We start from the raw sequence: 144,179 nt of genomic DNA, 5'->3' as shown, positions 1-144,179 counted from the left end.
AAATTAGCGGATGGGTGAGGCGGAACTAACCGCTGCCTCCACACTATGTTTTTCTCCCCGAATTTGATCGCCAGAGTCACCACGGGATACTTGTGAATATCCCCATGCACACACCTCACCCTCACCAGTTTAGCTGAGCCCAGAGCCCGGGTTGAACCAAGCGTTGGTGGATGGTGGTCTGGTTACAGCCGGTATCCAACAAAGCTTGGTATGTACCCCCTGGATTCTTACCGAATCCGATGCGCTCCAGCCCGATCGGGGCAGCCTGCGGAACATCGGAGACCCGCACCACTGCCCCTATTTCCATCAGCGGACACTGATCCCGGAAGTGGTCCGGGTCTCCGCACCTCCAGCAGACCGGCCCAGGCGCTGCGGCCGCACCCGTGCTGGCGGGTGCCCCCACCTGAGGAGGAGAGCGGCTGAAGGACGGGGAAGGGCTAGGCGGGTGTTCCCAAGGCCGGGAGGCTGGTCTCACAAGCGCTCGCGCCTGCGGGGGCAGGAACGGACCCTGGGGAGAGAGCAGAGCGAGAGGGAAGAGGGAGGGAAAAAAACAGGGGAAGACACAGGGGAAGGGAAGACAGAGAGAGGGCTCATCCGCCCTGGGAATCGCCGCCATGTGGTCCTCCGCGAGTTGGACGGCTTCCTCCAGCGGCGCCGGGCGGTGGCACTGGACCCACTCGGCCGTCTTCCGGGGCAAGCGCTGGACAAACTGCTCCAGTACCACCTGGTCGACTAGCTCCTCGGCGTCAGCGGTCCCGCTGAGCAGCCACCTCCGACAGGCATCACGGAGCCGCTGGGCTGAACGCAAGCGGGCGGTCGGATTTGTCGAGCTTCAAGGCCCGGAAGAGCTGGCGACTTTCTTCCGGGCTCCGACCAACCCGTTGCAAGATGGCTTTCCTCAGATCGGGGTAAGCCAGGAGGCTTGTTGCCGGCAGCTGTTGCGCCGCGAGTTGTGCTTCCCCGGACAGGAGAGGGACTAGACGGGCTGCCCACTGGTCTTGGGGCCACCCCCAAATTTCCGCCGTTCGTTCAAACAGGTCGATGAACGCTTCTGGGTCATCTGCCGGCCCCATCTTCTGTAACGCGGGTGGGGGCAATGTGGCGCGGGTATCCGGGGTCGCGGCTGCGGCTGGAGCGGCCTCCTGTCTGAGGAGGCTCTGGATGGCGTGCCGGTCTCTGCTTGAGCCCGCATGATTTCGAAGAAGCGACGATCCTGGTCTTGCCGGAGCTCAAGCAGGGATTGTTGGTGGCTCTGATGGAGTGTAGCGAGGGACTGGAGGACTTCCGCCAGCTGGGAGGACTCTACGGGGCGATTCTGTTCCATCCTTTGGAAGACAGGTGTTCCTAATAATCTTCCCGGGTTTCGGCACCAGTGTACAACTTTCCACTAAGGAAGGGACAGGAAACAGCATCAAAAGTAAGGCTTTAATCTTTTTTCCACTTTCACACAATAATATTATATAGTTCGTTTAGCTGGGCTTGGTGTCGGGCTCTCTCTCCCCTGCTCTGCGGCTGCTGGCTTTTATCCGCTGTCCTCGCTCTACTGCAATTAGAGACAGGTGTTAGACATAATTTAGCCCAGGTGTGAGCGCCCTTACCGCTTTTCTCTCCCGGACGGGCGCTTGACCACGCCCCCGCTGCCACATATATATATATATATATATAATCATACTCAACCAAAACTACCCACTCTCTCCATGCCCCACCCTGAGAGCACTCCAAAAACACCAAACAATTGCCCCATTTTCCAACAAAATAAAGACATGATGTTTTTTAGAATCCTAGCCCACACTCCCTCCTCCAATACAGAGTTGAAATCTTTCTCCCATAATCTCTTGAAAGAAGTTAAAACTCCATCCCCCAGACTCTGAATTAGCAGGGAGTAATACACTGATGCCTCATGACCTTTTCCAAAAGCAGTAATCACCACTCCCAGAGTATCTGCTGCTTTAGGGAGGTGTATGCTATCCCCAAAATAGAACAGAGCAGGTGGCACAGTTATAAATACCTATAAAACTGAGATCCAAAATGATTGGGCATCCCTCTCACCCGGCATACTGCTTCTTTGATCTCCCTTTGGGTAGGAGATACAGGACAATCCACTCTCATACCACAAAACTGAAAAATAGCTCTTTTGCCAGAGCCGTACAACTTTTGAACACTCCCTGACGGGTCTCCATCTATAAATTATATTTGTAATTGCACTACACATTTAATCGTAAAGCAAAAGTTAATGCGCCACACACCCCACCACCACCCCTGAAAAATCGTCTTCCCTTCTTATAGTGGCTGCTAATGGTTCCAGGGCAAGACAGAACACTAATGGGGAAAGACCGCAACCCTGCCGGGTGCCCCTATCCAGAGTAAAATAATCTGAAATTAATCAATTTGTTTGTACCACCGCTACAGGGTGTCTATAACGTAACTTAATCCATCTAATAATGTAATAAAATTATTCCCGAACTCATATATTTCCCAAATCTTAATAAGATGATCCCATTCTACCATATCAAACGCCATTTCAGCGTCAATTAAGATACCAGAATTTGATAATTTTCCATAGACCACATGATATTTATGAGATGCCTAATGTTGTCAGAAGAGCTGCGGCCCTGAATAAACACCACCTGATCTATATGTATAAGAGATATCATAACTTTATTTATTCGGTTAGCCAACATTTTTGACAATATTTTAATGTCTAGCTGGATCAGGGAAATTGGACGGTAACTCTTACACTTGCTTGGATCTTTGTATTTTTTAAGAATCAGACTGATCCGGGCTTGTGTCATGGTTGGCAGAAGCTTTCCATTCTTTAATGATTCTGTATAAACTTCTGACAAAATGGAGCCAATTCTGTAGCATAAGATATACAAAATTTAGCAGCAAAGCCATCTGGGCCCAGAGCCTTGACTGTAGGTAAGCTCGCCAAGCTCCTCCAAGCTTATCTCAGAATCAAGATAATTTTTTTGCTCCATCGTCAGGTTAGGGAGTTCTAATGGTTACACAAATGTTCTAATATCTTCATCAGTAGGTGAAGACGTGGAACTATAAAGATCAAGATAGAACTCTTTAAAGGCATTATTAACATCAGTGGCCGAGGTAGATTACATTTACATTACATTGCATTTGGCAGACGCTTTTATCCAAAGCGACTTACAGTGTACTTATTACAGGGACAATCCCCCCGGAGCAACCTGGAGTTAAGTGCCTTGCTCAAGGGCCCAACAGTGGCATCTTGGTGGTGCTGGGGCTTGAACCCCCGACCTTCTGGTCAGTAACCCTGAGCCTCAACCACTGAGCCACCACTGTGGATTAAGATATTTCACCACCAGTAGATTTCAGTGAGGGAATGGTAGAAAAAGACTCTCTCTGCCTTACACATTTAGCCAAAAGCTTCCCTGCTTTGTCCCCAGACTTAAAGTTTGACTATATAGCCCTGAATAACAAAAACTTCCACGACAAAATTGTATTATACCCATATTTCAATTGGGTCAATTCTCTGAGGCCATCAGATGACATTCTGCGCTTTAGCTCTGCCTCTGCACTTTTAATATTCCCTTCAAATTCTACGAGTTCTCATGCTTTTTGATGAATGAAGCATACTATATGATCTGACCCCTAAGAACCGCCTTAAGTGCCTCCCAAGCTAAGCCCACAGAAGATACTGAGGACCATTTGGTCTCCATGTAAACATTGATTTCATCCTTTAACATTTGTTGAAAATCAGGATTTTGCAAAAGGCATACATTAAAGAGCCAACTATAAGATTTATTTTTCTCCATATGTGGCAACACCTCTAAACACACCAGGTACGGCAACAGTACCGATCTCAACCACAAAGCCCTGCAAATGGTGTTGCGAACTGTCAGACACATCCTCGGAGGTGAGCTTCTCTCCCTCCATGAGATCTATTCCAGGCAGTGTGTGAAAAAAGCTCGGAGGATCATCAGAGACTCCAGCCACCCAAGCCATGGGCTGCTCTCACTGCTACCATCAGGCAGGCGGTATCGCAGCATCAGGACCCGCACCAGTCGACTACATGACAGCTTCTTCCCCCAAGCAATCAGACTTTTGAACACTTGATCACTCACGATACATCAGCACCACTCTTTATTAACCTCAAACTGGACTCTGGACATTTTATACTTCTCTTAAAAACACACTGACAACTGACAGCTGAATGTCAACACAACACTTCATATTTATTTCCACTGATTACACTGATTTATGCATATAAATTGAAATAGTTATGCTTTTGCTAGTGTGAAAGAAAATATAATAGTTAGGAACTGTGAAAAGCATTATGTTTATGGTATTGTGATCAAGATTTCAAATTGAACATCCTGTTTTTGAGCAAAAGACAAATGTCTCTTTATTATAAAGAGCATGCTCCTTATTATCCAATCATATGACAAACTTTGAGTAATATAGAATGTATACAAATGCATCCTAAAATATATTTTGCTGATATCACATGGAAATCTGCTGAGGAGAAAATCACATTTAACATGTTAATAAACAAAGAACTGTACATCCTATATAAGCCTGTCAGAAAGTAAAGGGGGCAGAAGACAGGAACTTCTCAAAAGGTATGGAAAAAGAACTTTGTGTCTCCAGACATTTTTGACTCGACTGTACTTGCTGTTTTGAAGAAATCTATCACAACACCAGATTCAAACCAATGTTCAGTCAAATCAATATATGTCTGCTTTGTTTCTTTTGGTTGACCGGACTCTCAACAGACTTCAGCCAAATGCTATTTCACACAAAGGTGTTAGAATTTCACTGCCAGAACCAAACCAGAAGTCGGATTTGGTCTATATTTTCTAGTTATCTGGAATTATGTAATGCCCTTTGCATTTTAAATAAGTTTTCGTTTAAGTTTCAGTTTTTTTAGACTTATATTTTGTCATTTAAACGTTCTCATAGCTTTTATTTTGAAATAATTAATTTCCGGGTATCGTTAGAGTTTCTGTCTTCACGTTGTTGTTAGCGCTGCTGAGGGCGATTTAATTGTTATTGTTAACAGGGAAGCGCTTTAGTTAAAACACAGATGAACGTGCATTGAGAAAGACATCATACTTGTAAAAGAGAAGCACGTGGACAAATGAGAAAAGGTTTGTACATGTGCTTTTGTGCTATTAAGTATTAGAAAAGAAGAATTTAATGGGACGATGTTGTTCAGTGAGCGATGAGGAACAACTGAATTTTTAATTGCTAGCCTAATGTATTAGCCAATATGTCATCTTTATTTTTTAAACACAAGCGTACTTATTGCAGCTGTGCATCACTTACTATGAATAATGTTACTAGTGTTGATATGTTAAGATGAGTAAAGCTCATGACAAGCTGTTTATATTCATGTTTTGGTTGTGGGAGGCTGGTGTTTGTGTTCAGTCTATCATTTAATTGTTTTGCTTGCTTGTGTGTGTGTGTGTGTGTGTGTGTGTGTGTGTGTTCACGAATGAGAGGTACACTAGGATTCTGGGCACCATCTGACAGCTCATTAGATAATTTCTAAATGTGCTTTGTGCACATCTGCATTTTACATTATTATACACCGTATTTTCTGTTCTTTTATCTATTGGGTTGTTTTTTTCCTCTCAGTTTGGTATCTATTGTGTTGTTTACTTCTGTAGTTATTGAAAAAACATTATTTTACACCTGCATTTGGTAGTTTTTTCCCAAAGCATTTGAATGCCAAAAAGTGAAGGAAATTATGTAAAGCAGGTGTATTGGATATTTCGGGATGACATCCCTGTGTCTTTGCTTATAGATCAAAACTGAATTAACAGAAATATGAACAATGCTGATTCAGCCACGAGAAAGCACACAAGTTCACGAGAGCTTCAGAGTGAGTACACACACTCTCACACTCTTACATTTTTTATAAATAATTACTGTGCGAGCTGATGTCACATCAAATATCAGCCATGACACTTGTGAATGTGTAATAAGACTAATGAGCATCTTATGTGGCTTTTATTCCTCATTCTTCAGCTCCCAAGAATGAGGATGCATACGAAATCTCCATTCCCTTTGAAGATAACAACTTTGAGCAGCAGGGAGGCTTTTACAACCAGAATGACCAGAACTTTGATGGTCGGTTCAGTTTATTATTATACATCTTGTGTGTTGACTATTTACACAAACATTAAGTGCTGTATGTTAAAGTGTAAGGGTATATGTTTGTGTTCTTTTGTGTTGTGATACAGGTAGTGATCCGCCAGCACCGGGCAGCTCGTACCTGTTAATCACTAACTTGCGCACACAACTGCAGATCTCGCTGGAAAAAAATTCATGGCTGCAGAAACGAATCGAGGACCTGGAAGAGGAGAGAGACTTCCTCCGCTGCCAGCTGGATCGCTTTATTTTCTCAACTAAGAGTCAGGAGAGCAACGGTGAGGCATAAAGGACAGAGTGAGCAAAGACTGTGCTAATAGAGGATATTTAGAGAAAACATGTACTGAATAAAACTTATGGATGATTTTCCAATTTGTGTGCTAATTAAAATAGTTCTAATTTGAAAGTCTTGAAGGTGTCAGAAGCATTTATCTTTATGTCAGAATTGTCAAATGAACAAATCACAGTGAGTAATATCACAGCTTTGATGATTTGGTCCCTAAAGCCAAATTGGTGGAGGCTAATACAAATTCTTATAAATAAATATTTTACTTGGAACCTCCTTCAAAACATGAGTTCTCCTAAATCTGACAGTAAGTGCAGATGCCTTATTTAAAATAAATACTGTATTGACTTGTCCAAAGGCCCTGACACCACACATTTGTCTGTCCATCATTTAGAAAGGCCATCAATAATCATAATTTAGTAATAGATAATTTATCTTTTCCCTGCAGGAAATGATTCCAGGAGTTTTTCTTGGAGGAGGCGGCGAGAGACTGATCGAGGTAAACAGACACTTTTTTTTTTACTGTGCGCATTATTCTGATGCAGACCTTGAAAAAACCCTTTGAAAATGCTGCTTTTTATTGAGATTAGGTGGTCAAAGTCTGTGCTATGTTATTTTAACATGGTGAGGGGGAAAGTCCCTATTGTAATATAAAGATCACAGAAATAACTCGGTAATTTAATTATTAACGTTTCAGATCAACAAGCAGAGAGCCAGCGGCCAGCCAACCGTCAATCATTCCAGCAGAGGCCATCCCAACAAACCTCAGCCAATCCTAAAATCATGAGCTCTGGGCCTGGTCCAGTCACTGTTCAGATGAATTCCATGTTTGGACCTGCCCACCCTCAGACTCTTTTACAGGCCCATGGTGTCGGCAGCAGCAGTTGCAGTAGTACCAACAGACTCAACAAACTGCATGGTGGGTCTGAAAAGTGATTTTACCTCAAATGATGAGGTTTGCTTTACCTCATAATTTTTGTTCAACCTATTTTAGTATGCCTAGAATATAATATCAGATATGCCATCAAATGGAATTATAGAATTGTAGGTTAGTTATTTTGCTTTCAGCAATAATTCTCTTGATCCAGTGTAGTTTTGTGCATATCATGTAGTGGTACCCCCAACTTAACTTCAATAGACGATACTGATAAATTGAAAGCGCCGGATGTCAATACAATATATATGTGTATATTAAATAATGCAAATGAGAACACATTTTGCACAATATTAACCCAAATTTCACTAAAGATGTTAAATATTCGGGGTTCAGTCAAGTTAAGCTCAATTAAAAGCATTTGTAGCATAATGTTGATTGCCAAAAAACTTGTCCCAAAAAAAGAGAGAGAAAGAAAGAGAAAATTACGGTAAGTCACTTATGATGGAAGCGAAAAGGGCCAGTCCAAACACTAAAATAGACACTGTTTCGAATAGCCATAAGAAGTAAACATTATACAGTTGAAGTCAGAGGTTTACATACACATTAGCCAAATATGTTTAAATTCAGTTTTTCACAATTCCTGACTTTTAATCTTAGAAAACATTGCCTGTCTCAGGTCAGTTAGGATCACTACTTTATTTTAAGAATGTGAAATGTCAGAATAATAGTAGAGAGAATTATTTATTTAAGCTTTAATTTCTTTCATCAAATTCCCAGTGTGTCAGAAGTTTGCATACACTTTGTTATTATTTAATAGCATTGACTTTAAATTGTTTAACTTGGGCCAAACTTTTTGGGTAGCCTTCCACAAGCTTCTCACAATAAGTTGGTGGAATTTTGGCCCATTCCTCCAGACAGAAAGATGGTCATTATGGCCAAACAGTTAAATTTTTGTTTCATCAGACCACAGGACATTTCTCCAAAAAGTATGATCTTTATCCCCACGTACACATGCAAATAAACTTTAGTCTGGCTTTTTTTATGGTGGTTTCGGAGCAGTGATTTCCTTGCTGAGCAGCCTTTCAGGTTATGTCGATACAGGACTCATTTTACTAGTGGAAATAGATACTGGTCTACCTGTTTCCTCCAGCATCTTCACAAGGTCCTTTGCTGTTGTTCTGGGATTGATTTGCACTTTTCGTACCAAACTACGTTCATCTCTAGGAGACAGAAGGCATCTCCTTCCTGAGCTGTATGATGGCTGCGTGGTCCCACGGTTTTTATGCTTGCGTAATATTGATTGTACAGATGAATGTGGTAACTTCAGGTGTTTGGAAATTGATCCCAAGGATGAACCAGAATTGTGGAGGTCCACATGTTATTTTTGTGAGGTCTTGGCTCACAAATTATGTCAAGTAAAGAGGCACTGAGTTTGAAATTAGGCTTTAAAATACATTCACAGGTACACCTCCATTTGACTCCATTAGCCTATCAGAAGCTAATTGCCTAAAGGCTTGACATCATTTTCTGGAATTAAAGGCACAGATAACTTAGTGTATGTAAACTTCTAACCTACTGGAATTGTGCTATAGTCAATTAAAAGTGAAAAAATCTGCCTGTAAACAATTGTTGGAAAAATTACACGTGTCATGCACAAAGTAGATGTCCTAAAAGACTTGCCAAAACTATAGTTTGCTAATTTGAAATCTGTGGAGTGGTTAAAAAATTAGTTTTAATTACTTCAACCTAAGTGTATGTAAACTTCTGGCTTCAACTGTACATGTTAACATGATTTTAGTTTCATAAAATCAGTTACTAACCTTTTATGTGCGAAGTTGCATGACATTGTTATATATTAATATAACAATATAAAAAAGAGTGCAATGTGCCAATAAAATCACTATAAAAGTCCATGATTTTTAAGATTTTATTCATTTGCATGAATTGTCCAGGCCTGGAAATCACAATTTTAAAATCCCTTGATATTTACAGGTTTTCCGTGACCATGGGGGACCCTGAATCATTGAACTACAACATTAAAGTAACATCATCTGACTACACTCAGTTTCAAAGAAAAGAGATTCAATCATCTAGATGACTTAAATGTTTTCTGCACACCAAGTCCCCAACTAAACAGTGATACCAGTAAAATTGCATTTATCTTATTGAAAATAACAGCTGAGTTTCCCCACAATTAAAGTATTTTATTTCAGTTGTGTCCACGCAATGAGTTGGCAGCTGTTTTAAATGGTTTGAGCTCATTCGACACAATACAAGAGCGCTTTTGTGAGCTGTGTGAAACTAAGTTAATATTTCTATTTTCTAAAACATTGAATACTGTTTTGCTGAATCACTATTCATCAGAGTTTTAGCAGTTTAAATTGATTATTAACCAACACTAACGATCCTCAATTCAAAAATCTATAAAATTAAATCCAAAATATTTCAAGATTGATGCAAAAGTATTGGCAGGATAAGTAATCGATGCATCAAGAAAATAGTGAAACATTACACCCCTATGTTAACATGTGTAATGTTTACATCTTGTGGCTATACTTTTTAAACTATGTATATTTTAGCATTTATGGACTGGCCCCAGAAACTTCCATTATAAGTCTCTTAATGTAATTCCTTTTTTTTAACAAAAAGTTCAAAATAATTGTTTGTGGTTATCAACATTATACCACAAATGCTGTTAAATGAGCTTCACTTGTATTGAATCTGGACTATTCCTTATCGACATGGTTATCAGCCAATGCCGCTAATCTCAACATGACCAAATCTTGTTTAGCTAATCATCATGGCCAAAATAAATCACTGATTTATTATGATGCATCTTATGACTCTTGACTTCAAGGTTATTTTAAATGACTCAAGATCATTATACATTATCTTCTGCTTCCATAGAATCTCTTTCTCTTCTGGGAGATGAAAATGATGAATACCTGGAGGATAGCTACCTGGAGGAAGAGGAAATGATGTCAGGAGAGGATGTGATGTCAGAAAACTTGTCTCAACAGAATATGGGCTCAGTTGGAAGACCCACCGGCACTCATCCAGCTCTGAAGAGGAGGAGGGTCTTCAGAATCCCCAGAGGGAGGGAGAGACAGAGAGGTGAGCCATGACTTTTCAAAGTGGTGGAAAGATGAAAGGAGTGTCTGCATGAACAATACGCTGAAAACTAATTTACACGAGATTTGCTATTATTATGTTTTTCTCCTGTTTTGACAAAAACTTAAGTAGACGTGCACATTTGGATAAGCCACCATAACACTGTTTTAAATGTTTACGTGCAGAACGAAATCAGGGTAGTGGGCAAATAAGTATCTAGGTGTGATGTTGGTTTTTTGCTTAAACCTTTTATGACCTTTCCATGATAAAATAATGTTGTTTAAGTCATTTACATGCCCTTATGTTGTCAGGTTATTAAACGTAATCGGTTTGCTCCTGCATGTAAACACTTATTAAGGGAGAGGTCATTTTAGATCGCTGGGTGCTTTTTCTCTTTTTAAAGGCATTTTCTATTTTTTTGTCTCCTTGTCATTATTGTTCCAGTGAAAGATGCAGCAGGTGTGTTGTTCCGCTATAAAAAGATTCTGGTGACATACCAGAGGCTAAAGAACATGTCGAAGGCCTTCCAGATCCATGGAGTCGATCGTAACACAGTGGCCTCTACCACACCCATTGCTGAGCTTCTGCTGGTGGCCCCGGAGAAGGTGGCTGAGGTTGGCGAGTTCGACCCATCCAAAGAAAAGCTTCTTGACTACGCCCGGCGCTGTTACATCGCCCTCGACCTCCAGACGCTCAGTAAAGTGCAAGCTCTGAAGAAAAACAACCTGCTCCTGCCCATTTCCTACAGGTATTAATACATGCATGCAAGGAGGTAGGAGTCATTCTAACTCTTAGACATTTCCTATTTAGTCTTTAGTTTTCTAGATGATTATCATAGTAATTCATTGTATTGTGAGAGAAGGGGCTCCAAAGTCAAGTGTTATAGATGTTCCCCAATTATAGCCTAAATATTGATTTATAATTGAACAATACTTAAAAGAAAATGGTGCGTTTCTCCTTGTAAAATAAGATTTAGAAAGATGCTTTATAAATAAAACATACAATACTTTGACTTTTTAACTCCCAGTAAGCTTTATTTAAATTAAAGCTTTCAAAATTAATGCGTTAAAGTATGTGATTAATTAGTTTAACACAATTTTTTTCTTAATCGCGATTAACACATTTAACGTTAATACCGCATAAACAAGCATAAACACTGTCATTACACTGATGCACACACCACAACCACAAGTTGGGTAAAGGATCACTTGATGCTGTTTGTTGTACAAAGCAATCTTAGATGAAACTTGTGACAGAAATCAAGTATTTTTCAGCATATCTAAGGTGTATTTTAATTACCACAGATACACGTCAAGTCTTAAATATCACCAAATTGCAGAATGAGAAGTTTTTGTCTTTCATGTGGAGTTCAAAGCGATGCTTGATGCTGGTGCTGACGCCCTGATATGAATTATAAACACTGCTTTACTGTAACAAAGCGGATGACCACAGTCTGCCGGCTGATTAATATTGTGGAGGATAAGAGATTTAATGCCCATTGCAATGAAAATGCAACCAGTGTGAGGACTAGTTCTTTCAATTAGACAAACTCCAACTGAGACTTTGCTGAATGTTTAATGTTACTTAAATAGGTGCTATTTTAGTGCATTTCTATCATTATACCATGGCTTTGTTTGAATTTTGTTTTTAAAGAAGCATTATATTTTACGTATTGTTTTGTTTTCTTAAAGCATTTCATTCCTGCATTTTGTTAAGAAAATAAGTATATTTAGTCAAATATCAGCACTTTCAAAATTTGCAATTAATAGCAATTAACTACAAAAAATTACATCGCAAATAAACATTTTAATCGACTGACCGCTCTAATTGAAATACATTGGTTTATGTCAATGGGCCTCATTTATGAAACATGAAGAAATTTCGTTGTAAATCTTTCTTAAAACCATTCTCTTTAAAAAGTTTGCATTCAATTCAGATTCATGATTAGTTAAATAGAAATCTGTTCTGTTTTTGTTTCATAAATGATGCCCAATGTGCAAAATAAAATGCCAAGTAGGTGTAGCTGCAGGTCAAATATCTCCAAATGGGGGCTAAATCTCCAAAAGAGGGCAGGGTTACTCCAAAATGGGGTTGCGCCAACACCAAAAGGGGGCATCACTTTCACACACGGTGAGGTTAGAAAAAGGGTTAGGTTAGAGGCTCCCTATATCTTTGCAGATGGTTTGGAGCTCCTGCCCCTTTTTTGAACACTGCCTGCAACTATATCCTTCTCAAAAATGCAGGAGATGATTCCGAAGACCTGCCTAAATGTGTCCATATATAGTTGAAGTCAGAAGTTTACATACACTTACACTGAAGTCATTAAAACTCATTTTTTAACCACTCCACAGATTTCATATTAGCAAACTATAGTTTTGACAAGTCGTTTAGGACGTCTACTTTGCAATTTTGTACATCTACTTTGTAACTACGGAGTAATTTTTCTAATTGTTTAGAAATTCTTTTGTATTAGAAGTTTTCTAAATTGTTTAACTTAAAAGTGACTATAGCACAATTCCAGTGGGTCAGAAATTGACATACACTAAGTTTACTGTGCCTTTAAGTAGCTTGAAAAATTCCAGAAAATGATGTCAAGTCTTTAGGAAATTAGCCATTTAGCTTCTGATGGGCTAGTTGGAGTCAATTGGAGTTGTATCTGTGGATGTATTTTAAGGCCTACCTTCAAACTCAGTGCCTCTTTGCTTGGCAACATGGGCAAATCAAAAGAAATCAAGACTTCAGAAAAACAATTGTGGACCTCCACAATTCTGGTTCATACTTGGGAGCAATTTCCAAATGCCTGAAGGTAACACGTTCATCTGTACAAACAATAGTATGCAAGTATAAACACCATGGGAAACGCAGCCATCATACAGCTCAGGAAGGAGACACATTCTGTCTCCTAGTGATGAACGTTGTTTGGTGCGAAAAGTGCAAATCAATCCCAGAACAACAGCAAAGGACCTTGTGAAGATGCTGGAGGAAACAGGTAGACAAGTATCTATCCACAGTAAAACAAGTCCTATATCGACATAACCTGAAAGGCTGCTCAGCAAGGAAGAAGCCACTATTCCAAAACCACCATAAGAAAAACAGACTACTTTTTACAAGTGCACATGAGGACAAAGATCTTACTTTTTGGAGAAATGTCCTCTGGTCTAATGAAACCGAAATTGAACTGTTTAGCCATAATGACCATTGTTTTGTTTAGAGGAAAAAGGGTGAGGCTTGCAAGCCGAAGAACACCATCCCAACCGTGAACCATGGGTGTGGTAGCATCATGTTGTGGAGGTGCTTTGCTGCAGGAGGGACTGGTGTACTTCACAAAATAGATGGCATCATGAGGAAGGAAAATTATGTGGATATACTGAAGCAACATCCCAAGACATCAGCCAGGAAGTTAAAGCTTGGTCACAAATGGGTCTTCCAAATGGACAATGACCCCAAGCATACCTCCAAAGTTGTGGCAAAATAGCTTAAGGACAACAAAGTCAAGGTATTGGAGTCGCCATCACAAAGCCCTGACCTCAATCCGATAATCCGAAAATTTGTGGGCATAACAGGAAAAGCGTGTGCAAGCAATGCCTACAAACCTGACTCTGTTACACCAGTTCTGTCTGGATGAATGGGACAGAATTTCAGCAACCATTGTGAGAAGTTTGTGGAAGGCTACACAAAATGTTAACAAAACGTAACACAAGTTAAACAATTTAAAGGCAATGCTACCAAATACTAACAAAGTTTATGTAAAATTTGACCCACTGGGAATATAATGAAATAAATAAAAGCTGAAATAAATCATTCTTTCTATTATTCTGACATTTCACATTCTTAATATAAAGCAGTGATCCTAACTGACCTAAGACAGGGATGTTTTCTACGATTAAATGTCAAGAATTGTGAGATTAAATGTATTTGACCAAGGTGTATGTAAACTTCTGACTTCAACTGTATATTGTATGCCCACACACATACTCAAACACGCAGTATAAATTTTTGTATTAAAACAAACACTTTAATTTGGACAAAACTGACACTTGTCTTTTTATCCTCCAGGTTGAAAGGGACTGATAATCGATAATTGGAAGAAAACAAGGAGCAACTGATTCTTATCCTGCTGTATTGTGAAACCCCTGCACTGTATTTTACTGTTCTATAGAACACACATTTACCGTCTCAACCTCCATTCTGCTGTTCGGAATACTCTGAACCAAGTGTACAATTACCTCTTTTCTCCACCACAACACTCACTCAGAGAGCTGTGCACTCACAGCTGTGGTTGGGCTGCATACTTATATTTTAGGTTTTAGTTTTAACCCCATTGTTTCATAATAGACTTGGATCTGTTGAATGATTTGTATTTATTGTAGCTATGGTTGAAGGTCAAGAATTTACAATTCAATCAAACAAGCCCTCTGTGATGTGTAGCGCTATGGCAATGTGTGTTGCTCGTAAGTTCTCTATCTGGGATCATTAGACCCATTCAGTGGGGCCAAATTTGTGCCCTGGTTCTCTGTATCTTGTAGCACTTACCTGACAGACTGAAGGACTTTCCACAATCAAGATGAACTATTGGTGTAGGTAGTGTTTTCACCTGTTTTACACTGTGCTACTGTACTTTCTTAATTGAAACCCATTGGATTTGATTTGTGGAGTTTTTGTGCATGTGTCTCCTAATAGAAGACACTGACTGTTCAGCATGTGAAAAATGTATATTGTGTAAATCAGTTCATGTTAAAACAGTTGGTAATAGTACTGGTCTAGTCTAGTACATAGTGCAGATGCTAATGTTTGTCCATGATTGTGTGAGGGAATGAGTGAGTGTACATGTGTTCAAGTTTTAACTGGTGCTGAAGTTCATCTGAAATGTTTAATCTCATAAGCATGTGTATGTGTGTGTGAGATTAGAATATTCATGGCTCCTTTGAGCAGAGATTTGAACCTACAAGTGGAGTGAGTATCTTTTTATCACAATCTTCCTCATTATCAAATCAACACGTTTGCTTTAGCTTGCACGTTCAATGTCATTTTACTGTCCGCTACCTTTGATTACGGGTCAGGACTCTAGTAGATTTCAGTTATGCCTCAGGAACCAATAATTTGTTGATATTTCAAATACAGTTTAGTTGATCATAAAATAATGAAAGTTGACTATTTTCCACTCTTGTTTTTGAATTTCCATATTGTATTTCACATTGAGCTGAGAGTAGCCACAAAGCTGTTTAAATCTGGTCTTTTTTGTCATACTAAGAGAAACATGAAATGTTCAACTGATTCTTCATATTGTAAATGACACTAAAGTGTTTGATTTACTACTGAACACTGACTTTTTCTGATTCATTCATTCTTGAGATCCAGTCTTGCTACCTAATATGGCTTTCTTGTAGTTTTGTTCTTTGAAATAACTTGTTCAATTTGCATCTTTTTAAAATGATGTAAAATATTGTATACATTCTAAACATTATCCAGATTTAAAGGTATATATGACCCTAAAATATAGTGTCACCCTTGTGTTGTTCCAAACATGTTCTTTCCTTAAATGGTCAAGATTTTAGGTAGAATGTTAGATTCTCATTCACTTCCATTGCTGCATCTTTCCACACAGTGAAAGTGAAGGGTGACTGGTGCCGTCATTCTGCCTATCATCTCCAGTTGTGTTCCACATACTGTAAGAAGTCATATGGGTTGAAACAACATAAGTGTGAGTGAATGATGTCATAATTTTTAACTATCCCTTTAAAAATGAAGTTGTTTTCTTTTATTCTTATTTAGGCTTAGGATGTGCAATTGATTTGTAAAACCAAAAATGTAATTTGCCAAACCATGAAATATTCTTTTAGGAGACCAATTGTCTGTTTATTTTTAAGGCAAATTGCATTTATGTGCAATAAGTTTTAACAGCAAGCGGAGATGGTGTCAAATAATTCCCTGAAAACATAATACTTTTAGCTTCAAAGTAAAACAAAAACCGTTTATATACATTGCATAGTCTTGTCGACTCATTGGTATTGCACCTTATTTATGATCTAAAAAGTAGCCATCCAAAATGCATAATCTGTAATTATACATAAGCGACTCCTGAAAAAAATGTGCACACGAAATGTGTACATGTTGCAAAAAAAGTCCACCATATTTCATAAAAGACTAATAAATTGTCCTTTTTTCCTATTCTTAAAAGGTGCTCCCTTGAGCACAACAAAAGCTTCTCTGTATGCCGTATTCCTGTGAGGTCACAGTCCAACAGGGTTAACATTCCACTTGGAAGGAGATGTGAAGTTTATAAATAACAGGGAAAAACTTTTGTTTTGGTGTAGGAATGCAGTATTCTGCATTACTTTCTTATATCCAGCGGTCATAGATCCCCAGTGAGTCTAACTTACCCAAACCCTGTCCAGGAGCTCCCATAACTCCACACTTCCAAAATGTAAGACAGCCATCACCTTATGTGTCACTTAAACACATGGGAAGTCACATATATACTGATTTGGAGCAGGCGAGGAGGTCTTTTGCACAGAAGGCAAAGAGTCCAGGTGGCATATTTCAGCATTTTAAAAGACCCTTTAGCAAGGTGTGGAGTACTTTGACATTGTGGGTGAGGGAATATCACCAACTTCACCCCTACCAGTTTGTGTGCTTGAGTGTACACAAAATAAATAAAGTTCTCATGAAATTGAGGAATAAACCCATACAGTTCTTGCAGCTCTTTTCAGATAAGGCTCTGAAGTAATACTAACAGATTTTGTGGCTGAATAATTCTGCATGAGAATCTTGAAAGTCCCTCACATTGCAGCTGTAGCAATTTTCATGGTGTCCAGCAGGTTGCGCTTTCTTGTTTTGTCACTGACTATTGTCTCTAGGTGGGACACCGGGGCCCAACCACGCTGCCTGTCTGAGAGGCGTGTCCCTTCCACCCAGCCTGAATAAAAAGGAGAGAATCTTGAATTAGATTTTGTGTGTTTGTTTTTGCAAAACATGCAAGTCATTAACACATTATCATTAACAGCATTAGTATCATGCCTGGCACGTATATCTCTATAAAATCTCTACGATTGTTATCTATCTGTACACTGTTAAAAATAAAACTGTTTGAGAGGTAGAATAAAGGAAACCATCTATTTAAAGCTGGAACAACCAATTCTGAACATTGTTTCGAAACATCTATACACCAAAAATATCCCACCAATTTCAAGCCTCTAAGACAAGAGGCCAAACATTTTCACATATGTAACCAAATCCAGTTGCTTTTGACTACATTTTCATAATTTACTTAGCTTATTTAAATGTCTAACTGACAATGATCTGAACTGGAAAAAACCAGTAGGACATAAGGATCACCAAAGTCTCAACCCCCTCTCCTCTTCCTAGATAATCTGTTTTGGTGAGGAAACAAACATTAATTCTACATTTTCACATCATGATCTCCTTTCAGATACTAGTTGTGAAACAGCTCTGACCCTTGGTTTGCCTGTATCCATTGGAGTTTGCCTACCATCTACTGTACACAGGTGTAATTGACACTATGAAATATGTGCTCTGCAGAACTCCCACCTGAACAAGTCTTGTCAAAACTGTCAGACATTAGCAAGAGAAAGGTCTTAGTAGCCCTTAGTCAAAGAGATTGTGCCATATATGTAATTGAGTCACACAAGTACCCTAAAAGTCCAACTCCCCTGCTAAACTGGGTTCTCTGGAGACCGTGGCAAAGGAGATGATGTGGGTGATAAGTTCATAACAACCACACCAGGGCACGTATTCACAAAGACAATTAAACATTAAACAAAAACAATCTGATATCCTGAGGCAAAAGGCTGCCATGGCTGAATCACAACATAATGATTTTCAGTACATCTGCATATGCGATATTGCTTTCAGATTATCATACTATTATTATTACCATTTCATATTATATTATTGTTACTATGAGTATTATTGCCACTGCTTTGGATATTACACTTTTTTACAGTAGTAATATTTTTCTGTCGTAATGTCTTAAATTTCACGCAAATCGTTGAATAGAGCTCTCATTTCAACTGAACTTTTATTTTGAAAGATCTTTGAAGTTCTTCCTGTTTGTGAAGGGTTCGTTATATCAAGCTTCCCACAACTCGCAAGCTGAAATCTCTGAGCTGCAACAGAGAAAGTGTTCATTATAGAGTTCACAGCCGTTTATTCACTCAAAATACTGATCTGTGGCTCTGCAGATGGATACTATTGGACACACTGCATGAAAATCAAGCATTAGTAGTGTGTGTTGTGTTTGTGTGTGTGTGTTCGTGTGCATGCCTGTGTGTGTAAGAAGGAGATGACAGGGCAGAGAGGTGCCTCTTATTCATACTGTGGTGGGCAGCACATATGACTGTATATTATTTAATTAAATGACATCCTTCTGCTATTTAATGACCACACTTGGCCATAAAGAGGCTTTTTTATTATTATTTTCAAATGGTCTTTGATTTCATCTCAAATCTCTCACATTACATTACATTTTAATACTTTAAAATACTTTAATATGGTACAAAAATTAACAACAAGATGATTTCAATTTTTTGGTATCTCGATATATCATTAATACCGGTATACCATGCAACATTTACATGTGGTAAACATTACTTGGTGAAATGTGGACATTTTGGTCTAAAACATAAATTACACACATTCATACCTCAAACTTGAATTTTTAAGCTGCTGTGCCTTTTAAAAAAAAAAAGTATATAATTCAATACAGTTTCAAAATTCACGTTTTAGGTATGACTGTGTGTAATTTATGTTTATGTAGAACAAAATGTCTACGTATCGTCAATAATGTTTTCCACAGACCTTATTTTACTAATACGTTCAAAAACCCCATTATAAAACCATAGGAAAATCCGGCTGGAACCCATGGTGAATTAGACTTCCAGTTTTGCCTACAAATTGACGTCATGGCTGAACAGTTCTATTTATGAAACTGCTAAGAGCAAATTTTAGAGAGGAAATCTTAAGATAAGAGTAAGGCAGAGTTGACCTTGTTGCAATGGATGAGGTCATGTTTTATTAGCGCACTCTTTTAAATCGCCCTCAGTGATTGGTAGACAGGGAACCGCTGTCTGTCAGCTAAGACAGACAATGATATATATATACATACAGTAGATGATAGCTAGATAGATGTAATGAAATGAGCATGCATCCCATCAACAGCATAAAAAAACAGGTAGCCTTGTGATTGCTGTGATTCCCAGTGAATGACACTTTTTTTCACTGCAGCAAGCACACTTGCACAGGAGAAATTGCATCTTGAACTAAGATTACAATAATGAAAACACTTTAACAATTCTCGTGATTATACATTATAAATAAAACACATTGACTCAATTATGATTCAGGCGATGCCTTTTTAAACAGACAATGTCAGAACAATATTGTAATATATTGTTTTAAATATGGATTGATGACAACAGACATTCTTCTGATTGTTTGTGAGTAACTCTTAAGGATTTAGAAGTCCTCAGGATGATCTTTAAGCTGGCTTGGGTTTATTATTGGGTTTTTTAAATGCTCTTAGGCGAACATTTTACGAGTCATAAAATTAGGAGTAATACGCACCTAATTTTTAAGAGTAGCTCCTAAATTTCCACATTAGGAGATACTTTTAGCTTTAAGATTTTTTTGGTGAATACGGGCCCAGAGCCCTAAGAGCCACAAACTTAATCCAGTATTGGATGATCAAGCCTAACGTAAAAAGAGCAGGGCTAGTAACCAATAGATCGTAAATTCCTGCAAAAGGTGATCCTTGAGCATTATGGGAACCACACTTTTAGTCATGCCTTAAAGGTAGAACCTTTAGGGGACCTTGGAGTGGAGCAGTGTCCAAGTTAGTGCTGAAACGATTAGTCATTATCGACAAAAATGTTCATTGTTGAATAGTCGTTTGATCTCATTTAACGTAACATGAGATAACATTAAACTCTAATGATGATGCACGAGAGCAGCACTGCAGCTTGCACCTGACTGAGGAGAGGAAGAATTACACAGATCACAGTCCAGATGCACTGTAAACTTTCCAAACAGCTTCAGCAAATTAGGATCGCAAATTATGAGGGAATTATACAAAAATACCAAATCAGTAAATACAGAAGCACTCTCGTTGTGGAATAAGTGGAGCTGTAGCTCTTTAAAGGAATCACCCCGGTGTTACATCTTTAATGCAGTTATATTTAATGCATTATAGCTTTATTAAAGTTAAAATAATATGGAAGCAGATCATGTAATTAACTACAAACTCCAATCTCTGTGAGATCAGCGCCTCTTCTATGTGTTGTGCGAATGTCCCGATCTAAGGCGGAGAGATTGAACTACACTCAACTGATGCACACTCGGTCGTGGGGATGCCCATCCCTCGAGCATGCACGCTTAATGCAGCTAGATTATAATGTGATGCTCGTGACTTACTGAATCATAATATATGTCACTGTGTATTTTTTATCGTGAAGAAAATTGGTAATATGCAGCTTTATTAACAAGAGAGAGTTTGTTATTTTGAGAGTTAAAGATGGATTGAAGTGAACAGAACGGTGAGAGTGAGTAGTCTTCACCATTATACACTGCAACAATATACGTTTATGATTTGTTTTGGCTTGTTTTCCAATAAAAATATCTAGAACTCATTTAAAACAATGTACATTTACTTTAGGAACAATACAACAGAAGAAAAAAAAATTATCTGATAATGTTGAATATAATATAAAAAATACTAATATTTAAAAAAAAGATGAATTCACCCGAGAAGCAGCATATAAGATAATTAGACTTTATTTTGAGAATAGATCTTGAATATAAGTATATTTTGTCTTTACTGCACTCGCAGAAGTATATCCAAGTGAAAAAATACACGTATATACAAAATACATATATATTTAAGATACATTCTCTTAAAGCAAGTCTAAATATCTTATATGTTGCTGCTCAAGTAAATGGATCTTGTTTTAAGGGTTTTTAGACATTTTTAATTGGGAAACAAGACAAACAATTGATAACGATAGGATTTTTTGGAATTAATTTCTTTACTGAATTAAACTTAATAAAAATATTTTTTTCTTGTTAATTCAATGAATGTCATTTAGAGGTATTTTTAAAAGATTAATTTGTCCTCTTTATTGTTAGTAAGCACGTTTAATACAACCTTTTAAATCGGGGCACAAGCAGAATAATCGGTTAAGAGATAATGATTAATTGTTGCAATAGTCGAATAATCGTTCTAATAATCGTTAGATTAATCGATTATCAAAATAATCGTTATTTGCTACTTATTTGTGCTCTCAAAGACATAATTTGTAAGAAACATGTTTGAAAACACTTTTGGTGTGAAGTTGGAGCCGAGGTTGCACTAATGCGTCACTTCATAGACTTCAATGTATTCAGCAGCGCTGACATGTGAAAGCCCCTCAACATGTATAAACATCAGCCACTTTTACGCGTCAATAGCTTTCCGCCCTTTTAGCTCCGTGATGAACAATGTAGAGTCACATTCCGATGCTCAAGAAAACGAACAACATTCCCCTCTCATTAAGGCTATAGGTACATTTACCAGGTAATTCAGTTTGTTTATGAATGAGAAATTTCACGAGGGCTGCTTCTCACTTTGCACACACTGCTGTAACCAAGCGCGTGATTAGCTGTAGCTGTAACCATTGGCTGCTGCTGAAATCAATCATGAGGTTGTTAGCACCCTTAACCATTGATGTTAGCTGTTTTCCCAAATGACACACTATACACTATGCACTTAAAAATGTACTATGCACTCAATCATGTAGTATATGAATTGTCAAAGTGTAGTATTATCCCAAATGGAACACTTAACTTTTTTTTATTACACGGAAACGTTCACCATTTAACAGCTGATGAAAGTGATGTTTCAAACCCAAGCGTTGTGTTGCCGCTATCTTTAACATGCTATCCACCCTCCGTTCAACACTTATTTCTCAATAATATACATATTGGGACACACCTGTTGTTTACAATGCGCAGCCACTGGCAGTAACAAAATGGTACAAATTTGTGTATTTGACTCCTATTCCGAGTCTTGATCGTTCCATGTTTTGTACATGTCATAAAAAACCCAGTCAAACCATTTTATTATACTGAAATATTTTCCAGGACAAATAATTATTTTCTAGGACAAATTAGGTATTTTTCTAATTGCCCACGACTGGAAAACTACATTGCAAATTTCCCAATTTTCTAGTATACGTGGGAACCCTGAGATTCTATTCATCATTCTTAAGGAAGTGTGGAGATCTTTCCTCTATGTGATAAACATTATAACTCACCATCACTACTCTGCTCATGAACTAATAAGACTTCAGCTTTCTCCAAACTTAGTTCATCTGGTTGCTGGGCAACAAAGGCTCTAATGCACTGCATTTGACCATAATCTGCAAAGAAGACAAAAATAATAATATGAGAATATTTAGATTGACATTGCTGTGTCCTTTGGAATAAAAAGTGGCACATACCTTGAACTGCACTGAAGTCAATCTCGGGATAAGGGCGCGAGAGTGCTGATATCCAGCGCAGTTTATCAACTCTGGGGTAAAAGGACGAAAAATGTGAAATGGGCTCAATTAGTCCAAGTTCAAGTTGACCGCTTCCAGGTGTCATTCTACAAAACTAGATTGCAAAACACTAGATTCACTTAAGAGTACACCTGCTTCATACAGTAGATATGATTGTGAATGATGACCAGCCTCCTATAAGTAATAAGTTTTTTGGGGTTTCTGAATGGAAAATTCGAATGACATTGGCATTGATCCTGTAATTGACTTATTAGAGTGTAATGATGTGATTATAAGGCCTACTTCATAACACTTCATAGTCAAAACTGCTTTCTCCTAACAAACAAACAAGCACAGTAACACTTACTGTGTATCTGTCCGCAGTAGCACGGCTTTGTTTCCCATGTACAGACGGAACAGGTTTTTCTTTAAGGAATGTAGTTTGAACCTGCAGTTCTCAACCCGCAGCTCAGAGACAGGAGCATGATCTATAACTGTAAACCGACCCCCTCTTCAGGCAGAAAGAGAAAACGAAAGAAACTTAAAATGCTTTATAAAGCACAAGGGATCCTTTACATTAAACTAAACATGAAAAGAGTACTTTCATTTATCAAAGAATTATATAAATGTCATATGAAATATGTTGCTGTGCAAAGACGAAGCTAAGTAACTATATACATACACAGAAGTCTTGTGACAGACAGGTTTGGCTCTACTATGCTAAACATGGGCAAACATACTCTTTCCACAAAGATAGCAGGAGGTAGTCATTGAAAAGGTGCATATAAACACTTCTCTCTGGCTCTTTCAGTGAGAAGTCTCTCAGTTCAGTTACAGGCCCCTCTCGCACCAGTCTGCGAGACTGGCTGATCAATGGAAGAGTCTAACGCAAAGAAAAACAGTCATTATACACGTTCATAATAACTACATGCTATGCATTTCAGATGACATATAGTACACTCGAGCTTTCATGTTTAATGTGTCTTATTCTCACCCTGCACTCAAAGTCAACTTTGGCATTGAGGGTCACGAGTGACTCAATGTTCTTCATTTGAGAGATACTCTCATTACTGTCCTTGATCATCTGTAAAGAAGCAATAAACAGAGAGCGGAGACAAAGAAATGATGAGAAATCCTGCTGTGGACATGTGGGTGAAATCATAAAAAGTGTATCATAGATGTCTCACCTTTTCCAGTAGTTTCATGGCCGTAATGGCATGTGTCTCATCCTTGGTCTTTGGAGCTGTTCTTTTTACAATATTCTAATGACAATGAAAACAAATGTTTTATATATGATATATAAATATAATATACACTCACTGAGCACTTAATTGGGAACACCTGCTTATTCATATGATTTTCTAACAAGCCAATCTTGTGGCAGCAGTGCAGTGCATAAAATCATGCTGATACAGGTCAGGAGCTTCAGTTAATATTCACATCACCCATCAGAATGGGGAAAAATGTGATATCAGTGATTTCGAGTGTGACATGTTTGTTGGCTGGTTTGAGTATTTCTGTAACTGGACCTGTCTGCGATTCCAAATCGTGCAAGGTAAAATATGTTTTGACTGAATACAACTGCAGCCTTGACCTAAAGCCAATGAGAGAGCAAGAAACGGGGCACGGGACGTTTCAGTGGGAGGAGTCCTGATATACCTGCAACAGAACATCAACCACCATGGCTGCGGTATCAAGAAAGTCTCATTGGAATGAAGAAATGGAGGAAAAATTTGTGGAACATTGGCAGGAGCACCAGTGCATATTTGATGTTTCATCTGTACCACAATCGGGTGGAGAAAGAGAAGTGTTGGAGAGAAATTGCCAATTCTCTTGGATAGTCAGGTAAGCAAATAGGTAGATTTTTCAGTAGGAGGAACTTTTTCATATTATAACCAATAAAATTATGCCTTTAGGCGATTAAAATCATACACATCATATTCTGAAATGCATAACATATGATCATGCATTTGTTATTGTATCTCATATCACTTCTCTATTCTGTTGTGAAAAATACTTTGGAGTCCAGGCAGAGTCATAGGGGATTAATCAATAATTAAATGTTTTGTTATGTGTTCACCCCTGTCACCGATTCCTCGTGTAGTTTGAAAACTGCTACGACTTCCATGGCAAGACAGACAGTTGTGTAATGTGAACGGTACCACGATCCGATGTCTTTGAAAATCGTGTAGTGTGTAGGAGGCATAAGGTTAAAAAAGAGCTCTAAAAAGAGTGCAGACCATTTACCATAATAAAGTGCTCAGTGAGTGTATATAATGACAAAGTTGTTGTTGTTTTTTCAGCCAACATTCCAACATCTTGGTGTTTAATTCAAGTAATTTCAGAGATCAAATTCAAAAGAAAGAGTTCATGTTAGCTCTTGAATCATTTGCAGGAGGCATGGCACTTCCATCAATGGTTTGATATGTCATAGAAAAATGTGAGGGGCAGATTCAAACAGGATAGGGAAAGATAAATTACCTGCACTAGTAGTTTAAGCCGTGTGATTCTTTGGAAAGGCAGTATGAGGAAGGAGCGTAAAGGCAGTCGTTGACAAACAGGATTACGTTCTAACTTTTCCACAACTCTACGGAATTCATGACTTCCATCCCTTAGAGAAATGTAGGAATGAAAACAAGGAAATAAGTTGGACAAAAAAAGTGAAAGAGGAAATTGACATGGCACAAAATATAGTGTAAACAGATACTCACATCAATCTTTGATATGTTTTGTCCTGATATGATTGGTTAGTGAGGTAAGGCACATACACCTTGCGGAATCGTGGGCAGTGTTTGATAATGATGTCACAGACAGTAAAGTGCATTATGTCACTCTCCACTTTTTCTTCCAACTGAGACAGAAAACTAAATTACAAAAGAAATTTATATTTTAGAGGGCAAGTACTGCTTCAATAGATTACAAATAGCTTACATATTTAAGATCTCAGAGCAGACATTAGGATAAGACTGCAGATAGTTATCAGAACAAAGATAGAACGTTATTGCTAGCTTTACTAATTTGTAAATAAATGACATCAAATGCTGGTTAATTAATCAAAATAATTGCATATAGCACAATTTGCTGAGAAAAGCCCCTAAATAAAAGAGAATTTATCAATTTATACTTTATTGTGGCAGATGGGTAAATCATTGAATGTACATACTGTAACAAAAAGTTGCTTTAAAAGTCAATATATTTTTGGAGTTATTGCCTTAACTTTAAGCACAAGCCTATCACTGGTCTACAGTCAACATTAACCATTAACATTTTTTTTTTTATATGTCCATGGTAGACTGGATGGCTCAAGGTTTATTTGACGATTAAAGAAATATTCCGGGTTCAATACAAACTAAGCTCAACAGCATTTGTGGCATTAAGTTGATTACCACAAAAATGTATTTTGACTTCGAGGTTACAGTGAGGCACTAACAAAAACAACAACTAACTATTTTGTTTATTTTTCTGATATTATATATCTATCTATACCTGTTACTGAGTAAAATTTTGTGATGATACGACAAAGCAATCAAAAGTTAAAGCATAAAAAAAAAAATGTATTCATGTCCACAAATATCTCAAAACAAATCAAACATTATAACTGTACAAAAGAACTAATTACACATGCAAACACAACAATGACTAAAGGAATGCTCTCTCTCCAAAGCATGCAAGCATGAGTAATGAGATCTCATCCAGTTTCATTCTGTGTCTTTTGAGCAATTATTGAGTCTGTGTCATGTACTTGGCGCCTGGTGGCCATATGTAATTAGAGTGAACGATTATTTCTGCCCATATTTGGATGACTTCCACATCTAATTCCAGCAATCTGAATCCTAATACGATTGGTTTAGCCGTTCATGACGCTGAACAACATACTACATAATTTCAGATGAAGTCATCTGATCAAGGAAAGCTAACGTGTTTTTAGCCAGATTATGCACAAAATATTTTATGTTCTATTTATATTTCGTAAAGTTATAAGCATAAATGTAACATGTATGTCAAAGACATGTACTAAGATATTACTCACAATATTTTTGTCTGTGAGTAAAACAAATAGACTGGAGCACATCTGATTTGTCTGCAAATTTCAAAGCACTTTTTCGTTTTGGTCATAATGCCTACATAGATTGTAAATGACAGCTTCTAAGCTTTAAAACTATACCTATTTTGTGTTGGTCAACACTGTAGTTATTAATATTTTGCTAATTAGTTTTCTTGGTGGGCATGCCAATTCAAGCTAAAAGGGTTGAAGGCAGATATTTGAGGCTTAAAATGTTATAAACTTTAATTCTGTTAAAATGCTATTACTGTAATGTTGCTAAAACTGTACAGTGCTATTACAGTAATATATTGTTGTTTTAGGAAAAAAGTTGGATATAAAAATTGGTTATAACTTTACACAGAAACAATAAGCACTAAAATCATGTTAATACGCAATTTATTTATGTATTATGGCCAAACTTTTGTAATAGTGTGTATTTTAACGTTTACGGATTGGCTCCCATTCACTTCCATTGCAAGTGCCTCACAGTAACCAAGATTTTTGGAGGGACAAGTCAAAATACATGTTTTGGGTAATCACCATTATGCCACAAATGCTGTTGATTAAGCCTAACTTGTATTGAACCGGAAATATTCCTTTTAAAGGTAAAAAATCAACTGTTAATAATCATGTATTGTCTTCAATTACATTTTTCATGCAATAAATTACTGTGTAATGATTCTAACCTGTGACTGACAGCTCTAACATCGTTTAACCTGGAGAAAAGCCAGTTTTTGTCTTGTGATGTCAGGAGGATGTTGAGTTGTTTGGACAGGACAAAGTTATCCACTACAATGTCTAAACTGCGGTAGTATGATGCCTCAGAGGTCACTACCTCAAACCTCACCTGGAAAAGACACAGACTCTTCTTAATGCTGTCCTCACTCATAAAAACAAACACTTTTAGAGCACAACACATCCGAAAGGGACAATATTGACAGATAAATACATCACTATTAAGATGGCAATGTCCAAAATTATAAATTCAGTTGTCCCAATTATTTGGATATTTAGCCAATGTATGAATACATTTTATTGCTATTTTGCAATTACTTTTACTTGTGTCTTAATTTAGAAAAAGATATCTATTTATTGCCATTAAAAACCTTCTTTCTTGTTTGGAAAGTGCGCCTGTGCTAAATTTGACATCTTGCTATTATTGTTTAAATTGTGACTTAGGTGTCAAGATATTTTGGGCCACCACTGTATGCAATGCAAGGTCAGTTTCAGAAGGGGATACAAAACTAAAACAAAATATCTCAAACTATTGGTGTACCTCCTGCAGACGTCTCTCATCTTCAGTGAGTGTCTCAATCTCTGGGCTGGTCCTTACTCCGGGGAGGTCTTGCCACAGTGTTGGTGAGGAGGCAGAGATAGACAGGCGAGGGGAAGGAGGTCTGTTTATGGCTTGCTGAGGCACAGCAAGACTTTTAAAGGAGTTGCTTTGGGACAGAGTGTGGGGGTGTAGGTGCACTGGAGGGAGAGCTGGGAGAGGCCTGTGTGATAGCTTAGGGGAATGATTCGGAGAAGATGATGTTCGGATAGCAGAATGATCGCCGCTTAATGCTATGGAATCAGAATGAGACAGCTGGATCTCTCTGTTCTGGACCACCTCACTGTACTCCTGATACAGTTGAGAGTCTGCAAGAGAAAACAGTGTAGAATAAGTCAAATCAAGTTAGAGAACAGAGATCAAGTCAGAAAGACAAAGAAATTAAACAGAGCAGTTAGCGAGCAAGTACTGCAGGCCAATAAATAAATAGAGCAGTGTATTTTCTCCATATACTGAAAGTGAATAGTGACTGAGACGGTCAGTCCCTAACATTCTGCCGAACATCTCTTTTTGTGTTCCACAGAAGAAAAGAAATTGTGCAGGTTTGGAACAACATGAGGATGAATAAATGATAAATGATTTTCATTTTTGGATGACATTTTTTGTCTGTTCCTTAAATAATGACTTGATCACATGACTTCAAACGACTTGCTGAATGAGTCATATGGCATCCTCAGACATTATAACTGCTATATTTAGTTCTCTCTGACTTCTAATAATTGGAGCAACAAAGGTGTTAAAATACTTGCACATGCACACAAAAACTGCAAATTTTGTTAATTAAAACCTAATGGGATGTTTAACAAAAGTTAATTGCTAAAAACATTTTTATGAATAGGTGGGTAGCAAAAATATGTACACCATTAAAAGTCTGAGTGAGATTCTCTCCATAAAAGCATATTGAATTACTAAGTGAGCATTTGCAGCTGTTTATGCGCAGTTCTGAGTGATGTGCAAGCACAAACCTGTTCTTAGCCTAGAGGACAGGCAAGATAGCATAGCTAGGTATGACAAAAATTTCCCTGCTCTTAACATCTGAATTGCATATATGCTGTAGATTTTGGATATTGCAGTCAGTTAGAATTGTATATGTACACCTCCATTTATACAGAATGGATGTGGTATGTTATTGTCATGTCAGCACAAACAACACTATTCTATGTGCCATTGTACTGTTTTTAGTGAACTTCCAACACATAAAAAGTATCCACTCACTAAAGTATTTAGAGTTCCTCCTTCTTGTCCTACGAAAAGATTCAGTCGTTTTCCTGAAAGGAGAGAGAGTGTAATAATAATTGTGATATTATGGTCACTTTTAAGACCATCTACAAGAGTACAAAGCAAAAATGAAAATCTGTAGTGTTGTAATACATTTATAAACTTTACCAAGCAATACTGAAAAAAGAGGTGATATCTGATTATCATGCATCTTTTCCATGCATAATTTTTTTCAACCCCAAAACAAAAACAATTTTAATCTAAATGATTACAGCTGTGCTAATAGCCCTTTATCACATTCTAAATATAGATTTATATATATTCTAAATAAATTGCATATTTGTTTCTCCTACCTCAGATCCACTTCACTCCAGGAGAACGAAAATTCATCCTCATCCTCATCTACACAACCAAAACAGAGAGAAATCAGCACAAATCACAGAACTACAAGCTGTTTTTTATTCTAATAATTTTTGTGTTTCCAAGATAGGATCAGAATGAAGAAAAGATCCTTTTACACAACCTAAAATCAAGAAATCAAAGCAAAACATATAGTTTCCAGTCAGTACATAACTGAAAAGATAGCCAAGTACAACACTTTTTGTGTTATTTCAGATTTAGTTTCTTTAGTCCTGAGAATAAACGTAATTTTTATATCCATATAATGCCATTACTGTTAATAAATACATTTAGAATTGTTTACAGGATCAATTTTCTGTTTCAGATTTGATCAAGTCAAGATCAAGAATAAAAAAAGAACCTTCATCGAGCCTTCGTTAATCAACTCCTTCCCATCCAACCACCTGTCACTAAAGAGATCATTTTCACTATAAAATCAATTCCCAAGATAAAATAATTTCCACCCACCATTTTTTTCTCTCATTGAATATCCTGTTCTACTTGAAATACGTCAAATTGTGGAAGTTAAATGGGAAGTACGCCATTTCATGTTGACCTCAAAGGTGATGTGTGTGATTTGTTTGATGTTAAATTACTTTTTCTAATCATTATTATTTTGCAGAGACAGCCATTTCTAGGTTGATTTCCCCCCGATAAAGAGTGAAAATTGCAGAATTCTCAAAAATGTTTGTTTTAGCTTCCTGATCAGCAATTCCCTTTGGTGATACTACAGTGTTGTAGAAACCATGCACCTTTAAAATGTCTGTGGTCACCAGCATCCAGTTAAAAAAAGTATAATTTCTTATATTTCTTACATTCCATTGCTGAGAATTATGTGGTTGGAATAAAAGCTCTCACATTCCAAACATGGTTGGCAATGGAGAATTATAAGTGCTCATAACTGTTCAAATGTAACGAATACTAAATATATTGCAGCCTTACAAAACACCTGTATTGACACTTAATTATGTGAAAATGGCTCATGGAATTCTTTGGTAAACCCTTGGAGAAGCACATTTAGTCTCCCTACTTGGCACAGTACACATCAATAGCACTGTTATGTTAACCATTATAGAATATGTGCAATCGGCATTACAAGACCTCTTTGCTCAATTCAAAAATCAGTGGCCCTGTTTTGGTTGATCCAATCATTAGTGGACAGGAAATAATACGTGTCTCTTTTGACCACTTGTGTTCTGATTTTATGGGGAGGGTCTCTGATTTCATGACAACATACATTGATCATGATGTCAGTGTGTTACTGCATGTAAATAACATGGAAAAAATTGTAAAACAAGAAAAGCGTGAAGACAAAGTGCCCACTGATTCTACAAAATCTACTTGCATTTAATCTTACCACAGACATAGGGCTGGGCAATTTGGCTGCAAAAATTATATCTCGATATTTGTAGCTTATAGACAATTTTCAGTATATATCTATATAACTACATATTTGTTCTGAAATAGGATTAAAAGTGTTTTTGTTTAATCAGAGAAACCATTATTTCAACTGAACAGCCACTGTAGCTATATACAGTGTGTGTGTGTGTGTGTATATATATATATATATATACTGTATGTGTGTATATATATATACTGTATGTGTGTATATATATATATATATATATATATATATATATATATATATATATATATATATATATATATATATATACACTCACCTAAAGGATTATTAGGAACACCATACTAATACTGTGTTTGACCCCCTTTGCCTTCAGAACTGCCTTAATTCTATGTGGCATTGATTCAACAAGGTGCTGAAAGCATTCTTTAGAAATGTTGGCCCATATTGATAGGATAGCATCTTGCAGTTGATGGAGATTTGTGGGATGCACATCCAGGGCACGAAGCTCCGTTCCACCACATCACAAAGATGCTCTATTGGGTTGAGATCTGGTGACTGTGGGGGCCATTTTAGTACAGTGAACTCATTGTCATGTTCAAGAAACCAATTTGAAATGATTCGAGCTTTGTGACATGGTGCATTATTCTGCTGGAAGTAGCCATCAGAGGATGGGTACATGGTGGCCATAAAGGGATGGACATGGTCAGAAACAATGCTCAGGTAGGCCGTGGCATTTAAACGATGCCCAATTGGCACTAAGGGGCCTAAAGTGTGCCAAGAAAATATCCCCCACACCATTACACCACCACCACCAGCCTGCACAGTGGTAACAAGGCATGATGGATCCATGTTCTCATTCTGTTTACGCCAAATTCTGACTCTACCATCGGAATGTCTCAACAGAAATCGAGACTCATCAGACCAGGCAACATTTTTCCAGTCTTCAACTGTCCAATTTTGGTGAGCTCTTGCAAATTGTAGCCTCTTTTTCCTATTTGTAGTGGAGATGAGTGGTACCTGGTGGGGTCTTCTGCTGTTGTAGCCCATCCGCCTCAAGGTTGTGCATGTTGTGGCTTCACAAATGCTTTGCTGCATACCTCGGTTGTAACGAGTGGTTATTTCAGGCAAAGTTGCTCTTCTATCAGCTTGAATCAGTCGGCCCATTCTCCTCTGACCTCTAGCATCAACAAGGCATTTTCAGCCCACAGGACTGCCGCATACTGGATGTTTTTCCCTTTTCACACCATTCTTTGTAAACCCTAGAAATGGTTGTGCGTGAAAATCCCAGTAACTGAGCAGATTGTGAAATACTCAGACCGGCCCGTCTGGCACCAACAACCATGCCACGCTCAAAATTGCTTAAATCACCTTTCTTTCCCATTCTGACATTCAGTTTGGAGTTCAGGAGATTGTCTTGACCAGGACCACACCCCTACATGCATTGAAGCAACTGCCATGTGATTGGTTGATTAGATAATTGCATTAATGAGAAATTGAACAGATGTTCCTAATAATCCTTTAGGTGAGTGTATATATATATATATAGCTAGATAAAAATCTAAAAATAACAAGGCTTTTTTCCCCCAATTTTTTCACAAAATTAACATTATTTAATACATTTAATTTAGTTACACTAATACAACAATACAGTAATAATAAGTGAACTGAATTATTATTACTATTATTATTGTTATTATGTGGATTATATTTGTTTTGTACAATAGTAATGCATTTTTGTCTTATTTACTTCACCTGGAGCTTTTATTTGAATGGAAAGCTAAAAGTGCTATTGTAATTACAGGCTATTGTCGGAACACGGGAAGTGCAATGTGTACTTGACAGTTTGCGCTGTTGCACACCACAAATCTGTTGTAGACACTGTCACCTTCTTTTCTGTGTTACAATGTCCCATTTTTAGATTTTTGTAATAACTTATAGTGGTTACAAATGTTTGGAATTTCATGAATGAGTGTCCCTACAGCGCACACAATCCACACAAACTTAAAAAAAAGTGTATAATAATCCCCTCGTAAGTCACAACTCTTGTTTTAAGAGAGTTTTTTTTTTATATAGGTTGACTGACAGATGAGTGGGTGGTGCTTCGCTGCTGTTCGAATGCAGTTGAACTGATGAGTGTTTACACTACTAGCCCTATGCGGTCACAAGGGTTTTGAACCACATTCAATCATCTTTGAATGTGATTCTCACATTGTTCAAAATGTTTTGAACCTAATTTTCACCTGTCTTTAGTGTCCTCCTATTCAAAATGGATTGCCCAAAGCACAACTAAATACCATGTGTAAATGGGGCAAGTGATACTGAGGTGGGCAAGGGCGTCTACTGTGGCCTACTTCATTTGGTCCTCCTCTCACCTGATATGTGGAATATTCTTGTCCTGCGGTCCCTTCCAACTTCTTCTCCCTCCTCCTCCTCTTCTTTGCGTATGTCCGTTGTCTTTCGGAACCCTCGCCTCCTCATCCGAGCCTCATTCCCCAAATCTTGAAAACTGCTAGAGCTTAAAACAGCTCCTGGTTTTCTATCTTTCCTTTCATCTACATGCTCCTCTTCATCTCTATCTGCCTCTCCTTCTGAAGACAACATGTGCTGGACAGAATTAGGGTCCAGCAAGTCATGTTCAGATTTCTCATTCAACTCGCTCTCCATCCCTTCCTGTTCTCCTTCCTCTATCAGTCCTTTCTCCTCCCTAGATTTGTCCATTTCTGTCTCACTCTCTGTTTGTGTGTTAATTTTGATGTCTATTTGTAGCATACTACCTCTTTTATTTTCTGTATCCACAGTTACTCCTTCCTGCAACTTCGGACCCAAGATCTCTTTCACCACGCTCTTGGCCCATCTGAGGTGAGGAGCAGTAGAACATCGCTTTCTTTCTTCTGAAGTGCTCAAAGTGTCATCCGAACTAAAATGCTCCACCTTGTCTCCAGGAGCTTCTTTTTCTGCCTCTTGAAAAGAGCTCTCACTCTCTGAAGCCACATACCCATTTTCCTTGCAGGACTCTGAAGTTTCCGGCAGCTCTGGTGGTAAGGGCTCACAGTCTTTTTCTGATCTCTTGTTGGGAGGATTCATTTGGTCTTCTAGAGATGATACATCTTCAATTGCCTGGTCATTACTTGCTGTTTCCTCCCCTGTGGTGTCATGTTTGTCTTTGTCCTCATTATGAGAAAGGGTGAGTTCATCCATTGCTCTTTCAATGTTCTGTTCAGAGGATCCATCCTTTTCAGAGGCTTCATTTCCATATGAAATGTTCACTTCACCTTGATTGTCCATGTCATGATCTGAATGCTGATAGGCCTCTTCTTCAACTGTGTGGTCTGCATTTGCATCACATTTTGCTTGTGACTTAGGAAGGGTCTGACCAATCACACAAAAGACTGTTACAGATCTTTTTGGTCCTATATTATCCTCTCTCTCATTTGCTGTTTGATTTTCTTCATCTGTCCTGACCTCAATACTTTTGGATTGTCCAGAGAGATCACTGGCAACTCCACCGTCCCAAAATTCTTTACAGTCTTCAAAATCATCTTCCTCAGCATCATCTCCTCCACTGGAGACTGTCACAAAACCATCATCTGCTGGAATCATTCTATTCTTCTCCCTTCTCTTCTCTCTTCGATTCTCCTTCACTTCCTTCCTCATCCTCAAAGCAGCCATATCTATTGTTCCCTCTCTCTTCCTCCCTGTCATTCTCCTCCCCGTTATCTGTCAAGTTTTCTCTGTCAATTTGCAATTCTGGTTCCATAGCTTCTCTGTCACAAGCTATGTCCCCTCTCATTCGTTCCTCCTCACTTTCTGCAGCCACAACTCTTATGAATTCTCCAGCCTTCTCTAGTTCTCTATACCAGTCCACCCGACTCATTCCCTCTCTTTCTATCTCTCTCTTTGGCTCTTCTACATCTTTAACTGTCTTGTATCTTTGGATATACCTCTCCCTTGCCTTCTCTCTCTCTGCATACTCTTCTAAAGAGGACTCTTTTCGCTCACTTCCTGTTTGTGGTTCCAGCCACATTTTCCGCAACTTGTTTTTAGATTTCTTCTCTGTTACCTCAGCTGCAACGTTTTCCCTCCCCTCTTCTTCCCACTGGTTACTCCTTGCCTCCTGTTCTGCCTTCGTCAGTTTCTCTTTATCAGTCTCAGATGTGTTTTTTCTCCTTTCCCTCCTCTGTTCATTCTCTGCATCACTTCCTGAAATCTGATCCCCACTATATTTTTCATTCTTCTCCATGTTATTTCTCTCTGTCTCTCTGTTCTCTCTCCTTCGCCTGTCCATCTCTTCAATCTCTCTTTCTGAATATCTATCCCTCTCTCTTATTCTCTCTCCCTCTTTATACCTTCTCTCAGTTGGATGCGAATATGCATCACTGTCTAGGTAATCTCTTCTTTTCTCCGGGGTGTCTCTTATTCTGTCCCTCTGTCTCTCTGTCCTTTTCTTCAAGTCTTCATCTCTCACTCTTTCTGGGACTCTGTATTGCTCCCAACTTTCCCCTCTCGGATTGCGATACCCTGTCTCTCTTTCTCGTGGCATTGCCATGTCTTGCCGTCTCTCTCCTTCTCTCTCTCTACATCTTTCTCTCTCTCTAAGTCTTTCTATTCGTTCTGCTTCATTGTCTCCTTCACTCTTGTAGTGTTTATGTCCCAGTTTAGAATCGTCTTCTCTCCTCCTTTCATTTTCCCTCTCTCCATCATTATCACCTTCACTTCTTGTATCTCTTTGTATATTTCTCTGTCCCTCTCTTTGTCTCTCAGCCCTCCTTTCCCTGCCTGAAAAGCCCTCAGTCTGTCTTTCCATAAGTCGGGGATCAGATCTGCCCTCTCTCTCTTTTTGTCTGTCTCTCTCTCTCTCCCACACGTACCAATGGTCATTGACTCCTGGGTAACTCTCTCTCCTTCTTTCTCTCATTCCTGGTTCAAATTCATTGTCTGGCTCCCTCTGTCTATCTGGCTCCTCCTTCACAAGCCTTCTCATTTCATTTCTCTTCAACTCTTCCCTGTATTTTGCTATTTTTCTTTCATTCTTCATGTCCGTTTCTCTGTATTTCCTTCTTTCTCTCTCTCTGTCCCTTTCTCTTTCACTTTCATACAGCAATTTTTTTCCTATATGCCGCTCCCTGTCATGATCTGGAAGTGGCACCTTTCCGTCTCTCTCTTTGGTTAGTCTTGTCATCCTGGGAAAAGTGTCCCCTTTCCTCCTTTCATTCTCTCTGTCATCATATTCGCCCTGCTCTGCCAATGATGCCCTTCCATTTGGACATCTTTCTCTATCCCTCCACTTCTCTCTTTCTCTCGAGGTCATCTCTCCATCTCTTCCCCCCCTGGTTGCAGGAAATCTCTTTCTCTCTCTGGTCCTATTGTATGAGTCTGGCTCCATTTCTCTTCCTCTGTCCTTCAGTCTTTCTGATACTTTGTCCATTTTTTTGGCCTATCAGAATCTTCTTTTCACGCAGGTCACCTTTGCAGATTTGCAGATTTTGCAGGGGTAGTGTCACAGTTAATTAATTCACTTGATAGACACCAGTCTAGTGCACCTTAAGAGGATGGTATGTTCTGGATGGCCCAATTAGTTTGATTGGTTTCCATGGCAAGAAGGAGAACCTATCAGTGATAAAAGATGTGAAGGTTAAGTTACATATGATCAAACCAACCAAAATTCATATTGAAAATGGAACATGAGTAAATGTTTAAAAAATTGTGATAACCTCTGCGAAATCCTGTTGCAACATGTCAAGTATATAACTTGGCAGTTTACATGGTTGCCTATAGCACAGCCTATCTTTCTAAAGTGCAGTTAAAATGTGTAATAGATGTTGCTATTTATTATTTAGACACTTTTAATATGCCTACAATCTATGCAACAATTAAACTAGTAAGAACTATCATACTTCTATCAAATATTAATGCAGATGATTTGCAAAATACCCTGTTTTTCAGCAAAGCATAATAATGCGTCATAGATTTACAAAGAATGCAGTTGAACCAACCACTGCCCTCAGTCCTATTCTTATACTTTGTTCAGAGGCATTTCAAGTAATTCATGCCTAAGTAAGAACTATTAAGATGGGTTACATAAACTTAACTTCAACATGGCTGACTCAGTCAAGACATGGTGAAAAATATAATGCAAGAAGCATTAGCAAATTCATTAGAAATAAATGACTGTGGCGACTAGCATAAACAGATAAATAGTATAAACAGATAAACGTTTTCAAGCATGACAAGGCAAACTTCGCCTGCTGTATGAACTTGTTCATGAACAAGTACCAGTGTTGTTGGTTTTATCAACGGTCAAAAAAAGAGGAAAGATGGAAAATTTTTAAGAATAATGCTGAGGACTTACCTGAGAAGTGTCTTGGGGGACGCTCCTCTCTCTCTCCACCCCCTTCCTTCTCTTTTTAGACACTGTGAATCTTGGAGGAGTTGCACAACTCACAGACATTCCACATATCAGTGTTTGCCCACTGAGAGAGCCAAAGTTGAGTGAGATAAATGCTCTGCAGAAAACACTGATTTAATTATCTGGCCTGCCTGTGTTCTACTTAATCTGTTCATCTAAGCAAAAACAGTTTTTAACGCAGTAAAAATTATCACAGCCTTCCTCTCTCTCCCTGTTTCTCTCTCTCTCTCTCTCTCTCTCTCTCTCTCTCTCTCTCTCTCTCTCCCTTCCCCTCCTCCCTCCCTTTTCAAATTCCCAAACAAGTCTGAACAGATTGACACTTATCTTCCTCCACTGCTCCTCCTCTTTTTCTTTTCACTTTTACGGTCCTGAACTGTCTTGAGTCGTAATGTAAACGTCTGTTTTAAGCTGGATTCCTTCACGTCTTACGAACTCAGTAGAGCCACAGTGAGTGCGTTACAGCTAGTTCCAGTAATCCACCCCTTCACTCCCCTCTCCCTCACTAGCACTGCATGCTTCTGCTTACAGAAATAGGAAGTACACAGTCTGGGCGTCTCAATTCAATTCAATTGTGTCTGGGTGTTTCTCTGCTGTGTTGTGACTGGTAGGTTTGGAGATGCTGGGTGTGTCTGTTTTCTCAGGTAGGTTAAAAGTCACGAGAAAGAGTGAGAAAGGGGGAGGGGTGGATGAGTGTGTCCTGCAAGTTGTTCTTCAGCAGCTTGTAAAAACTGTTAAAGCTGTAAAAGACAGTCAGAAACACAGATAAGACATTAATATTCATATTAGGAAGGATGAATAAGAAAACACAAGGAACAATGGTGCATTTAGTATACTTTTATACACATTATTTATCTTTAATCTTTCAAGAACCAACATTTGTGTTTTAAAAACTATTCAGTAGACAATATTATTGTGGTTACGAGTAAAAATATTGGATGCAAAGCATTCAAAAACCTTTGGATAAAACCAAATTGAAATTGAATTGTAACTGCTGGATATTATAGTGTTCCACATTGGTAATCTCAAATGCTTTGGCTCATTTGAGCATGAGCTGAAATGTCCTGTCAAAGTCATATTAAATCATCTTAAAAAGCTTAACTCAACAGAGTGCTTTTATCTGAAAGCAGGCAAATAACAAATATTTTAACATAAAATCAATGAAATGTCCTGGACAAAGGTTAAGAGAAATGATAAACCAGCATGTTCTAGTGAATGACTGGCAAAATGAGTAACTTACCTGAGGCAGTTAGTTGTTAGCAGGGTTGGGGCGTAACGGAATACATGTAACTGGATTATGTACTGTATTTAAAACCCCTTTTGGGTTGGCACCCACAATTTGTCTTACTCAAATTTAAAAGCTCACCATTCACACATAAATGTGGATTAATTACAAAAAAAAATCAAATTTTTTAGAGAACCACCCAAATAATAATAAAAAAAGACTCCAATTATTCATAAATAATACTGTTTGTGTTTATAATCTTGTGCCAATTTTATGATTTTCCATCACAATATACAGATCTGAAATGTAGTTGGTGCTCTAATGCATTTTAGCCTGCAAAATTGTGCTTGTCCATAGACATTCAGTCTAATTTTCAGTTCAACATTTACAACTTTGTTGTTTCATTGAATATTTTAGCCTCTGAGTGGACTAGAAGCTCAATCTAGGTGTCTTTAGAAAGGTTGAAAACATATTTTCTGATTATATATTTCTGGATGGCATATTTTGTTCTGGACATCTAAGATATAACATTGGATTATTCAGCTAAGCCAGCTCACAATGGCTCATTTTCTCAAGGCTCAACTTCGTAAGGTAAAAGAGCATATAAAGGTTTTAGCTATTTAGGGCTTACAGCAGCAGTTATCGGAGCATAAAAGAGACGTTAGTATTTGATGAAATTATTGCAAACTGTGGTATTACGGCAAAATAATTAACTATTAAGTCACATTTCTGAGAGTGACAGCATGCATTTGATATATGACTTGTCCAATTATGTCCTATGTGGAGGACTTTTATTTTTATATAAATATTTCAACCCCATTACCTCTGGGGAGCATTATTTTTTAGGAAGAGGATTAGGGCCAAGCAATAATAAAAAAATAAAACCATCTCGAGAATAAAGTCATTATAATGCGAGATTAAACTCGTTAAATTTCGAGAAAAAAGTCGAAATACAATCTTGAGAATAAACTCATTAAATATCGAGAATAAAGTCATTATAATGCGAGATTAAACTTAACGAGTTTTTTCTCGAAACACAACGACTTTATTCTCGATATTTAATGAGTTTATTCTCAAGATTGTATTTCGACTTTTTTCTCGAAATTTAACGAGTTTAATCTCGCATTATAATGACTTTAATCTCGAGATGGCTTTATTTTTTTTTTATTATTACTTGGCCCTAATCCTCTTCCGTAATTTTTCAATGTGAATGTTTGAGGCCTTATTTTGTTATTTTAAGAAACATAAATGCAGAAGTGATGGTTATCTCTGAATAAAAAAAATCAGATTTTAAGCTTTCATGTTTTATGACTTATGTTTAAGGAAACGTTAAAGTTTTAAGCATAGGCCTAAACTTTTTTCACGTATAGCGTCCCCATAGTTTAAGTGTTTTTAAAATACAAAATATTAGTAACAATATTCCACTACAGTTACAATTTAAAGTGTTGGTAATCAGAATACAGTTACATTCAAAAAGTATTTTGATTACTAAAGTGTTTACTGTGCATTTTATTGTTATGTTTCATGTAGTATTTAGTCTATTCAGTTGGAAAACTTTTATTCGTATACATTATACAATCAGAAGAAGACGTGGTTTTGTACACTCCGGGGGTTTTGAGGCAAGTTTGGAGCAGCATAAATGGTTAACCTTGTGTAAATTTTCATGTCAAATTTTAGCTTTATGCTAAATGCTATTTCTAGCACTTTTACATGCACATTACCAGTAGTGATAAAAAATTTTTTTTAATTATCAAGAAAAACCACATACATATATATACTTTTTTTTTTCTCTTGAAAGACCTTTGATATTAGGGCAAAGATATACTGCAAAAACCTTATTCTTAATGATCATTTTTGTTCAAACCTATGAGGTAGCAGCAGTGAAAACTCTGACCAAACATGAGGCACCATGATCCTCACGCCAAAGTTTAGAACAAGTTAACAAAGCTGTTTGCTGTTGTAGTTCAGCCAAGAGGGGATTATTGTAATAAGGTAACCTGCATGATCATATCTATGACAAATATAACTTGTTTAATGAGCAACATCGAAAGCAAAATTATAAGTGGGCGTTTTGAGCACTCACAAAAATCTCCCATGCTCAAGTGCGGCAGATCAGTTTCCGCTTGATGCAGTCACATGTGGCGCCTGTTTAGTTTCACTTCCGCGTTGGAACAACAACGACTTAAAACCTTTTAATCATGCAATCGTTTTAATGCTAATATTGACAATATTCTGTAGCTTCGCCGTGTGCAGATCGATACCTGCAGATATTCTTACGTGATGTTGTTTAGTGTTGTTTAAAGACACAGTTGCAACTGGGACCCCATTAAGACTGGGTACATCTAGACAACAATTTAACGCACACTATTTATCTCCAGTAAATATATTCACAGTGTTTCAGCGCGTACTAAAAGGTATGTTTGTGTTCAACCAGTGCATTTTTTATTTATTTCATATATATTTAATTCAGCAGTTTAGGTCAACACCATGTTTTATGGGTTTCCTGACTAGAGTTACTCTTGACTAGTTGCTTTATTCACTTTAAGACTGTTTGTGATCTACTCAGTTTAAGAATACAAAATAATTAGTGAATGATTTGATGCTGATGCAGGTATGTTATGATGACTTCACTAATATCCTTAGATTAGGCTCTTAAAGGATCCACAAATATTATATTATCAGAAAATAGCCTAAATATCTCTCTGTGCATGATAATAATGTGTGTAAAGTTATCCATCCACTCATCCACATTTTACGCCAGAAGTTTACATACATTTTGGTTGAAGTCATTAAAACTAATTTTTCCACAGATGTAATATTAGCAAACTATAGTTTTGGCAAGTCGATTAGGACATCTACTTTGTGCATGACAAAGTAATTTTTCCAACAATTGATTACATACTGATTGTTTCACTTTAATTGACTATATCACAATTCCAGTAGGTCAGAACATTACGTTAACTGTGCCTTTTAAACAGCTTTGAAATGTCCAGAAAATTATGTTAAGCCTTTAGACAGTTAGCTTCTGATAGGTGGTGTACTGAACTGAAGTTGTACCTGTGGATGCATTTTAAGGCCTACCTTCAAACTCAATGCCTCTCTGCTTTACATCATGGGAAAATCAAAATAAGTCAGCCAAGACCTCAGAAAAATATTGTGGACCTCCACAAGTCTGGTTCATCCTTGGGAGCAATTTCAAAACAACTTAAGGTATCTGTTCATCTGTACAAACAATAGTACGCAAGTATAAACATCATTGAACCATGCAGCCATCATACCGCTCAGGAATGAGACTCATTCTGTGTCCTAGAGATTAACGTAGTTTGGTGTGAAAAGTGCAAATCAATCCCAGAACAACAGCAAAGGACCTTGTGAAGATGCTGGAGGAAACATGTAGACAAGTATCTATATCCACAGTAAGACAAGTATCTATATCCACAGTAAGACAAGTATCTATATCCACAGTAAAACGAGTCCTATATCAATATATCCTGAAAGGCTGCTCAGCAAGAAAGAAGTCACTGCTCCAAAACCGCCATAAAGTCAGACTACAGTTTGCAAGTGCACATGAGGACAAAGATCTTATTTTTTTGGAGAAATGTCCTGTGGTCTGATGAAACAGAAATGTTACTGTTTGGCCATAATGGCCATTGTTATGTTTGGAGGAAAAAGGTTGAGGCTTGCAAGCTGAAGAACACCATCCCAACCGTGAAGCATGATGGTGGCGTGCTTTGCTGCTGGAGGGACTGGTACACTTCACAAAATAGATGGCATAATGAGGAAGAAATATTGTGTGGATGTATTGAAGCAAAATCTCAAGACATCAGCCACGAATTTTAAGCTTGGTCACAACTGGGTGTTTCAATTGGACAATGACCCCAAGCATACCTCCAAAGTTGTGGCAAAATGGCTTAAGGACAACAAAGTCAAGGTATTGGAGTGGCCATCACAAAGCCGTGACCTTAATCCAATAGAACATTTGTGGGCAGAGCAAGGAGGTCTACAAACCTGACTCAGTTACACCAGTTCTGTCTGGAGGAATGGGCCAAAATTTCAGCAACTTATTGTGAGAAGCTTGTGGAAGGCTGCCCAAAACATTTGACCCAAGTTAAACAATTTAAAGGCAAAAACTAACAAAGTGTATGTAAACTTCTTACCCACTGGGAATGTGTTGAAAGAAATAAAAGCTTAAATCATACTCTCTACTATTATTCTGACATTTCACATTCTTTAAACAAAGTAGTGATCCTAACTGACCTAAGACAGGGACTGTTTTCTATTAAATGTCAAGAATTGTGAAAAACTGAGTTTAAATGTATTTACTATGTTGTATGTAAACTTCTGACTTTAACTCCATCCATCGCCAGCCACATTACATAATGCAGTGCCTTTTCCCCATCAGGTGCATCTTCTGTCATGTTGCAGTCTTTGAGAATAATCACTCCACTGTTCTTACTGCTTGTTGGAGTACAAGCGAAAGACAACACTGATAACTGCAAGCTGATTTTAGAGAGTGAATCGGAGAGAAAAGTACTTCACTTATTGGAGCCCCTGACCAAACAGAAGTAAGCCACGTTTTTAAGTCACTTTTGCATTTATGCATAGGTTGTGCAGGTTTTGTTAAGATTGGAGATTTCATACCTATCTTCATATTCACAGCTTCACCGTGGATGCTAAAGACAAGGAAAAAAAATACTCCTACATTTTTCAGGTGTGTGGTGACGCAGACGGAATGAAGAATGCAGGCCTTGTACAGAGGGATGAAGTCAATGGAAAACAGACCCCAGTTGGGCACTACAATCAGACTCGAGCTATTGGAGGAAGTATGTTAGCCTAAGTTATTTGACCATTAGAAATTACATGTCAATCAATCTTCTTTTTGTTGCTTTATTGTGTTTGATGTTTGATGTTCTTAGGGCAAGAAGGTTTTAGGAAAGGAGTACAAATTAACTTTTCAGAACCTGTAGGTTTTTTGTATCTCTTTCCAGATAAATTACACAAATATAATAATTCTTAATGTATCATGGCCTTAATCTGTATTAATTTTATTTTGTATTTACTTGGCATCAGAAACACAGGAATGCCGATTGATATCATAGCCTCATTGCAATGTTGTAAATAAAACACAAATACCCGAACATCACAAAATTTCAGAACTTATTCCAGGTGTCAAAGGAAGCTTAAGCTAATTTTCAACCTTAGTTTTCTTTTTATTCTTGTTGTAGGTGACTGGGTTCTGCTTATCTATGAGGGGGGAGAAAAGTATGATAGTCACTGTTCAAAAGAACCACGAAAAGCGATGATTATGATTTCTTGCAGTAAAACCGCTACTAAGGTATGGATTTGTGTAACTTTGAAATATTAAAGGTTCCATTTTAAGCTATTGGTTGAATTGCTTTGATGTGTTCTTGCTGGAATTCTGTAATGCAAAATTATATAAACTGTGTTCCTTGCATTAGCACAAAGTTTTTGACCTGAAAACATCCTGCTGTAGCAGAAAATAATTAGAATGACCTCATTGTTTGAGCTCAGTAATTGTCTTCATTGATTTCTTTGTTTGCCTTTTTGTCAGAGTACATTTAAAGTGGTTCTGGAGGACAGGGAGCGGCAACAGGACTGTTTTTACCTTTTTGAGCTGGACACCAGCGTAATCTGCCCGGTAACTCCATCTAAACTCAGTGCTGGCTCCATACTGCTCATTTTGTGAGTGCTTGAATATTATCAAAATAATCAGTTACAGTGAAACTACAGTTGTAATTTCATTTTTTATTTTTAACATAATGTATATCGCCACCAAGCAGGGTTTGCACGGTCATGAAAACAGAAACTGTCATTTCCTGGTGAAGTCATAGAAATTGGTCAAATCTAAAAAATAAAAGTAATGGACATTTTTTTATTAGTTATGCTCCACTAAAATATTTAGTTGACTAGAAATTGTGTGGGCATCTTTACTCTGTAAACCCTAATGTTGTCATCAGTGAACAATTCAAGTTTTTCTTAATTAAACATTACTTGAATTGTCAAGGTTTGGGCTCAAAACTAAAAAAAAAATGTTTTTGTTGCAACATTAGAGTGATCAATGTCCGCTTTGGTCAAGTTTGACCCATTTAACTCTTATCTCAAGCTGTTTGTGTCAGTTAAAGGAATAGTTCACCCAAAAATTAAAAATCTGTCATCTACTCCCCTTCATGCCATCCCAGATGTGTATGACTTTCTTCTGCAGAACACAAAGATTTTTAGAAGAATATCTCAGCTCTGTAGGTCCATACAATGTAAGTGAATCATGACCAAAATTATAAAGCTCCAAAAGGACATAAATGCATTGTAAAAGTAAACTCCAAAGAAATATGATGGGTGTTGGTGAGAAACAGATCAAATATTAAATTTTCTCCTAAAAATCTTAATTTGTGTTCAGCAGAGGTAAGTCAGTCATACACGTCTGGGATGGTAAATGGAGTAAATGATGAGAAACATGTACATTTTTGGGTGAACTATTCCTTTAATGGGGGAAAAAAATGCCATTTTACATCCTTAACAGTGTGTACCTCCCTGAATAGTCTTGTTTGCTGTTCACAGTGCATTCTGCTGCCTTGCCCTGTATCTCACTGGTGGGTTCCTCTATCAGCGTCTGGTGGTTGGGGCCAAGGGAGTTGAACAGTTCCCCAACTATGCATTTTGGTCCAAGATCGGCAACTTAAGTGCTGTAGGTGTAATAATGGTGCACTTGTGTCTCTGCTTATTTCATTCTTTAATTTTCTGAATTCAATTTTGAATTGAATGCTTTTTGTTTTTCCCCCAAACAGGATGGATGTGATTTTGTGTGTCGTTCCCATGGCAATAGAGAAGAACCACCCACATATCGAGGTGTGGCTACTGAACCTCTTGGGGAGGAGCCAGAGGAAAGAGATGACCATTTACTTCCCATGTGACCAAATTAAAACAACCAATGAGAAGAGGCTGGACAGTTTCTGGAACCCAAAGAGGAATGTTTAGTTCATGCCTGTTCCTAGTTCAGAAGTGTTGCTGTTTGTTTCTGTTTTTTACCAGTGGCACTTATCCTCTATTTATTCCCCTTATATGTTGATTAGATGTTTGTTAATTGTATCAATAACTAGTTTTTATAACAAGATATAAAAAAAAAACACACGCAACAATGGCCCACTTTTCTCTTTATAGGATGTGAAAGATTTTTCCACTGCTTGTCAGAGATTTACTGTGTGATATGGTCACCACAAGAGATGTAGTTTGTACTTTTTAGTGCGATTATAGGAAATGTTTGGAAATGTATGGCTTTTCAGAAAATTTCTAAATATTGTGTTTGTATGGAGGAAGTTTAAAGTGCTCTGTCAAACAAGACCTCTGCTTTTTTTTTTAGACCTACTTTTATGTCTTCACAAAACATGCTTTCAGTCTGTTACAACTGATACACTGAAACTAATGATAAATTGGCAACCTTAAATGTTATTAATGAATACATTTGAGAAATAAGATTACAGAAGAGAAACCTTTATGGCACAAACTGTTATTTGATATAACAGTTCGCAATGAAGTACGTTTCATTTGGTGGATTTTCATTATTTACACTACAAGGTTCCATTAGATAACAACATTGGTTAAAATTAACTAACAATGAACAATCATTTTACAGCATTTATTAATCTTGGTTACTGTTAATTTCAACATAGTAATATGTTTTTTTTTTTTTTATCAAAAAGTGTTTGTTAACATTAGTTAATGCAATATGAACCAACGATGAACTATTTTATTTTTATTAACTTGCCTTAATAAAGATTATTATATTCTGTAAACAATATATTTGTTGTTTGTCCATCATACCTAATGCCTGCATTCATGTTAATTAATGGAACCTTATTCTAAAATTGTAAAAACATTTTCTCTGTGTCTTTTGTTACTTCGTATTGTAAATGTTGAAGGGATAGTTCGCCCAAAAATGAAAAGTCTGTGATCATTTACTCACCCTCAAGTTGTTCCAAACCAGTATGACTTTCTTGTGTGAAACAAATGATGTAAGTCAAAATATTAGGGACAGATAGCCTCAGTCACCATTCAATTTCATTGTATGGCCAAAAAGCAGTGTTAACAATGTCTAAAAAATGTTCGCATGTTCCTCAGAAGAAAAGCCATATGACTTTTGGACCACATGAGTGTGGGTAAATTATGACAGAAATTAAATTTTTGGGTGAACAATCTGTTTAAAATGGTACTTTGTGTGATAAATGTAATACAGTTAAAAATACTGTAATCCTCACTGGGAACAACAGGACAAAAATCTAGACTATGACAGAACAGCTGTATATTTTTCTTTTAAAGCAAGATTTTTCCTCAAGTATTGTGTGTTTGATTGCACTGAAGCTTTGAGCTTAATTTTATTTGTTGTGGAGTTGCTCAGTTTTGTCCAAACATAACCATGAGGTCATGAATAAGCTTACAAACTCCTGTTTTTTTATTTGTAGTTCACAGCTTTACACGAATTTCAGAATTGAGGAGTACAGCTGATATGGTTATAAACATAAGCCACTTAGAGTGCTGTATAATTAATCATTTAAGTTTTGGTCTATATGTAAAAGTAAGTCAAAGGGCTTTTTGACAGGAGCTTCAGGGTGTAAATCCTGGTTAAGGATCTGCTTTAAAATCCAGGGCCCATATTATTCATATGACAGCTTACAGGCCTGTGCGAAGATGTAACTTTACTGTTCTTGCTACTGCTTTTTTGTTCTTTATAATTTTAGTGAGAGAAACAATACACTTTTTGCTTTGGAGTGGAAATAATAAATAAAGTGTTTGATTATGGGTCTGAGTAGGTCAATTTTAGTCCTTAATTTTCAGCTCAAAGTTACCTGAATATTGTAAAACTGGTGTCATTGATAAAAAAGTTGGCTGTTGGTTTGCTCGTAAGTTCATGTGAAATTTTGTTCCAAAGGAATAGAATTAATCTAAACAGTTTTATATTCTATATTTGTCCAAAACATGCTTTATTTAAACCAGAATCACCTTTGACCTTTAATTTAGCATATGCTAATTGTTGCTGTAGCTTGACTGAAACAGCATAGCAAGTTCATGGGTTTGATTCAGGGAAAACACATAATGACTAAATGTTTACTTTGCGGTTGCATTGAATAAAAGCATCTTCCACATGCAAAAAAAATAAATTAAAATGCCTTGGGAAAGCACACCTGAGTGACACATTTTTGACATTTTAAGATACAAGCCTATTTCTACCTAATTTCTTCACACCCTCTATTTTCAGTGGCATAAGTAGCAGGTTATAAAGTTTATATGGATGGTTTATAGCCAAAGCCGTGTAAGTGCAATGTTGGGTCACTTGGGTGACTATAGGAGACCCATGTGATATGGCATCATCAGGATTTGAGAAATATGTAAACATTAAATAATATACACTGCAATGAACAGATCTGATTCTTGGGCTTTTTTGTACGTTCTGCGTTCATTTTAAAATACTGAAATTCTGTAAAAAAATTTAATTAATTAAACACTTCTGGATGGATGATGTATTTACAGTGATGTACTATTAATGACATAGGATTCAAATAAGTAGGTAAAACGTACATACGCATTTTTCGTGGGCGGACAGCGCTACGATAGGCTGCTCCTCACGCCAATCGTGTTTTGACGCAACGTCCATTGGCTGACCAGCGCCATCATCACCCGCGGAAGTTTGTACACAATTCATTTTCAGATACTCTTCCATTTTTTCTCAACTTCTGTCATGAAACCTCACCAACGAAGACGAAAGACAAAGAAAATGCATTTTAAAAGAATGGAATGAACGTTGATGTCATCAAAGCTGCATGAACTGCGACAAAGTCCCTGACAGCGAATTGGATTTTGCAGCGAAGCGCGATATTATTTAATTTATTTATTGGTCGTCACCTTGTAAATTAGCGAAGAAGAAAAAATACCATTAAGGCGATTTGAGCTTTAGTTTAGCAGCTGTCATTTTATTTTATCCTGAATATAGTGTCGGAAGAGTTTAACATTGACAGCGGTGTCTTTTGTTGTCATTAGCATGCTAAGCTAGCAGCAGCGCGACTGGGATTCATAAACCTGGATTCACATCAGATCAATATTCGTCCTCTAAAGTCATCATTATAGTGTCATTAACTGTCATCTTCACACGGCGAGGGCCTATAAGACAACAGGTAAAGTGAATCTTGTAAGCATTATAACTTTACAGCACGCTTTGTGGAAGCACCTGTGTGTGTGAGGGTTTGAGTTTATTATAAATGTTTTGTCATCATGAACAATACCCCAACACAGATTAATTTATTTTCTCATCTTCAAACCACCTGTTCAATTGCTTTTCTTATCTGTGAGTCTGTAAAATTGTGTCTTTTCCATATAACCCAGATAATCCAGAGTAAATGTTAATAATGTAATGACACGGTTCTTAATGAAGTAACTCATCAATCTTTATGCTTTGATTTTTTTTATGCATATACATTGTACTTTATTATATAAAAATGGTTGTAATGATTACCTGTATTAGGCTAATATACCTGTTATAATTGTAATTATGTTCTTATGGTACAAGTGTTACTGATGATCTCTTTATAACTACATGTCTTTAATTCCTTCCTTTAAACGTGAACCTGCATTTAAACTCATAGGTTGATCATGCTGGGAGAGTGTGGCATGAAGGAATGGGAGAGACTGGCCCTCAGGAGGAACTCTGTCACTCTCTGTAAGGAGATGGTGGTGGATGATCTGCTGGTCCAGTGTCTGCAACAAGATGAAATCCTCACAGACAACATGGCAGAGAGCATTATGGTATAGATGGCGAACTTGGGAGTGTCATGTGACTTATTATAACAGTGTTAAAGCAATATTAAATTTTTATGTTTTTGAAAGAAAATAATACTTTTTTTCACCAAGGTTGCTTTAAATTGATCATGAATCACAGTAAAGACATGTTATAGTGCTACAAATGACTATTTCTATTTAAACAAATGTTGTGTTCTTCAAACTTTCTGTTCATCCACAAATTCAGCACTGTTTATTAACTAACAGATAGTTTATTAAGAAATTCAGATTATGCCTCATCCCGTACTTTCTGTGGCACTTAACACAGATGTAATTGGTTTGTAGGAAACTTGTCAAAGTCTTCTGATCAGACTATTCTAACTGCAGCATAACACCTCAAACTTGGACTCATCCATCCACAATACTAATTTCTAATTATTTACCATCCAATCTTAAAGATATTTTGCCCATTCTACCCTTTTCGTATTGGCCAGTTTCGGAAATGCCAACATCCAATATTCTTTTCGCTGTTGCAGAAAACTGTTGTTTGGTATGTACTTGTCATTAAAGCTGCCTGTGACCTGTGAGGGGTCTGTTTATTAAACTATAGACATAGACTTCTGTAAACCCTAATATGTTAGCAGAATTCAAATAATGTGAGGCAATCAGTTACATAAATAATTTCAAGTTAATTTAACTTTCAGATTTTGTATTACACAGGCATGTTAATTGCTCTTAACTTGAAACATTGAGTAAGCTAACTTAGAAAATTTAATGATACTTAACTTTAAATGTAACACTTTGGCTGAAATAAAAATTACATTGTAAATTAATACTTTAAGTAGAGAGAACCTAACTAGCTAGTACTAGTGAGAATTACAAGAATTTCCTAAGGAATAAGTAACACATTATTGTTTTTAATAGAGTGGAGTAATGTATTCTGAAAATGGGGCTTTGTCATCATGTGCAAAAAAATCATTTAAAAATAAATAAATATATAATACCACTATTTCAAACAGTAATAATAATCTTATTATTAAACAGAAGCATGAGTTTCTGTCAAGAGCAAAATAGTCTTTGTGACTCCAAACATTTGAACAGTAGTGTATATTAGATGTATAATAGAATACACCCTGTGTAAATTATTATTATAATTATTTTTTTTAGATTTACAAAAATCTGCTGAATTCTGGACAGTGAATTTTAAATTTGTGAAATGTGAATTGTGAAAACTAAAAATATTAGACTCTTATTGGTAGCTGAAAGCATGATCAAGTATTCTCATTTTATATTTTATTAAAACAACCTTATTTTTTTAAAGCTTTTAAACAGCAATGAACAAAAAGGAAGTATAATAAAATGAATATGTAAGTGATGAGGAAGTGCAGCATTTTGGGATTGATAGATGTTGCGGCGCATGTGGCAGGGCATCCAGGCCATCACCAACTACAGGACAACATCAGTTGCCTGTGACAAAGATGCCTCCCTTCCAGATGCGCTGAACGACTTCTAAGCTCGGTTTGAAGTGCAGAACGACGTGATGGCGAGGAAGTCCACCCCTCCTCCCAACGACCAGGTGCTCTGTCTTACCACGGCAGATGTGAGGAAAACTCTACGTAGAGTCAACCCACGGAAGGCTGCTGGACCAGACAACATTCCTGGCAGAGTGCTCAGAGGAGGTGCAGACCAGCTAGCAGATGTTCTTACCGACATCTTCAACATCTCTCTGAGCAGCGCCGTTGTTCCAACGTGCTTCAAGGCCACCACCATCATCCCCATGCCAAAGAAGTCTTCAGTGTCCTGCCTCAACGACTACCGTCCCGTTGCACTTACACCCATCATCATGAAGTGCTTCGAGAGGCTCGTCATGAGGCAGATTAAGACCCAGCTGCCCCCTCACTAGACCCACTGCAGTTTGCGTGATCGTTCAAACCGTTCAACGGACGATGCCATCACCACAACCCTCCATCTGGCCCTCACCCACCTAGACAATAAGGACTCATACGTTCGAATGCTGTTCATAGATTTCAGCTCAGCATTCAACACAATCATTCCCCAGCACCTGATTGGAAAGCTGAACCTGCTGGGCCTGGACACCTCCCTCTGCAACTGGATCCTGGACTTCCTGACTGGGAGACCTCAGTCAGTCCGGATCGGGAACAGCATCTCCACCACCACCACACTGAGCACTGGGGCCCCCAGGGCTGTGTGCTCAGTCCACTGCTGTTCACTCTGCTGACTCACGACTGTGCAGCAATGCACAGCTCGAATCACATCATCAAGTTCGCCGATGACACGACCGTGGTGGGTCTCATCAGCAAGAACGACGAGTCAGCATACAGAGAGGAGGTGCGGCGGCTGACGAACTGGTGTAGAGCCAACAACCTGTCCCTGAATGTCGACAAAACAAAAGAGATGGTTGTTGACTTTAGGAGAGCACAAGGTGAACACACTCCGCTGAACATCGACGGCTCCTCTGTGGAGATCGTCAAAGCACCAAATTCCTTGGTGTTCACTTGGCGGAGAACCTCACCTGGTCCCTCAACACCAGCTCTATCACCAAGAAAGCCCAGCAGCGTCTCTACTTTCTTCGAAGGCTGAGGAAAGCACATCTCCCAACCCCCATCCTCACTACATTCTATAGAGGGACTATTGAGAGCATCCTGAGCAGCTGCATCACTGCCTGGTTTGGGACTTGCACCGTTTCGGACCGCAAAGCCCTGCAGAGGATAGTGAGGACAGCTGAGAAGATCATTGGGGTCTCTCTTCCCTCCATCAAAGACATTTACAAAAAACACTGTATCCACAAAGCAACCAGCATTGTGGACGACCCCACACACCCCTCACACAAACTCTTTACCCTCCTCCCGTCTGGCAAGAGGTACCGAAGCATTCGGGCCCTCACGGCCAGACTGTGTAACAGCTTCTTCCCCAAGCCATCAGACTCCTCAATACTCAGAGACTGGTTTGACACACACGTGTCCTGAGTTGCACTTTAATTACTGTCACTTTATAACTGTCTGCTACCTCAATAACTGCTATGTGCATAGAACATTATCTCATAGTATGTTATGTTTACATTTTTAGAAACTGTCATCTTTTTGCACTACTGAGTACTGGTCGGCGCTGCACTGTCTATTGTCCTGTTCATTGTCAGTAATTTGTTGTACTGTCCTGTACTTTTTGCACGTTTGCACGTGCACTTTATATAGGTATATGTAGGTTTTTTTATATAGGTATTTTATTTCGTTGTGTTGTCTCATGTGGTCCTGTGTTGGTCCTTTGTTGTTTTTATGTAGCACCATGGTCCTGGAGGAACTTTGTCTCGTTTTGCTGTGTACTGTACTAACTGTATATGGTTGAAACGACAATAAAAACCACTTGACTTGACTTGACTTCATACTCTATGTGGGCCTAGATATATGTTAAAAGTCACTTTTAATATTAACTTTGTAGTTACTTTCCATTCTATTTGTTAATCATTGTCCATTTGGACCTATTTATTGTTGATAGAGTCTGGAAACAATATTATTGAAACACTGTATTCTGTTGATGGACCAAAATTCAGATTTCATTATAGAAACCAGTATAGATTTATATATTGCTGATTATTTAAATTTCTACATATGATTATATTTAACTGTGGCATGATTTGAACCTTTACAGGCTAAGCCAACATCCCAGAGCAAGAGTCGGCATTTGTTGGCTCTTTTGCCCAAACGTGGCCCTCAGGCATTTAGCAGCTTCTGTACGGCTCTTACAGAGACACAGCAGCAACACCTCTGCAGAATACTCACGGAGTTCACAGAGAGAGATGTGAGTTGGTTCCTCCACTTCAGCAGGATCACACCCAGTTATACTGACTTGGCAGGTTTCTTTAACAACAGATTGTGAGGACAGGAAAGGTCTCTTTCACAGATGCCAGCAAGTTTGATTAGAACAGGCGAATCAGAGTGTGTAACAGATAGTGTTGTGCAATTAAACAATGGGAGAAACACAGGATCCGTTTTCTAAATGATATCCTCTCAAGCAATTATTTATTTGATGACCTGCCTGTAAAAGAAACAGAATAATCTGTCTATAATCTGTTTAGTTGATTGTTGAACTTCATTAATATTTAATATTTAAAATCACAAAGTAATGTTAGATGTTATCTCACTTTCCCAAAATCTTTTGCAATCAAATATTAAAAGCTATTTTCCGTGCAACACGTGGGTACTTTAGACAATAAGAGTGAGAATAGTTGAGGTTTGGGATCATTGTTACAACCATACAAGACATATGGAAATCAAGCCACCCCAGAGGTCACAGCTGGGTCAATGGAATAATAGGAAGAGAGTCAGATAGAAGGGGATGTTAGAATGCCTTTAATGTACGTCAATACTGTGCACCAGTGTACCACACCCAAACTGCAGTGATTCTTTTCACAAAAACCTAACAGGCAAGTAGGGACTCTCCCCTGGAAGAGTGAAAAATAAAGAGGTTTTAACTTTCTATATATTCTCACTTGAATGTAACAAAATTATTTTGTGCTTTTCTCTTTATAGAAAGGGGTTTCAGAGCCTTCACTTTCTATCCCAACTCAAGAATGTGTGATACCTGCAAAAAGAGCCCGAACTCATGGTGAGGTATTTGTGAGCCTATAAATGATTTTGTGGGCTCTCCATAGAAAACAGTGGAAAAAACAAAAAATGTAACTAAAAAAGCTTTTTGAAAGCATAACAAATTCTGCCCAACAGTTCAACCCCAACTTGATTACCGAAGTATAAAACATAATGGGAAATTGTTTTGTTATATGAACCTCATATATTTGAGCTAAATGTGGTTGATTTTGTTTTTCAGAGTCAATGGAGATGTGTTTGGATGCAGACTCCCCCGTGACCTCAGCTGTTCTCCCCTGCACTCCTGAATTCTACGAGTCCCACAGATTAAAGGTGGGTAGTTGAGATGAAATACATATGTAAAGTGGACCTGCTGTGTGACATGCTATACTCTACATGGTATATTTTTACTTAAAAATATATTTCTCAGATCATTGGTCCATTTAAAAAGGAATTGGTGAAAAGTTTAAAAGAATTTCCCTTAATTATTCATATAATTCTTTACCTACAAACTTGATGTTAATCAAAAAAGTAAATGGGCACAAGAATACAAACTCTTTCTTTGAACACACACACACGCACACACACACACTACTGTGCTAACATAGTGTAAAATACATGCAAATATAGTGTATGTAACCACTATGCAAATGTTTCCTTTCCTTTCAGGCTTACCCGATGTGCTCTAGTCCGCGAGGGCTGGCCCTGGTGTTGAGTAACGTGAGGTTTGACTCTGCAAACACTGATCTGGACATCCGAAGGGGAGGGGAGGTGGACGAGGAAGTTCTGAGGAGACTCTTCACTGAGTTGGACTTTAAAGTCAGTCTACACAAAGACCTCACAGCAGAGGTGAGTCATACACACTGGGGAGTCACAAAGCACTGCAGAGCAAAGTCATTTATTAACTATTTGTTAATTTGTGTGTTTCAGGCAATGCGTGGGTGCTTGGAACAGTTCACCCAGCGGCAAGAGCATGCAGAGTATGACTGCTGTGCTGTGTGTTTGTTGTCTCATGGTGTTGAAGGATCAATCTATGGCACTGACGGACAGCTGCTGGAGGTACATGATTTATATGTTTAATTCAGCCTACTGCTTTAAAAAAGAAGATAATTTAATTGTCAAAGTTTGAAATGTCTCTCTGTCTCTCAGTTGGAGTGGTTATTTGAGGTTTTTGATAACGCCCGCTGCCCTCTGCTCCAGAACAAGCCAAAAATGTTCTTCATTCAGGCCTGTCGTGGAGGTGAGAGAAGTTATCAGTGATTAGTCATGGTAAATTTGCCCATTATGTTTGCTATATTAGCTATGCACCGATCCAGAACATGTTTTTAGGCTGATCAGGTATCGGCCCAATAAGACTGATCTAAATTCAATGACTTCGATTGCCAAAAATGACATGAAAGTTGTCTGCATGCTCATTTTATTATTTTATTCAAAGATATAATGAACCCAAATATTTTGTAGAATTATTCTTTAAAGTGAATTATTATGGATGCTCAGATCAGGATTTTATAGCCGATATGATCACCGATCTTCTTGTCAACTGATTGGCCGATAACGATACTGATCATTTCACCTTTTATCAGGATCTCTGTCATAACTGACTTTCTGCACACTGTCACCATCAATTGAATTTGCTTCTTCCCAGTAATAACACTTTGCCTAGTTTGTGCTGACAAAAAAAAGTTTTAAAAAGTTTGGCTTATTTGAAGAAAAAAGTATAGCCTAACAGAATATTCTCTATATTAAAGATATATAGCCCTATAAAAATGTAAGCTTGGTGTCAAACTGAAGACAAACTGAAAGGTTAAATTAAGCTTAATGTGACATGTTTGGTTATTGATTCATTGTCATCATTTCATATAATTACTTTTGTTCCTCATTTTATTTCTATTTTATTTTTGCGTTATATTTAATACATTATATTGTGGTACTTAATACTGTATAACAAAGTGTTATATTTATGTGTTCCTTCCCTGTCTTTTCATTTAGTTGGCTGATTGTATTAATAGTTAATTTTTCACTTGTTGCTGCATGAAATTTAATAAGGGGAACACGTGCTCTCATGAGGGCAAGAAATTAAAGGAAAGCAGAGAAAGAGCACATGTTTCTGGACTCTACAGGTGCTACTATTGTTTAATCGGGAGATATTTAATAAAGATGTTTGAATTACACCACATCTTGTAACTAGTCGGGCAGGGACCGAGAAGCTTCCACCATAAATGATAATAAGGACCGTTTCACAGCTTGTGCTGTTTTCCCTTTGCCTTGTCACGTGTGAAACGCCACTGTGATGAGGAGGAGGGTGGGGCCGGGAGTTCACACGGCTTGCCCCCAATCAGGCTAATTAGCCGAGGAGAGGGATAAAGCCGAGCCGGATACGGCAGGTGGAGAGAGAGAGAGAGAGCCGCACGCAGCTGCTGTGTGTTTCTCTCTCCCGAACTGCCGCATCCGGCTTGGCCTTATCTGGCTCCTCGGATGATTAGCCCAATTGGAGGCTGGCCGTGTGGACTCACGGCCCCACCCTCCTCCTCGTCACACCCACATTAACAGTACGGTACCCAAGCTAGTTTTTATATTCGCCATACCTCTCCCACTGCATCGTTCTTAACTGCTGAATCAAGTTTGTTATCTCACAACACTATTCCAGTATTACCCACACTATGTGATGTCATGACAATGCTGCAGAAGTCTTACAGAAGCCACATGTTTTTTGTGACATGAGCGATCAGTTTATGTGATTGGCCAAATTACCGATCGAATCATAGAACGTAAATATCGGCCATTACCAATTAGTGGCTGATTGATCAGAGCTTCCCTATTAATAATGTAATGTCTGCGCCACCAAACGGAAAGGCAAAAATAAACTTTGTTTTCAAAACAGTTTGCTGCAAACACCCACTGTCTGCCTTGGTCAAAGAGATAGTCCAGGTAGGTCCAAGCAGGTCTCTCAAAACAGCAATTTTCATAGCACCACAGAAAGACACGGTTAAATTTTTCAAGAAAATTAATCTTTGAATGTCTCTGCTTATTAAGCTGGGATAGAAGAAAGTATTTTAACATTAAAAAGTTACATACTTAATAATAAAAATAGTAATAGTGAGGTATAGATATTCTAAACCGATTAAGAAAAAAGCAACACAGGTATTGGATAGGGATGAGTATCTGCTGAAACTGAGGGTTAAGGTATCAGAATCAGGTCGGGAGAAAAAAAAATGGTATTGGTGCATCCCTACATTACAGTGGATGTTTTTGATTAGTCGTTGACTGATATGGGTTTTAAATGTTCTATGCAAATATTTCTTGACAGGGTGGCACTATAATATATAATAGATATCATATTAATATACAATTATATTAATGATATCAAATGATACATACACAAAATTGCTGGAATAAATGCACAGTTTATTAAAAAATTATTGCGCATAATTTTTTTCTAAATGTATTCAAAATATTTGAGAACAGTTACTAAAATTAATAACAAGGTTGTTGGAAAACACAAGGAGCGCTAACACACCAAAAGGCATAGGTCTGTTGATTTTTTTTTTTGACACTTTATTTTTTGTTGGACACCCTGTTGTTTCAGAGGAGATGGACAACGGCGTGGACCAGTTGGATGGACAGGAACGTACTCAATCCCCAGGCTGTGAACAGAGGGATGCTGGGAGAGAGGAGGAGAGGCAGAACAAAGAGAGGGAGGAGAAAGACAGAGAGAGACTGAGAGTCAAACTGCCCCAGAGATCCGATATGATCTGCGGCTTTGCCTCCCTCAAAGGTTTCAGTGTGTACACACTGTTGTCAATTTATTTAATTACCTTTCTATCATATTTAGCTCAATATGTCATGTCAATTATAAAGACTGCAGATTGATCGTGTGTGTGTGTGTGTGTGTGTGTGTGTTTCAGGCACTGCTGCAATGAGAAACACAAAGAAAGGGTCCTGGTTTGTTCAGGAACTAAATACAGCCATCAGACAGAGAGCCAACGACACACACATGTCTGATATACTTGTGCAGGTAAGACATTTGGGTCTTATTTGGACCACATAATAAAATGTTGTACCTTTAGTGAGAATTTTTTAGCAATAACACCACAGCAACACGACTACAATATTTAAATATATGTTTACACTTGTTCACTTGGCAGATGCTACAATGCCTTACCCAAAAAAAAAAATAGTCACCATTTGGATTTAAATAATGGTTATGAGGGGTTGCTTCAATAGGCCAGGTCTAGGCTCAGCAACATTATGTGCAATAAAATGAAGTCAGCAGTCTACCTGAATGCACTGAATGACCAGGTTATCCCATCAATGGATTTTTTCTTCCCTAATGGCACGGGCATATTCTATGACGACAATGCCAAGATTCATCAGGCTCAAGTTGTGAAAGAGTGGTTCAGGGATCATGAGGAATCATTTTCACACATGAATTGGCCACCACAGAGTCCTGACCTTAACCCCATTGAAAGTCTTTGGGATGTGCAAAAGAAGACTTTAATGAGTGGTTCTATATCTAAAGACTTGAAGGAATCATTGGAACTGGTTAACATCTCTGTTCATGAGTCTACTATACAGAAAACATCAAACAGCCATGGAGTCCATGGCAAGACACCACGAAGGAAGCTGCTGCCTTCCAACAAAAACATTGCTGCGCCCCTGAAGTTTGCCAAAGACAACCTTGGCAACATTGACGTGCACAGAACGGGGCCTACAGGGGCACAAGCCCCTGTCCCTTTTGTTCACAAATCTAAAGGTGCCCTTTTTTTCCTTTCTCTCCAATTTGGAATGCTCAGTTCCTAATGCACTCTAAGACCTTGTGGTGGTGTAGTGCCTCGACTCAATCCGGGTGGCGGAGGACGAATCTCAGTTGCCACCGCATCCGAGACGTCAATCCACACGTCTTATCACGTGGTATGTTGAGCACATTACCGCAGAGACGTAGCACGTGTGGTGGCCCATGCTATTCTCTGCGGTGTCCACGTACAACAAGAGCGAGAACACATTATAGCGACCATGAATAGGTTTCCCCATGTGACTCTACCCTCCCTAGCAACCGGGCCAATTTGGTTGCTTAGGAGACCAGGCTGGAGTCACTCAGCATGCCCTGACTTCGAACTCACGATTCCAGAGGTGCCAATACTTGCTGAGCTACCCAGACCCCTTAAGGTACCCTTTTAAATGGAGGTACCTTTAAGAGCATGGAGGAAATTGGCTGAGCTGAAGCAGTTCTGTAAGTAAGAATGGTCCAAAATTCCTCCTGAACGTTGTGCAAGTCTAATCCACAGCTACCAGAAATGCTTGGTTGAGGTGAATGCTGCCAAAGGAGGATTAACCAGTTATTAAATCCAAGGGTTCACTTTCTTTCGCCACAGCACTGTGAATGTTTAATGGGATGTGTTCAGTAAAGACATGAAAGATTATAATTGTTTGTGTGTTGTTAGCTTAAGCACATTGTGTTTATATTTTTTACTTTAATGAAGATAAGATCACATTTTCTCTTTCTCACACACACACACACACACACACACACACACACACACACACACACACAATAAATTGACTCTGGGCATTACCACCTTAGGATGTGCATTATTTTTCAATAATTCAAGGGGCCGTTGTCAATTATTCCTTACTTAATGTAGAATTCAATTCAAATGCATTCATGGCATATTTTAGAGACTTTGATTGTGCTTCATCATCCAATCAGGTTTTAGAGCTGGAACTCTTAACTTTTAATTTCACACACCACATAAACTCTCAAAGGTAAAAAAAGGATTTCATTCCTTTTGTTTTTCTCTCTAGGTGAACGGTCGGATTAAAAGCAGGGAGGGATATGCTCCTGGTTCAGCACATCATCGCTGTAAGGAGATGTCAGAGTTCACCAGCTCCCTCTGTAAAGATCTCTACCTCTTCCCTAAGTACTACCCCAACAGCTAGACACATACTCCACAGGCGCAAAGCACATAGAATACACTGCCCTCAGAACTGATTATAATACCGTAGTGGAAGCTCAGCGAACACGTGTGTTATGATACATCCATCATAAGCTCAGCACACAGACACATAGTGATGTAAATATAATTAGACCCATTCCATGTTTCATCTATCACACATTCCTCAGAACAATTCAGATTCGTTAGGACACTTGTGCACAATATTTACTGTGGGTTGGCAAAAATAGATAATTTGCTGATTTAAAAAAATATTTTTTTAAGCAACTGATCCAGATATGTCTTTTCCCATTTCCTTTAGTAAGGCAAATGTCATTTTGGAGGATGTGTGAAAAATGGTATCAGTTTGTTTTCATGATTTTAAACTAGATTTTAGGGTGAATAGGCTGAAATAATTTTTTTAGTCCAATATTTTTTAATCATCTGGTGTGGAAATGTTGCCATACAAATCACAACATGTGCTTCCTTCAACCTGATGCTTTACAAGTCAACTGATTTTTATCGACTTTCCTTTTTCGCATAGATTTATTTTTGTCCATTTGTTCTCATTTTTATTTGTACACTTTTATCTCTGTTGTTCTTGTTCTATTGGTACTGTAATTGTGGACCCTTTACAACCTAAAGCCAAACTTTAAACTTCTCAATGACACATTATTCATACTAACATTGTGCCAGTACCATAGTGAAGACTTTTATAACATTTTACTTGTTGGAACAGAGAAAGCCATTGCCTTTTCTACTGCTAAGATCTGCCCTTACTTTATTTAAAGTGTCCTAAATGCACCTTTATGTGCATTATATCAACTCAAGTAAATTTTAAATTTATGTTTTCTACATCAGATAATTAATTTACATTAATTATCCTGTACGCACCATGGCAGCTGTTTATGACTATAATGCTTCCTGATTCAAAGTGAAACTATCTGCTCACAATAGATTTGAAAGCTATTTATCAAACCATGAATGCATGAATATATGTTGCACATCAACATAACATATTCCATACTTTTACAAATTTTTGTGTAATTTCAAAACTTCCAAATTCCATTTGCATTCCAAATAGTTACCCCAATTTTCCCATGGGGATAAGGGGGGTTTTCTCAAAGAGAAATTTATATATATATATATAATATATATATATATTTTAGTTTTGTTATGATTTTTATATATGCAGCCTTTTTTATTTTATTTTTTTATTTTTTGCAGATTTTCCTCCCTCTTAAACATTTTGTTTTTACTTTTAAAAAGTCAGTGTGCCAATGAATGCAAATTTAATCCAGATATATGCAGTGTCTTAAAACACCTGCAGGTGACGTTGCAGAGCTAAAGCACTTCATCAACAAACCTTTTGCCATTCAGAGGTCCCAACGTTTAGACACAGCCCTTCTGTTCTGCTCATAAAACACTATTCCTTCTAGGAATGCAGACAAAATTTTTGTTTGCTGTTTTTTCCCCTCTGTGTACGTATGTCTTCTTATGCTTTAGGCATTTGTGGTAAAAGTCACAGCCTTTGAACATTTGACTCTGGCGTGGCATTCCTTGTTCTCGCTACTACATTTCACACTCTTCACCTTTAGCTTATGTTATCACGCAGCACTATGTATTATTTATTTTTTTACGGTTTTAGCAGCCAAAATGTTTATTTACATTGCTGATTGTTATGTTGAAATCAAGCTAATTTTGCTTTGTTGGGTTTTATTTTTATCTTTTAATTAATAATCTTATGTAACATGGGAGAAAAATACGGGCATGAGTTGTTTTAAAATTTTAGCTGAGACAAAAATTAAGTTCTTGTATATCGGAATAAGGGGCTGGTGGAGATACAGAAAACTTCCAAAAATGTACTTTCCTAATGCAAACTCTGTGCCATGATAATCTAGAAATGATTTGAAAGTATTTAAACAAATGACTAGTTATTTGATCTGATGTGCTATAAGGTATTTTCATTGATCATATTTATAAAAACAAAAAATAAAAGTGGGAATAGAATATATATTAACTTTAAATGTATACATTTGAACCCTAAAGTATTACATAGGTTCTTGTTGTGGTAATAGTAAATTTGTTATTTTTATTTTTTTTAAATCCCCTCTTAAAGTGTTAAAACACACAATGGACAGAGGTATATGTTTAGCTGTGTTATATAGTGCAGTTTAGTCACAGCCAGCCTGACTGTACCAGAGTTGTTCCTGGTTAACTTAATATGAAATGAATTGTGGAGTTTATTCACTGCTTATTCATTTTTCATCTAACCAGCTATAAAGGGTGCTTAAATCAACTATAGGGAAACTGTAATTTTTGTATTTTTGTAATGCAAAAACTGCCATGTAATAAATACTGTTCTAAAGAACTCTGTGTTAATGCAGTTTTTTGTTTAAAGTCTGCGACTACTGGTAAAAATAAATAAATAATATTTTTTTAAAAATCAAGTTATTATGAATTTTATTACGAGCTTAACAATTTTAGTGAAAAGCTGATGTTATCTCGGCATGATTTAAGAATGTTCCATACATCATCTTGTGTGCTTCAGTGAAAGCAGGGAAATCTGACCTTTTTGGGAGTTAACATGATGATGTCACAAATTTGCTTATTTCGTTAGTGACCAAGAAAAAGCACGGAATCTAAAATATTTTTTATTCATGTTATGTCATAAGGTTTCTTTGTTTAAAATTTTCTAATCCTAAAACTTTGTTTATTTTCTGGATTAAGTTCCATTTTTAAATCAAAGATTTCTCAGAATTTTGGACCTTACAAAATTGTTACAAGTTGTTGGCATGATATAGTCAGTTATTGTGTATATGTCAATGCACATACCGCATGTGCGTGCGTGTGCGTGTGCGTGTGTGTGTGTGTGTGTGTGTGTGTGTATATATATATATATGTGTGTATATATATATAGCTAGCAACGGTATACAGTGCATCCGGAAAGTATTCACAGCGCTTCACTTTTTCCACATTTTGTTAAGTTACAGCCTTATTCCAAAATGCATTAAATTCATTATTTTCCTTAAAATTCTACAAACAATACCCCATAATGACAACGTGAAACAGGTTTGTTTGAAATCTTTTCAAATTTATTACAAATAAAAAAATCACATGTACATAAGTATTCACAGCCTTTGCCATGACACTCAAAATTGAGCTCAGGTGCATCCTGTTTCCACTGATCATCCTTGAGATGTTTCTACAACTTCATTGGAGTCCACCTGTGGTAAATTGAGCTGATTGGACATGATTTGGAAAGGCACACACCTGTATATATAAGATCCCACAGTTAACAGTGCATGTCAGCACGAACCGAGCCATGAAGACCAAGGAATTGTCTGTAGACCTCCGATACAGTATTGTTTTGAGGCACAGATCTGGGGAAGGGTACAGAAACATTTCTGCAGCATTAAAGGTCCCAATGAGCACAGTGGCCTCCATCATCAATAAATGGAAGAAGTTTGGAACCACCAGGACTCTTCCTAGAGCTGGTCGCCTGGCCAAACTGAGCGATCGGGGAGAAGGGTCTTAGTCAGGGAGGTGACCAAGAACCCGATGGTCACTCTGACAGAGCTCCAGCGTTTCTCTGTGGAGAGAGGAGAACCTACCAGAAGAACAACCATCTCTGCAGCACTCCACCAATCAGGCCTGTATGCCAGACGGATGCCACTCCTCAGTAAAAGGCACATGACAGCCTGCCTGGAGTTTGCCAAAAGGCACCTGAAGGACTCTGACCACGAGAAACAAAATTCTCTGGTCTGATGAAACTAAGATTGCAAGTGTCATGTCTGGAGGAATCATTACCTTGCCAATACCATCCCTACAGTAAAGCATGGTGGTGGCAGCATCATGCTGTGGGGATGTTTTTCAGCGGCAGGAAATAGGAGACTAGTCAGGAATGATTGAAAGATGAATGCAGCAATGTACAGAGAGATCCTTGATGAAAACCTGCTCCAGAGCGCTCTGGACCTCAAACTGTGGTGAAGGTTCATCTTCCAACAGGACAACGATCCTAAGCACACAGCCAAGATAACAAAGGAGTGGCTACGGTACAACTCTGTGAATGCCCAGCCAGAGCCCAGACTTGAACAACTCTGGAGAGATCTAAAAATGGCTGTGCACTGACACTCCCCATTCAACCTGATGGAACTTGAGAGGTCCTGCAATAAAGAATGGGAGAAACTGCCCAAAAATGGGTGTGCCAAGCTTGTAGCATCATACACAGAAAGACTTGAGGCTGTAATTGGTGCCAAAGATTTCAAACAAACTTCTTTGACATTGTTATTATGGGATATTGTTTGTAGAAGTGAGGCAAAAAATGAATTTACTCCATTTTGGAATAAGGCTTGGAAAAGTGAGGCGCTGTGAATACTTTCTGGATGCACTGTATAAAGTTGAAGTCAGAAGTTTATATACACCTAGGTTAAGGTAATTAAAACTAATTTTTGAACCACTCCACAGATTTCATTTTAGCAAATTATAGTTTTGGCAAGTCGTTTAGGGCATCTACTTTGTGCATGACATGAGTAATTTTTCCAACAATTATTTACAGACAGATTGTTTCACTTTAATTGACTATATCACAATTCCAGTGGGTCAAAAGTTTACATACACGAAGTTAATTGTGCCTTTATGCAGCTTGGAAAATTTTGAAATGATGTCAAGCCTTTAGAAAATAGCCAATTAGCTTCTGATAGGCTAATTGGCGTTGTACCTGTGGATGGATTTTAAGGCCTACCTTCAGACACTGCCTCTTTGCTTGACATCATGGGAAAATCAAAAGAAATCACCCAAGACCTTAGAAAAAAGATTGTGGACATTCACATGTCTGGATCATCCTTGGGAGGAATTTCCAAATGCCTGAAGGTTCCACATTCATCTGTAAAGTAAAAGTATAAACACCTAGAGACCATGCAGCATCATACTGCTCAGGAAGGAGACGCATTCTGTCTCCTAGAGATGAACGTAGTGCAAACCGCAAAGGACCTTGTGAAGATGCTGGAGGAAGTATCTATATCCACAGTAAAACAAGTCTTCTACCAACATAACTTGAAAGGCTGCTCTGCAAGGAAGAAGCCACTGCTCAAAAACTGCCATAAAGTCAGACTACTGTTTGCAATTGCACATGAGGACAAAGATCTTACTTTTTGGAGAAATGTCCTCTGGTCTAATGAGACAGAAATGTTACTGTTTGGCCATAATGACCATTGTTATGTTTGGAGGAAAAAGGATGAGACTTCCAAGCCAAAGAACACCATCTCAACCGTGAAGCATGGGGGTGGCAGCATCATGTTGTGGGGGTGCTTTGCTGCAGGAGGGACTGGTGCATTCACAAAATAGATGGCATCACGAGAAAGGAAATTACATGAATATACTGAAGTAATATCTCAAGATATCAGCCAGGAAGTTAAAGCTCAGTCACGAATGGGTCTTCCAAATGGACAATGGCCCTAAGCATACTTCCAAAGTTGTGGCAAATTGACTTAAGGACAACAAAGTCAAAGCTATTGGAGTGGCCATCACAAAGCCCTGACCTCAATCCGATGGAAAATTTGTGGGCAGAACAGAAAAAGCATGTGAGAGCAAGGAGGCCTACAAACCTGACTCCTTTTGAAATGTATTCCACTACAGATTACAGAATGGTATGCTGTAAAATGTCATTTGTAATGTATTTCGTTAGAATACTCAATGTCAATAATGCATTCAAAATACTTCAGATTACTTCTTCAGCACTGGTAGATTTTTTTTTCACTTTTTTTACTATTAAAAACTCTGCCAGTAAGACAAAATACATTTTAAAAATTCATTCTCTGAAAAACCTAAATATCTTATGCAGTGTTGTTTCTAAAACAAGATAAATCAAATTAATCTTGTTTTAAGGATTTTTAGATATTTTTACTGGAAAACAATGCAAATATTATTATCAAGAATATTATTTCTTACCCTAAAATCAAAGGCCTTACTAGAAAAAAGAAATTATGATCTAGCATGAATTTTCTTGATAAAAAATATGATCGTGTCTGGTAACATGTGCATGTAAAATGGCTAGAAATAACATTTTAGTTTAGTGTAAAGCTGACAATGTACACAAGGTTTATTTCTATTTCTTCTGCCCCAAACTTACTTCAAACGTACTTCTCTGTCTGCTCGTATGAATGTAACACATCATAAGAAAGTGTTTCACCGCTGTTCAAATGCACTTTTAATCGCATGATTTATATGTATAAATATTTTCCATCATAAAGGACTAAATATTAAATGGAACAAATGACAATAAAATGCAAATTAATCTCTTCATTAATCAAAATAATTTTTGAATGTAACTGTATTCTAATTACCAATTATTTAAATTGTAACTGTAGTGGAATACAGTTACTTATATTTTCTATTTTAAATATGTATTCCTGTTACTTGTATTTCGTTACTCCTCAACCCTGGTTATTCTATACCAGTTCTGTCTGGAGGAATGGGCCAAAATTCCAGCATCTTATTCTGAGAAGCTTGTGGAAGGCTGCCCAAAACATTTGACCCAATCAAAACAATTAAAGGCAATGCTACCAAATACTAACAAAGTGTAAGTAAACTTCTGACACACTGGGAATGTATTGAAAGAAATAAAAGCTGAAATAAATATTTCTCTCTACTATTATTCTGACATTTCACATTCTTAAATTAAAGTAGTGATCATAACTGACAATTAAATGTCAGGAGTTTGTCAGGAGTTTAAATTTATTTGGCTGAGGTGTATATAAACCTCTGACTTTAAATGTATACTCATCAGCCACAACATTAAAACCACTGACAGGTGAATGAATAACATTTATTATCACGTTACAATGGCAACTGTCAAGGGGTAGATATATTAGACAGCAAGTAAACAGTCAGTACTTGACCGTCAACAGGGTCATGGGTGCCCAAGGCTCATTCATGCGCGTGAGGAGTGAAGGCTAGCCCATCTGGTCCAGTCCCACAGAAAAGCTACTATAGCACAAATTTGTGAGTTTGTTCATTATTGTGTATGGGGCTGTGTAGCTGCAGACTGGTCAGAGTGCCTATGCTGATCCCTTTCCACTGCCAAAAGTGCCTACAATGTGCACATGAGCCTCAGATCTGGACCATGGAACAATTTAAGAAGGCGGCCTAATCTGATGAATCATGTTTTCTTTTAGATAAATTGGATGGCCGGTGCGTTGTTTACCTGGGGAACTAAGGGAAGAAGGCAGGCTGGTGGAGGCAGTTTGATTCTCTGGGGAATGTTCTGCCGGGAAACTGGCATTCATGTGGATGTTACTTTTACATGTACCACCTACCTAAAGATTGTTGTAGACCAGGTACACCCCTTCATGGCTAATGTTATTCCCTGATGGCAGTGGCCTCATTCAGCAGGATAATGTTCCCTGCCGCACTGCAAAAATTGTTCAGGAATGGTTTGAGGAACATGACAAATAGTTCAAGGTGTTGACTTGGCCTCCAAATTCCCCAGATATCAATCCAATTGAGCATCTATGGGATGATCTGGACCAACAAGTCTGATCCATTGAGACCCCACCTCGCAACTTACAAGACATACAGGATCTGCTGCTAATGTTTTGGTTCCACAGGACACCTTCAGAGGTCTTGTGGAGTCTATGCCTCGACGGGTCAGAGTTGTTTTGGCAGCATGAGGGGGACCTACACGATATGAGGCAGGTGGTTTTAATGTTGTGGTTGATTGGTGTATATACTATATATATATATCCATTTGCAGATGTGTTTTGTTTGAAACAGAATTGTCTTGTTGGTTATATTGAGTATTTAAAGGGTGGCTGTTATTTTCTGTATTTAAATATTGAGTTGTTCAGTACTGGATGTCTCTTTCTCCCTATCCCTCTCTGTTTTTCAGAGTTGTCCTCGGCTTCCGTGGTGATGCATTTTTATCCGTGTGCTCGGGTTTCTCTGTCTTGACGTGGCTGCAGGAACGAGTTGCCGGCCTGACCTGTTAGCGTGACTCTAGCACCGAGGTCCCTGCCGCCGACACTAGTTGGTACAAATATAAATCTGTGAAGGATTACTTTAATCACTTTATTTATTTTACTAAGCTTTATTTAGTTGCCCATTGAGACCATTTTCCAGGGATGTCCTGTTGGAACAGTGAGTTTTCAGGCCCAGTTGTGATATAAAAAGTAACTGCCTACTAGGGCTGCATGATTATGATAAGTACCATAATTGTTGATTATTTCCTATTTATATTCTAATTTAGTTTAATAAAATGTATATTAAAATAAATATTATTTGTCCAAAACAAGCTGAAAACTGTGTTCCTGAATTAAGTAAATCAAGATTCCCATTGGCCCTCATTGCATTATGAAAACGAAACTGTGATCCAATTTTTTATTTATTTAATTATATGCAAAAAACAAGCAACAGACAAGACTATGATTGGTTTCAATGATCAACTGTTGCAAAAACACTCTTTCTGAATATAAGATTTTGATGCAACAGAAAAATTTATTTAATGGAATGCTGGATTTTAAATCTTTCTTGTTCACTTAATTATAACAGTTGTAAATGTAATCTTAATTATTTATTCAATTAATTGTATAGACCTATCGAATTCAGAGCCCATATACTCCACACCAGGCAATAAAGAATCATATTGGACTGTAAGACTTGTCATATGAGCCCAGGCTTAGTTTTGCAGCACATTTTTATCATTGAGCATGTCACATCAGTGGATGCTTCTCCCAGACTTCCCCCTCGGGTAATGTCTGTAAACATCTCAGGCTGCAGAAGCCATCCAGGATGGAGAGGGAGTTGGCAGGGAGTTTACATATTCATCAGACCGTTAATCAGAGTTGTAGTTGAATCACAGCAGTAGTGTGTTGTATTTTAAGACTGTGTGGGGCATCTAGGTTTTCTCGCTGCTGAATTGAATGCTGTTGTATTGGGTCAAGTTGCCACCCTCAACCTCCTTCCAAAACACATACTCACTCATCATGTTACAGGGGCGCCCCTGAAGGGGTGGTGGTGCCCTGTCAAAAAAAAAAAAAAAAAAGACACCCATGCTGACCAGAAGGAACAAAAACAAGAAGAGGTGGAAGCAAAACGGAAATCCAGCTGGGAGGGGTACGGGCCCGCAGATAGACAGGGAGACAGGTTGCCGCTAGTAACATGCGTACGATTAGCTGTGTGCCATGGCTAAGAAAAGACTAGCAGATCTGAACCTGTATTATCAGTTCAATAAAAAACACATGCACACTTATCCATTTCAGTCAGTCTTGCTGCCTTCTTTTTCTTCTTGGTATTTTTACTCTCTGTTCAGTTTTTAAGAGATTTACAGCATTGTTGCTCCATCCACCATCTTCATAGTGATTTATTTATTAATTTCTGTGTTTCCACCTTGCTCTATCCACAAAATTGATCATTCTCCATTTATTTCCTATATCCTGATAGTGTCTGTTGTGGATACGTTTCACTCTGACTACCGAATGTGTTAGTGTAGACAAAACTAATGCTTCACTACTCTTACAAAATGTAACCATTGTGAAAACCATGACTGTAGTAACCATGGTTTATTTTGTGGTTTCTAGGGTTTTACTTCAAATACCTAAAATAAGGTTACTGTAGTAAAAAAAACAAAAAAACTTTAGGAATAAAAATGACCAGTAATTATGTTATTTTTCATAAAAATTCACAAAAAAATTACAATTATATTTATTAAGCTAATAATGGGTCTTTTTGAGTTACAGATACTATGAAATGTGAGTATGCATATTAATAAAAACACATGTTAGACCAATAATATTTCCCCAAATGTTGTCCCAACTAGCCTAAATGAGCTGTCTGAATAAACAATTTCAAAATTGAACAATGTTGCTGTTTTGCGAGTTCCCAGCATGCATTGCAAGACATACCTTTCTTCAGAGCTAAAGATTGCAGTTAACTTAATGTATAAGTAATTTAAACCATATATAAGATTGAAAGGTTGGCAAAAAGAAAGTTCTCTTATTGGGAATTGATAGTTTGATGAACAAGAATTTAATAGTTCTCTCAACTGCATTCATTTAACAAACAAATTCACATTGACTAAACAAAGTTTTTGCACTACGACCGTGATAAATGTCTTATCAAATTTTTGAGAGCGCTAATTATAAGTGCAATTTTCATGGTAGCGTAGGGTACAAATGGGCATGTGTGGGAGTGTTTGTGTTACCGTGGGTGTAGGCGAGAAACTGGGTGTATTGTATTTAAATGAAGTGGAGCAAAGCATGGTTTGCTATTTTCCTAAGAATTTGGTCATTGTGCTAAGACATTTCAATACCATGTCTTAGCTCAGCGCAAAGTCCAAATTTAGTTCCTGCATTTACAGTTTTGAGATTCCACAAGCAGGTGTTAATAAAGTTCATGTCCAAATTCTTGAAATATAGTGGAAAATTATATTAAGTCCCTGACAATCATTGTCGTAGCCGTTTTGAGAAAAAATTATAATTATGAGATTGTTAAACCATCTAAAGGTCATGGCTTATTTTTTAGTTATTATCATTGTTTATATTTGCAATTGTATTTATGATCTAATTTATATTGGTATTTATTTATTTTGTGTGTGTGTGTGTGTGTGTGTGTGTGTGTGTGTGTGTGTGTGTGTGTGTGTGTGTGTGTGTGTGTGATTTTAGGCCGGTGGAAGAAGTTGGACAAGAGTAAAATGTTTGGATTTGGTATGATTTTTTTTTTTTTACCATTTTGTTATTTTTATTCTGTTTTTGTTTCATTTGAAGTGTAATTTGAATTTAGAAATGTGTTTGGTTTAATTTTTCATGTTTCAATGAATAAATTGTTTCGAAATCGAACAGTGGAGGTGAAGTGCATTACAATACAATCACTCCCAAACATGATTTGTGTCACATGATGGGGGGGTAGCTCAGCAAGTAAAGACACTGACTACCAAACCTGTAGTCGCAAGTTTGAATCCAGCGCGTGCTTAGAGACTCCAGACAGGTCTCCTAAGCAACCAATTGGCCCGGTTGCTAGCGTGGGTAGAGTCATGTTGGGTTAATCTCCTCATGGTCGCTATAATGTGGTTCTCGCTCTCGGTGGGGCACGTGGTGAGTTGTGCGTGGATGCCTCTGAGAATAACGTGAAATCTCCACACGCGCTAGGTCTCCGCAGTAACGCACTCACCAAGCCACGTGTAAAGATGCACGGATTGACGGTCTCAGACACGGAGGCAACTGAGATTTATCCACCGCCACCTGGATCGAGGCGAGTCACTATGCCACCATGAGGACTTGGAGCACATTGAGAATTGGGCATTCCAAATTGGGGAGAAATTATAATAATACTTACATTCTCTTTAAAGGAGCATACATCCAAATTCTGACAAGAATCACATTTTCCATTCATATAAAAGGAGCGTGTGTCACTGTCATAGAAATATACCTGACATTCATCAAGGACATTCATCATTCATTGTAATGCACAAAAGAATATAAGTCCATTTTTTTTATTCTTCTAATTCATACCATACAATCCATTTGCAATACCAACTTCTTATGAATGTGCTTTCTTTGTTTAAATCGTTGGTAAGAAGCAGCCAATGAATATCTGGAGAAGAACCTCAGAATTAAATTGCACTTGGTCCAGCCCTTATACGTGTTGTGTGCATGATTTCGCCAAAGCCACTTTTGCCTATACTTAGTGCATGCTTGCACGAAAATACCAGAACTTCATTGCCATGCCCATTGACTTTGCGCTAATGACTTAAGGCATTGCCACACTTGCAGTCTCAAAATAGTGCCCTAAAACAACATACATTTTATATTGTCTATCTTTAAATATGTGTAAGAAGCTTTTACAATTTCATGTTATTTGGCTTAATTGCTTTTTTGATGACAGTGGCAGTTAAAACCAAGTTACCACAGTTTTATTGTAGTTACAATAACTATAGTAGGGAACAAATATTATTTCTGTGTCTACATTTTTTTCCCAACATCAAGATCTTACGTTAAAATGTATATACTGTGAGTATATATATATATATATATATATAAAGTATATGTTTAGGTGCTGTAACTGGTCACCAATTCTCTAAAAACAATTCATTTTTAACTCTTTGCAGGTTACTTTAATCATCTTACAGTGTGACAAGTACATTTTTTAAATATAATATAAATATACCATGTAGTCATAATTAATGTGAAGGTATAAAAACTGGGAAAACAAATTAGGTAATTTTGGGAGTTTGTAGATGTTGTGCATGTTGTTGTATATCTAATTGAAGAATCACATGTCTCAGCATTTTTCTTGCATGTGTGTTGCTGGTTCTGTAACATAAGAGTGAGACCGCGTGTGTGTATTTCTCAGTTTGAGTGGGGTGGTGTGTGTAACTGAATAAATGGTAGGAGTTGGTGAGTGTATGTGTTTCATATGCTGTAACACAGGAGTGAGACAGTGTGTGTGTTTATTTTTGGCTCAGTGCGAGCGTGTCGATGGCTGCCGATGCGTCGCAAAGGAAAGCTCTGAGATACCAGCAGACCCTGGTCAGTCACTGTCTTTCTGTCCCTCTCTTTCTCTCTCCCGTTGTCTTGTTGTCTTGCACCGAGGCGTTTCGCTGTCTTGCTGTTCGTGGGTGGCTTGCTGAGGTGTGTCATAGTCAGTATTAGCTGTTCTAACCTAGAAACGCTTGTCTGCCCAAAATACAGCTCTTTAAATAATGGGTCTCAAAGTCTTTAACTTCAATAGCCTCGACTTTAATTGATTTTCCATTCTATTCTTAGTGGCCACACACATGGAGTTCACTGGGCTGGTCTAACACAACTCATGAATGGGTATGAGAATTGTTGTAACCTGTGTCAGCACCCCGCTAATTAAAGGCAATCTGTCTCGCAAACTTCCATTAGAGTTTAGCCAACGCTCAATACTGGAGATATGTGGATTAGAGTTTCCTTATCAAATGTTTTCGGGTTTTACAGGAGAGAAACTTGCTGTGTGATTGCACTGCAGTTCTTTTTGCTGCTTGCTTGTCAGTGATTTTATCACCACGTTTTCTTATCAGTGATTTAATGATCAACACTTTTTCCCATATTGTCTTTTCTAAAAGCTTTATGCAAAATGTAAATCTTTTACTAGATATCTGCAAGCTGTTTGGATTGAAAACAGTCTCAGGTTTCGGAAGATTATGACAAAACCTCAAATGCCCTTGAAAATTATTTTCAATGTCTCAGACGTGTTGATCTAAGCAGATCTGTTGACCAAACACCACAATTTCCTCTTTTTTCTTTTTTTTTTTTGGCATATTTGTGCTAACCTATGATCCACATCTCTGCTGCTATATGCTAGCAGAAACCTGAGCATGCAGGTTAAATATACGCCTAACCCTCTTCCGTCAAGCTGCTGTTGGTGGCCACAGTACAGCCACTGTACAGCAGATGGTTAGCTTATGAAGTTATTTGTCAGAATTTTGTTCATTGGACATTTTATTAGAAAGGCCAGTGGATTATACAGTTCCCCCCAAAAGTATTTGGACACTAATATATTTAAATGTTTACGTAATACAAAACAAAATATCAAACCAAGTATTTACTGTATTTTAAAGTAATATATTACAGACACATTTCAAGCAAAATATTTCATAAAAATACGTTTGTTTCAAATGATAAACAATAGATATATTGTTCAAAATTTAAATTTCACACAATTACATCGGGACCAATTGGTTAAAAGTAATTGCAAAAATGGTTAGAAAAGTACATTAACTTCTGAGAATCTGACTAGCATCAGTTGTTTGTGGATTCCTCTTGGTTATATGTAAGGAAGACTGATCATACGGTGAATTCAGTGACAGTAGGTCAAAAGGTTTGCTATGGATATCGGTGTGTGCTTCACAAACTTCTAACCACTGCTACTAGTGGTCAAAGCTGGAAGTGTTGTTGAACGTTTGGGCACAGAACTCCAGTGTCCAGGTGAAGTGTTCCGAGGATGGCACCAAAAGCAAGATGTATTTTTGTTGTAAATTGTATAATAAATTCAACAGGGATGCATATTTTATTAACCCTACCCCCTAACTTAAACCCCGACCTGAAACCTTACCTTCAGTGGAGTAAAAATTTAGTTTTCCAGTGGAAATGCAACCTCTTAATCGAGCTTGACATTGATTATGTGAACATGCTGACTTCCTGGTGCCTATGGAACCTGAACCTGTGTCTCGGAAGTTAGTAGCGCCACAGGAAAAGGTGACCATGGTTGAACTGATGCAAAAATATTTAATGAGGGCATGGTCAGTAATTTGGGAATATGGGTACATAAACTTTCGAAAGAAATATTTCGATTTCCCAGTAGATTTTTTCAAAGATTGGCAAACATGTATGTGAAATGATATTTAGATATTTCTATGTATGACTTGTGTCCAAAATTGTTGAAATACCTTTTGGGGCCACTTTTGTATTGCTGGAAGAAAAGGATTGTGCACAGAGTGAGAAAGAGAAACAAAGAGCAAGTGTCAAAAGAAAAGGAGAAAGAAAATAATCAAAGATTGAAGATGGCAAATGTGTGTTTGCAGAAGGGGTGAAAGAGTGTTAATTCTTCATCTGTCAGTTTTGCACTGTCACAAATCATTAAGCTCCCACACATTACCTCCTCTCAACCTTCCATTTTTCCACCTGTCTTCCTCTCTCTGGATTTCATATTGATTTTCCTCTCCTGCCGCAAAATATTGGAAAATCGCAAGGGCCAGGAGATTTTTTAAACCTCTGCAAGTTTAACCCATAAACACATTACTGTCTCTGCTGTCCCTTTCTATCTGCTTTACACACACGGGAGATTCATGTTGGGATAAGGATCCAGTGAAAGGAAAACTCTCATTAGTAGCCTATTTATAGGCTTTATGAGTATAAATGTTTGCGTATGTATCATCAGAAGACGTAGTACACTAATACACTACAATGTAAAACAATCAGTACTAATGGACTTTTTCTATGGGATTACTGTAAATACGAGATTCTCACCTATAAAAACCATTCACGTCTTCATAGATCTTGTAATCACATGTTGGAAACTCGTGATTACAAACTAAACTTGACTGCTATTATGTAAACTAAAATGGCAGCGATCTCGACAGTTAAAAGTAGTTTAAACATATTTCTGTTTGATGTGCTGTTGTATTATACAGTAGCTACTGTTACCTGGAGTGCTTTCTTTATTCTTAAACATTTAGCAAGAATATATAGAGGTGAATTCATGAATTAATGTAGTGATTACTTTTACATTAAATACATACCTTCATACCATACTTTATCATTGACATGTATTTGATTTATTTTGCCTTTGCCATATAACAAATAATTGCTGAGTCCAAAGACGTTGACTGCTCTTACTAGAGTTAAAGATATCTCCATAAGAGTTGTCGCAGTTAATTACAGTAATCCCATGTAAAACAGTTAAAGGTTGGGAAAGGAGGAGGCGAGAACTGGCTTGACGATATAAATCATAGTTTAATGGAAAACTTAAAAGACAACACAAACACACATGATGGACATGTCCGCTAACGATCTCTCTCTCCTGCACGGCCCTCTGCAGTCAGCCTTTAAACCTCACGGAGGCATAATTAGCCTAATACGGGACCGGGTGTGTAGGATCACGACTCGGCCCCGCCCTCCGCCCTGCCACATTCCTCCCTCGTTCTCTCAGGCTGGGGATCCCCCAGCCTGACGTACATCCCCCCCTCTTTCCCTGGGGGAGGGCGCGCCTTCCAAGCTGACTGCCGGCAGGTCATCCCCATCTACCTGGACGAGGGAGGGGACAAGGGGAGGGAAACAGAAATGATTAAAATGGGAGGGTACTCCTACCCCCCCAAAAAACTGTACAATTTAAAAGAGGATAAAGGCCAACGCAGAGCGACAGTGAGAGAGAGAGAGGAGAGAGAGATGAAAAAAAAAAAACTTACTCGCCAGTTCTCCGATACGCCGCAGCTTGTTCCTCGGCCACTCCTCCACCCTTTATCGGATGACAGCCGCGCCTCTCCTGGCGGATCTGAGGCAGTCCTCCAGCCCCTGGCGGACGGAACACCCCGCCGCGTTCTCGGGGACTAGAAGGGGTCTCCCCCGCCCCTGGCAGCGGTTCTCTCGCTCCAGGCATAATTAGCCTAATACGGGACCGGGTGTGTAGGATCACGACCCGGCCCCGCCCTCCGCCCTGCCACATCCCAATACAATGTGAACACAGTATAGGGCTGCAAGTGCATATGCTCAGTGGTGGAGTGCCTGTGCCAAAACTGAGTTAAAAATCTCAGCATGTAAAGCAAGTTGTTTACAGCTGTACAGGATGTAATTCAGTCAAGAGGCGTGCATATTTTATTGATCTGAGCTAAAGAATCACAATTTATGATACCATTGTTGTTAGATTTAACTGCTGATTTGAAACATTTTCTTGGATCGTAATCATGACCAACCTTTCAGTGCAGATTTCAATTATTCCCCATTCAAGTAGATAAGACCTGTACTTTTATGCTGCTTGTATCTATAGAAAAAATCTACCCAGGAGGTGAGAACGTTTCCAAGATGGCCACCGAATGCCTTGAAAGGGACTTTGAGTGCACATTAATATATCACGTTTTAAGACCTAAAAAAAAGTGTATTAAACCTCTAGTAAAGTGATTCAGTTTACTGGTATTAAGCTCTCACAGCTCAGAAGGGGAAATCCCAAAAATACTATGACTGGATAATTTAAATAAAAAGGTTTTGTTCACGAGTCACATGACGCCATGCAAGGTTTGGACGTGTGAACGAAGAGCTCTGGGTACTTTGGTAGTTTTTATACTTTTTGTATCATAAACCGGTGAAATTTGATATACCCTGATCCATAACTGTTCTAGGATGACAATATGTCAAATAATTCAAAATCCTTGGACTCTGGAGACATTAAAAGACACATATGTGCTCAAGCTGATGCCCCTCCAGAGGCCTCGAACCAGAGAGTCGATTTGGCTGGAGAGGTGAAAGTAATTTGTTGAGAATTGCTGAACATATCGGCAATGCAGACTTGGAGGATCTTGCTGCGATTTGTCGATCAGTCATGGCCATGGAGACGAAATTCACTGAGGTGGTTACAAGAGTGGGGGATGTTGAGAAATGGATCCACTAATTAGCTGCTAATCCGCTAGCAACCAAGGTGGATTTGGAGCGCATCTGGGAGAAGCTGGAGGATATGGAGAATTGTTACCTGCTGAATAATGTCCGAATTGTTGGAATTCCTGAGGGAGCAGAGGGTCCGAATATGGTGGAATTCCTGGACGGGCTCTTTCCGAATCTGCTTGACATAACAGGCCATAAGCTGGAAATCGAGCAAGCTCATAGGGTCCCAGCTCAGCAATCCACTGAGGGAGACAGGCCCTGATCAATTCTGGCCAAATTTCTGAGATCATCCGATAAAATTCTCATGTTACGTGAGGCGAGGAGTAAAGGACGGATTGCTTAGAAGAACCACATCATTTTCTTGTTCCCAGACTTTGCAAATTCGACAGGAGAGATACGTGATCGATTCAAGGAATGTGGGAAACTCTTACATCAACGGAATGTCGCTTTTGCTCTAATGTTCCTGGCCAAATTGAGAATAGATACTAAGGATGACTGTAAAGTATTTACATGTCCCCAGCAAGCAAAGTCCTTCAAAAAGTCAATGACTAATTATTTTGTGGTTCTCATGTTGCAGCCAAGTGAACCAACTCGCTGATCATTCACTTTATCATCCGAGGAAGCTGAGCACCTTTTTTGTTTCTTCTTGTGCTGGTTCCACCCAGTGGCTGTAGTTTGCTTTGTGGAGTAACACTCTTTCAGTACAGTCATGTGGATGATTCTGCACGTTCTTTGTGCTTTTGCGTCCTATTGGCTGGAGTTTGTTTGTGGAGTATTTCTTGCAGTACATTGGAGTGATTGGGTCATTTGTTGTACTCATGTAGCAGTTGAATGGGCCGGCTCACTGAACATTCGTTTGACTGTCCGAGAAACCTGAATGGTCTTTTTAAAAATTATATTTATTTATTATTATTATTATTATTATTATTATTATTATTATTTGTGTGCTGGTTCGGCTAGAGGATGGAGTTAGTTTTGTGGAGGAACACACCTTCGGTATAGAAATTTGTATTGAAACACCGGACTTGAGCAATCCGATGGCAAAGTTGTCATGGGGGCTCTCGTAGGCGTACATGGATTGTTTGAGTTTAGAGGGATGTACGCCGATTGGTGCTGTCATGCGAGGGGTTAATGCGCACGTTTTTCTTTTGTCTGTTTGTTTGGTTCGGGGGGAGGTTCAAGGTTTGATTGTTGCACTAATGTGGAATATGGTCTTTCTAATAAATTTTTTTACACAATTGATTTTTTCTAATATGTCAAAATGTAAAATATTAGTATGAATGGATTGTCTCTCTCTGCGTGGAATGTGAATGGGTTGGGGCACACAATAAAAAGATGGAAAGTTATTTCTCTTTTTTAACGTAAGAAATATGATATAGTGTTTCTTCAATAAACGCATCTTTCCCCGCAGGAAGCTGAACATTTTGGGAAGATATGGGGTGGACATGTTTTCTTGAGTGCTGGCTCAAGTATATTTTACATTTACATTTATTAATTTGGCAGATGCTTTTATCTGAAGCAACTTACAAAAGAGCAGGGGAGTCATTACACTGATAAGTAAGCATTTAAAATTCAAATGTCTCAAAAAGATTAAAGATAAATTAGGAAGAGTCCTTGTTTTAGCAGAAATTCAGGGGCAAAGTCTGATTTTGGCTAATATTTACCCACCTAACGCTGATGATCAGGGCTTTTTTATAGATCTTGAAGTGATGTTGCAAGCCGCTGGCACCCCTCATGATATATACATGTGTATATATATATATATATATATATATATATATATATACTCATTTCATCTGTTGCTGATTGCTCAGTTGGAAACATCTTAGTCTCAGATCATACCCTGGTGAGTTTAGAGGTGTTTCCACATACGGAGAAAAAGAAATCATATAGTTGGCACTTTACCCTTTTGCAAAATCCTTATTTTCAACAAAATTTAAAAGGCTGAAATCAGTGTTTATATGGAGACCAAATGGTCTGCTTGGGAGTCACTTAAGGCAGTTCTTAGGGGTTGGATCATACATTATGCCTCATTCATCAAACACCTAAAGTTGAAAGGAAATATTAAAAGTGCCAAAGCAGAGCTGAAGTGCCGAATGTCATCTGATGGCCTCAGAGAATTGACCTGATTGAAATACAGATATAATACTATTTTGTTGTGGAAGGTGGAGTTTTGTCTATTCAGGGCAATATAGTCATACTTTGAGTTGGAGGACAAAGCAGGAAAAGTTCTGGCTAGATATATATAAAACAAAGAGAGTCTATTTCTAACATGACATTTTTACCTCGGCCATTGATATTAATAAAGCTTTTAAAAAATTCTGTCTTGATCTCTATAGCTCCACATCTTGTCTACTGATGAAGATATTAGAAATTTTGTGGAACCATTAGAACTTCCTAAGCTGACATCTGAGCAAAAAATTATCTTGATTCTTTGTCTTGAACTTTAAAAGGTAATTAAGGCCTTGACTTCAGGCATGGCTCGGGGGCCAGATGGCTTTGCTGCTAAATTTTTTAGATCTTATGCTACAGAATTGGCTCCACTTTTGTTAGAAGTTTATACAGAATCTTTAAAGAATGGAAAGCTTCTGCCAACCATGACACAAGCCCGGATCAGTCTGATTCTTTAAAAGATCCAAGCGAGTGTAAAAGTTAGCGTCCAATTTCCCTGATCCATCTATATGTAAAAATATTGTCAAATAATTTGGCTAACAGATTAAGTAAAGTTATGACATCTCTTATACATATAGATCAGGTGGGGGTTATTCAGGGCTGCATGTCTTCTGATAACATAAAGCATTTCATCAAAATAATGTGGTCAGTGGCAAATTATCAGACTCCGGTCGTTGCCATCTCACTTGACACTGAAAAGGTCTTTGATATGGTTGTATGGGATTATCTTTTTAAGATTTTGGAAATATACAGGTTAAAGAGAAAACTTTTATTGGCTGGATTAAGTTACTACGTAGACACCCTGTAGCGGTGGTACAAACTGTCATGTTCATTGGTGTCTTTTGTCTTCGTGCTTTTATTTTGAAGTTCAGTTTAGTCCTTGTTTCCTGGTTCCTGTTTCCTGTTTGGTTTCTGTCATGTTCATTGGTGTCTTTTGTTGTTGTGCTCTTATGTTGAAGTTTAGTTTAGCCCCTGTTTCCTGGTTCCTATTTGGTTTTTTGTAGTCCTTTGTAGTTTGTCATTATGATTGGTGTTCCCTTGATTGTTTCTTCCAGGTGTCCCTCATTCCCTTGTTTGTTCCTCTTGTATTTAAACCCTGGTTTCTTGTTCAGTCCTTGTCGATCGTTGTTTGATGTATGTGCATGAATGTTTGCTGCCCTAGTTCTCTGTTTATGTTTGCCCTGGTTCTCCGTTTAAGTTTATTTCCCCCTTGTGGGTTTTTCCTTTGTTTATCGTTTGTTCATTTAATAAAAGTCTAAACTGCATTTGGATCCGCATCTCCTCGTCTGCCTCGCTGCTCAAACGTAACACAAACAAATTGATTAATTTAATTGATAAATTATTTTACTCTGTATAGGGGTACCCAGCATGGTTGCCTTCTTTCCCATTATTGTTCTGTCTTGCCCTGGAACTATTAGAAGCTGTGATAAGAAAGGAGAATGATTTTCCAGTGGTGATGGCAGGAGGTGTGGCGCATAAGCTTTTGCTTTACGCAGATTATATTTTATTATTCGTCTCTGACCCCACTAGATCTATGACTTGCCTCCACAGAATTATTAATTCCTTTTCTAAGTTCTCAGGATACACAGCCAATTGGTGTAAATCCGAAGCTTTGGCTCTGACAGCGTACTGCCCAGTAATGTCTTTTCAGCTGGGTGCCTTCCAGTGGCCCTAACAGGGCATTAAGTATTTGGGCATTTAATTCCCAGCAAATTTGTGTGATTTAGTTAGAGTTAATTTTTTCCCCTTAATAAAAAGTTTTTAGAGTGATGTGGGCAGGTGGGCTTCACTACATTTATCTATGATTGGGAAGGTTAATGTTATTAAAATGAACTGTATTCCAAAATTCAACTACCTGCTACAATCTCTCCCTGTAGATGTTCCCCTCTCTTATTTCAAGAAATATGATAGCATAGCGAAGTCCATCATTTGGAATGGTAAACATCCCAGATTACATTTCAATAAGTTTCATAGGCCGATTGACAAAGGTGGGCTAGGACTTCCCAAGATTTTGTTTTATTTTTATGCATTCGATCTCAGACTTTTGGACCATTGGTCAAATAGAGAGCACCTCCCTGAGAGAGAGCACCTCCCTGGTTTTGTATTTAACAGGAAGTTTTTGCCACTATTTTGCAATTGCAAAGCCTTTCTATTAAACTAATCAGAGAAGTTAAGTGATACCTTTTTATTTCACATTTGCACTCAGTATGGGTAAAAGTGTCCAGAGTGTTTAATTCAGACATTTATTTAAATGTTGCCTTGAGCATATGGCTGAACCCAAAATTATGTATTAACAAGTCCCCTTTCTGTTGGTCAAAGAGGATTGTGAGGGAGGTTAATACACTTGGTGAACTATATGAGAGTGGAGTGTTGAGATCCTTTGAAAATATGGTTCAACATTTTAAGATTCCCAAATTTCCGTTATTTGTGTATTTACAGCTGCACCCGGTATTGGAAGAGGGAGTGTGGGCTAGGATTTAAAAAAATGTCAAGTCTGCATCTAGAGACGTAAGGGTGCGTCTGATGGAATTTAAGATTTTACATTGAGGAGATTGGACCCCCTTTAGATTATATAGGCTTGGTCTTAGAGACTCACCCACCTGCTGACGATGTCAATCAGAAGATGGGGACACAACCCATGTTTTTTGGGGGATTTGCTAAGATCCTAGAATTTTGGTTGAGGATTCAGAGCTTTATGTGTGACGTATTGGCCCCAGAGTCTGTATCTTAGGTGATGGGGCTGTCATTAATATTGGGGATAGACATTTAAAAAGTTGGGTTATATACGTTATGATCATTATGATCGGCTGACAAATCATCCTCAGGGGGTGGAATTTGGTTGGGGACCCTCGTTTTGGTTGTGGTGTGGGGTGGCAGCAGTGATAGCCTCCGTCTGCCTTTTCACCACTGAAAACTGCTGGGCGAAGTCATCAACGGTGTCGCTGAAGAGGCCAAGCTGGGGGACGGGGGCGTTGAGAAAGCATGCCTTGTCAACGTTGCGCATCTCGACCGTGTTCAGCCAGTTCTCATTACATCAATAAAAACAGACAGAAATTTAAAAACGAATGCAAATTATTATTTTTTATTTACTTTTTTATAGTTTTTGTTCCAGCATACAAGGCCTGTTTCATACCACATACATACATACATTGTGTATTTATTTCAGCACCCATTTTAACAAGCTACAACATTTACATTGTGTGTAATCAACATGTATCTACGTCGCAGAAGTGTAAGGTCTACTTGGCACTACAAGTATAGTTTCGGCACTGTGTGTAGTCTTGTTTGCGTGTAAAGTGCTGAACTCTGCAGGTAACATCGGCAGTGCACTGTAAATCTAATTATGAACACAATCTTTTGCAAAATAAGCTTTTATGAAACAACAAAATAATGGCATGAACTTTTTGCAAGTTTGACACGCAGTGACAAGCACACAATCAGCACTTTCTATTCAAGTCTGACTGAATCCATATTTAAGCAGTTAATAGCCTACATTTTACAGTTCAATTTCCATGTAAATTATTTACTATTTGAAAGTAAATGTGCTTTAATGCCAAAGGTTTGTAGTATTTCTCAAAAGCTCATTCTCAATTATAATTTAATAATTTATAGTTGTTATTAAAGGAATGCTCAACCCAGTGACCCAGAATTGACTTTTCTGAAACACTATCATTGTGAAAGCACAACAGTGAGTGTGCTGTTGCAGTTTCACTGCAGCTCTGCTTACGTGCACAGTGTGAAACAGGCCTAAGTGTGTATTAATTTACAGGAGTGTTTACTTATACATATGTTGAACAGCACTATGTGATGTTTTTAATGGGCACAGTTAAGTGATTTCACTTCCAGGTTGCACAGTAGTGCATGACCTCTTCTTTAGCAGAGAGGCCTCTGGGAACCTGACTGCTGAATGACAGCAATGAACAGAGACTGAGAGTGAAAGTGTTTTTTGTGTGTGTGTGTGTGTGTGTGTGTGTGTGTGTGTGTGTGTGTGTGTGTGTGTGTGTGGAAGAGCTGTGCAAGCAAAAAATGGGTTGTGTTTGAACTTACAGTTCATTATTGGGCAGAAATGCAAATAATACTGTTTTGATCATGGATTTGAATTAGCATATTCGTGAGGTTTTGAAAATTACAGTCGATGCTGCAATATCTGTATCTACACAAGTTTCTAAAACAACCCTTTTTCTTAATGTTGTGTGGCCTGTTTTCTATTTAGAAATGGACATACTGTAATTAAAATGTACATAAATTAATATTTCAATAATTCTAATTATTTTTATGTGCATTATCTAATGAGTCTGTAAAGCATTGCACAGTTTCATAAAACTTTATTTTGTAATAATAGGGTTTGTAATAATAGGGTTAAAAACAGTGTTACTATCAATGGAAACAGTGAAAAAGACACTATTAGCATAACATATATATTTATATAAAAAATTCCAACATTCTTTGAATGTTGAATGTCCATGTACTAAAATAAAATATTTGATCCCATGAGTGTATCTTCAGTTACTATTACTATTATTTTTGAATGGCCATCGAAAATGAAGCAATGTGATAACAATTTTTCCTGTTCGCAAAATGTAGTCCGTTAATTTACCTGATGAACTTTCACCTTTTGCTGACCCTTTATGCCTAATGTGTGCTTCTATATCACTTGCACCTTTATTATCACACAGCTGTTATTTGCTGCTACTGTCAATTAACTGTTTGATGCCGAACACAACTTCGCTTGCGCTCTGATGGAGAGATTGACAGGCAGTAATTTGGCTAACAGTTGCTGCAAGCCTCTTATAATCGACCAGTTGTGTGCGAGAATTCGGGACTTACAAAGATGGGTTAAAGCAATGCAAATATGCATGCACACACAATAGCCAGTTTCCATTCACTTTTCGCTCTGTTTTGTTATCAACAAAGTGAAAATGCGTACATATTTTTGCGAAATTTGCAGTCTTCTGCCTGTTTCAAATAGGCTTTTATCGCAAAAAATGGTGTGCGTGATGACGTCATGCCTAAAAAACACTTTGTTGCATAAGTTTTGGTTTATCGCAAAAGAAATCTGCCCTGAAGCCGTTTCCATACAGAAATGTTTATCGCTAATTCGCCTCCCAGATGTCCCTAATTTTTTTACTCCAAGGTTTTGGTAAAATGGGGAGAATACTGAGACACTTCATTGAAATTAGTCAGCGTACTGTCATTTTAATTTCACAAATAAAAGCAATCAGAAGTGGAGGAATTGGAATCAAAAGGAGCAGTTGCCCTTCTGATAGGACTGTAATATTGGTTCTGATGTTGCGCCTATCACAGGTTGCCACCGGTTTCCTACCCGAAATTGAATCATCATGTCCCTGTACATGCTGATAACCTGCAACAAGTAGTGGCAGAAACTTTCTGTCTTAGTATAAGGACCATCAATCGATGTGTATATGTGGTGTGCACAGCTATTAAAGAAAAACTGATGCAGTTAATTAAGCAATATTAGTTCCCTTTCTGTCACTCACTCGACGTTGTGTCGAATGAAGTGACGCAAGGGGTCTTCCTTGGGAGCCTCGTGTACCTCTGAACTTGAGAATAGGCCGATAAGAAATGTGCAGACAGAATTAGCATGTCCCGCCTCCGGGCATACGGGTATAAAGGGAAGCGGGCGTATGTCTGTTAGTCAGATTTTTTCTTCGGAGCCGAGCGGTTGTACAGCAAAGTACTCAAAGAACTGCACCTGGGTAGTCCCGACCCTGATATGCTGCAGGAACTGCTCTCTGCGACCGACCTCGCACTCAGAGCCACGAAAGTCACAGCATTCGAGCGAGCGATGGCCACCCTTGTGTTCCAGGAACGCCACCTCTGTCTGAACATGGTTGAGATGTGCAATGTTAACAAGGCATGCTTTCTCAACGCCCCCGTCCCCCAGCTTGGTCTCTTCAGCGACACTTTCGATAACTTCGCCCAGCAGTTTTCAGTGGTGAAAAGGCAGACGGAGGCTATCACTCACATCATGCCACGGTGCCGCCCCAGTGCAACCCATGCTCGGTCTGCCCGCCGAGGGCATCCTCCTGCGGCCAAACAACAGTCAGCTCCACCTCAACCCGGGCCCAGCTCTCAGCCCCAGCATCGAGCACCCCGCAGGCAGCGTACGCCCCCCCGTCTCCTGCACCCGGAAAGCTCCTGAGACGGATGACCCGGGCAGTCAGATGTTTGCTCCGGTGCTGGTACTAATACCCTTGGTGGAGGCCCGGGAGGAAAATCCTTGTTTTCCTTATTTTTCTTTGCTGCACCCCCTTCGGTCTGCGGTACCCACATTCTCAATAAAAGAGCGATTTCCTCACTCCCTGGGTTAACCAGCCAGTGCATGCCATTCTCACGGCACCCCAGCTCCAAAATCCTACAGTCCCGGTTCCCCGGACGCATTCACCTCGCCTCCAGACCCGTGTCTGCCCAACCCCGGCAGGCCAGCACTGATGAGTTCCAAAGATGCCTTTTCAGGACCTCTTCCTCAGTCTCTAGCCCGCCCCCTGCTGGGTGCGCGGAGCAAGCTAAGTCTAAGTGCCAGACCTCTGTAACATCCACGTATGTCCCCTGGATGGGACGCGGAAGATCTGAGTGACCTACCACTTGCAGTCGTAGACATGATCAACCAAGCCAGAGCTTCCTCCACCAGGCAACTTTACGCCCTGAAGTTGCGCTTGTTCGTGAATCGGTGTTCTTCCCGAGCCGAAGACCCACAGAGATGCGCAGTTTGGTCAGTGCTCTCATTCCTGCAAGAGAGGCTGTGACCCTATCGCGGCCCACCACAACGTAATGGACGGCAAGTCCTTGTGTAAGCGTGACTTGATTATCAGGTTCCTTAGAGGCACCCGGAGACTGAATCTTTCAAGGCCAAGCCTGTTCCCCTTCTGGGATCTCTCAGTGGTCCTTTCGGGCTTTCAGAGACCCCCCTTCGAGCCACTTGACTCAGTTGAGCTCAAGGCCCTCTCCTTGAAAGACAGCCCTCCTGATAGCGCTAGCTTCCATCAAGAGGGTTGGGGACCTGCAGCAGTTCTCTGTCAGCGACACCTGCCTGGAGTTTGGTCCGGCAAATACTCACGTTATCCTGAGTTCAAGACCGGGCTACGTGCCCAAGGTTCTTCCCCGGGAGGAGGCAGACCCAGCCTTTTCATTGCTGTGTCCGGTACATGCATTGCGTATCTATTTGGACCTCACGCAGAGATTTTGATGTTCTGAGCAGCTCTTTGTCTGCTTTGGTGGACGGTGGAAAGGGAACGCCATCTCCAAACAGAGGTTAGCTCACTGGGTCGTTGACGCCATCTCTCTGGCTTACCTGACCCAGGCCGTGCCCGCCCCCTTGCGTGTTCGAGCACACTCGAAAAAGTATGGCATCCTCGTGGGCACTGGCCAACAGCACCTCCATAGCAGATATATGCAGAGCAGCAGGCTGGCAACACCCAATACCGTTGCGAGATTTTACAATCTCAGGGTTGAGTCGGTCTCTTACTGTGTTTTGTCAGGTCCGAGCCGGTAGAACTCGGTAATGCGGAACAGCCGGGTGTTCCGCTTGCACCTAGCGCCCTTCACCAAGTTGATCCAGCGGAGCAATTTGTGACCAGACCCACTACGAGCCACAAGTGGATGGCGCTTTTGAACGGGAACACTTCATTCGACACAATGTTGAGTGAGTGACAGAACGGGAATGTCACGGTTACCGTGTAATCTCCGTTCCCTGAGGGAGGGAAGGAGACGTTGTGTCCCTTCTACCACGACACTAACCTACCACTGTAAATGGCCATACCTTATTCTCGGCTCCTCAGTGCAAAAACCTGACTGACAGACACATGCCCGCTTTCCTTTATACCCGAAGTCTTTTGTCTTGAAAAAAGTGTAGAATATTTGGAGAATGTCATTCAGCCTTTTTTTTTGTCTACGGCTAATTTAATGCTAATATAATTTTGTGTAAATAAAAGGCCTATATAGGTCTAAAAATAAAAAATTGTTGGTTTGGTAATTTATTTTTTTAATTTAATGCTTTTTTCTTTTGGTAATTTATTTAATTTAATACAGGGAATTTTGCCAACATTTTTTTCAAAAGTAAGCTAAACAATAATTTTATAGAATTGGGCTATATGTTAGTGTTCCAAAAAAAGCACACTGAATCTCTTATATTTATTATATGAATCTCTTACACAATACTTAATAAGTATTGTGTTTTTATTCTTAATTTAAAACATATTTATGTATAGAAATAATTTGTTCTTGTATTGTGGGCTAATTCCGTGACTGCCGTCTATTATTTTGAATGGTGTGTAAAAGCAACTTTAATAAGTAAACAGATGGCTACCGCAATTAAATGTATCACAAACAGTGGCCTTTCATTTGTTCTCCGTGCACTTGTCGATACATGATACGAGATATTTATGTTGGCACTCCTGGAAGTGTCATGTTTGCAGCATCGGATCTATACGCCATTAAGATAAATCCATAATCATGTACTGTACAGTAAATTAGCTTTCAAGGATGTATACCTTGTCATCATGATTTACACAGTCTAACCATTGGGGCTAGAGTTAAACGGATAAACATTATGTCGACACTCGTGAAATAATTTGCGTTTCCATCAGCTTTATTTTGATGCGCTACATTTTTTTGGGGGGATGGAAATGTAGTGACTGAAGTATTAGACCAGATGCACATCATAATGCAACTAAAGCCAAGCCCAGACATTTTTGCAAATTTATAAATCCTGGCCAGACGCCTTTTTATGGTGCGGAAAAAAGAGGACGTATATAGGTACAGTAGTGTGTCAGATCACGGTGGTCTTCTGCACAGTAACCTGTCAAGAAAATGCCATGGTCATATATAACCAAAAATCAAGAAAATGAAAAAGAAATTCTATTTTATATTTTCTGGCCATGGTTAGAAAATGAAGCCTAGATTTAGGAACATTGTATTGTTACTATTTAACAATAGGTGCATCCCAAACCGCACACTTCTGCACTATATTTAACACTGGAAATGCAACAAAAAGAAGTGTACTTTTCCAACGTGAAAAAAGAGTGTGAATGGTTGGCACTTTGTGCACCCAGCACTCACGGCTTGCCGTACATAGAGGAAGGTGTGAAGTTACCTGGTTGCATGCTGTTCTGACAAAACAATTGTAAATATTGAAGAATGTAGAGTAAAAATGCTGGCAAACTGCTAAAAATAGAAAGATTTTCCCCTTGAAGGTCTCTGCGTTGTTCTGTCTTTTCTGAGTGCTGAAGTAAAGCAATTTTTTTTATTTACACTTTACAAATTCATTCCATTATTAATTTTATCTGACTCCAATTTTATATTAATCTGACTCCAATTTTAAATTGACCTCTAATTTCGATTAAGGTTCTAATTACTTTCTGATCATTCTTTTATTTTAATCTTTTAAGTTATTGATTACTCTGAATCCTCTTGATCAGTTTCTAATGAAATTCAAACGGATAGTCTTTAAGTGGTCCTCCTACATTAAAGCTTCAGTTATGATAGAAATCATTCTTAAAATGGTGTTCTCCTTCTCGGTTCCTCCAGAGCGGTTTCTCCTATTTTAAAGACCCAGTATTGATATAAATGAGTTCGGTGAATACAGAATAAATCAAAAAGTAACAATTTATTTGCCAGGTAGGATTTAAAACATAAGTTACAGATATTCAAATCAAAGCCAATTTCACAAATGATCAGAATAAACAAACATTCTTAAAAATAAGAAACAAGTCAAAGAACAAACCTGGCAGTTGAGAAAACTACATGTAATTGCAAAGCATGGGAGATCTGAATACAGATTCCTATTATTAACGTTACACCCCGAGCTCTGGCCCAGCTTTCCTTAAATATAACAGAATACACATTTTGTACCAAATGGTATTATCCTTTGACCAATGAGAATTTGGGGGTGAAAGGGTTCTTGGCTTTACCTTATTAACATACAGGCAAGGAGGGGGACAGACCTCCAGAATTATTCAGTATTTGGCAAAGACCTTATAACTTTGTTGTCATTAAGAACATTCCATCCAAGGATACTTTGTGCAAAACGTTTTAGCGCATCAAAATAAACCCGATGGAAACGCACATTATCGCTTAAATGTCACCAATGTCGACATAAAATTGTTCCGTTTAACTCAAGTGCATAAACTCTATTTCGATACATCAAATGTCGCGGAAAAACATTTTGGAAACACTTTTTGTCAATAAAATTGCCATTAGCGTAAAAATGCCGGCAAAAATCCCCAGTATTAAATTATATAAATTACCAAATGAAAAAAGCATTAAGTTAAAAAATTGAATTACCAAACAAAAAAACAAAACATGAAATTAAAAAACAAATTACCAAATGAAAAAATATATATATTTGTTTTAGACCTATATATGCCTTTTCTTTTCTCAAACATAAATTAGATTTACCCTGTTCTGTAGATGAATAAATTCGGCTGAATGACTTTTCAAGACAACTATCAGAACTATTTGTCCAATGAGTTCACTTTCAGAAAACAAGCTTTTGAACATTTTAAAACGTTTATATATTTAAATCTAGCCATCTTTACCTCAGATCGCATTTAATGCTTCTCTTGAAAATATACATTTGCTTTTTGAAGCTAAAATAAATTTGAGATGATAATCAAGTTCAGTTGGTCGTTAAAAGTTGCTGGAGAAATATGCGGGACATAATTCAGTTGTGATGGCGATGCTTTTGATTAGATTGTTCAAAAATTGAATATCAGGAAAGTATCATATGTAAACCCTGATATAACACTGCATAATTTTTTATTCTTTAATATCTGTTCACACATCATATACGCATCGATTGATGGTCCTTATTCTGAGACAGAAAGTTTACGCCACTACTTGGTACAGGTTACCAGCTTGAACAGGGCCATGACGATTTGCTTTCGGGTCGGAACCGGTGCCAACCAGGACCAATATTACAGTCCTATCAGAAGAGCAACTGTTCCCTTTTGATTGAAATTCCTCCTCTTCTGATTGTTTTTATTTGTGAAATTAAAATGAGAGTAAACTGGCAGATTTTTTTGAATTATCTCAATACTCTCCCCATTTTACCAAAACTTCAGAGGAAAAAAACAGGAAACAGGGAGAAAGTGGCAAATGTCGCAATTTTATATGTAGCATAATTTCGATAACAAAATAGCGCGAAAGGTGGATGGAAACTGGCTATTAAGTTTTACAAACCTGGGAAAAAGAACACTATACCAGTCGCACAGAGAACTCTTAAATGATATCAAACATGCCTAGTTACATTATTTCTTTTCATGGTTTTTCTTTGTTACATTTTCACATATACATCTTATGTGTGCCTTGTGGGGGAAACCAGGGGGAGAGAGAACAGCTGGAGTTTGTGGGGCAGAATGTGGATGGCAGGATGTCTCAGGTGGACAATGTTTGTTAAGCTGGGTTTTTCGCAGAGTGATGCCTTTTGTTTTCTCAGGTGTAGGTCTAATTTGTGTTGTTTTTCCAGGAAGTCTTGTTGTTCCATGTGGGCATGTGCTGGGTTGGCACCTAGCCTTACAGTAGCTACTAGTGAAACTTCAGTGTAGACTGCACTTAACAAATGTGAGTTGAATGCTTTACCATCAGAGATTGATGCCATATCTGAGATTGGCTAACGTGCAAAAGCTAGCGAGAACACATTGCATGCGTTTTAAACTTAATTTCTGTCAGCTGTTAAACAGCAATTGCTTCCATGTAGAAAAAGAATCAAGTGTTCCATTTTGGGACTTTGAAAACCTAAACACAATTTTTTTGATTGAAATCAGCAAATAATGAAATGCAGTACCAAGGGAATACTTGATGAAAATAGGACAGGTTTTGGGAGACTCAACCAATTATAGCAACTTGGTACCTTGTAAACACAAATCTGTTTCCAGGTGTTTCCAGGCAAAAACCTGTGAACCCTGACTACCAGAAAAAAAGACAATGAAATTAGAGTTTACCAGATTAAGAAATTGTTTGTCTGCCATATGTTTCCATGGGCATGCTGTTTGTGGCTTATAACATAATAACATTTTAATGAAAGTGTTTAATTTAATTATTGTACTTCTATTTACGCGAAGTGGCTTTTTGACAGATACATCAATTACTGAATGTTCAGTGAAGAGATGAAAGGAAATTATAGGGAGAATAAGGGCAATGTTATCAGGAAATTACTTGATAGATTCGAACTGGGTTGCCCGTGCAAGCACCAATGTGCAACGTGACAAAGCATGTGCACTACCCAACAAGCTACATCTCCAGCTCATTCTGCTCTTGTTTTACATCACTATGTGGGCAGAATTTCCCATGCTGGTGACAGAATTCCATATCAAATGTCATTTTACGTCACTATTCAAAGCTGATGAGCAGCATGAAATGACAGACATTAATCAAAACCAATAATGCAGATTTAGCTCCAGCACATGACCACAATGAATAAAGTGATGCATGAAAAATGCTCCCACTTAACTTTGGGTCTAAAGCATGTACAGTAGTTACCATCCAGATACGTGCAGTGGACTTGAGCTTCAGGATTAGGAACTACACCCATGTGAATTAACAGCTGCTGACAGCACACTGTCAACCACAGTCTCTGAATGAAATCCGCTGCACTGTGGGGAATGTGGTTTGCTTATGTGTTAACCTACAGGACACCCCCTATAAGGCAGATACAGTTACTAATATTTGAATATTTTGTAAAGGTGAAAAAGACATAGAGAGGTAGAAAGGAGCAACATGGGTAAGAAGATAGAAGCAGACTGATAGAGGGAAAGAGAGCACAAGATGATAAGGGAACCCATCAACACTTTTGAGACTGTTTTGAATTTTGATCAGATTCTGGTGAGATTAAATCATTGGGATTTTTTATTTCTAGATTTAAAGATTTCTGTAACTTGAGAGTGTGCATGTTTAAATATGTATTGTTAACAGTAATAATGAACACAGGATTTGAATATAATACTAACATATGGCTGAATAATGAATCATTGACCATAGTAGCGGATGTTGAAATTTTTATTTTTCATAACCAAAATTAGTGTTCTAGAAGTTTCCATACACAGAAATTAGGTTATAAAAAAATATATATAATAAAAAAATAAATAAAATAATAATAAAAAAAAAATATATATATATATATATATATATATATATATATATATATATATATATATATATATATATATATATGTTTTATTATATGTGCATTTGTTATGTAAATTTCTGTATGAAGAACGATATGATTATTATTTTTGGGCCTGTTTATCCTGATCTGTCTGTCAGTGAAAGGGTCAGATTATATTGTTACACTTATACACACGCACATGCATACACACTGACCATTATAATTGTGTTTTTAATTAACTCTCAAAGTCACTCTGCCCTTCATTGCTTGTGTCTGTTAGCAACTTTCACTCTCTCAGCTCAGCCTCTCTTCCTCTCTCAATTTTTTTGTTCTTCCCTCAAATACCTTAAGGGTCTAGTAGACTTTGTCTTTATGCTAAAATGTTTTATGCACTATTATTTTAAAAAGGTGAGTTGTGAGGTGGTTTGTTCTTGGTCTCATCCCTGGTGAATTTAATAATTTGTTGTTTATTTTCTGTTGTTTGGACCAGAAATCACAATGGCACCATCAGTGTTTGGGCATGTGTCAAAATTCAGGCAAAACTTAGAAACAAGTTGTTGGTTTTAACACATTTTTAGCTTTTAAGCGTTGAATTTGGGAAAACAGCTAGACCTGATGAACTGAGGGAAAGAGTGTGTTTTGTACTGAGAGAGAATGTGTTGTAGAGTAAATGTTTCTCTGTCTTTCTCACGCTGTCATTCTGAATCCAAATACTGACCTCAGAAAAAGAGAGAATGATATAAACAGTCTTGGGTTGTCTCTCTCTCTCTCTCTCTCTCTCTCTCTCTCTCTCTCTCTCTCACACACACACACACACACACACACACACACACACACTCGCACTCGCACATAGATGAGAAATTATAAAAAGGATAAAAAGTTAGTAAACTTGTGTGTGTGTGTTCATATGTGTTTTAGTGTAGGTTTAAAAAATAGTGTTCAATTGTGGGGTGTCTCATAGTGCATAGATGATTTGTGAAAGAATGCAAAGTCAATATAGAGTATGAATAAGCTGGAAGCTAGAAATGAGGTGGGTTTGCATTTGTCTGAATTAAATACCAAATTAAATGTTTTAATTGGAAAATGTAGCATTCTTGTCAACGGCATAACAATAGTTCATAAAAAACATTCACATTTTTCTTTAAGAAGTCATTATAAACATTAAATTAATGCTTTAATACACTCCAATATTCCATCTATTTTTTAAGTCACACATTTCAATTGTATAAAGTGTTTTCATTAAACTGAATTGAGTATTCTTTAACAAAATTAAATGAATAAAATCTAAATATAAATAAGTTTCAATAATTAAATTATGTTAAAGTCTAATCAAATTATGATAGAAATTTTAATGCGTAAATCTTAAAAATACACTGAAATAATTTTGTTGTGTATTAGATGATTACTAAGGAAAGCACATAAAATAATGATCTGAAGCATTAATGTTCTGTTAATGAAATTTACAAACATACATTTTTTTTTAATTAAATCTTAAAATATTATTTTTGAGTTATTTAGAAGTGTCATGAAACTTCATGCAGTATATTTACGTTTTCACATTTATTCCTTTTTGAATGTACATGAATTACTGATCTGATCTGTGTTATGATAATTGTTAATGACTTCTAAATGAAAGTTATTAAAGAATGTAACCAATTACCATTATTTATAAATTTTACATTTAATATAGTTAACTTTGTGCACTATTAAACTGAGCTACAACTAAGATAATTGTATTTAATATGCTGTTTTATATCATACAGTTTATAAACTTAAAAAAGTTTAAAAAAGTTAGAATTTAGACTAGTAGATAGGCAAAAGAGGAAAGAATTGAAAAAGAAAAACCATTGAAATGGTCTACATTTGATAGATGTTTACTATGAGGTTTACATTTTAAGTAATAAAACTACTCGAACTCCTTGATTCTTGTTCAAATTTGTTGAGTAAATGTAGCATATTGGCAAGTCTCTTCAATCAGATAATTAATGCTTTTTTCTCTCCAATTTGGAATGCCCATTTCCCAATGCACTCTAAGACCTCGTGGTGGTGTAGTGACCTCAATCCGGGTGGCGGAGGACGAATCTCAGTTGCTTCTGCGTCTATACTCGCTGAGCTACTCAGGCCCCCCGTGCATTTTTTTCTTATTATTTTAATTGTAACATGCTTCCTTTTTTCAACTGATTTCTACATATTTTTGAGCAATGACATTTTTTAAAAACAGCTAAATAAATGTCCCAGTTCACCTTACACCATAATTTATGTATATGCATTGGAAATGTATTTAATATATATTTTATGTTGTATGGAGCACCTCTTGTGTGGAGCACCTCTTGTGTATGGAGTGGTGGTGGTGTAGTGGTCTAAAGCACATAACTGGTAAACTGGTAATCAGAAGGTCACTGGTTCGAACCCCACAGCCACCACCATTGTGTCCTTGAGCAAGGCACTTAACTCCATGTTGCTCCGGGGGGATTGTCCCTGTAATAAGGGCTCTGTAAGTCGCTTTGGATAAAAGTGTCTGCTAAATGCATAAATGTAAATGTAAATGTCTTGTCTGTGAGTGTGCATGAGTGGACTGAATCTGATCCCTTCAATCTCACACCATGTTGGGTCTGTGCTGCTCATAAATGTGTATGTGTTATTGAGAGTAATGGAAGTTAGGTGAAGCATGTCTATCTTGGTGGATCACTTCCTCCTTTACTGGCCAATATCCAGAGTGGGTGCTCTATTATCATGACAGCTCATGATTTGTGCTCTTGTGTTTGTGTGTTTTTTTTCTTTCTTTCAGAGGAGTAGGGGTTTTATGATTTATACAGTATCGCTTTTTAAACCGTTTTAGGGGTAAATTCTATAGGGGCAGTGTGTTGTGTGTGGGACTCAGGGGAGCTCTTTTTCCATTCTGCCCTGTTAGACATAGCCTGACTATTTCTGTCTGACATAATCAAATGACTGAAACTCCCTCACACTTATATTGATTCACTACACATTCCTACTTCCATAAGCACTTCAATGTATACAAAGTTAACAAACAAACAGTGAGCCCAAAAAGTATTTGGACACTTTTGGACATAAAAGTCACTCTTAATTTGGTTCTTGACCTTATTTTTTTTTTTACATAAGTGTCCTAGCAGAGTAGCCACACTTATAGTTCAGCATATAAACTATGGACATGTTCCACTAACATTTGACAACAAGAAACCATCACATTACTTTTTGTCTTAATTTTCAAAATTAATGTAAATCTGTTTTATCATTTGAAACCTAACAAACTTTTTTATCGAGTGCTCTAATTGAAAAATGTGTTTGCGCTTTATTCTTTAAAATAAATGCCAATGATGTGAAATAAAAACAGTGCCATCAATGCATTTTTATGTAATTTTACTGTTTGGGGCCACTGTATGTGCATTAACAATTAAAACACATTAACAACACTGTATGACAGCTGTTAAATGTGGGAGAGATTCAGGACATGATTTTCCCACACCAAACGATGGGTTTGGTATTTAAAAAGCGATCATCTCATGTTTTGCATTTTTACTGCTGTAGCAGCAGATTTTTTTTATTCTCTTTGCTTTAGCTTCCAATCCTGCTGTGATTTTGCTGATGGTAAGTATATAATGTCTAATTGCTAACGTCTGCATAATAGTTAATAGTGTTTTGACTGTCTTTCACAGCTGTATGGGGAATACAGGGAGCAGCTGGGTAATATCGCCAGAAGGGAGGCCACACGTCTGTTGACTGAAAGGCAATGGAAGAGACATGCCGGCAATGTCTCTTCCGATGGCCGAGTACATCATGCCAGCCAGGAGGCAGGGCCCATGAATACAGGATTAAGCCACTCCTCCTCTATAAAGAAGCCCCGCCCCTATTCCACTTGTCAAGGTGAATAATTAGAGAAGACATGGATCAGAAAATGCTAAAATCAAATGCAACTCTTTTAAACATACTAGATGCTGATTACAACAAACTTGGGAGCTGTAGTGGCATGTTTTATTTGTGTTCAATCCAGTAATATCTTGCAGTTTCAAATAACAAACAATAGCATTAAATAGACATTACAATGTATTTGTGTTGCAGACTGTCTGGGCCGAATCCAGAGGTACATTGTGACAAAGCTGGGGGAGGACTGGATCTTCTTGGTTCTTTTGGGTCTCACCATGGCTTTGGTTAGCTGGAGCATGGACTATGCCAGTGCCAAGAGCCTACAAGGTACAAAACATGACACGATGAACTTTGTGTTCGAAAAAATGCATTATAGATATATTCGTAAATAAATGCATTAATTATGCCTTATAAGATGTATTATAATAGCCTATATTCTAATTGTGGTTGTAATTATTTAAGAAAAAATTGTTTTTTTCCTTTGCAACTCATTGCAAATTATTTTCATGGATAAAGCACTTTAGAGTTCCCACTGTGACTTCACAGAGTGTGAGCAAAAGTATATCCTGCAACTTTTCTTCAACCCTGCTTCTCATCGCTATATGTCTCTCAGCATATAAGTGGATGTATGGAGAGCTTAAGGGGAATGTGGCTCTACAGTATCTGGCCTGGGTTTCATATCCCATCATCCTCATTGTGTTTGCATCCCTCTTCTGCCATCTGGTCGCCCCACAAGCTATAGGTATGTTCCTCTCATCTTTTTAGATTCTTGTATTTATATCCCTGTATTCTTTCTGTACTTCTAAGGACAGTGCATCTCTATCTTGGATCTCTGTTCACAAAGTTTAAAGTCAACATGAAATCAAAACTGACCCTATTTCATTTTCTCTGTCTTATTGTAAACTAATCTTTGGTGCATGTTATTCCCCACAAAAAATGTCTTAAAAATCTTAAATTAAAATATTAATAACTTCCTCTTCCTCTGAATTAACTCTCCATTTCCACTGGCTTCACCTAGACCTTGCAGGCTACTGAAAAATGTCAACCAACAGCTAAGTAGCTATTTAGGCATTGTTTTATTGTTTTAGCATTCAAGTCTGGCTCCATTCTGGTAGTGAGCACCTACATCTTACGATACAATACATTCCAGGTGGATAAATTCTTATGACAACCAAAAAAATATTTTCAAGTCATTTCATAGAAGCTTTACAGAAAATTATGCTATAACAGAAAATGAAGCTGTTATGTCTTAGAGTCATCATTGTGTGGTTTGATGAAAATGTGATTGTAGAGTTATTAGTTGTCATCTCTCAGTGACAAGTAGTAGTGGGTGTCGGACATCAGGCAGGCTCGAAGCTGGATCTGATAGGCTCTGGTAACCTCAGGATACAGGGAAAGATATAGAATAATATTAGCGTAAATGCCATTTACTTTAATGCAGATTTATAGAATATGAGAAGTGTTTCCGGTTCCGGTGGACCTGACTAATGCAGGTAATAAATGAGATGTATTCCTGGCTGTAAAGCTGATTCTTTAGTCTAGACTTAAACTGAGAGAGTGTGTCTGTGTCCTGAACAATGCTATCAAGACTAGTCCATAGTTTAGGAGGCAAATAAGAAATGGATATACCTCCTTTTGTGGATTTTGATATTCTAGGTATTGTTAACATTTTGCATTTTCAATTTCGTTATCATAGTGAACGTGATGGATTATAGCATCATAGAAGACCACTTAAATACTATGGAGCTAGCCATTCAAAGCTTTGTAAGTAAGTAACAGAATTTAAAAATTAATAAAAAAATGTACAAGTAACCAATGTAGCGATGATAAAATGGGGCTGATATAATCAGATTTGCATTTTTAACCAATTGCGGTTTATTTATTGAACCTGTAGGAGGTCCTCCCAGTAGTGCATTACAATAATCTAGTCATGAGGTCATGAACACATGAATTCGATTTTCGACATCAGAAAAAGAGAGCATATATAGTAATTTAGCAATATTTCTGAGGTAGAAGAATGCTGTTCTACAAACATTGGAAATGTGATTTCCAAAGCACAGATTGCTGTCAAATATAACACCTAAATTCTTTGCTGTAGAAGACAACGTGACAGTACATGCATCGAAAGTCAAATTCTATTTTAGCAGCTTATTTTTAGAACTTTTTGGTCCAATAATTAGTGCCTCTGTTTAGTTGGAATTGAGTAGAAGGAAATTTCTACCCATCCAATCTTTGATATCATTGATACACTCTGCTAAATTGGAGAATTGGTACATTTCATTGGGTTTCGAAGAAAGACTGTATAAAGTTGGGTATTGTCAGCGTAACAGTGAAACCTAATCAGAATCAGAATCAGAAGATTCTGATTCTGATCAGAATCAGCTTTATTGCCTATCCCACTATTCCTGATAATGTCTCCCAGGGGAAGTATATGTAAGGAAAAAAGCAGAGGCCCTAAAACTGATTCCTGTGGCACTCCATACTTAACTTAAGCCTGATCTGAATATTCTTGATGAATATCCCTTTTACCCTGAAATATATCACATTAAGGAAGTAAAATGGATTGCGTACAGCATTTCACGTTGACTTTTAAATTTAGCACTTTTCTACCACCCCTGGAGTTGCGAGTTCGAATCAAGGATTCGGTTAGTTGTGTGTGGATTGTGGCTGTATGCTGTGAATCTTCGCGTTGTCATACACAATGAGCCACATGATAAAATACGCAGCTTGAAGGTCTCAGAAGTGGAGGCAACTGAATCTTGTCCTCCACCACCCGGAATGAGGTGAGTAACTGCGCCACCATGAGAACCAACTAAGTAGTGGGAATTGCGCATTCAAATTGGGGAGAAAAGGGGATACTTTTTTTTTTTTTTTTTAATACAGCAGTTTTTTATTTCTCTATTCAGTCCTCTGTTCTCTACTATTATACTTTCTATTAAATTTCTGGGTAGTTTTTGTCCTCAATCCACATCAATGACCCACAAAACATTCAATCTTATACTGTAAGTCTTTCCAAAATGTGATATCTATTGTCTCGTTTTCTCTGTTCTTTCACCTCTCCATGCTACAATTGTTTTGATAACTTTCCTCTGAGCCCCATATCAGACTAAAGGATTTATGGCAATCTCTTTTTCATCTTTTATAAGCACTGTGACAAGATCTACACTTTTGTTTTTGTGGATTAATATCTTGCTCATCGTTCCGTCTCTCTCACTGTGCCTCAGGCTCTGGGATCCCTGAACTAAAGACTATTCTGAGAGGTGTTGTGTTAAAGGAGTATCTCACACTCAAAGCTTTTGTGGCTAAAGTCATTGGTCTTACGGCTGGTCTGGGCAGCGGCATGCCCATTGGAAAAGAGGTTAACCTGTTTTACTGTGCTTCATTTGTTTAATATAATATTGATATTGGTCCAAATATACAGTATTTGTAATGTTTTATCCAAATGTTGTATATATTTTTACTAGTTTTTATTCAATGAATGTATAAAGATTGCCATTTTGTGTGATTTTTAGGTGACAGTATGTGAGTTTTCTGTTTCTATCTATCTATCTATCTATCTATCTATCTATCTATCTATCTATCTATCTATCTATCTATCTATCTATCTATCTATCTATCTATCTATCTATCTATCTATCTATCTATCTATCTGTCTGTCTGTCTGTCTGTCTGTCTGTCTGTCTGTCTCTTTCTGAATATCTCAATTAGTTCAGTTATATTACTCTTCAGTTGCACTAATTGCATTCCCCCTTTGTAGATTGCAGAGAAATTAATTTTTACTTGTTACGTAATATTTCTGCATACATAAAGTTCAGATTAATTCCTTGAGTTTATCTGTTTGTATTTTATTAATGAATAACCTACAGTAAATTAATCCTCAGGGTCCTTTTGTGCATATTGCCAGTATCTGTGCGGCAGTACTGAGCAGGGTCATGTCCATCTTCACCGGTGTGTATGAGGTAAAAATCAGCCCCTCTGAGTTTGTGAGTGTGTGTATGTGGCATGAGTGTGTGCTCATTTACACTTTAGAAGCTGCTGACCTTAATGGCTGATCTAAGATCATGTTACCTCTCACTGGCACATAAAATCTAACTCCACATCAGACTTTACGAGGGTTATTTTATTTGTACTTGTAAATGGATACCAAAACTGGTCTCTCATCAACAGTTAAAGGTGAAGATATAATGTTTTACATTTTGAAATACTTTCTCCTATCCCAGTTTAATATGCAGAGACAGTTATAATTTAGCCATTTATAAATTGATTGCCCAATAATGTGTGAACACCGTGGCTCTGTGGCACTATCAAACATCCCCCTGTCTGTTGGAGCATCTTGACCAGCCCAAAATGGCAACATTGGCTCCATTGGTGTATTTTTGGGTTGGTACTAACCTTTTGGTCAACCAATAATGGGAGGAAAGTGCTATTATTATTTTTGCAATTCCTTTTGGTTTTGCTAGTGTCCCAGAAATCACACACGTCATCTTTAAAGCTGAAGTATTTCTGTGCCACTAGCACCACCAATTGCAAAATAAACTTTGGACCAGTAAAAAAAAAAAAAAATCTTTCTGAATACACCCCGTCTGCCGTTAGTCAAACAAAGAGACTGTCCCACCCCAACTCACTTTGGTTGAGCAATTTTCATAGCGCTACAGTTTTCAAGAAAATGTTATTATGAATGGCTTACTTATAGTTGTCTCTGCATATTACACTGAGATAGGAGAAAGTATTTTAACACAGAAAATGTTATATAATTCAGCTTTAAGGGTTATGATGAACAGCTCTTGAATGTTAATATACTGAATGTAACATAATGCAGCTGTATGTCTTTGCAATGCTTAATGAGTTTTCATAAAATTTTAGCGTCATACTAATTGTGCATTTCTTTCCTCTCCTTCCCTGTATTCTTAATCCCGTATCTCTGTATCTCTCCTAACACATCATTAATGTTGTCTGTCTTTATTAATATGTGGTGGTATTTTTTGGCATGTGTAAAAACTGTGAATGTGTGTGTCCTGATGCTGTTATTTTAACCCCACCAAATCACCCAGAATAGTGCCCATGTTCAGGATCTACTGGTGTGTGCCTGTGCAGTGGGAGTGGCTACCTGTTTCGCTGCCCCAGTGGGAGGCAAGTCATGCCCACTTATTATCCAGAATGCTTTGCCTCATACCATGTACATAACCTTTGAAGATTCGCTTCAGTTTTTAACCTCTGTAAATGACATTTGTTTAGAATTTCTCAAAATTTCTCTATATTTAGGAAATTGGCCATAACTGTTTTTAATATTGTCTGACATCACAATTCAGCACATTTTATTGAAAGAGGTTATTTTGTAATTTTCTTTAGTACTCTTCAATGATTAAATCTAAATGGTTCACAAATCGGTCTAAATGACTCATTAACAAATTGGTCTGAATCAAAATTATTTTATTATTCAGTAATCACTAATGCCTGGAAAGGTCATGGTAAAGTCATGGAAAATCATTGGTCAAAAATCATGGTAATCCAGAACCTAAAGGTTGGCCCATATTTACACAAACTGAGTAAAAAGTCATGTAATTATTGTATAAAAAGTATTGAGAACCTACTGTATATGCAAAAATGTGATTTATGTATGTTTAGTCGAAGTGTAGCCAAGATGTAAATGCCTATTAAATGCAGCCATTGTTCATTCAATATTTGTTAATATCCAACTCCTGATGCCCTTTACAGAAGACAACAAATAAAATATAAGATGTAAAACTAAAACATAATATAAAATAAAAACTACACAACAAAGAGAGAAAACACAGCTGATGTTCATCTCTCTATTTTATCTCCTTTTCATCTGAGAGTATGCATAGTTGGAGTGTATAGAAAGCTTTGGTTTGCCTTTCTTTGCCACATTGTATGAATCCACACAGTTGGCTCTTTACTTTTCACTGTCTTCTCTAATGTTATTTATTTACTTCACCCTTTTGTTTTTCCTTTGTTCCCCTTTATCCATCATTTTCTTTATTTTCACTTTTCATTCTGTCGCTTGCTCTACCGTTCCTTCTTTTTCTCTTTCATCTTTACTTCTCTCCCTCCAACGCAATGCACTCGCTGACATTCCTAATCTATTCTTCTCTTTACTTCCCTTCATCTCCCTCCCCTGTAACACCCTCATCCTCCTCTCTCCCTTCACCTCAAACTCCCTCTCTCTCTCTCTCTCTCTTCTGTCTTGGTGTCAGTAGAACCCTTATAGTTACACAGACATACTGACAGTAGGATGTGCTGTTGGGGTGGGCTGCTGTTTTGGGACTCCCCTTGGAGGTAAAAAAAAAATCTCCCCTTCTCGCTCGCTCTCTCACTCTCTCTTCGTTAATTTAAGTCTCTCTTTTCTTCCTGTTTGCTTTTAGCTTGATGCCTGCTGAATAATGAACCTCATCAACACTTCACAGTTAAAAGCACCCTTGTGTTGTTAATTCATATGCTGTGCATGTCTTATAGATCTTAAACAGTTTAAAAAGTATATGTGATAAAACATTTTCTTCTGAAAATTTTTGTGGATGTATGTGTGGATGTTTTAAGTGTTTGTGAAGAAAATTATTCAGGTTTGTTTTTTCTGTGTTAAGATGCTAAAGGTGAAGTGTTTTATTGTTCAAATGCCTTCTCGTATCTCAGCTAAATAGAAACATCTGTAAGTTAGCTATTTGTAGGTTGATTTCCCAGAAAAGTGTAAATGCTGTGGATCTGTGGTCCTATCAAAACATTGCCCTGTTTGTTTGAGTATACCAACCAGCGCGACACAGCAACATTGGCTTAACCAGTGTTGTTTATTTGGGGCGGGGCTATTTGTTTGCCCAACCAATGGCAGATAGGGGTAGAGTTTGGGAGACCTGTTTGAAAATGTATTATTTTTGCAATTCTGTTTGGTGAAGCTAGTAACACAGAAATTACACACTTCAGCTTTACCAAGAGAGCCAATATTATTTTAACTCTAACTCTCATAAGCTCTCTCTCAAAATTCTCTCCTGACTTTATTTGCTTTTTTGCGCTGTTTTAAAAAATATATATTTTTAATCTCTATTTTTATATTTTCTCTCATCCTGTTTCTGCCTCTCAGGTGTTTTGTTCAGTATTGAGGTCACGTCGACATATTTTGCAGTGAGGAATTACTGGAGAGGATTTTTTGCTGCCACATTCAGTGCCTTCATATTCAGAGTTCTGTCAGTATGGAACAAAGATTCTGGTGGGACTGGATCACACACACACTCACACACACACACACACACACACACACACACACACACACACACACACACACACACACACACACAAGAGGATATGATAAATGAATAAGTAATTATTTTCATGCTATATGTCAAGATGTCCACTGCTTGGTGATCTCCACTAATATTGCTGAAATACTCTCATGTTTTCATTCCTCAGTCACAATAACAGCACTGTTCCGTACAAATTTCCGTATGGATTTCCCCTTTGACCTGCAGGAACTGCCTGCATTTGCAATCATCGGGTGTGTAAGATTTTGTGTGAATATTGTACTGTTTGTGTATAGAGTGGCCCCTTATACTTTTGACATCTGCCTCACATTTAAATATGTATGAATCAATTTAATCTCAGATAGAAAGCAAAATATCAAACCAAGCGGAATCTGAGTACAAATAATGCTTCACTTCTCCACGCCATTTTTTTAGACAAGTAATCCAAAGGTGAAATTTGGTGGATGTGAATTTATACAAATGTAAAAACTGGTCCTAAATGTAATAACATTTTGGTCTAAATACAATTAAGGCCCTATGAAAATGTAAAAACTTGTGGTCCTATATGAAAAAAAAAGCCCTAAATGCAAACACTTTTGGTCCTAAATATAATCAGGAAATCTAAATATAATGAGTTTTGATAGTAAATGTTTTAAACACCCTTAAAGGTGCACTCAGTATTTTTTTCCCATTAAAAGGTTTCCCCTAAATACATGAATTGTAGTTGTGCAATATATGTAGGAAATCATGAGCACCCACATTAAAATGAAGACTCCAGTCATATCAGTAATCTTATAAAAGCTGTTTTATTCTACATGGAGAGGGTCCACACATGGGGGCTGCCATGTTAGAATCACATGACCAGCTGAATACTACTCGACTTAATCTCAGTAACTGTCCTGTTATTTGACACTTTCACTCATTAAAGTAATCATGTCTGACTGAATACCACATTTCTACAATGACATCTGAAACTGAAAACAATTGATTTTAAATGATGCTGCATCCAAGCTGCTAGGTGTCAGTGTAAGTCCAAGATGACACAAAGACAAAAGTTACTGAGTGCACATTTAATGAAAAGTCCATTGGTTCTAAATGTGATAAAGCCTCCAAACAAGTTTTTTTCAATTAAGGGGTACTTTCAGTTTTAACGTTTTGTCCTAAATGCAAAAAAGGTCTATATATAATAACTTTTGGGCATAAAATTTGATTATACAATTTTTTTGTCCTAAATAATAATCATATCACTTTAAATTAAGTTCACAAGTTACCTTTGTTGGGGTTTTAAATATGTTTATTGATGACTAATAATTCATTTCCTAATGCATTGATATACAGTTATAACAGGAGGAATTAAAGGCTGATTCCCGGCCCACATGACTCCACATGCCGAAGTATCTTTGGGCAAGACACTGAACCCCAAGTTGTTCTCAATGGCAGGCTAACGCCTTGCATGGCAGCTCTGCCGCCATTGGTGTATGAATGTGTGTGTAAATGGGTGAATGAGATGCAGTGAAAAGCGATTTGAATACCGCTCAGTTTAAAAAGGCGCTATCTAAGTGCCTTATTTATAAATAATATAAATTGGTAAATTGTCTGCAATGGTCTGCATTTATATAGCAGACCATTTACCATGACCTATGAGGCAGCAATTATAGGCTGTTATAAAGAGATTAAAAGGGGAGAGTATGTCATATTACCACAGATGTCAGAATAACCTAGGTAAACAATTTTAAGCTTGCATTTATTTATATGTGTTAAATAAGTACACTGATGTAATGTACTGAGTAGTCACTCATTAAAAATGGCTTGTAGGAGCTGGAAACATCTTATAACTCTAACTGATAAATGGTTAATTGGTGTGAAATTTAAGACTTATCACAATTAGGAACAACAATTATTACATTCCAAGAGTTTGGTGAAATTCGGCAAAGAGTTCCAGCTGTTCTGGCTCACGCTGCAGTATCCTTTCTAACTCATCTGAATGATGGGGTGCGTTCCATTCAGAAGTGATCTTCCCTATACCCTATTCCCTTCAAAGACTTTACCCTCCATTGTGAGATGTTGGGGAAAATTTGGTTTGGAACGTCCCTACAGCTTGGCTACCATTATTATTCTTACATCAAAAAGCCCTGTGAAGGCATCTTTTAAGCCTTTTCAAAGTGTCCAAAAATCCCCATATCTACATTACATCGACAGAATATATAAATGAGCTACAAGTCTGTTTCTGAATGTTCGTGATTTCAAACTTCAGCAGTCAAAACTTGCATCTGCTTTAAGATGCTCTCTTTCTCTCTTTCTTTCTTACTAAAAACCTGTAAAACTTTTTCATTTTCAGACAATGTTTTGTCAGGCCAACATTGTAGTTTGTCTCGACAAACTTTACATATCTAGTTTAATCAGTACTTTTGAATTACACAAAGTAAAATATCAATATTTTCTTTTTCCCAACCACCTAATATAAGTTATAGCAATGAATAGTATAATAAAGTGTTTGTTCAACAGCACTTATACAAAGAATAAAGCTTAACCCTATAAAGTCTAACATATTAAATAATGAATATTATATATTTTTTAAACCTGTTTTTCTACAAAATAATGAAATTTTAAGCACATGTTGCTTGAAATTAATAAATACTAATTTTTAAATATCAGTAGCAAAATAACTTTATTGTTAATTTGACTTCAGAATCAAAATCAGCATAGATTTCACACAAAAAGGTAAGTGCATCAAAACATGATGACTTAAAATTATATAACAAGGTCTCCTACTTTCAGTACAGCATTAAATCTTTCACCAGGAGTCAGTAGACATCTCATACACATTGTGATAATGATGTAGAGGCTTTAGAAAATCATGTATCAAATAGAATATTAGGTTAAAGTGTAATTAGTAACAGAAAGACAAAAGGGTCTTATAAGAGGGCTTTGAAGAAGCTGTAGGGCCCACATATTTACAACCTGGTCTCATTGTGAAAACGTGACTCTACTGTATATACATTTTTGCTAAACTTGTTATACATGTACAATTGTTGTGCAGGTACAAGCCTGCAGTTTCCAGGAGAAATGAACACTAGAGAAAAGCTTTAGAAATTTTCATTTTGCTTCTGCATTTTAAAACATTAATGGTTAGATTTAGGCACTGATAAGGTAAGGATGTCTTTTTGAAATGTCTCATTTTTATTTTAAAACAACATTGGTTAGGTTCAGGCAAAAGCGTTAGGTTAGGGAGGTATTTAAAATAAATAAATAAATAAAAAAAATTATATATATATATATAAATTACCTTAAAACCGTGTCTGAATGCTTTTGGTGCCCCCAGCTGGACATTTAACTGGAAACCTGCAGCCAAACGTGATATACAGCACATACAATTTACATTTCATGACACCAGGCTGCATTTTTAAGCATATATTATATAAACATTTGTTTTTAAAGTTGATGGGCTGTGAGACCAATTAACACTAACATGTGAAAACTAGAATATGTACAAATAAAAAAATCTATTGTTGTAAAATTTAAAACCTTAATATTTTTTATTTTGTAAAATGTTTTGCTGTATTTTTTATTTATATGAATGCCATATTGCATGATATTTTGTAATATAATGCAAAGATTTTCATACATTGTTGCTTTGGTGTCCAATACTTTATTAAATAGTATATTGAACATATGTATGTGCACCCAAAATTTGAACTGTATTAATGTATTGTACTGTTAAAACCAATGTATTTACATAAGTGCTGCAGTAATAGAAATGTTTTCACAGTAGTATTATTTTATTTGTTGTGCTCTTTGTATTGTGCTGAAATAGTTCTAAATGTGTGTGTGTGTGTGTGTGTGTAGGATCTCATGTGGGTTTCTAGGGGCGTTCTTTGTCTATCTGAACAGACAGGTCGTTCTGATCATGAGGAGACCAACAGCTCTCACGCGCTTTCTCACAAAACAGCAAGTCACCAATTATACATGAATTGCTACTTTATAATGTGTTTGTTATTCTGTTATTACACCTGTATTACATGTAGTGTTGAAAGTAAAAATTTTAACCTCTAGATGTGGATTTTACACCATCACAGTGCTAAATAGTTGCTTGTTTATGTTTGTTTGTTCTAGCCGGTTGATTTATCCTGGTGCCGTGACACTAATTATAGCCTCCATCACATTTCCTCCGGGCTTTGGCCAATTCATGGCTGGAGAGGTGTGTATTCACTCTTATATGATTTTTTTTTAAATAGCGGTCCATAGAGCTGTAGTACTGAAACTTAACCATTTGAGGAACCTTTTCTTTTAACTTTTTGCACAGCCACATTTTAAAAGCACTCTTTGAACATGCACTGAATTTCTTGGTATAATGGTGTTGCCTTCAAATGGATCTTTTAAATTCTGATTACGTACCTTACTTTCCTGCTCCATTAAATAGAGGATTTTTTTTACTTCTTTTCCTAATGCTTGATACTCATCCTTATATCTCCAATTAATTTGAATGAATTTTAGCTTAGGCTGGATGGCTTTATGTGCCAAGACAATTGTTTTTCCCTGACTGATAATTCATGAATGAGTCCTGGTGTCTGGTGAGTCACATGGCGAGAGTATTTTCAGGTGTTTAAGGTTTATCTTGTGTTACACAGTTGATGCCCAGAGAATGCATTAATTCGCTGTTTGACAACTTCACCTGGACGAAGATCTGGGGCTCCCCAGTCCCGCCCGGACTGGGCCGCTCTGCCATCTGGCTCCATCCACAAGTCAGCGTCTTTGTCATCCTCCTCCTTTTCTTCATCATGAAGGTGCTTCATTTATTTTCTCCCTCCCTCATAGACGAGCCTGATCTCATGAAAATGATGTAACTGGTGAAATGTTTGCAAAATTATATTACATGGTTCCTTATCACCATTCATATTTCACCTGAAGTGAAATGTCCACTGTGTGGTGCTAAAGGCGAGTTAAATTTCCTAACAAAAAGGTAAAGTTTTTGAGGTTAATGCTGTAGTGAGTTTAAAATCAAGAAAACATACCTTACTACCCTAAACCTTAAACCTGAACTTAAGCGATAGTGTCTTAAAAAGCAAATGTGAGGTGAAAAACAGATGACATTTTTAAGGTTAATATTTAGTTGAGTTTTAAATCAATAAAACCTACCCTAAACCTTTTAACCTAAGCTCACTTAGGCTCACTTGTCGAAACGGGTTCTCTTCAGGACTCATATCCCGGTCCATTGCATCACAAGAGCAATATTCGCAATATCAGTTCCGCTACTGTTAAATTTAATCACAGTCAAACAAACTTCTAAATGTGGTTTGTTATGTAATGTAAACATTAAAATACACAGATGCCAAAACATTATGACCATCTGCCTAATATGATTTTGGTCCTCTGCTTACCGCCAAAAAGTACCGACCCACCGAAGCATGGACTCTACAAGACCCCTGAAGGTGTCCTGTGGTAACTGGTAAGACATTAGCAGCAGATCTTTCAAGTCCTGAAGTTGCGAGGTGAAGCCGCCGTGGATTGGACTTGTTGGTCAAGCACATCCCACAGATGCTCAATCGGATCAAGATCTGGGGAATTTGGAGGCCAGGTCAACACCTTGAACTCTTCATCATGTTCCTCAAATCATTCCCAAACAATGTGTGCAGTGTGGCAGGGTGCATCATCCTGATGAAAGAGGAATCCACTGCCATCAAGGAATACCATTGCCATGAAGGGGTGTACCTGGTCTGCAATGATGTTTAAGTAGGTGGCACGTGTCAAACTGATGTCCACATGAATGGCCGGATCCAGGATCTCCCATAACCATCATTAAAATATTTTGTGACTTATGCCACAGAAGACCTTCTGTCTGTTTGGACCAGATGGGATAACCTTCATTGCCCTCGCGCATTGATGAGCTTTGGGCGCCCCAACACTCTGTTGCTTGTCCCTCCTCTTACCACTGTCGGTTGGTACTCAGCATTGCTGACCAGGAGCACCCCACAAGCCTTGACGTTTCAGAGATGGTCATATCAATTTGGCTCTTGTGAAAGTCGCTCAGGTCTTTACTCCTGCCTATTTCTCCTGCATTCAACATGTTGACTATGAGAACAGATTGTTCGATTATCATCTAATCAACCCCGACCTTGACATGTGGCCTTGTTAGGAGATGATCAATGTTATTCGCTTCACCTGTGATTGGTCCTAATGTTTTGGCTCATTGTTGAAAATCACCTTACATGACATGCGTTACATTAAAGACTTTATATGTCATAAGATAGCATTGTGTAAGGAACAGGGAGGAATGTATGTGTTAATTAACTTATAATCTTCTGTTTTATTTGTGTAAAATGGATAAAAAATAATTGTTGTAGCACCTCAAGTGTTCATTTCAGCTGGAAACTGCTGCGATACAACAAGTATAGGAACTTGTTTGTATGAGTCCATGTTGTAAATTCAGATCTCCTTTCTCTCTGTCTCTGTCTCTCCCATTCACACATAGTTCTGGATGTCTGCAGTGTCTACAACAATGCCAGTCCCTTCTGGAGCGTTCATGCCTGTTTTTATACTGGGTCAGTCATCATTTTTCCATATAACCTTTCATCACAATTTTAAAATATTCACAGATGAATTCACATTCATCAACATGGTTTTGAGCTCTAAAAATGCAAGAAGAAAAAATCCCACTCTGCCGTAGCTTGCACAAGGTCCTGTGTTCCTGTTTCAATAAATATTGGATTTCTTGCAAGTAATGGCAGAGTTTGAGATTCTTTCATTTTCTTTGTAATATTTCCGATCTTCAATGCACCTGCCTGCAACCATTCTATGTGCAATTGGGTTTATTTACTGTTCTGTGTAGTTTTAAAGATGAACCATGGTCATACTAACTGTATTCATTCTAACTGTAATGTGAGCATGATAATATGTTTCTGAAACAAGCAGGAGCAGCATTCGGACGTTTGGTGGGCGAGATCATGGCCACACTCTTCCCAAATGGAATTCTGTTTGATGGGATCGTGTATCAAATCCTGCCTGGAGGCTACGCTGTGATAGGTCTGCGAATATTCCTCTTTTTGACAATCCTTCACACTTCTAACATCCATCATTGATCTTAAAATATCATCTTTTTCCACTTCACTCCAAATGTTCTTTGGATTCTTTGTCCTGTAGGTGCAGCAGCTATGACCGGGGCAGTCACACACACGGTTTCCACAGCAGTGATCTGTTTTGAGCTGACGGGGCAGATCTCACACATCCTGCCCATGATGGTGGCCGTGATTCTCGCCAACATGGTGGCTCAGGGTCTCCAGCCTTCTCTTTATGACTCCATCATCCAGGTCAAGAAACTACCCTATCTCCCTGAGCTCAGCATTGGCCACATCAGGTAGCACTCCCACTACATATTTAGATGGGATATCGGGTTTGAATTTGTATTAGGGATGGGAATCAGCAGGGACTCCTGCGCTATGTGGTGCTCAGTTATGTGAAATGTAATTTAAAATATTGATTCTTGGCATTACAATATCAATTTTATATTAAGTAAAAATATTGCAATACATTGAAATATTATTTTGTTTTCTTTGTCTCTAATTGATAATGGTATCTTTGAACTCCTTTTATTTAATGATTCTAATCTCTCTGTCTCACACAATGGAAATTAAGATATGATAGAAAGAAACTTTCTTGCCTTTGACATAAAATATATTTCTCTCTTTTTCTCTCCATTACAGTAAATACAATATCTTTGTGGAAGACATCATGGTGAAGAAAATAAAGTTTTTATCACCTCAGTCCACATTCAGAGAGCTGAAAGAACTGCTGGAGTCCACATCTCTCAAAACCATCCCGCTTGTTGACTCCAAAGGTTTGGGATTCCGATGACACTTTGTATTCATATGTTGTCATATTTTGTCTAATGTGCTGTGTTGGGTGTAATCTGATTACAAAGTAACTAGTTACATTAATTTAAAACTTTTAGTCAAAAAGTAGTGTAACAAATTACATTTTAAATTTATATTAATATTTATGCAGATTACATTTTAAACATATTTGTATTAATATACAATTATACTATAATCTCTTTGCGTTTCTGTGACAGCTGAATAGCGTGTGACTCCAAATTAAATATAAAATAACAGATATTAGTTGAATTTGTTGTGTGAAAAACAAATCTGTAACAAGTGTTTTAGAAAGTAACGTAAAAGTAAAGTAATTAGTAATGTAGTTACGTTTTCAATTAAGTTATTAGTAGTCTGATTATACTTTTAGAGAAGTAATTTGTAGTGGATTTGTTTTTGAGTAACAAATAGGTGCGTGTGAGACTGCCTTTTCACAAATATTTAAAATTGATTAAACAATTTCTTTCCTGCTCTTAGATTTAATGATTCTATTGGGCTCCATTGAGAGATGTGAGCTTCAGGCTGCCTTTGATTGGTGGCTCTCAGCAGAAAGGCGAGTTTACAACCAGGGTGAGGGCGTGCCCAGGGTCAGCTGGGAGTCCTTTGCCTTTGTGGATGAGGAAGTTGGAAAGGAAAATGGAGAGAAGGTAAGAAGAGATGTTCAAGGAACTTATCATGGGAACTATAGAAGTATTCTCACACACTGTCATTACTGAAAGACCCCGAACAGATCACTTTTATCCTCTATTTGTTATACTCAGCTGTGGGTTTTCAGTTCTCTGCTCTGACATGATAAACAACGAGTTGTACAAAGCAAAACTTCTTTATTGAAAATCAATCTAATTATGTTGGTATACTAATCTTACACTATAACTAAAATCATTAACAGGGTAACAGAGCCTCTGAAGAGCGTAACGGTCCACTGGGGTCTTCTAAAACCACAGACACCTCCACATTGGGTAAGTTTATATTGTTACTTCGGAACAACTCTACACCAACCTAAAATAAAGACTTTTTTTACACTGTGTCCTAATGAGGTGCAATGTTTCCAGCACAAGCAAAATTTCAAGATATTTGATGTTTATTGAACAGTTATGAGAATCACGATTTTGGATCAATGAGATTTTACAATTGGCAGGCCTACCAAGCATGATGCTGCAAACATAGAATCCATCAGACAACAACAACATGTCCTGTTACTGTTGCAGTTGGTTAGAAGAAAAACCAAGGTTTTGAACAAAAACTGATATTGTTTTTATGTTAAATTAGGGTGGCCTTTTTAAGATCTGATTCATTAGTAATGTAGGGTTCTTCAAATTGTAACAGGTACTCTACAGTCCATGCGGAGGACCTTTCATCGCCTTTTCTCCTCCACTACCTCATCTGGGGAGGCCGAGCCACAGGTGTGTCTAGTAAAATGATTGTCACTAAGCCAAACAGCACAAGCTAGAATTAACAAGTGACTTACTGACCACGTTTACATGCACTTAAGAAAATGGTTTATTCCAGAGTTTGTGCAGAAAGCGGTGTACTGAAATGCCATGTAAATGAGAACGGCAAAATCCTTACGCCTCTTAAGGGATTAAGAGAATGCGGTTTAACACACCCAGGTTTCTCCTGGAGAACGCGGCTAATGTAGTTATGTAAACATATACCATAAGTAGTGTTCTGATGGGTGTTTGAAGAGTGCGCATGTGACCAAACAGACAGAATAACAAACATCATCCAGTCAACACAGCGGAAAGAATTCAAAATTTCTGGAGATACACTGGGAAAGCATATACACATCAATGTACAATATTGACTGTCCCTCACATTCATGGATTTGAGCTGGTACATTGGGGGAATCCCAGAGTTTTATGTAAAAGGAAAATCCCACTATTGTAGCGCAATTCCACTGGAGATTACGATAGAAAGTTGAGGTTACAAACACAGAAACAACTGAAACAAAAGCAAAGTGACAGGGAATAAAAAAGCAAAGTCTTCCTCGAATGCCATGTTTGTTATTTACACAAGCATCATGGGGAAATGACATTAGTGCGGAGAAAGCTGCTTACTGACTGAGCCGGATCTATACAGGAATTAATAGTACGCTGCTTATGCTGTGTATGTAAACCTAAATGCTGCTTTCTCACAATAAGCCGCTTTCGAGTGTTCATGTAAATGTTGTGGCTGAAGACATAAGTGAACTTAACATGGATACTTGAATTTAAACATAGTTGTGATTTCATTTTGGGATGTGCAGCAAATGTGCAGCTTTTATTATTGTTAAAGTGAGAATAAAAAAGAATCATTGTAAAGTTGACAAAATGTTCCTTTTAGCAGTGAGACTGTTCTAGTCAGAGCGTGCCAACAGTAGGTCGAAAGTTTTGCTGCTGAAATCGGTTTGTGTTTACCCAAAAATGAATCATTGCCTCCAGTGGCCAAAGCTGGAAGTGTGTTAAATGTGTGGCCATGTGTGAGCTCTAGTTTCTGGGTGAAATGTTCACAGAGTGACAACACCAAAAGAGAGTTGTATTTTTAGGTGTAAATAATGTATAACTATAAACAGGAATGCTTGTTTTTTTTTTTAATAATTCGCCCTAACCCAAACCCCAACCCTAAAGGCCAAAGTATATTTTGGTTTTCCGTATTCTGGATAGGATCACGCACAGAATGCGCAATGCAGATTTCGTTATCAGCGAAGTCTGTGTGGACTGTTTCATGTGAAGCCCAGTTTTTTTTAAACACTGACAGTGCTTATCTGTGTGTGTCATTTGCACATTTTCCTGCCGTTTACTTTACTAAAAGAGTATTACAAAGCAGTCGTAGAGCGCATGCGTCGAACACGTCGATATTCGCATGCGGTCAAAAGAGCTTACTTTAAAAGGCTGAGTGCTTGACTGTGTATGAGACGATCTAGCGTGCAGAAAAAAAGAAGTATACCCAAGCCTTACACCTAACCATCAGTGGAGTAAAAATACAATTTTAGAGCGTAATGCAAACTTCAAACCATGTTAAATATTGTTTATATTAACATTACTACTTCCTGGTTTTCATGGGACCAGAACTCGTGTTTTGGAGGTTTCTTGCACAATACGCAATCAGTAGCGGTAGAGGGAAATGTGATCATACTTAAATAATGCAAAAACATTTGATGGGAAATTACACTATTCAGTAATTTGGCTGAATGGGGTTGATTTCAGAGTACATGAACTTTCGGAAGCAACATGTTGATTGTCTGTGTGATCATGTCGTCATCTTATATGTATCCTTGCATGTATCATGCAAGATCTACTGTGTTTAACAGCTTAACATGATCATGGAAGGAGGAGGATATAACTTTGCACAGACAAGATTAGTAAGCAATTGTCACATGTCACCAAGTATAATGTTAAAGTATTGTGGCCATACTGTACTGTGGCTTGTTGCTACACAAAACAGTGTATTTTTAAACATTTATTCCAGTGAAATGTCTTGCCCACTAATCTTCCATTGTAAGTATATTACTGTAAACTTTTTTAGTTTTTTACAATTTGGAGGGAAAGTTTTTCTTTTTCTCTTTTTTTGTGTGGTAATTAACAGCAGATGCTATCAATAGAACATAACTTGTATTGAATACAATACATTCTTGTGACTGTGTGCAGACCACAATAGCTTGGCAGTCCATCACCCTCATGACAAAACAGATGTAATTGGAGACAAATCTCACATTTTTATATATTTTTACATTTTAAAATCCGGTTGTCACTGTACAAGCCATGCGAGCACAATTCCTCTGTGTGCACAGCTCTCACCAGCTGCATGGAGCATGTACAGTTGCAAAACAGGAAGGAAAATGTAAGGGGTTATTTTTTGTTTGAATTGTTTTATCCTCCAAGCATTCTCTCAGTCTAACTCTCATTTCTTTGTATTTCCCATGCATTTCTCACTGTAGAGCCCTGCAGCCCTCCCTGTAGCTGATAACATGACCCCTGAAGAGGTAGGGCAACAAACTGATTTATTTCAACTACAGTTCAGACAGACGGCCACAATTAATGCACCAATTTCAAAATTATTTGTGTGCTGTCAATCACTCACTGTGACATCACAACTGAGATTATGGTTTATTGGGTTATTCAGATCAAAGCCTGGGAAGAGGAAGAGCTGGATAAGCCAATTGACATTGATCAGATACGTGTTGACCCCTCACCTTTTCAGCTGGTGGAGAGAACATCTTTACATAAGGTAATCCACAATCAGATTTAAATCACATGTGAATTATGGTTTATTATATTTAGGCTTTCCAAGTGAATCAGGAATTAGTCTTTTATCTGTGTGAGAATGTCATTCTAAAGCTCTCATTATTCCATGCCCTCTGGGAAATATGTTTTACACATCTACGTATCTATCGACTGACCGTCTGACCTATCTAACTACCTCCCTCCTTACCTACCCAACCACCCATCCATCCATCCATCCATCCATCCATCCATCCATCCATCCATCCATCCATCCATCAATCCGTCTATTGTGTAACATGTTTGTTTGTTTGTTTCAGACTCACACCTTGTTCTCTCTTCTGGGTCTCAGTCATGCTTATGTAACCAGTATTGGTAAACTGGTTGGGGTGGTTGCACTAAAAGAGGTAAAGAACACTTATCTGATTCTACATGTAGGTTCCCATACCCTCTTTTTCTGTCATATGCCAGTGTGTTTGTTTGGTTGAATGTGCTCCTCTGTCTCTCATCCTCTCTCACTCCCAGCTCCAGAAAGCAATCGAGGGTTCAACCCGTAGTGGAGTGCGACTGCGTCCCCCTCTGGCCAGTTTCAGAGACGCACGACGCAAGGCCAAAAAGTCGCCCCATTCCCCTTCCATCACGTCCTCTCCCACCCAGGACAAAGAGTTGTGGAGCGAGAGCGTAACTACAAGAGAAAATAAAGATGAGTCCAGTGGTAGTAGTCTCCAGACAGCTGGGAAAGAGTGTAATATAGCCATGAGCAACAACAGCAGAAATAGCATTGATACCTCTCAGGAGCAATTACCGTCCCCTTCCACTTCCACAATACCTCTCTCTTCTCTTCATTCTATGCCTGAAGGAGAGGCGAATGATGTTAGAGAGAGTGATGAGGAGCGTTTATAGGTCTTTTTCCTCAAATTCAGCCCTCCAGGGGGAGGCAAACCATATTATAGTACTGCCTTTGAGCAGAACATAGGCTGCAGTTGTGCACCAGAGTCGCACCATTGGACACGTTGGTGTTGGTGTGTTTTGAAGGGATTCTCTACTCTGCAGACAGAACTTTCTCTTTTTTTCAAGATGCTTTTATTCAGTTACAACCTTTTTTTGTTGGCTTTACATTTGTTTAAATGTAAAGCCTGTGTCTGTCTAAAACATCTCACAGAATGTCTTCCCCCACTACATATCCCAATGTTTGAATAATGTACTTGGTATTCTGTCATATACTCTAGAAATTGAAAATGTAGAACTGTTATCTTAAAGGAATAGCTCATCCAAAAAAGAAAATTCTGTAATTATTTATCACCATCATGTCGTTCCGAGTTCGTATTCATTTAATTTTGTAGTGGAAAACGAAATGCATTTTTTTAAAAGAAACTTAACGCAACTCGTTCCATACAATTGTTTATAGTCATTATGTCCGACAAGCACCTAATAGATATACATATCTATACAACATTTAGTTCCGGACCTCGAATCTGATTGGACGAGAGGTGTTTTAAGAGTGCTGATAACTCAGACCATCAGCACTGGGACGCTTCACTGTTTGCATCACTCCGCTCGCGTTCGTGGCTTTCCAAACTAAAGTAAGAGCCATGCAGATTTGTGAATTTTCATTAATCCCTGCAATATTAAAGATTTGAGCCAGCAAGTGGCGACATAAGACCATCTTGTGCATGAGCTATTGAGCTGTTGTTGAAAGTCTGCTTTCAATTAATGTGTAAGTTTCTTTGAAGTCATCCAGAACTCCATGATTACTCAGATTACTACTACACTATAGCTGAGAAATAGAGTTAAACTAACAGCTTCAGCATTACTGCCGATCACAGCTCAGAGTCTGTTTTCTTTCTGACAACAAAACACTTGAATGTGAGTAAAATATTGGTAGGATCATTCAGATAGCATGTATGGAAGCATCACTCCTCAATCGGAGCATTACTATCACACTACAGCTGAAGGAATAGAGTTAAACTAACAGCTGCAGCATGTTTATCACTGTAACACACGCATGGTATCACACGCTCAGTCACTTACACTCTCTCTGTCTCTCTCACTTTCTCTCTCATACTACACCCACACACACACACACACACACGCACGCACATTCTTGTTTCTCCAATAATTTTAGAAACCACCCAAGCTGTCATTACTTGTTTTAAAGTGTGGTTTTTGAATTAGTAGCGGAGGCTTGAGTGCATTTTTTCAAACTAGAAACAGCAGATCATGTGGCATAAGAAAGTAATTCCACATGAAAGTTTTTTGTTTTTTTTGGAGAGTCCTTAGTTTTTCCCTACTTATTTATTTACTTGTTCGTTGAACTGTTGTAAAAAAGCATCATCACATTTGCAATTGTGCTGTATTGTCCATCTATCAGCACAGATTTGATTATTTTATATATATATATGCATGCATGCAAAGACTTCTGGATCCATACAAAAGCTTTCTGTGAGAAAAAAAAATACTTATTTTCTGTTCTACAAAAATAAAACATAAAAATAACAGCATACAATTTAGTAACATCAAGAAAACAATAAAAAGTGACAATACATTTTTTTGGGTGAACTATTGCTTTAAGAAAATGCTCTTACTGGTTTGACCCCTAAATTTGTTTTGGTGGTGTAACATAATGTAGTCAGGATTATTTCATTTAGTCATATTCATTAATATTTTTAAATCGAATGAAACCAGTTAATTATAAATGTTAACACTTGAAGCACATTTTTAGGCTACCTGACAAAACTTTGTTTACATGGTAGAGAAACAGGTGCTTCATGTAATATTTAATCACTAAACATTCATTATAAAGCTGATTTACCTGCAAGTCATTATTATTGAATCTTTGTTTGATTATTATTACTACTGATGAATATGAGATGAGAATTTTTATTAATACTTGTGTTGTTTTAATGGTCTCATTAGCATGCAGACGTTTTGTCTGATAAGGAAAGAAAATCAATTTGCAATGTCTTAAAAATACACAAAGTGCGCAATTCTACTTTGTTTGTTTTATTTATTTGTTCTTTATTTTTGGGGAAAATGTAGAGGAATAGCAATGTTCTTGAGGGTCAGGGAGGCCTTTTCTTCGTGCAGGAAAAACAGATGGATAAAAGAGAGAGAGAGAGCACTCAAAAGAGAAAGCACATTGGAAGAACCATCTTTTTATAACCTTCAGAAAAGCATGCATAGATATATCACAGACTATTTCTTATATATGACATTTTTGATAAGCTCAGTCACTTAGTACCCAAATCAATAGATTTTTGTCAGTATATCACATTTGGAGCATGTAGAATCAATGTCTGTAATCTTTACAAGTATTTCTATACAAATCTGTTTCAAATCTGTATTTCTTTTTCTGAATATGATTCTTAATATGATTCTTCCATCAGAAGGAGACAACACAGGTTTTGAGTAATAGACAGATAACATATAAAGGGCGAGAGAAAGGAGGAGAGAAAGAGTAGTACATCAGTTCATAGAGAGAAGAGAGAGGTAGAAGAGGGGACCGTTTACAGTGTCATGCCCACAGACAGTTTCGTAGTGAAAGATGGCAGTAGAATTGTACAAAAAAATCTATTTGAAATCAGTTCATCTGTAAACACAATTGATAAACAACAACATCCAACAAAAGGAAATACATTTGGCTTTTTGTTATTATTTATTCATTCTTATATTTTTATCTTACATAAAAATCAATAAAACAAGACAAGATATCACTCCTTTGGTTGCAGTAGTATGACCAGGTATCTTTTGATCGGCATATCTGTAATTATAAGGGTGAAATCTTTGAGGCATTTTGCAGGGTAATAGAATATCTAGGGAGATGACATAAATAAAATGATTACAGGCATGCTAAAATTAGTAATTAAATTTGGATTTACTGTAAAATAAATAGATATTTTGAACTAGTCAATTAAATTAAATCTCATTAACCTAGAATTGGGATCGGACCTTCAAACTTTGTGCCAGTAGTAAAGATACATATCCATAGAGTACTACCACTCTATTACACGTGTACAACACCATGTTGCAGTAGCTCTCATTAACATCAATGTAATTTTATGAAAGACAGAAAGCATGAGCCAAACAAACAAACAAAAAACCTGTTGAAGATGGATGACCATTTGTATGACTTATTATAGCCTAAACCAGAGAGAGTGATACTATTACAACCAAAGGTTCCTTAATCTCAAAATAACAAATAGGTATCATACAGGCTTCAAAGTTAAATCCCTCCCCTATGTAATTCTTAAATAAATAAATGGGTACATATTATTTCCTGTGAGCAACACTTGGATTGAGGCCAAGACTAATGTAGTGGAAGACCCATTTTTCCTTTATTGTAAGCGATAGGCTATAACAACCTATAGATAAGGGACAATAATCAACGTTTTAGCAGTTATGATGTAGTTTAATGCCTGGAATGCTACATGTCATGATAATGTAAATATAAAACTTTGCAATTATGATATGCAAAGAGATTTTTAAGCTCTTATCTTAAGGGTTTTGAAATTACTAAAGGCATCTTCCACAGTGTGCAAGGAGCCCGACAGTAAAATAACATGTACCCCAACATATACAAGAGGGAGTGCTCACAATTGTGTAGAAAAATAAACATTGTCCCAACATTGCATAAATAATCAGTCAATAAATAAATTCATTCAAGTCAATACGCTTTAAATAGCTATTAACGCAAGTTCTTCTTGCCCCGATGTTTGTATTACACACAATCATCAAAGGTGAACCGTGTCCTCCAAAGAAACAGTTTGCAATAACCAGTAGACGTTGTTGTTGTTTTTATTTTTAAATCCGTGGTGAATCATGCATGACATCACAATGCAGTATGATGTAGTTAGCCTACTTCTGTTTCTGAACCGGACGGCTGCTCCTGCTTTGGGATGCATATTATGCTTGACGTCCGTTAATGTACACACACGCAGTCAACACAGTTTGTTGCGTCATAGTGACTGTTGTAATCAGTGACCATGACAACAGGAAGACGCCGGTGCAGTTCTATATTCAAAAAGGCCTGAGAGTTGTTCATGAGGTCACTTTTAACACAGATTAAAGTCCAAAGTCCTGTTCTGTTTGGGACATTTTTCCTTTAGTGGTATCTTGGTGACGGATATTTACAGTATGTGAATCGAGGTCCCTGTACTCTATCCCACTTGATACACAGTGAAAAGAATTCGTAGGCAATGGAATACATTTCATTTCTTGACATGCTTTATAATATAAAAAAAATTAATCATCAAGATGTGGTCCTGCATGTAAATGTTTTAGACAAGTTTTTCTAAAGTATTTTTTTTTCTCTTTATTAATTTGAAGTTTGAGGTCCGTCGTTCTCTTTTGAAATTGCAAAAAGCAATTTCCTTCATCAAGGATTTTCTCTTGTTTTCCAGTTAAACTATCAAAACAATTAACTTGAGAAGAAAAACTATAAGATAGTAAGATTTGTTTTAGAGATTTTATCTTGAATTAATCTATTTTTCTTTGCCCACTGGGAAATTATTTTTCTTTTTTATGTATAAACCTCACAAAATATGTTTTAACTTATGATTTAACCAAGCAAAGAAAAATTTGCCAATGGGATAATAAAAATATATATATTTTTTTGCAGTGCAGTGTCAATCACCATAAAAGTAGCCTAAGTTGAAGGTAATTTGAAATTTTGCGTTAACGTGACGTAGAAAACCACCCAGAAACCATTAAAACACAAAACATTTACAAAACATTGGGAAATATAAATGAAAGTTTTCCCAATCTTACTGCATCAGAATTCTGAATGTGCTGTTGTAGTATAGAATGAGAAGTGTGACGTCTTTTTTCTCGCTCTCATAAACAATCCAATTAAATCCAAAAGGCATCCGTCCTTTATCCAGCAAACCAATAAAAGTGCAAACATATTTTTTTAAACGATGCAATTCTCCAGCGCCGTTGAAATAAACACACAACGCTCACAGAATCAGTCTCAAGCTCAGCTCAGAGTACTGAGTTCCAGTGCAAACATCTATACAGTGTTTTAGGACTCAAGAGCACACTGACAAACCGCATGCATGCCAAAGGACACACAGAGAAGGAAGCACGCTATGTTACAATCCAGTACCGTACAGAACCAAATATACTGTAAATGTGCATTTGTGTATTTTATTTAAATTTTATTTTTCTCGAAAAAGCCCACTCAGATTGTATAAAACCTCTTAAAACTGACAGTGCGCACTAGTAAATAAGATTCAGTCAGTACTTTTTTGTTTATGTTGCGCTGGCTGATATGGACTTGACTGACATCTAGTGGTGTGTGTGCGCAATAGTTCTTGGTTACCGATGAAGAAATGTGCTATTCGCAGTCAGTCATGATTAAATTATTCTGTGTGCGATAATAGGGTAGTTACGAAGATAATATTAGGATCTTAACATATGTGATCTCAACATGGCAGTAACCCACACAATGCAGGGACTGGATTCTTCATCTCATGTGAACATAATTTTCAACATATTTTCCAAAAGTAGCCTACTATAGTGCATTTTAGGGGTAAAACGTTTTTGAATGAGAAAAGAAAAGAAATCTGGGTTCAATAGGCTTAATTAAGCTCAACCGACAGCATTTGTGGCATAATATTGCTTACCAATTCTTTAATTGAATCTTTGATTCTTTAAAAAAGATTAAATGGAGGTCACAGTGAGGTACTTACAATGCAAGTGAATGGGGCCAATTTTTAAAGGCAGAAATATTAATCTTATAAATTTATAAAAGCACTAAAGTTGTTAAATTGCAGATTTTACAGTCATTTTAGGATTTTAGGGTTTGTTGGCATAACATCCTCACAGCAATAGGGTGGCCAGACTTTTCCTCTCTTAAATTTCTTTATCGCCTATGCAGATTTCTCAGTCATGTGAGTATTCTAATCAAAGGAAGCCAAGGATATGGCTTGTAAAACCAATAAAATCACACTTTTATTTGAAGTACATGATTGGATTCAACTATCCAATCACAATCTCCTATCAATAGACATCCAATTAGTGAACTGATTGAAGAGTCAGTTTGAAAGAGCACACAGATGAATTTGTGGCTGGAAAAATGTCAAAGAAGTGTGCATGTACATAAAATGAGGATTTTCAAAAAGAGTTACAGACAGAACCTTGTAAAGTGAGATGTGAGATTTGTGGAGCTTGCTTTTCCATCGCACATGGAGGCCACACCGACATCACACAGCATGTTCATACAAAAAATCACGTGGATGCTGCTAAAAGTAAGTGTGCCAAATCAAGTGTTAGTGATTTTTTCTGAAGCAAAATTCAGAATCTGACAAGGTGCACGAAAGTGAAGGACTTTTTTCTTATCACTCTGTTGTGCACGGCCATGGTTTTGCACATTCATGATCTGAGAAAAGTCTTGCAGGCCAGGTTGGAGGAATCATTCATACCCTCTGACATTAAAAAGCAGTTGGATGCCCTGGTGGAAGCTGGTGACATGCAAGCAGATGATTTATTTTGTGCAGTGCGAAACTTTCATTTAGCATCAGTGGATTACCTCCAAAATTGGATCCACTCATTGGAGAACACAGAAAAACTTGAGTGGGCCCTACTAAGAGACCTCCAGAGTGGAAAGACATTCAGAGCCGCCTCAAACTTCTCATACTTCTACTCCAGAATCCACGCTCTCACTTTCATTGATGAAACCACGCTCTTTGATGAGTGGACTTGTGCGAAAAACATTGTCAGTCGTCGCATCACTGAGTGGAACATGAACAAGACGGCCATGTCTGAGAGATGGACAAAAACATTTTGTGAGCTGGAGAGCAAGACCATCAACTTTGGAGTCTTAGCCGAAGTCACGGTGATTGTTTTATGCCTGCCTGGGACATCTGCATCTGTGGAGCGTGTGTTCTCATTCATGAATGCAGCATGGATACCTGATAAATCTCAATTCAGTGTAACAGTCATGAAGGCAATGCTTTTCATACGTCTTAACTATGGACTGAACTGCTCTGCATTTTACAATAAACTCTTGAAAGTCAAGCGCACACTAAGAAAAATTGCTGCCAGCGAAATGTACAAAGTATCAATAGTTACAGATGCAGATGCACCCTCTACTTCACATTGATCTGCACCTAGCTTAGTAACCCCTCCCCACCACCCCGACAGAAGCCTGGCCCACCATGTGCCCCACCCACTCATAGCCACCCTCGAGTGATTTAATTACACTAAAATCATGTTAACGCATGTTGTTTACGTCTTGTGGTTAATACTTTTGAATAAGTATTTTAATGTTTACAAATTGGCCCCATTCACTTCCATTGTAAGTACCTGACTGTAACCCAGATTTCGGCTTCTTTTAAAAGGAGGGACGAGTAAAAATTATTTTGAGTTATAATCAATATTATGACTTGTATTGAACCCAGAATATTTCTTTAATAAATAGGCCAATAATTGTCTTCATTAAAATGTAAAAGGATGAAAGTATAAGTATAAGCGTTGGTGCATGTCAGTGTGTGTATTTGCATGTCTGAGTCTGTATATGATTATGAATACCATACAGGCTATATAAAAATACATAGTAGAGGGTACAATGTAAATTGTGTCATTGCTTGTTTCAGTTGAACGATATCCCACAAACACTACACACTGTGTTGTACACAGCAGAGTAACACATATATATTGAATCTGTGCATTTCGTAGCAGCATTGCAAAACTGCATTTAGTATCACTCATGAAGTTATTGATGAATGTATTCTGCTCTGGTCATTGTTAACACATACACTGACTTTAAGGACGAGTATCCTGGTCACCTACTCATTCTCCATGCTGCAACACACAATTTAATTTACAACACAAGGCCAAATCTGAACATTTAAAGGAATGTGTGTCTGTTAGAAAGAGGTGATCACTGAAGAAGAGAATTTGACAAATCTCACTGCACTGCCAAAATGAATTTTCTTAATCAGTATTTTTGTCTTGTTTTCCAACAAATATACCTAAACGTCCTTAAAACAAGATATATTTTCCAGAAAATAAAACCAATTTCATAAGATATTAAGACTTGTTTTCAGAATAGGTTTTTTTTTCATGTTTGAAACATAAATCTAACAGAATTTAGCAAGGTTTACATTACATAAGACAATTGGGTGAGAAAAATAAATTTAAAGGGATAGTTCACCCAAAAGTGAAAATTCTCTCATCATTAACTCACCCTCATGCCATCCCAGATGGGTGTGACTTTCTTTCTTCTGCTAAACAACACAGACACATTTTAGAAAATATTTCAGCTCTGTAGGTCCATACAATGCAAGTGAATGGTGACCAGTTTTTGAAGCACCAAAATGCACAGAAAGTCAACATAAAAGTAATCCATATAACTCTGGTGGGTAAATCTATATATTCAGAAGTTATATGATAAATGTGGTTGAGAAACAGATCAATATTTAAGTCTGTTTTTACCATAAGTTCTCCTCCCAGCCCCGTAGGTGGTGATATGCACGAGGAATGCAAATCAACAAAAATAAAAGAAGAATGTGAAAGTGGAGATTTATAGTAAAAAAGAACTTAAATTTGTATCTGTTTCTCACATACACCTATCATATAAATTCTGAAGACATGGATTAAACCACTGGAGTAAGTTTATGCTGCCTTTATGTCCATTTGAAGCTTCCAAATTTTGGTACCAAATCACTTGCATCATGAGGACTTACAGAGCTGAAATATTCTTTAAAAAATCTTTGTGTTCAGCAGAAGAAAGAAAGTCACATATCTGGGATGGCTTGAGGGTGAGAGAATGAGAGAATTTTAATTTTGGACTGAACTATCCCTTTAATTGCAGATATATTCTTTGAAAACAAGTCTTATCTTACAAAATTTGTATCTCTAGTAAATGCATCTTTTTTTTTTTAAGGGCGAAAAAAAAGAAAAAAATACAGATTATCATACAAAATTGGTCTCTTATGGTAAGTGTCTGGGTGGGATCTGAGGTACATGTGCAGAATTTGTGATGATCGGATCGGATGAATTATTTATTTAGTTGTTTTTTGTTTCTAAGAAAATAATCATGTTATTATCATTATGGTTTATTACTATGGTTTATTGTCTTTATTTTGAGAAAAGACTGTCACCACTCCTTGTAAAAGCATGCAAATATTTATCTGAATCTTCTTCATATTCATCTTCCTAAATTCCATATACCTCAATCTCTATCGCTCCATTCATGTCTGATTTTTTTTTCATTCTTTCCTCCTCCCCCCTTGCCATGGATTTCTCACTCCCATTCTCTGCCTTCCTCTTTCAAACATCCAAAATATAAGGCTTACAAAAAAAAAAAACAGCAGCGTTCACGTACGTAAGCAGTGCATAAACTTTCAGATCTGCTGTTTTCATTTTGGGTTTGAGAAGTCACTTGAACTCCATCACAATGTTGTTTGATTCCTGAAAAAGGAGTTGATATTGTTAGATAATGCTGATTGAAATGTCTGTCAAAACCAGCCCAAGTCTCACTCTTGTCACTTAGTTGGCTGCTGTGACGTCTACATGTGAGGATTCTGCCTCCTCCTTCTCTTCCAGCTCCTCAATTACAGACGGTGAGACATCAGAAGCCTTACGCTCTTTAAATGGTTCTCCAGGGGCTTGACCTGGACTGCTACCTCCTGTTGAGGTCACTTCCTCTCTCTGTGTCACTGGGGATGGAATTAATGTCACTGGTTCCATACATAACGTTATGTCTATCTCCTGGAAAACAAGATATTGGATATTAGTCTGGGTACAAATATTCTGTATTGGGTTCTGTATTGTACTATATTTGTATGTTTGTTTCAATTTTGTATGTAAAAAAAATGGCACAGGTGCTTTAAGAACTGATTTTGACTATGACTCATACCTGATTGCAAGGTGTTAGTACAGAAAACATAAGACAGAATTCATGTTTTACTTTCTGCTGACTGAAATAGTAGGGTATTAACTGTCTGCAGAGATTTTGCTGTTGACATTTTGAAAAATATATGATGACTCTCCTTGACTGTTTATTATTTTCTCAGTAGCATAAGCATATATGGAGCTGTTCAGCACTTAGATCACAGTGAACCCAAAAAGTATTTGGACACTTAAGAATTTATGAATGTCAATGCATTAGATAACAAAAAATCACTCCAAAAGCTGCATTTATTTTCAAGGAAAATCACAATCACACACTTCTAGATTAAACATAAAAACATTTAATTATAAGACAATAGATATAATGTTACACATCTGGACACTTTCTGGTAGTCAAACATGTGGACCATGTCCATAGTTAATGTGATGAACTACATCTGTGTGACCTAACTTGATACATCCACTAAAAATTAAGTTAAAGGTTTATCCCAGATGTTTATGACTTTCTTTCTTCTTACAGAACACAAAAAACACTTTTAGAAGAACATTTCAGCTCTGAAGGTCCATACAATGCAAGTGAATGGGTACCAACATTTTAAAGCTCCAAAAATCACACAAAGACAGCATTTACATTTATGCATTTGGCAGACACTTTTATCCAAATCGACTAACAGTGCACTTATTACAGGGATGTAGCAGGGCGAAAGGCGGGGCCGTGTCGTGATTATACACACCCGGCTCTCTTGTCGCACCACCGTCTGCCATCGGTCTTTATCCCTCTCGGAGGCTTAATTAGCCTAATAAGGGACCGGGTGTGTATAATCACGACCCGGCCCCGCCCTCCGCCCTGCCACATGGGACAATCCCCCCGAAGCAACCTGGAGTAAAGTGCCTTGCTCAAGGACACAATGGTGGTGGCTGTAGGGATCGAACCAACGGCCTTCTGATTAACAGTTGTGTGCATTAGCCCACTACGCCACCACCACTCCTATAAAAGTAATCCATAAATCTCCAGTGTTCCCCTTCTGTTACTCATTTGACGTTGTGTTGATGTAGTGACTCCAGGGGCTGCTCTTGAGAGCCCCAAACTATTCTTTTGAGAAAAGGCCAATGAGAATTGGCGAGTGGAATTTGCATGCCACTCCCCTGGACATACGGTTATAAAAGGAGAAGGAATGTCCACTCTCATTCAGAATTTTTCTTTGGAGCCGACCGGAGTGAGCTAAATACTACTGCTGTTCCATTCACCTCTTAAGAATCATATGCTGTTGGATATATTGTGCATTTCCAGCGGGTTTCTCTCCTTCTGCACAACGAGTGCAGATTTTGCCCCTGGGCCCTTCGATAATGCTAAAAGGGTGTATATTCCTGCTAAAGAGAATATTTTCTCTATTAGAGCACACACATTGACATAAAATGTCTTTTTAAAGATGCGTCTTTATAAAGATGCCTTTCCGTCTTTGTGTGTTTACTGGATGTGGTCGTTATCTCTCCACCTTCGATGGTCACGGGCCACAAGGTCAAGGCACTAAAAGAACTGCACATGGGTAGTCCTGATCCCGATGTGCTGCAGGAGCTAAGCTCATCGACTGACCTCGCCCTACGAGCACTCGGGCAGGCGATGTCTACCTTGGTGGTCCAGGAATCTGGTCAAGATGAGGGAAGCAGACAAAGCACATTTTCTCAACTCGCCCATCTCCCATATGAAACTTTTAGGTGACACCGTTGAGGTCTTCATGCAACAGTTCTCGGTGGTGCAGAAGCAGACAAAGGCCATCCAGCACATCTTGCTCCGATAAGGCTCAAGATCCCGCACCCCGTCTGCTCTGCGAGGGTGTCCCCCTGTGGCGGCGAAAGCCCAGATGGCTCCGCCTCAGCCCGAGCCCAGCTCTCGGCCCCAGCGTAGAACCCCCCGCAGGAAGCTGATGCCCATCCGTCTCACGAGCCAGCATGAGGACCCGGAAGCATCCCTGTGACGGAAGACCCAGTGAGCGAGACGTCCGCCATGGAGCTGGTATCCAGACCATTCCATCCCCTGGTGGAGGGCCTGGAGGTAAATCTTTTGTTTCCTTCTCATTTTTACCCAAATTGTTAAAAATAGAGCGATTCCTCACTCCTTGGGTCACATAATTGGTGTTCACGACCACCATTGTCACGGCGACCAGACACTGAGCACTTGCAGCCGGTGCTTCGCGCGCCCGGCTGTGCCATGCCTATGGCCAACTGGTTGTGAAGATTTTCGAGGACAACCCGAGAGGTCCTCTTTTCAGTCATTAACCTGCCCTATGCCGGATACGCAGAACAAGGTAAGTGCTTCGAGGTTTCCCTCAGCGCAGCCACCTCAGGACGAAGCGACACTCCTTGACGTGGCATCACCTGCTCCTCCCCGCAGTGAGGCCCCATCTCGAGGTGCGTCAGATGCGATCCTCCTTTAGTGCCCCTCGCCCGGTGCTTGGATGCGTGGCTAACGCTTTCCAACCCGTCGCAGTGGCTGGCCAGGACCATCTAACTCGGCTACGCGATTCAGTTTGACAGGCGCCCGCCCCAGTTCAGCGGTGTCCGCTTCACTTCAGTGCAGGGCGAGAACGCCGCCACCCTGCTTACGGAGTTTGCGACCTTTCTTTGCAAGGGCGTGATAGAGCCTCTCCCTCCAGCCGAGATGGGGGAAGGGTTCTACAGCCTTACTTCATCGTACCAAAGATGGGTTGTGGCCAGTCTTGGACCAGAGTTCTGAACCGGGCCTTACACAGACTCCCGTTCAAGATGCTAATGCAGAAACACATTTTGACATGCGTCCGGCATCGAGATTGGTTTGCGGCGGTAGACTGAAGGATGTGTACTTTCAAGTCTCGGTTTTACCTTGACACAGACCCTTCCTACAGTTTGCTTTCGACGGCCGGGCGTATCAGTACAAGGTCCTCCCTTGCCTCTCCCAGTCCCCTCGTGTCTTCACGAAAGTTGCAGAGGCAGCTCTTGCCCCATTAAGGGAATATAAATTCTCCACCCCGCCCAGTAGGTGGCGCTATGCATGAAGAATGCGAATCACCAATAAAAAAAACTGTTTTTCATCCACAGATATTATATAGCTTCTGAAGATATGGATTATAGCTTCTGAAGATATGGATTAAACCACTGGAGTCTTATGGATTACTTTTATGCTGCCTTTATGTAATTTTTGGAGCTTCAAAATTTTACTCACCATTCACTTGCATTGTATGGACCTACAGAGCTCAGATATTCTACTAAAAATCTTTGTTTGTGTTCAGAAAAAGATAGAAAGTCATACACATCTGGGATGTCATGAAAGTGAGTTAATTATGAGAGAATAAAACATTTTGGGTGAATTATCCCTTTAAGTTAGTTCTGAGAAAAATTCTAAGATCAACAGTTTGCAGATGCCTCTTGGTTTGATATTTTATTATCTAATTCAGTGATATACTAAAAATTTTAATTGTGGCTTAAGTGATCAAATACATTTCAAGGCCAATGTACCATTGCGCATGATTTTTTCCTCCTCACATTGATCTCTTCCTCCTCCTGGGCTTCCAGCAATGGTGAGTGGTCGGTCATCATCTCCTCTGTTAGATGTCCCTCTACACCCACAGGTATGCCCATGTAGCCAACCATGTCTGCCTGATATGTTTCTGTATGCCCCGCCCCCCACAGATCCACCAATGGCGGGTGAGTACGAGAAGGCAGACTGTGGACAGTGCTGTTCGGAGTAGCTTGTAAAGAATGAGTTGCACTGTGTAGTCTTTGTTCCAGCATCTGCAAAGAGACAGAAAAAATGCTTTGAGTTTCCATTAGAACTAAAAGAACCTTGTTTTTGCAATAGCTGATGAGATTTGAAGTGTCTGATTCCTCATTTGCTTCAGTGAGACCTTAATTACTGGGATGATCAGTGACTTCTGGTTAATGATGGAACCAAATTAATGTAGTATTTAATGCTCTTGTTGCTGATGCTGCAGTGGCCATTGTTGAAATAACCACTGGGAATTGTACTAATTTAAGTCCAACCTGACGCTGTAGCTGAAAAAGAGCCAGAGCTGATGTTGCCAGAGCTTATGCTGTAAGCTTATGTATTTTTTGTTACTGACTTGTTGTTTATACTAATATAAGATCAGTTGCAGCAGTCTTATGTGCCAAGAGCTGGCACTTGAGTCTTAAGGATTACTTTTATGCTGTCTTTATGTGATTTTTGGAGCTTCTGAGTTCTGGTCACCATTCACTTGCATTGTATGGACCTACAGTGCTGAAATATTCTTCAAAAAAATCTTTGTTTGAGTTCTGCTGAAGAAGGAAAGTCAGACACATCTGGGATGGCATGAGGGTGAGTAAATGACAAGACAATATTCATTTTTGGGTGAAATATCCCTTTAAGGGGCACATTTTTGTGTATGTTTTGTAGTTGTTTTTATGTAAACATGTGCTAGATGGATGTAGTAGGGTGTGTTTTTTTGTTTTAGTTTTTTGTTTTGGACAATTTCAATATTGTTTAGTTAAAATTATTTTTTATCAAGTTTGCAAAAAATACAACTGTCCCACAGTTGTGCCATCATTTCCAACAATTTTGAAAATGGCAAAAATAACATAAATCTCCTGTGATGCATCTGCACTGTTGGATATTGTTAGCAGACAAATGTAAAACTAGTGAGAGTGTGAAAAATGTTTTAATGGGACTTGACTTTGTAGTAAAGTCCACAGTAGATCTGGAGTACTCGAGTTTGGACTCAGACTCGAGCATGCAGCTCTATTAGCCCCTGAACTCGTAGACGTAAAGAGTTGTTTCACTTTGTTTAAGCAATCACACGCACACACATACAAACATGCACAGGCACACTCATCAGTTAACCAATATGCTTGAATGTTTCTACAGAGACTACTGTATAATATTGACTAAAGAGGTGGCTGGCATGACAAAAACATAAAGAGGGGTATGTATCCAATATAATAGCAACTAAACAAGGCAGTTTAACATGACACAGGACCTGACAACTGCTAAAATTACATGTGCTGTTTGTGCTGAAAAGACGGTTTTCACATTGCGGTTTCATCGTGGTTAAATAAAAATCAAGAACTTAATTGAGTCCAGGCACCCTCATCACATCTTTCACAGTTTTCTAAAAACAGCATATAGCAATAACAATACATAAAAATAGTATAATTATTGGATATTAAGTATTTTTAGGTGTAATGTTATCCACACAGTGTTGTCAGCTTTAACTGGTCCATAATAGCTTAATGAATTATCTGTGTAACTTTTTAAATAGTCGGGAGAAAAAAGGGTTATTGCTAAAACAGACAGCAACTCTAAACAGATAAACAGCATCTATTTATTATTAAAAATAAATAATAAAATTGAATAACTCTGGTTATTGTTGAAGTTTGTTCAGCAGGATACTAATCATAATATATATATATATATATATATATATGAAATTCAACAGAGGCGCTTTGTTACATTTATATTGACAAACTGTTTGTGGAGCGGGACTTGGTCATGTGTCTGTCCCTGGGGAGTGAGGAAGCGGTAAGGGCCATAACTTGATGATTTAATGATACATAACACTTGTGTCTCGTTACAGTGACGACGGAGATGGGCTTGAAAAGGTCGCCAAGAACGCCAGTGAGGGAGAGAGAGAACGACACGAGAAACCAGTGACTGGCGTGTATTAGTATATATTTTATTTGCGGCTTGAAAGCCTGTGCCTTATTTGTGAAGCTGAATGCTTGAATAAAAGCTGTAGTACCTGGACGGCTTTCCCGCTCCATTCTTGCTCGAACTTGTTACACTGTTTTTCTTACTTTTGAAGTTTAAAATAAGCTTAAAATATTGATGTTGAGTTTACGGTTACAATTTAAATTCAGATGAACAGATTAATCCGGACTCGACTCGGACTCTGCCTGTTGTGGACTCTGTCTCAAGTCTGACTCGGCCCCTTTTGGACTCAGACTCAACTCTGACTCGACTAAGGTGGACTTGAACCTGACACTAGTCCACAGTGCTAAAAGTACCCGACCCAGTTATAAGCTGCTTTATGATCTGAATTCAGAGTTTAGCATGCTACACGTGGCAATAACAGACTCAGAAGTGAAACTCTACTTGTCACTGCTACACCTTGCATGAATGCTATAACCTGTTAAAATGAGTGCCGAAACAGGCCTTTGTTAGATTTGTAGTTTCATATCTCATTTGTAGTGGATTCAGATGCTCCTTTTGTTACAGAGGCATATGGGAGTTGTGGTTTTACTCACCTGTTGTTGTTGATACTGCATTAGCTGTTGTTGCTGAATCTGGTGCAGGTGCTGGATCTGCTGTAACTGGCTCTGATACTGCTGCTGCTGCTGCTGTTGGGACAGGAAGTGTGCTGCTGCATTTGGTTCATATCCACCCTCAGTCCCCACTGCCATGACATAAGAGCCAGCGGCGGGAGAGGCCACACCTGACTGCTCATTACTGATCGGCTCCCAAGCATCAGAGGAAGAAAGGCAGTAAAGACCCTGGGAGACGTAATTGTGAGGCCACACCTCTGCAGAGGAATGGTGCACTATCTGGTCTGTATGTGTGAATGACAGAGAGAGAAACAGTTTGAGGGATATTAATATGAAATACATATTTTTTTAAGAATATCATTAATTAGTAATGAATTAAAAGATACTGGAGGATTCATCAAGAATGAATTGAGCCTGCTGATAGCATTGATTATTTGCCTGTGCCATCTGCGTTGTTTTAGCTCCGGTTGACTAAATAAAGATTTAGGTATCTTTAGGGATCTGGATATACAGTATGCCTGGTTATAACACTCTTTTCCATGATTTGATCATCATTTGATTAAGTACTGAATTTTGTGTTTTGCAATCTATAGCCCTATTTAGACGGGACTAGTTTTCCCTGAGGAGGTTAGAGAAATTATTGTTTCACAGACGTACTTTGTGATTTTAATCCTGTCTGAATATGACAAGTCTGTATTTTTTTCTAACACAACCTCTGTAAAAAATTCCAGAGCAAATTATTTACTGTTTTTTGGCTAACTCAAGGGTCCTCTGAGAAATCTAATCCTGTCCGAATACAAATGTCTGTGATAGCTGATACTGAATTTTACTTATTACTAATTGTAACTCAAACATCATTTAGAAAACTAAGCCCGTCCAACTAGGGCTTATAAGACACCTAAAATAAAATAGTAAGTGGTTAGTGAAAAAGACGTGCAACTGTTTAGTGAGTTTGTCCCAATGGGTAATTATGCATAAAAGTTAAATTATGTGTCTTTTTTTTATATTATAATTTTGTATTATGCGAGAAAAACCCATTGAGTGATATGAGAGATATTAAACTAGCACACTTATAGAAAATGTGTTGCCTGTGAAAAAGGTCAATTATAGAATTAAGCAGTCATTTCACAATAATGTTTGACTGCAGGAAGCCTCAATTGACCAATCAGAATCAAGTATTCCAAAAAGCCATGTAATAATCATAATTACTGATCAGCATCTTGAGGAAGGCAAATGGATTGTGAATAGTGATAAACATCTTCACAGATAAACAAGATATGTCTGCTTACAACACTCCAGACATTCAATGAATAAAGGGGCTATCATTGCACATCAGAGGAGTATAATAACAATATCAATTTACATGTTTATCATTTCACTGCTTACTGATTGCTTACTGACTAATTATGCTACAGTCAATGCTTTTAAACAGGGGTTTTCAAGCTGGGGGTCCGGGGCCCCATTATTTACCAAATTTAACATTTTGCCATTTCAGTTTAATCAAAATGTTGTCTTCAGGTTTGTGCATTTAACATTACTCAACTATTGTGAAGATAAAATATATGTTGTAAACGTACTAAAAAGTAGGCTAAATAATATCCAGATAAATAGGGGTGCACTGACATGAAAAGTTTTGACCAATACAATACCGATTTTAACAAATAATTATAAGGCCGGTACTGAGAAAAAATATATAAATATTATAAACTTAATATGAGGCAGTAAATACATGTAATTAATAATAAATAAACAATCTTTTTTTTTTTTCATGTCACTGATTTCATTCTTATGCAATCATAAGCAATATGAAAAACAGATGGTTGATATTAGCGGCTTATACTGATGGTTATACCCAATGGTTTTAATTCGGTCAATAACTGGCCGAAACATTAGTGCATCCCTACAGATAATATTTTAATAATTTATTAATAATTTATTATAATATATTATAAAATAACATTATAAAAGCAAATTATTTAAACCTTGTTTATAATATTACACACACACACAAAAAATCGAATTTGTTTCTCTGGTCTTCATGCATAAAAATATAAAGCTTATATTTTAGGAGGAGGTCCCTCGCAAGGTGACTGTTATATTTGAAGTGTCCTTGGCATAAAAAAAGAAAACACATCTATAATGCAATGAGAAGACATAATGAGCAGCTGATATATATATTTTTGACCTCTCATTCACAACCAAGTATTGACATTTTCTTTGAGCCAAATTGTGTTTCTTTTTTCAGTGGCGAGATATTTTCGAAATTATAACTGATTATAAAACAATCTTGAATAATAAGTTCACATCCCTTGCTTCAGCATTCCCAGTGGCTGCCATTGTGAAAATAAAATGACTGTTCACATTTCACCCCTCAGGCTGGGCAGAAATAGAATTCTTATTTACTGAGAAAAATGGCTTTTGTAATGTAACATTGAAAAAGTTTTTCTCTACATAACTCTTTTTTATCTTCTGCTATTTAACTCTCACTACTTTCACTCTCTTGCACATGATGTGGTACTGGAAATGAGGCTGCAGCCTGATATTCTTTTTGTGGTACATCCATTTCAGATGTTGAAAAAAGTACCATCTTGATTTCCTATTGCCTTTATAGTGTGAGACTGCGAAAGTTACTTGATCAGAGATTTGTTACCACTCTGCCTTAGCATTTCACATTACTGATACAATCACGTCTGTGACATGTCAACAGACAAGCAGATGGCTTTCGTTGTTCTGAGCTCTCATTTGAGACTGTAAGGCTGTACTGAACTGTTCAGTGGATTAGTTTCTCTTCTCCTGAGAATCACTGGTCCCTGACATTTAGTTATTAATTTATTCAAAACTCAATGCACGCTGAATTCCAAATCAGCGGCAATATAGCACTCCCTCCCTCTCTCGGGGGCTCTGTTCTTAGAGGAACTCCTTAGCTTAAATAAAGGAAAAACAAAAGAAATATAGTTGGGGGCATTAACCATATTAATTAATAAATTTTAATTCCTCACATTTATATTTTTTACACCTAGTCTTTGATCTAATATGGAAAGATGGGCTTAAAGGAAATTGTTGAAAAACAAAGCATTTAATTGCCTAAATAGTAACAGCACTCATTAGGGATCACACTGTGACAGATATATTGTTAAATTGCTTGTACTGCTAACTTTTAAGCCTTAAAGTCAACGTAAATTGTTATTTGCAACACATTTTAATTTGTAATGTGAAAACTCAGTGAATAATCAGTGTGAAAAAAATTATGGATGAGAATTGATTTTATCCATCACGAATTTATTAGATGGTGAAAAGTGGGTGTTACATACCAGAATGGAGCCAGACTGCATGAGAGTTTGCTAAAACAATGCCTAAATAGCTATTTGGCTGTTGATGATGTCAACAGAAAAGGAAAGTAATTTGAGAGGCAGAGCAAGTTATTACATTTTGATTGAAGATTATGAAGACATAATGCTTTCCTTCAGAATAACATGCACTAAATAAGACCAGGAAAGTGCATTATGAAAGTAAACAGGGTCAAGTTTGATTTTATGTTGACATTACACACAGCAGGGAGCTGTAGTTATATGGGCCTACAGTCTATGCATGCTGGGAAATGTAGTCAGTACCTCGGCTGGTGATGCTCTCCTGGTTGGCTTCGCTCAGGTGGGCCACACTCCCCTGGTTAGATTCAATGCTTGTGCTCTCTCCATCCATAGAGGTCCAGGCCAACAAAGTCGCCTCGGAGATGGCAAACTGCTGAAGCACTCCTGATAGGATTCAAATTCAGGAGTCAAGACTGATTATTGTAGGCCAGTACAAACTTCAAATCTTCCTAGTTTAGCTAGGTTTAAATTGTACAGGTAAGTATAAGACTAAGAATAACGGTTACTTTTGCATGACATTGTGATCCCATTGTCTGCCTCAATGAGACATTTAACACATATTTACTTGCCATTTTGAAAGCAGCAGCATTTCAATTGTCAATATTTCAAAAATATCCACTTTTTCTCTTTTTTTGATCAAAATTATGATGTCACATCATCCCTCACTACGTCTAATACCACCTGTCCTCAAACCAAATTCAATACTTAACAAAGATTAAAATACCCTGTACCTGTATATTAATTTTAGAAAAATACAGAAATATACATAAAAAATATAACATTAATTTTACAAATTTGCTCTTACATTTTTTTGGTCACATTTTCTGCCTGATGGTGTTGACAACTCAATAGATTAATTCAACAGATTATATTCTCAATTATTTTGACGTGAATATCTCTAAACATGTTTAACCCTTCTGCTGTCTTCTGTCATTTTTGACCGATTTTATTTATATTTTTTAATAAAAAGGGTTTCCTTCATCAGAGCGGTACAAGGCTTGTTGACCTTTCCTACATTTACAATTTGAACACACACACACACACACACACACACACACACACACACACACACTGAATTAATTCTATGAATCTAGGTTGTTTTATTAAACAGTGTTACACCTTTTTTCTTCCTAGTCAAGAGTATAAGAAAAAACAAAGAATTACAATTAAAAACACACATGTTGTTCTTCCATGTTTTATGGGGACTTTCCATAGACATAATGTTTTTTATACTGTACAAACTTTATATTCTATCCCCTAACACTAACACTAACCCTACCCCTAAACCTAACCATCTGAACGAAGACTGTAGAAGGGTTGACATTAATCCAATTTTATTAAACTTTTATTTTGTTTTGTCCCTGTATGTAAGAATAAGTGCACTGCTTTAAACCAAGAGTAAGAGATGTAGAGGGTTTTTATGTCATAATTGTTTTTTTATCACTTCAACACATCAAGAAATTGTGTTCAGGAATTAAAGTCAGTAATGGACATACTCAAGGACACATAGACATTTTAAACCTTGATTTCCATCAGTTACTAAATCCTAATCTCTTTCACCTGGCTATGGGAATGCTATGAATTAGAATCATCTTTTCAGATATGTCATCATGAATAAGAGATGGCGATAAATATCCTAGCCACATTCCCGGCATTCTCATCATTATAGATAAAGCATGATGATGCATTATTGCACCTGATCCTATACTAAATCCCAAACAGACTGCAAACTCAACACAGTCTATAGGCTTATTGTATTAACTATACATTATTCTTAATGTATCAGGCACTTCCTTGCTCAAAGTTGTTACATTGTTTTTACTACAGGGACAATCATTCTTGTGCACAACGTGGTTAAGTGCTTGCTCAAGGGTACAATGGTGATAGCTCATGAGTCGAACCATCTGGGGTTTTAACTAATAGGTCAAGTTTTTGCTGGTTAGCATGGCCCAGTTAGCCCCTTCTGGTACATGGTGTAACTACACCATCTACACCCAAAAAGCATCTGTGGCAGGGCGGAGGGCGGGGCCGGGTCTTGATCCTACACACCCGGTTCCGTATTAGGCTAATACAGGACCGGGTGTGTAGGATCAGCATCTTTCTTTATTGACTGCCATTCAAAAGTAGCCGTGTATTCTTACAAAATATTTTTTTTCAAAGCAACATATTTTAGTGCATAAAAAGACAGTATACCTTTGAGCCCTAGAGTTGTTATGTGTCTCTCATATTCTCTTTATCTGTCTTATTAGCTCTGTCTGTAACTGTCTATCACCTGCAGCGAAGCGAGCCTCCTTCTCTCCGTCACTTAGATCACTGTATGCGTCATTCTCCAGCTTGCGCTCACGTTGGAGGTGCAGGCTGGAGGTCCGTCCTGCAGGGTAGCCCCCCACGCCCACTGTCTGCATGCCCCAGCTCTGCCACTCAATCATATGAGCCACACGTCCCTGGGCCATCGCTGTCGGCTTTGTCACCTTGTCCTTCATAGACCGAGACACTCCTAAATTGGACAGACAGACAGATGGGTCGATGAAGGGACAAGAAAGTAAGTGTGTGGGAGAGATATACTGCTCAGAAACGGGGGAGGATGGGTGGATGTAACATGAGCAAATGAAGATGAGTGAGTAAAAATTGGAATATATTAGCGTAGTAGATCCAATCAGAATAGACCTGCAATCCAGTTTTGGGTCACAACCCAAACTAAATAAGAAAATGCAACTAATCATATGATCAGGATAGCAAAATAAATAGGATTTACTTTAAAGGAAAAAGTGGAACTCCTTCCATCTTTTGATGTTAACATCAAAGGCTGTAGATGCAATCAAACTCTATGGTACTATGGCACAAATTAATCTGTTACTTCATAAGAGCTAGCCAAATAAAGCAGAAGCAAACATTAACTGGTTGTATGACATGCCCTCTTGCTTAAAAACTAGCCCAGACTACATTAAAGTACGGAAGCTCTGAACGGCAAGGTGAAAAAAAAATCACTCTGTAATTTTTTTGGTGTCTTAGTGCCTTCCTGAGATTATGTCCTACAATTTAAAAAAATAAAAAATAAAAAAATACTAAAATAAAATAAAAAATTATTAAAATGGAGACAGGAAAAATTTAGAGAAAAATATATATATATATTAGTTTGAGAATTATTATTATTATTTTTGTTTGTAGGATATAGGCTCATGCAGGCAAAGACAACTTAAAAAAAACTATTTTCAGCTAGTGATTTTTTTTCTCTCCACCTTACGGTTCAGGGTTTCCTTATTAAAAGTTCGCTTGCAACAAGGATAAACACGGTTTGAGTCACAATGTGTTTTGTGTGGTGAATTATTGGCCGCCAACAGCAAAATAAAATAAAAATAAAAAACAGAGATATTTAGAAACCAAAACACTCAAACTGTTAAGACTAGACTTATACAGTATTTGACCCAGTGTTTATTGCTACCAATGCAATGCTAAGTAGATGATATATTTTACAATTGCATTAGTCCAAACAAACAGAGCTAATTCAGACATCTGACAAGCTCTTAAGTAATGCCTAATGAAATGATATACATAAATTCTTTAAGTTCAAGTAGAAGATCTGTAAAACAGAGAACACTGCACTGCACTTCACTGCACATTACAGCATTACAAAAACACACATACAAGAGTCTGAGACAACAATATTACAAAACAGCACAACGACTGATCTTCACAATTCACTCCACAAGCAATTTACATTCAAAAACCTACATCTCCCATCAACCACCACTTAGAATGAAACGACAAGCCATGTGATGATCAATGTCATTATTGTTAATGAAAACTAAAACTTAAAGCATTTTCATTAACTGAAATAAACATATCTGGAAAAACAGTAACTAAACTAACATACATTTACATTAAAATCTAACTAAATTCAAAATGACCACAAATTAATTTAAAATTTAGTTTTTGACAAAGTATATTATAAAAAGTTTTACTTTTACAACCTGCCTTCATTAAACATGAAAATGCCACTAGATAGAAATATTACCAGTTGGCCCCCGAGAAAACAAACTTTGACAGCCCTAAAATACTAATACTAAAATATCATTTAAATAACCTGAAAATTAATCTGACAAACTAAGATAAAACTAACAATCAGAGTAAAAAATGAACAAAAAATGTAATTGAAATGAAAACACAATTAAAAATTCAAAACTTGATGACAATACACTGTAGAAAGTGTATCGATTAATTTTTAGGGATCCACTATTTGGATCTTGGAATTTCACCAATGACAAGAGTCATTGGCGAGTGATGTACATAGAAAAGGAAAACCCACAAGGGTCCATGTTGGCTCCAACTCCTCCAGCCCAGTCTGGAGCCAACATGGGGTCAGTTTACCATTTCACAGGACAGACACACACCTGACACACCTGTCAGAGAGGACTTAGCCAAAGCACCGATTCCATAGGCATTGGAGTTTCTCTTCTTCAACCGAGGGAGGATAGAGGTTGTGTCCTCCATGGACAGCTGAAATGAGGAAAGGCATTCAAGAGAGAATAATGGAAAGAAGATGAAGAAATAGATGGAGCAGGAGGAGATTTGAAATGCCAAATTTTGTGTGTTGAATTTTATGAAAGAAAAGAGGTGATGAGAGAAGTTTAGGTAGAGTGTTAGCACAGTGGTTGCAAGAGGTTGTAAACACTACATTTCCCATGTAGCAGCCTGCGTCTTAAATTAATTTGCATGATGGGAAGTGTAATCTTTTTTCAATTACATCTGTAATTTCTAACTACTATGGCACACAAAGTCACTGCAAAAGTGACAGATCAAAGGAAGGAATGGGGTGTGAGATTCTACTGTGAATCACAGGAACATAACAAAAGGAAAGAAAAATGGAGGAATGAGATTCACAACACTTACATTGATTCCATCCCATGAAAAGTCTGTTCGGCCATACTGAGAGAGAGAGGAAGGAGGGATGGGAAGAGAAAGGAATGGGAGGCAGAGTTGGGGAAAGAGAAGAAAAGAGCAAGAGAGACGGCCACAGAGAAATGAGGAGAGAGAGGGGGATTGTGACAGAACAAGGCATTTTAAAAAACATGTGAAGTAAAGGAGAAATTGAGAAATAAAAAAGAACAGAGGAAATCAAATTCTGATAAACCCATTAATTGCCCAGACTAAGAGAGAGGTGGAATAAAGCAGTGATTCATTCTGTTTGTTGTTGATATATTACATGTTTTTTTCTTCTTATAATTGGCTCTTGAGGGCTATCTGTAACAGAGTGTGATGGTGGTAAGGAAATGTTTTTCATTTTGGTTTGTTCTGAGCAAAAACTGTATTTTTTCGGTTCAGAAGTTCTGTAGCCACCATTGAAAGGGTTACTGGTTAGAAAAAGAAAAAAAAAAACAATGGTTAAAAACTTTCTTTTTAAAATGACAGCACTCTGCACTAAGGGGTGGGTGAAATACCAGTTGCAGTGCTGCCAGATCGTGCAAGAGAAGCAAGCAACATGTCTGGAAAAACAAGCTAAAATTAAGCCTTTTTTTGTGTGTGTGTGATTCATCAGAATATAAATCATAACAAACAGTTAATTAACAGTTAAGTAAACATTTTATTAAAGATCTGATTCTGAGCCAAAACCCGGCAGCATCAAATTTGTATTAATGCATCATATCTATTCTTTGTATCTGGATTAGTCGTGCATGTAAATGTAGTTATTATATTTAGTTGTTAAAAAGGTCTTCATTCACAGAATGTGACATCCACAACAAGCAATTAAGTAAAGAAATGTGTGATACAGCAGTTTCCTTCAGGATAAAAGCACATGTTTCATTTTTTTGGGCAACATGATGAAATATACTGTGATAAATTCTATGACCTTTAGTTTCATGAAACAACTGAACAAAATTAAACCAGTTATAACCAGTTCCTAGCATTTAAAAATAAAGTTTTCACGATTAAAAATCGCTTTGTTCTTGTTTTCGGTTACGTTCTGCAACGTTCGTTTGTCGTTTTCATTTTCGTTCCTTGAACCATTTTTAGTCCCTGCAAGGGAAACTTGATTTTCACATTTTCTTAAGGTTTTAGCATGTTGCTATGCAGTTGCTTGGGAGTTCTGGGTGGTTATTTACAAGGTTAAATTGATAGGTTTAAATTCTTAGAAAATTAACAGTACACCTCTCCTCAACAAGCCACATGATTTTATGCATCATTCATGTTTGTAGTACAGTGCATTTGTAGCATAGAGTTGATTATGGAGGGTTTAAAGGCAGAATTGTGAAGCTTATTATTTTATAAAGGCACTTACATTAATTCTTCTGTTAAAACGTGTGTATTATTTGAGCTCTAAAGATGTTTAAATTGCCGTTTTTACAGTTGATTTAGGGTTTATAGTCTAAAATGAGCTATAACTTTGCACAGAAAAGGTTAATATGCTATTTTATCACAATAGAAACATGTTAGTGCACATATTGTTTAGGTCTTGTGTCTATACTTTAGAAACAGAGTGTATTTTAATGTTTATGGATCTGCCCCATTCACATGTGGGTGATTCTCGCGAAATTAGACATGAGGTGTCATGAAACATTTTGATGATAAAAGTAAATGCTATCAAAATAAGGATACAGTTGTAAAAACATCTCTTCATGTACTATTTTGCACATGATTTCAAATGACATCATAAATACCAATTTTGTTGTTTTTTCCACATTTAAGGGGAAATTTTTCATTACCGCAACGTGTCCATGACTGGATTTGTGTTCTTTGAGATGGAAATATTTATAATTAAAAAATATAAAAATAAAAAGCTTCAGTGCATGTTATACTATAAACATTTACAGTAAAGAAACATGTGGTATTTGTTGATCATTGGTAAATGTAGTGACAATAATAAGGAATATAAATGTGTCCAAGACCAATTTTCTCATTCTCCGCAACAATTTTCAATCATTGTTTAAGTCCTCAAGGAACTAACATTTTCAAGAAATTTTGTTGGAAGGGACATAATTGACTGTGACACTCAAGATGGCTACCAGGTAAGCAGTTCTTATTTTTTCTCTCCAAATAAAAGTTAAAATTTTGTTTGTCATAGTACCTACACAACTTTTTAGTTCTCATTACTGAAACATGAGTTTGTGAAGTTTAAAAAAATGTTGCCGTTTTAATTTTTTGATTACTATATACCCCGTTATGGTCTAAATATAAAAAGAGAGGGAAAGTTTAGCTAACCCTCATTTAGCTTCCACAGTTAGCAAGAATGTTTAAGGTCGCTCATCCTCCGCAACACCATTATCATTCACCGCAACAATTGAAGGCCTGTTGCGGTGGAGATACTCAATGTTTCGGTAATGAGAAACAGACTTATGAAGGAGGGACAATCACTATAACTCTTGCTCATTTCAATATAACTTCATATTTGCCTTAAACACGAGTAAAATGTATTTAGCCTGCCTCTGCCATCCAGCACCCCCCTTCCCCTCTCCCGGATTTGTGTACCCAAATGTTGACAGATAACAGGCTGCGTGTGTGACATGACACGAGATTAAACAACTCGGCAACGCGACGTCGGAAAGTACCTCCTACTCTGTATCGAGGAAATGTATCAGATTTCTGAACCCTCTGTCCTCAACTATGGAGAACAGCTGGTCATCCAGGGCCATGACTTCCATAATTTTCCTTGTAATTGCTTTGGTCTTTTCGCTGCTCATTCCAAGGAATGATAGGAGAGGCTGCTGACTTGTGACTGGCTCTGAGCTCTGGCTAGCTTTAGCCGCTTTCATTTTTAGCTTCTTTTTTAAAATGGGCATTTTCAGCTGGGTGATGGTGTTTTGAATGTCTAATTAGGTTTGTTGTTCTGAAAGTTATTGTGGTGGTTCCCCCACGGTTTA

The 144,179-nt window shown here is 37.7% G+C and overlaps 6 protein-coding genes across 11 annotated transcripts; 4 read left to right on the top strand and 2 right to left on the bottom strand.

Moving 5' to 3' along the window:
• Positions 1-4,977: 4,977 nt before the first annotated feature.
• ccdc106a (coiled-coil domain containing 106a) lies at positions 4,978-14,602 on the top strand. The gene is made up of 9 exons (XM_052143669.1): positions 4,978-5,120; positions 5,780-5,857; positions 6,004-6,105; positions 6,219-6,404; positions 6,861-6,911; positions 7,110-7,331; positions 10,197-10,403; positions 10,845-11,148; positions 14,457-14,602. The coding sequence occupies exons 2-9, from the start codon at positions 5,803-5,805 to the stop codon at positions 14,479-14,481; spliced, it is 1,152 nt and encodes a 383-aa protein (XP_051999629.1). The 5' UTR covers positions 4,978-5,120; positions 5,780-5,802; the 3' UTR covers positions 14,482-14,602.
• A 705-nt stretch (positions 14,603-15,307) lies between these two features.
• Positions 15,308-47,721, top strand: LOC127655719 (cation-dependent mannose-6-phosphate receptor-like). 3 transcript variants are annotated; one of them, XM_052143671.1, is made up of 8 exons: positions 15,308-15,353; positions 16,006-16,101; positions 43,322-43,484; positions 43,579-43,742; positions 44,145-44,254; positions 44,492-44,622; positions 45,496-45,622; positions 45,723-47,721. In XM_052143671.1, coding segments are annotated over exons 1-8 (918 nt in total). In that variant the 5' UTR covers positions 15,308-15,352; the 3' UTR covers positions 45,849-47,721. The 3 variants fall into 3 exon arrangements, with proteins under 3 accessions (XP_051999631.1, XP_051999632.1, XP_051999633.1); XM_052143672.1 differs by lacking the exons at positions 15,308-15,353; positions 16,006-16,101 and adding an exon at positions 37,645-38,338; XM_052143673.1 differs by lacking the exons at positions 15,308-15,353; positions 16,006-16,101 and adding an exon at positions 41,029-41,333.
• LOC127655711 (rho guanine nucleotide exchange factor 5-like) lies at positions 16,188-34,947 on the bottom strand. Of its 3 annotated transcripts, none has more exons than XM_052143659.1 (14): positions 33,664-34,947; positions 29,880-29,928; positions 29,524-29,576; positions 28,252-28,616; positions 27,662-27,822; positions 25,642-25,794; positions 25,412-25,541; positions 24,118-24,192; positions 23,925-24,014; positions 23,671-23,813; positions 23,298-23,441; positions 22,892-22,962; positions 22,706-22,810; positions 16,188-17,316 (listed from the first exon to the last, which is right to left on the bottom strand). In XM_052143659.1, exons 1-14 carry the CDS (start codon positions 34,943-34,945, stop codon positions 17,180-17,182), a joined length of 2,958 nt encoding a protein of 985 aa, XP_051999619.1. In that variant the 5' UTR covers positions 34,946-34,947; the 3' UTR covers positions 16,188-17,179. The 3 variants fall into 3 exon arrangements, with proteins under 3 accessions (XP_051999619.1, XP_051999617.1, XP_051999618.1); XM_052143657.1 differs by having other exon boundaries at positions 16,190-17,316; positions 34,066-34,896; XM_052143658.1 differs by lacking the exons at positions 16,188-17,316; positions 22,706-22,810; positions 22,892-22,962 and having other exon boundaries at positions 23,340-23,441; positions 23,613-23,813; positions 33,664-34,896.
• Positions 47,722-48,601: 880 nt separating the features above from the next.
• Positions 48,602-62,620, top strand: LOC127656414 (caspase-2-like). Of its 2 annotated transcripts, none has more exons than XM_052144737.1 (11): positions 48,602-49,100; positions 49,569-49,728; positions 53,368-53,517; positions 54,249-54,324; positions 54,544-54,635; positions 54,972-55,151; positions 55,233-55,361; positions 55,452-55,542; positions 57,889-58,077; positions 58,208-58,317; positions 60,105-62,620. In XM_052144737.1, the coding sequence occupies exons 2-11, from the start codon at positions 49,576-49,578 to the stop codon at positions 60,237-60,239; spliced, it is 1,305 nt and encodes a 434-aa protein (XP_052000697.1). In that variant the 5' UTR covers positions 48,602-49,100; positions 49,569-49,575; the 3' UTR covers positions 60,240-62,620. The 2 variants fall into 2 exon arrangements, with proteins under 2 accessions (XP_052000697.1, XP_052000696.1); XM_052144736.1 differs by having other exon boundaries at positions 57,889-58,083.
• Positions 62,621-72,652: 10,032 nt separating this feature from the next.
• LOC127656471 (chloride channel protein 1-like) lies at positions 72,653-123,923 on the top strand. Its single transcript, XM_052144814.1, has 23 exons — positions 72,653-72,753; positions 96,310-96,517; positions 96,713-96,844; positions 97,131-97,259; positions 99,742-99,875; positions 100,399-100,476; positions 102,736-102,814; positions 103,608-103,733; positions 103,934-104,018; positions 107,611-107,712; positions 107,878-107,962; positions 108,393-108,548; positions 110,234-110,303; positions 110,674-110,784; positions 110,902-111,115; positions 111,462-111,595; positions 112,107-112,276; positions 112,519-112,588; positions 112,956-113,032; positions 115,546-115,590; positions 115,731-115,835; positions 116,149-116,235; positions 116,354-123,923. The coding sequence occupies exons 1-23, from the start codon at positions 72,703-72,705 to the stop codon at positions 116,729-116,731; spliced, it is 2,826 nt and encodes a 941-aa protein (XP_052000774.1). The 5' UTR covers positions 72,653-72,702; the 3' UTR covers positions 116,732-123,923.
• Positions 123,924-125,905: 1,982 nt separating this feature from the next.
• LOC127656443 (protein FAM131B-like) lies at positions 125,906-140,820 on the bottom strand. The gene is made up of 6 exons (XM_052144773.1): positions 140,715-140,820; positions 138,596-138,820; positions 136,567-136,707; positions 132,938-133,239; positions 130,202-130,450; positions 125,906-126,541 (listed from the first exon to the last, which is right to left on the bottom strand). Exons 1-6 carry the CDS (start codon positions 140,812-140,814, stop codon positions 126,320-126,322), a joined length of 1,239 nt encoding a protein of 412 aa, XP_052000733.1. The 5' UTR covers positions 140,815-140,820; the 3' UTR covers positions 125,906-126,319.
• Positions 140,821-144,179: the final 3,359 nt, after the last annotated feature.

This window comes from Xyrauchen texanus, chromosome 15 (assembly GCF_025860055.1).
Source record: "Xyrauchen texanus isolate HMW12.3.18 chromosome 15, RBS_HiC_50CHRs, whole genome shotgun sequence".
NCBI classification, from domain to species: domain Eukaryota; kingdom Metazoa; phylum Chordata; class Actinopteri; order Cypriniformes; family Catostomidae; genus Xyrauchen; species Xyrauchen texanus.
This window is presented reverse-complemented; position numbering and strand designations above follow the sequence as displayed.

Excerpts from the sequence above, each read along its gene's own strand:
- LOC127656471 (XM_052144814.1), top strand. The coding sequence starts at position 72,703 with ATGGCTGCCGATGCGTCGCAAAGGAAAGCTCTGAGATACCAGCAGACC. Across the intron at positions 96,845-97,130 it reads CAGTGCCAAGAGCCTACAAG|CATATAAGTGGATGTATGGA; the intron begins GTACAAAACATG and ends TATGTCTCTCAG. Across the intron at positions 115,591-115,730 it reads ATAACATGACCCCTGAAGAG|ATCAAAGCCTGGGAAGAGGA; the intron begins GTAGGGCAACAA and ends TGGGTTATTCAG.
- ccdc106a (XM_052143669.1), top strand. The coding sequence starts at position 5,803 with ATGAACAATGCTGATTCAGCCACGAGAAAGCACACAAGTTCACGAGAG. Across the intron at positions 6,405-6,860 it reads TAAGAGTCAGGAGAGCAACG|GAAATGATTCCAGGAGTTTT; the intron begins GTGAGGCATAAA and ends TTTTCCCTGCAG. Across the intron at positions 7,332-10,196 it reads CAGACTCAACAAACTGCATG|AATCTCTTTCTCTTCTGGGA; the intron begins GTGGGTCTGAAA and ends CTGCTTCCATAG.
- LOC127655711 (XM_052143659.1), bottom strand. The coding sequence starts at position 34,945 with ATGAGGAAGGAAGTGAAGGAGAATCGAAGAGAGAAGAGAAGGGAGAAG. Across the intron at positions 28,617-29,523 it reads GAGGAACTCTAAATACTTTA|ACTCTCAACTGTATCAGGAG; the intron begins GTGAGTGGATAC and ends TTTCTCTTGCAG. Across the intron at positions 22,811-22,891 it reads TGACTTCAGTGCAGTTCAAG|ATTATGGTCAAATGCAGTGC; the intron begins GTATGTGCCACT and ends TCTTCTTTGCAG.
- LOC127656414 (XM_052144736.1), top strand. The coding sequence starts at position 49,576 with ATGCTGGGAGAGTGTGGCATGAAGGAATGGGAGAGACTGGCCCTCAGG. Across the intron at positions 55,152-55,232 it reads ACAAAGACCTCACAGCAGAG|GCAATGCGTGGGTGCTTGGA; the intron begins GTGAGTCATACA and ends TGTGTGTTTCAG. Across the intron at positions 55,543-57,888 it reads CATTCAGGCCTGTCGTGGAG|AGGAGATGGACAACGGCGTG; the intron begins GTGAGAGAAGTT and ends CTGTTGTTTCAG.
- LOC127655719 (XM_052143671.1), top strand. Across the intron at positions 44,255-44,491 it reads GCAGTAAAACCGCTACTAAG|AGTACATTTAAAGTGGTTCT; the intron begins GTATGGATTTGT and ends CCTTTTTGTCAG. Across the intron at positions 44,623-45,495 it reads GGCTCCATACTGCTCATTTT|TGCATTCTGCTGCCTTGCCC; the intron begins GTGAGTGCTTGA and ends TGCTGTTCACAG.
- LOC127656443 (XM_052144773.1), bottom strand. The coding sequence starts at position 140,814 with ATGGAGGACACAACCTCTATCCTCCCTCGGTTGAAGAAGAGAAACTCC. Across the intron at positions 130,451-132,937 it reads TGCAGTATCAACAACAACAG|ATGCTGGAACAAAGACTACA; the intron begins GTGAGTAAAACC and ends GTCTCTTTGCAG. Across the intron at positions 126,542-130,201 it reads AGGAGGAGGAAGAGATCAAT|GAGATAGACATAACGTTATG; the intron begins GTGAGGAGGAAA and ends CTTGTTTTCCAG.